The 114,161-nt window shown below is 46.0% G+C and overlaps 7 protein-coding genes, 3 long non-coding RNA genes and 2 pseudogenes across 20 annotated transcripts; 3 read left to right on the top strand and 9 right to left on the bottom strand.

Annotated features, from left to right (window-relative positions):
• Positions 1–13,898: 13,898 nt before the first annotated feature.
• Positions 13,899–18,786, bottom strand: LOC120671364 (annotated as a pseudogene).
• A 446-nt stretch (positions 18,787–19,232) lies between these two features.
• LOC120671363 (aspartyl protease AED1-like) lies at positions 19,233–21,507 on the bottom strand. The gene is made up of 3 exons (XM_039951659.1): positions 21,154–21,507; positions 20,566–20,840; positions 19,233–20,489 (listed from the first exon to the last, which is right to left on the bottom strand). The coding sequence occupies exons 1-3, from the start codon at positions 21,293–21,295 to the stop codon at positions 19,458–19,460; spliced, it is 1,449 nt and encodes a 482-aa protein (XP_039807593.1). The 5' UTR covers positions 21,296–21,507; the 3' UTR covers positions 19,233–19,457.
• Positions 21,508–24,085: 2,578 nt separating this feature from the next.
• LOC120670365 (aspartyl protease AED1-like) lies at positions 24,086–25,194 on the bottom strand. Its single transcript, XM_039950445.1, has 2 exons — positions 25,045–25,194; positions 24,086–24,238 (listed from the first exon to the last, which is right to left on the bottom strand). Exons 1-2 carry the CDS (start codon positions 25,192–25,194, stop codon positions 24,086–24,088), a joined length of 303 nt encoding a protein of 100 aa, XP_039806379.1.
• Positions 25,195–68,070: 42,876 nt separating this feature from the next.
• LOC120668637 lies at positions 68,071–71,002 on the bottom strand. 3 transcript variants are annotated; one of them, XR_005672505.1, is made up of 5 exons: positions 70,235–70,334; positions 70,010–70,109; positions 69,502–69,775; positions 68,547–68,878; positions 68,071–68,344 (listed from the first exon to the last, which is right to left on the bottom strand). It is a non-coding gene; the product is annotated as an uncharacterized LOC120668637 (long non-coding RNA). The 3 variants fall into 3 exon arrangements; XR_005672506.1 differs by lacking the exons at positions 68,071–68,344; positions 70,235–70,334 and adding exons at positions 70,616–70,663; positions 70,946–71,002 and having other exon boundaries at positions 68,448–68,878; XR_005672504.1 differs by lacking the exon at positions 68,071–68,344 and having other exon boundaries at positions 68,448–68,878.
• Positions 71,003–71,061: 59 nt separating this feature from the next.
• Positions 71,062–72,266, bottom strand: LOC120670161. Of its 2 annotated transcripts, none has more exons than XR_005673083.1 (5): positions 72,125–72,266; positions 71,955–71,995; positions 71,705–71,878; positions 71,303–71,457; positions 71,062–71,215 (listed from the first exon to the last, which is right to left on the bottom strand). It is a non-coding gene; the product is annotated as an uncharacterized LOC120670161 (long non-coding RNA). The 2 variants fall into 2 exon arrangements; XR_005673084.1 differs by having other exon boundaries at positions 72,117–72,238.
• Positions 72,267–72,703: 437 nt separating this feature from the next.
• Positions 72,704–73,787, bottom strand: LOC120670836. 2 transcript variants are annotated; one of them, XR_005673402.1, is made up of 4 exons: positions 73,661–73,787; positions 73,381–73,414; positions 73,231–73,296; positions 72,704–72,792 (listed from the first exon to the last, which is right to left on the bottom strand). It is a non-coding gene; the product is annotated as an uncharacterized LOC120670836 (long non-coding RNA). The 2 variants fall into 2 exon arrangements; XR_005673401.1 differs by lacking the exon at positions 73,661–73,787 and having other exon boundaries at positions 73,381–73,539.
• An 8,405-nt stretch (positions 73,788–82,192) lies between these two features.
• On the top strand, positions 82,193–84,758 carry LOC120671080 (annotated as a pseudogene).
• A 2,323-nt stretch (positions 84,759–87,081) lies between these two features.
• Positions 87,082–92,049, top strand: LOC120670548 (chaperone protein dnaJ GFA2, mitochondrial-like). The gene is made up of 17 exons (XM_039950679.1): positions 87,082–87,299; positions 87,413–87,496; positions 87,583–87,674; positions 88,073–88,156; positions 88,253–88,291; positions 88,507–88,638; positions 89,138–89,188; positions 89,265–89,352; positions 89,446–89,510; positions 89,602–89,676; positions 90,048–90,120; positions 90,219–90,307; positions 90,405–90,476; positions 90,774–90,830; positions 90,924–90,972; positions 91,477–91,543; positions 91,623–92,049. The coding sequence occupies exons 1-17, from the start codon at positions 87,185–87,187 to the stop codon at positions 91,720–91,722; spliced, it is 1,332 nt and encodes a 443-aa protein (XP_039806613.1). The 5' UTR covers positions 87,082–87,184; the 3' UTR covers positions 91,723–92,049.
• Positions 92,050–92,190: 141 nt separating this feature from the next.
• Positions 92,191–96,561, top strand: LOC120670550 (glutamate formimidoyltransferase-like). The gene is made up of 2 exons (XM_039950685.1): positions 92,191–92,787; positions 95,922–96,561. The coding sequence occupies exons 1-2, from the start codon at positions 92,295–92,297 to the stop codon at positions 96,443–96,445; spliced, it is 1,017 nt and encodes a 338-aa protein (XP_039806619.1). The 5' UTR covers positions 92,191–92,294; the 3' UTR covers positions 96,446–96,561.
• Positions 93,735–95,828, bottom strand: LOC120670549. Of its 4 annotated transcripts, none has more exons than XM_039950680.1 (3): positions 95,341–95,827; positions 94,976–95,257; positions 93,735–94,889 (listed from the first exon to the last, which is right to left on the bottom strand). In XM_039950680.1, exons 2-3 carry the CDS (start codon positions 95,128–95,130, stop codon positions 93,827–93,829), a joined length of 1,218 nt encoding a protein of 405 aa, XP_039806614.1. In that variant the 5' UTR covers positions 95,131–95,257; positions 95,341–95,827; the 3' UTR covers positions 93,735–93,826. The 4 variants fall into 4 exon arrangements, with proteins under 4 accessions (XP_039806614.1, XP_039806617.1, XP_039806618.1 ...); XM_039950683.1 differs by having other exon boundaries at positions 94,976–95,118; positions 95,341–95,826; XM_039950684.1 differs by lacking the exon at positions 94,976–95,257 and having other exon boundaries at positions 95,341–95,828.
• Positions 96,521–99,019, bottom strand: LOC120670551 (multiple organellar RNA editing factor 2, chloroplastic-like). The gene is made up of 4 exons (XM_039950686.1): positions 98,614–99,019; positions 98,400–98,497; positions 98,230–98,295; positions 96,521–96,989 (listed from the first exon to the last, which is right to left on the bottom strand). The coding sequence occupies exons 1-4, from the start codon at positions 98,988–98,990 to the stop codon at positions 96,847–96,849; spliced, it is 684 nt and encodes a 227-aa protein (XP_039806620.1). The 5' UTR covers positions 98,991–99,019; the 3' UTR covers positions 96,521–96,846.
• A 306-nt stretch (positions 99,020–99,325) lies between these two features.
• LOC120670547 (protein ENHANCED DISEASE RESISTANCE 2-like) lies at positions 99,326–112,941 on the bottom strand. Of its 4 annotated transcripts, none has more exons than XR_005673244.1 (23): positions 112,420–112,941; positions 111,553–111,627; positions 111,254–111,307; positions 110,190–110,255; positions 109,743–109,837; positions 109,593–109,651; positions 109,383–109,499; positions 109,229–109,269; positions 109,029–109,129; positions 108,858–108,953; positions 108,567–108,631; positions 108,417–108,488; positions 108,159–108,314; positions 107,802–108,013; positions 107,647–107,686; positions 107,398–107,531; positions 107,205–107,306; positions 106,218–106,262; positions 105,682–105,822; positions 105,512–105,607; positions 105,213–105,314; positions 104,895–105,104; positions 99,326–99,586 (listed from the first exon to the last, which is right to left on the bottom strand). XR_005673244.1 is itself a non-coding variant. In XM_039950678.1 (22 exons), the coding sequence occupies exons 1-22, from the start codon at positions 112,684–112,686 to the stop codon at positions 105,000–105,002; spliced, it is 2,247 nt and encodes a 748-aa protein (XP_039806612.1). In that variant the 5' UTR covers positions 112,687–112,940; the 3' UTR covers positions 104,772–104,999. The 4 variants fall into 4 exon arrangements, 1 of the variants encoding a protein (XP_039806612.1); XR_005673243.1 differs by having other exon boundaries at positions 109,743–109,843; positions 112,420–112,940; XM_039950678.1 differs by lacking the exon at positions 99,326–99,586 and having other exon boundaries at positions 104,772–105,104; positions 109,743–109,843; positions 112,420–112,940.
• Between the last annotated feature and the right edge of the window lie 1,220 nt (positions 112,942–114,161).

The raw sequence follows: 114,161 nt of genomic DNA, 5'->3' as shown, positions 1-114,161 counted from the left end.
TACATATTTAGACTTGTTTAGATTATAACTTGAGAACTTGGTTTTTGTCTCACCTGCAATTTACTGTCTTACATTTTTTTGCAGAATCTATCGGCGGCATCCAATACGCCAGACTTGTCGTCGGGCATCTCACCGACGCTCACACAGCAGTTGTTCCCACCTCAGTTCGACGGCCCACCGCAGCCATAAACTTGTTTATTTCAATATTTATGGACTTGTGAACTTCTGGATATGTATTTGTGAACTTGTAGGACTTTGCATTATACTTCTGGATGTGTTTGAAGTTATTTGTGGCTAGTTGTGATATATATATATTGTGATATATAGTGACTGTGATGTTTGTTGTGATATATATGTGATATGTAATGCCTGTAATATATATATTGTGATATGGGGTCCTTTATACGTGAAAAACAAAAAAAAATAGGATTTGTTTGGTCACTTTGCCGTGTGCCAGGGACTAGGCACACGGCAAAGTGACCATTTGGCCAGCCATGAACAGAAAGTTCGCCATGTGCCAAGACCGGGCACACGGCGAACTGACCATTGTTCGCCGTGTGCCAGGGAAAAGGCACACGGCGAAGAACTCTACTGCTGGGCCCTGCGTGACCAAGTTCGCAGTGTGCCTATCCAGGTGGCACACGGCGAAGTCTTCTGTCACGCCGTTAGGCCGTCCTCACGACGTCAATGACTTTTTTTTGCCGTGTACCCTTGGATACACACGGCGAATGTGTTTGCCGTGTGCTCGATAAATGCCACACGGCAAACTAGGCCTTTGCCGTGCCTAGCGCTGCCGTCGGGGGTTCGCCGTCGGCCACCGACGGCGAAAACTTCGCCGTGTGCCTACTAAGGCTTCGCCGTGTGCTTGGTGCACACGGCGAATTAGCCAATTCCGGTAGTGGCTTATCGAGGAAGCCTTGGCTGCCGTATGGGTATGGGTTTAATAGGATGGACTAAAATATTAATGTGCCAACGGGCTAAATTCATACTGACCCTTAATGCAGTGAGCCTACCACGTATGCTTGAAATCTGAAAGAAAGGAAAATGGTAACAGGAGCGCAACCCGCCAGCGGGACGCGCGTCTCGGCTCTTCATTCCCACCCCTCAAACCGGCCAATTTGAGAAGGGCAAAAGAAAGCTGCAAGAACCCAATCAACTAAAGGTAAGCCCTCATGGGTTGTACCAGCAACTTATATTATACATCTAGTACCTTATTATCAACTTATTTTTTCACACCACACCATCAACTTATATTTTCCTGCACCTGCAACTTATGTAGTAACTTATATTTTTATCAACTCAATTTTTCTCATTTACATGCATGACTTTTTCCATTTTCTTTCAGGATGTTAGGAAGAAAGGGTCAGCAGTCAAACTAAGCAATATCACTAGAATTCTTGTAGATGCTCAAAAAGATATGATTGCAAAAGTTGGTTTTGGTGGATTGCAGCAAATCAAATGCAATTCTATACTAGAGAAGCTGGCCTCACGGCTGATCAATATTTTCAACACCAACAAATCTGAGCTCGTCATTCCAGCAAGAGAAGTGATAAAGGTTGATGAGCATGCAATGCACAGAGTCTTTGGGATACCAATGGGACAGGAGTGCATCGATTATGAGAAGAAGAGCTTCGCTGACACTTTTGCTTAATTCTATAGAGTTTTTTTAGCATGAATATGACCAGAAGGCACCCACATTCATTAAGGCCGAAAATTGGCTGCTGCAAAATGGAAAGTGCCTAACAACCGAGAAATGGTTGAGGTACTGGCTTGTTTTCACAATAAGCACCTTCCTGTGCCTGATGTCAAGTACCAAGCTATGTGTGCGGGCATTCCATTCAATAGCAGATTCCAAAACCATCAAAAACTACAATTGGTGCAAGCTTGTCATTGAGAGGTTAGTCAAAGGCATTAGTGAATTCAAGGATGGCAAGTGGAAGTTCGTGTCAGGATGCCTTTTTACTAACTGTACATGAAAAGCATTTTTGCTGCTAGCTATATAGCTTCAACCAAACCTGACAATATTTTTTGCTCCCTCATGTAGATATTATACTTGGACTCATTTGATTTTGCTGATTTGGTTGACCAACATGAGGATATAAGAGCTGCTACTTGGACGTGAAAGCTTGTCAACCAAGTTTGCTCCATTAATAGGGTTTCCGACAGCCAGTTCGGCAAACTGCAAGTAAGCTTATTTTTTCCCCTCATCCAGCTAGCAACTTGTTTTAAATGTCAACACACAACTTATGCACAACCGCAACTTGTTACTCATACCTTCTTTTTCCAATTAAAACCCGAGTATTCATGGGCGAACCACATAATATTTGTATCACCTCAGAGGAATCAGAAATTTACTGATTCAAACATGCCAGAAATCGTCGCGTGTTGGTACTTTTATTTCAGCCTCCTTATTTTTATGCTACTTTTTTTTTACTAATGCATCAAATATGTCAATGCAGAACCGGGGAACTATCAAGAGCGTGCTGAGCAAATTTAGTTTGGAAATCAACCAAGCGCTAGTCAATCTAACAATGAAACTATCTCAAATTGCCCAACAGCAACAAGCACAAGGCAGAACTGCTACATCCACCGATACAAGCGCACAAGTTACTTCTAGAACAAGAGGTGGGGCCACCAAGTCGAACTATAGAGCAAAGTCCTTGCTTGAGACAATATATGATGATGATGATGATGAAGACATACGCAAGTCTGCAAGCATTGAGAAAGAAGATAGTAGCGAGGAGCAGGAAGAAGAAGAAGATTATGGTGACTCCAGCAATGGAGATGAAGATGCAGATGAAGACAACAAAAATCTAGCAACTTGTATTGGTCTAGTAGCAATGGAGATGAAGATGCAGATGAAGACAACAAAGATCTACAGCAACTTGTATTGGTCTAGTAGCAATGAATATTGAAGCATCTAGCAACTTATGTTGCATTAGTAGCAACTTATTTCTGGAGACAACAGCAACTTTTTTAACATATTCTTTTTTTTCATGTTTTTGATAGAATCTACTTATCATCACCAAAAGATGACGGCGATATAAAATCTCAAGGTACACCACATAGCACACAGTCTCACTCTGATTTTGGTGGTCTTTCACCGATAACACCAGCAAATGAGCAGGGGCTTTGGGGAGGCATGAGACTCTTAGATTTAATGGCTACACTGCTCGAACGGAAAGGGCTTGTCTTCAAACTGCATGAATTCGCCGATGTGCCTTCTAATAACCTTGCGAAGGAAATCTTAGATGATATTACCGAAAAAGAATTTGAAAGGTGGCAAGACACAATTGCAATGTCCGATGAGTTGAATTATGAGCTGAAAGAACATGAAAAGGGTATGGTTATGGGGACATCACTAGACACTTATGTTATGCAACTCGGGACTTATGTGATGTCACAGGAACCCACACAAAAGAGGAAAAAAGATAGTCCCCATGAGTAGTATGAAAATATTATTGATGCCTATGCATATGAAAATATTGGAGTTATCAAAGATCTGAACATTTTAGCTTTTAAGAGATTTACTCATGATCAAGGTGCTGAGGCTGCACAGATCAATCATGATGACTACGGTGATTTTGTGCAGAAGTTTTTCTACAAATTTTCTTTGGAGGTGAGTATTGGAAATTAGTGTGGGTCTAATAACTACTAAGCCGAGGACCTACACCTATGACCACCAACTCACTTTAGAGTTGGACAGTCTATCAAATTTCTTGTTACTTAGTGTATTGGGATGGCAGATCCATCTTTTCATTTCTGGTGGCAAATCCTACCAACAGATGAAGCTGGCTTCCTGATGGCAGAGCCGACCTATGATAAAGTCTAGACCATTTGTGATCCCGGGTGACAAAGCCAACCTGTGATGGATCAAAACTTACACACTAAGTAAATTTGTAGCTTAACCGGAAGACCAACACTTACAAGAACAAGACTTCATTACAACAAAACAATACTACACAAAAGCATAACACTCTCTTCTTTAGTGGCTAGTCTAGCACTCACCCTTCTCTCTTGCTCTCGACTAGCACTACCACATCTCTTCTTCCATGCTCATGGATGAATGCCATGCCATGGCAAGGGAGGGGTCTCTATCTATAGGCCAAGGGGCACCATGGTATAAAGACAAGTGTCCACTTTTTAGAGAATTACTAACATTTAGCATTTTCTTATTTTAATTATTATTAATTCTAGAGTGCTGCATGAAAAATATCTTCTTATTGCATGGTGAAGAATAATCTAGAAGATTGTCTTGCTCTTTTTCAACATAAAAGAAATAACTTCTCTATTCATTGACCTCCATGACTGTTGAGGCACGAGTTTCCAAATCGAGGTCTCTGCAAGCTACAGCAACAAACATACTTCAGGCAATAGGTCAAACTTACACCGATGCACTTGTGGTGAGAGAATGTAAACACAATATTTTGCTTGCCCATCTTTTGGGACAACATGATCCTGGGTGCTCTTGCGGCGACACTCGCCGCAGCGGTCGTCTTCACCGTCTCTTCCGTCATCCTGCACCTGGCGCACCTCTAGCTCCGCATCACGCGTGCGTGTTACAGCCGTGGCACGTCATCCTAGGATGGCATCGTGGAGCTCTTCCTCACCCTTGCCGCCAACAACACCAGCAAACGCGCGGCAGTTAGGTATGAGAGCATGTTCGTTGACCTCACCAACAGCACGGCCATTCAAGCGCAGGTGGAGTCCATGTCCTTCGTCAGGGCCAACCTCATGACGACCCTGCCACTGAGCCAGCGTTGCGGGAGCGTCGCCAGCTTCTCCACGACGCTGCTGCTGCTACCTGGGCTCTGGACAGATGCCTTCGGCAACTCGACGACCAACAGGTTCGCCGTGATCGTCACCGCCATGGCGCGGATCAAGGTTGGCATTGCATGGACGCGGCTGTTCGACATCAAGCTGGCCTGCCGGACCGTCAGCTTCATCCCCGTCAAGGACGCTGCTGCTAAACCGAGTGGTAGTGCCCCGGATGGCCTGCTGCCGGTCGATTGCGTGCCTAGTTAATCTGCATGCATGCTGCGTGGATCACAACAAGATTAGATTATATTCGGGCCGATGTGTCTGTTTCTTTTAATTGAGGCCATTCCCATTTCTATTACCCCGCCGCAGTGTGTGTTCTCTGTTTTAAACCTTGATGAATTCTTCTTGTCTCTTGAATTTGGTAGTAGCCGGTCTGCCGGTGTGGCTTGGATCTGGCAATGCATGCAGGGTGAAGACGAGGAGGAAGAAGACCTCCTGTAATCAATGCTATAGGCAGTTGTGGTATCTACTCCCTTCATATGAAATTACAATGTGTATTTTGTATCGTTAATTAGAACAAGATGTTGTCCAATCACTAATTAATCTACTAGCTACTACACCGTATATCACTTATGAAATACAAAAATATACTTGTATGAAATATTTTTAAGAAAAAAATCATTTTTACCTTCTTGAACTTTGGGACGAATCCGAATTTCCTCCGTAGACAATACGAAATTAAACGAGTCCGGCATTGCGAGTCCGAGGAGTCCAGACGGCCGTTTTATTATCGAGAAAACTCAAATTCATCCCAAAGTTCAGGGAGGTAAAAATGATTTGTTTTCCCTATTTTTTAAATATAAATATAATGGCATAAAATTCATTTATCAATGTGTAGCTATTAGTATGGTTGAAGGCTTATCCTTACGAAAATAAACGAAATGAAACACACCTTGTAATTTCAAATAGAGGGAGTAGTGAATATTCACTAAATGTCTAATGAGACTTGCCCGAAAGAAATAATATGTATGACGGTTGTTTGGGAGAGAGGTCAACAAGATTGACAGAGTGGGGTTGGTGAAAAATATGATGATGAGCGTGCAAATGGCTAAATCATCCTCCCCTTAATGAAAAATGTGCTGCTCGTGAAAAAAGTTTAGCTAAATCAACCTGAGCTGGTGTTGATAGTACTGGACGGGGCAAACTCTCGTATTTTATTTTGATATTCTTACCGGTGGCAAACTTTATATCAAAATAGAATAAAAGAGCTTACAACTGACTGGAACCGCACGACCCTGCAGCACTTAGGCTACTAAACATAATCAAAGACTCGGAACGGATAGAAATAAGAGAGAAACAAAGTCTGAAAATAAAAAGCTAGCATTTGATTCTCCTCAGGAGGTTCCATCCCGCCTTTTTGAAGACTTCCATGACTGTGATATCCAAGCTTTTTGGCATCCCTTCTTCAAGCTATTTCTCTCTTCTTCTTTAGGCTGTGTTTAGTTCGCGAAAATTTTTAGATTTTGGTATCGTAGCAATTTTGTTGTTATTTGACAAATAATGTCCAATCATGGACTAATTATACTTAAAAGATTTGTCTTGTCATTTACAGTTAAACTGTGCAATATGTTTTTTCTACTGTATTTAATGCTCCATGCATATGTCCGAAAGATTCAATGTGATGGGTACTGTAGAAAAATTTTTGGGAACTAAACAGAGCATTAGATAGAATCGACCAACTCCTGATCCAGAACGTCCCTCTGAAGATAACTTGCACAAATAAATTAGGTATCGGTCTTTGAAATACCACATCATTCCAATACAACAATAATACCCGACAAAGAGCAGCACCACCAATTAAAATTTGTCCTCTCAGTTTTAGAGGAATCCCCACAGCCAATTCCTGATTAGTCTTGGAGTTCTTGCTCGAATTGGCTTTGACTTGGGCTTCCTTGCTATACTGGATCAGGTTGTCCAGCTCATCCTCCGAGTCGTAGGAGTACTCGGATTCGGAATCGGTTAAACCACCGATTTTTTAATATGTGTGCTTTGGGTGAGCAAGGAGTGGAATGCCCATCTCCACCCACAGGGCGTTTTCATTCATCCATTGGCGCCATGATTGGACTGGAGTTAGTCCTTCAGGCTCCTTGATCCAGGGTTTGTCGAAGATAGATTCGTTGGATTCCTGTGGGGGTTTGGTTGTGACCACTCGATCTTTCCCTGAGATAGGGTCACCATCCGATCGAGTCGGGGGGTTGTTTTTCTCGAGTTTTGAGTGTTCATCCAAACACAGTTTAGGATTTTACTTCTGCTTCTTGAGTTTGGCTTCTTGCCAGAGGACATCGTCTATGTGGGATGGATAGCACATTGCTTCCATGAATAGGTCGACGTCGTCTGACCAATATACAAGATTGTCATAAGGTTCAAGATTGTCATAAGGTTCAAGATTGTCAAGACTTTCCATGAATTCATCGAAGTCTTGATCAAACATAGGATCAGAAAAATCGGTGGGTTCTGGGGTCCAATTGTGAGAGGAATTTGGCGGGGAACCCTGGGGGTCTGTCAGTGTTTAGCCGCCAAGACTGCCCCGGGATATCCTTAGCAGTAGGATTGTAGGCAAGGGATTGATTAGCTTTGAAACCCAATGGTGCAAGGAACACAAGAATTTAGACAGATTTGGGCCGCGAGGTGCGTAATACCCTATATCCTGTGTGGTTGCTTGTATTGTCTTAGATGTTGTATGAGGTTGTCTCTATTTTGAGGGAGTCCCTGCCCGCCCTTATATACTCCGGGGGGACAGGTTACATGGAAAGTCCTAGCTGAATACTGTTGGAGTCCTACCTCAACTAGACCGAGTAGTTTCCTTGTACTACATCTAGTTCTACGCCTATTCTGGTAATTACAAAAAAAGATAAGGTACATCCATGCGCTATTACTTACTCTAGAACATTTTATGCCTATACGCAGTCCTGCTGCCCCGAGTCTGACAGGGTCCTTGAGAGAGGTGATCCATCTGATCAAGTCAGGGGTCTGCCTTCTCGGGTTTCCCGCAAGATTTTCCCGTCAAGTCCCGTTTGTTGGAATCTCCTTGCTGGAGGGTGTCTTCCGCCAAATTGATGCAATCGCTGAGAATGGAGTCGACTTGATCAATCCTAGAGAACATGTCGCCCATCCGAGTGCGTCTTGAGTTCTGGTCCTCTAGTTTTTGCTGTGTCTTGGATTGGCCAAGAGCTGATTCAGCAAGTTTGATGCACCCCATGAATGATCTTGAAACACGATCTACTACATCGAGTAGTTCTGAATTGTCGACCGTGGGGTGTTTAATTGACTTGAGGTAAGCCACGTATTTTCCGAGGGTTTCGAAAAATTGTAATTTTTCGGAATCATGGGTAACGTCGGACTCGGCTGACTTGCCTAGGCAAGTTGGAGTCGGGACGTTCCCAACACTTTTCGAGTTGGCAGGCGAAGCCTGGGTTGGTGGTCTCTCGTCGAGTTCTGCGGACAAGTCGGCGAAGCCTGGGTTGGTGGTCTCTCGTCGAGTTCTGCGGACAAGTCGGCGAGTTGGACATCAGTGTTCGTTTTCGGTTCCTTGGGGTGATTAGGTGGCCAGTGAAGCTGTCTGATCAGTTGGCCGTGCAGACCTAGGAGCCGAAGACGAAGATTATGCCCTCAGGCACGTTGTTGATGTTGTTAGATTCGGCCATCGAATTCGCTGGTGAACTCGCCGAATCCCCTACCTGCCGCGCCTACTGTCGGTGTTTAATTAGCCGCCAAGCTTACTCAGTGATACCCTAAGCAGTAGGATTGTAGGTAAGTGACCGACTAGCTCTAGAACCTGATGGTGCAAGAAACACAAAGATTTAGATAGGTTCGGGCCACAAGGTGCGTAATACCCTATGTCCTGTGTGGTTGTTTGTATTGTCTTAAAATGATGTTATGTTTCGAGGGGGTCCCTGCCCGCCCTTATAAAGTATGGAGGGATAGGGTTATATAGAAAGTCCTAGCCGAGTACCGTCGGAGTCTTTTCTTGTACTATAACTAGTCCTGCGCCTATTCGGGTAGTTACAATAGAAGTAAGATACATCCATACGCTATCCCTTATTCTGAAACATTATACGCCTATGAGCAGTCCCGCTGCCCCGGTTCTGGCACATTCCAAATCAAATCGTGCCATATGAAAAACAAAACAAATGTTGGATGCTCTCCTCTGCGCTGCAAAAACAACATTTGGTGTGCCCACTCGACTTTCTTTTAGCAAAATTATCTTTTGTTAAAATTACTCCCCCTTTTAAGTACTACATAAAGATTTTAAACTTTAGATGAACTCTTACTTCCCAAGCCAAACACTTAGCTGGAACCTATACCTCGCAAAAGATCATAGATCATTGTACGCCAATGGGCCAAATTTGTGCGTCCCTGGATGTAGTGGGCCAGCCCAAAGAAAAGAAAAATAGAGACTGGCGGAACCAAGGGGTGCTGAGCCCCGTTATCCCCATGGAGCCCCCTCCCTCCCTCCCTCCCAACACACACAGACACACACACAAACAATTTTCAACTATGAATGCGCAAGAGGAAAAAGAAAAGGAGAGAAAGGAGAAAGAAGAAGAGAAAAATGAGCCCCACCTATATTTATATTCTAGATTCGCCATTGAACAGAGAGGCATGCACCCAACAATAAATAAAAAAAGAGTTATTTGTAAGGGATAAAGATATGAGTTAATAACAATGTTGCAACTGCTTATTATTGTTGTCGCTGCTTTAGGAGGAGCTAGATAATATAGTCCAGGCTAGCTCTACGGTCGATTTCCGACTAGTTCCGTTCCTAGTAGTAATTCAGCTCATCGCAACCTGCATCGCACGCCACCAGCTAATCACCAGCCACACACACGTGATCGTCAGGCTCGTTTGAGCTTTTTTTTCCCCATGCACACGCACCTATTATTTTCCACGAATCTCTTTCCTCTTTCTCTTTTGATTAAGAAACTGTACACACACAAGTTATATACTTATATACAAACATTTATATACACAAAGATTGATCAAATTGCAAAGATAAAAACTGTAGAAAGAGAACAAAATATATAAAAGGTTGGAATTAAAATTTGCAACAAAAATAAATTGGAAAATAAAAGTTTAGGGAAAAATTGAAACAAACTTTAAGTTAAAATTAGGAGAAAACTTTGGAAAACAAATTTTAAGAATAAATTTAGGAGAAAAAAATTCGGGAAGAAAATTTGAGAAGCAAAAAAATTGGAAGAAAAGGCTTAAGATCAAATTTGGAAGGCAAAGACTTTTGGAAGTACTAAAGCTTAACAACTAGTTTGGGAGACAAAATTCAGGCAGAGGCGGAGCTCTCCATGCGGCAGGGTGGGGCAGCTGCCCCACCTACCGCCGGAGTTGCCCAACAAGACCCCCCCTCTTCATCTTCCCTTCCGGCGACCTGGCCGGCCATGGTGAGTGGCGCCGCGGCAGCCGGCGGCGGCGAGAGTCGTGTCGCCTGTGAAAAACAGGGAGAGGGAGCCGTGTGGAAAAGGCCCAAGGCCCAATTGAGTTGGCCCAACCGCCCAAATTCCCCATCCCCAAACCCTCCTCACGGTCACGGGATCCCTCCTCCTGGCGCCCTCCAATCCGCGCCGCCGCCCAGACCGTCGCCCAGACCGCCGCCGCTCGCCATCGCGGCATCGCTAGTAGCGCGCCGCCGGCCCGCCGCCGCCTACTCCGGCCCTCCTCTCCACTTGCGGCCTGCAGTCTGCAGACCTGCCATCTGCGCGCTGCGGGCTGCAGCGCTACCTGCAGGCTGCAGCCGCGGAGCCGCCTTGCGCAGCCACGCCGCCGGCGAGCCCCTGAGCCACGGTGTTGCGGATCTGCGCCCTGCCCTGCGGACCTGCGCTGCGGTGCCCGGCGCGCCTCTGCCTGCCTCCCCGGGCCCCGGCCGCGGCCAGGCGCCAGCCGCCGGACGTCCAGAGGCGCCCCGCCCCCGAGCCGGCGAGCCCCTGAGCGACCGGCGCTCTGATGGTGGACGAGGATGGTCGCAACGACGCCGGCGAGCGGACGACAGGTGCTGGCCACGGTCGCGGGCGTAGCACTGGTCGGGGAGAAGGAGAATGAGGGGGAGGAGCAGGCCGGGGTCGGGGCCGTGGTGCAGGCGCCCCCAGCACCAACAGTCATGCCACTTCTACAATTGGAAACAAAAAATTTGTGACAAGAGGTATAATTGTGAATTTCTAGTTTAGGTATTTAGCCATTTACTTGAGATGTGGTAATTGAGATTTTGGTGATTGTATATGCGTAGATTTGAAGTCATTTTTTTCAAGCATGAGTGTTGGTTCTGGATCCCGCCCAAGTACCCATGAAAGTCAAATTGGTGTGGCTGTGGAATCTGAGGAGATACATCAAGAACTAGTTTCTCAAGTTGAATCAACTCATGCAGAAGTTAGGACACTGGTTAGGACAGAACATGCACAAGCCCAAACAGGGCAAGCTTAACAGGGCAAGCTGAAACACAGGATGAAGAAGAAAGTGCAAGTACTGATCTCATTAGGGAATTTGATGCAGATCTTCATATTTTTGTTGATCTTGGATGTCGAATAGCAATTGATACTCTGTTACATTGAGAAAGAGATTTTTAGAGGCCTTGATGAATGTGAAGTCAGGAAGACATTTCAAGCCTCCAAAAACCGGGCTATTGACTTGCCTAGGCCACCAAGAAGGCCTAGACATGATTAGTTCTTTAATAGTAGGCTAGTGGTGTAGTGGTATGTCTCCTCTCCTCATAATTGTTTTATTACATTACAATTCATAATTTCATATATTACTCACCAAGTCACTAACTGATTTGCTCTTCAAATTTATAGGTTTCTTAGCTTTTGGAATATTGAATTTTGGTCTATAAATTGGATATTTTTCTTGTTTGATTGATCTTTGTTGAATTAATGGACAATTATCTTCAAATTAGAGGTACGATCATCAATCATTATTTAAATTTGACATAGATTAGTTATTGATGTGCGTCCTCACAATATGATTACAAAGTTATGTTTGCGATGCGCCCCACCTAAAATTTCATCCGAGCTCCGCCACTGAATTCAGGTACAAACTTTTGGAAAACAAAAATTGAAGAAAAAAATTAGGCTAAATTTGGAGACAAAATTTCAGAACAAAACTAAAGGAAAAAATAGAAGGCAAGAAAAAAAGAGTAACTGATCGAGTCACCAGCTGGAACTATGTAAGGAAGAGAAAAATAGAAAAGAGAAGGGAAAAAAGGAAGGAGCAAAATGTAGGGTGAAGCGGACACGTACGAGTTTCGCGCGTTCCGTTGCGTTAAGAACAAAGTCGTCTTGGATGCGAACGAACGGCACGGTACGTCCGTGCGTCCGATCCAATCCAGGAGAGAGGGGCATCGGTACCTCACTGCATGTGGGCCTTCCTTGCTTACTTCAATTTGCTGCTGCATGCGGCTGTGCTTGGAGCCTTGGACCAAAACAATAATGCATGCATGCTGTATGTCTTACACACCGTCCGATCAACAGATGCGGACTCAGAATTCACCAAAGACTAGAGTTATTATTATATTAGACATCAGTCGTTATTTGTGTTTAGCTATAGAAAAAATAGTATTTTATCCACTGTAATTAAGGGCTAAGACTAGAGCCTAGTAGCTAGCCCTAGTGCTGGGTTCGCCACTGGTCTGATCCGTCGTCAGAATTAAACTGCTTGTACCCGATACTTAATTACATTGCATCCCATGGCTGAAGCGCATGCTAGAGCGCGTACGGTAAGTAGTAGTTGTAAATTCCAATTTGTGATATATAGGCTCTCAATTATATATTTGTGTCAGTTTTGTAGCAAATCTGTCGATACTTCACAGATCCATGTATATTTTGGCTTGCATGCCAAGTTGTTAGCTGTTTCAAAAAAAAAAATTTGACAGGGACTACGGCGGACCCATTACAGGTCAGCCTGAACATATATTAACGGAACCAGTTTGTGACAAGCCAGAGAAGAAGAGAGAGGGAGTAAGGAGTAAACATAAAAGGTCAAAATGTGAGAAAGGAGATTACCACCCCGTTCGCTGCGCTGCTCCTCCAGCCAGCCAACAGTATTTTTTTATCACACCACTCCAGTAGCAGACTCCAGCCACGAGCCAGCCAATAGTGTTTTTCTCTCACACCACTCCAACAATAACCTCCAGCACCAACACAGCGTACATGTGTACAAGAAAAGAGGCCCAATTATCTAAACATAATTTTACAACAGGCGACGAAGATCTATGCGCCCAAAGGCGAAGGTCAGCAGTACATCGTCGTAAAATGTCCGCGTCCGAATCATCCACTCCATCGAATACTTTTGAATTCCTGCATTTCCACAAGTTCCACAGAAAACAGGTGTTGATAGTTGAGCGCGCTTTTTGGTTTGGGAAGGGGGACCTGGGAGTGGGATGTTCCAAAGTTGTTCAACAGACGAGAGGGAGATAGAAGTAATGCTAAGGCGGATCCCAGAAGCTTTGGGCACGAGGGCAAAGAAGGAACAGATGCGGGACATCTTCAATGGAGTTACAAAAGTGACAGTGCCCTGTGTTATTTGCTTTGCGAGACCGGAGCCGAGAATGAGTATTCAGTTTATGATGGTGGACTAGCCACAGAAAAGAGTTACAAAAGATTTACAAAAGCTGTTTCAATTTGTAAGATAAACTTTTGTTTTTTATCGAATACACAAGAATGAGTAGTCTCAGACAGTCGTAAGATACATGTGTGGTTCATGTTCATATATTCTTGAAAAACTATTCATGTCCATATTGACACTTGAAACTCTATCTCCATTAATTTTTGTTTCTGTGCTAATTAACTAACCATAGTCCAGATCTATATTTTTTTATAATAGCAACTACAGTCTATATAGTGACGCCGCTATATGCCAACAACTACAGTCCCTTTGATACATAAATAATTAAGACACTTTTAGAGCAAGTATTATAGTGGGTTATAAACAGGCTGAATGCTGAGGTGGAGGAGGGAGAGGAAAAGTGGGTTGTTATCTTACCGCCAATTTCGACGCAAGAATCAAGAAATTTTGTGAAATTGACAAATGGACCGTGTATTAATGGTGGAAAAGTAAACTACTATACAAATGGGTTGAGAGATGAGCTGCAAAGATTCTTATAACCAGCAGCAGGCTAAATCATTAGTTTTGCTCTTAAACGCCCTGCGGCATATTCTACTACGTATACACATGTCTGCAACAAGTTGCTGCCCAACTCAATCAAACAAGCACTCCGTATATATGCCAACAAGCTAAGGAAAACAAACACTAGTACGTACTACGTACACAGAGAAGAAGAAAATAAAAGCAAAAGAAAAAAGGGTCCACTAGTGCATCATGGTTATCTCCACTGCTCTGTCAACCGGCGGTGGCGCGCGCATGGACTCACCCATCAGGTCCTCCAAAGTCTTGACCGGCGATCTGTTGCCGGCGGTGGCCTCATGGGACACGCCGATGTGCGTGGCCAGCGCCCAGAGCACGGTGATGAACTCGCCCCCCTGCACCAGGACGTCGCCGTGCCCCTTGACGCGCTCCTCCTCGCCCGACGGCGCCACGAAGACGACGAGCTCCGTCCACACGTCCGCCACCGCCTTCCACGCCGCTTCCGGGCCATGGCTCTCCGACCTACATATATCCACTAGCAAACCCCCAAGCCTCGCGCCATTCCTCACAACCGCCCCGTTCATCTGACGATGCTGGCCTTCATCATCATCAGCAACAGCTGCTGCTCCCTGCATGATCTTGCTCACCCGTGCACGCTGGGAGAACAGGTAGTACTCCCACCACCAGAAGATGCTGCTCAGCTCCGCCTTCATGCCGTCGACGACGCGCTCCGCCTTCTCCGGGTTGTCCGGCAGCAGCTCCGGGTGGAAGACCACCAAGTAGGCACAGTACTTGGACAGCCTCACCGCCGATGCTCTGCTCGCCGCTGCTTCCTGCTGCTGCTTGTTGCTACACTTCTCTTCCAAGATGCTGGTGGCGATGTGCCATGTGAGGAACACCTCCGAAACGCTGTCGCTCTGGCACGCCCACGAGAGCTTGTCGAAGAGGTAGTTGCTGTGCAGGGCGGACTTGCCATTTGTGAGAGGTGTGCTAGAGTAGGCGGTGCCGGTGCGATGGCGGTCATGATCCACAAGACGATCTACGATGGATTGCTTCAGGTTTCTCGGCACCAATTCTTTCCCCAGCAGCAAGGAGAGTGTGGAGTAGAACGGCAATCCGAGTGGACACCGGATGTTGAGCACCGAGAACTGCCGGAAGCTGAGGCTGCCATGGTTCAGCTTGCTCCGTAGCCAGACGATCCGGCGGATGGCGTACCGAATGGAAGGGCTGTCGCGCCACTGGGGTTTGGCCATGTAGCTGCAGACCAGTGAGACCATGAACCAGTTGGAGAGGATGAAGACGAAGAACTCCCAGACCTCCTCGTAGAAGTAGATGATGAACAGAAGGATTGTGATGGAGATGTCTACTACGGAGAAGAAGGCCTCCGGCGAGTTTCTGGATTTGATGATGAGGCATACAGCTACATTGCCGATGCCGGAGTGCAGAGTGTAGTTGTCTTCGCCGATGCTCATGAATGCATAGATGGCGTCTCCGTGGCCGCAGAGAATGATGGCCATGATGCACAAGGCGGCTACGAGTATGAGGACAAGGAAGTAGTTCACCAGGAGGAAGAAGGGGCTTGCGAGGACGACGGGGACCACGGAGTGGTAGTACTCGCTGAGGAAGACGACCTCGTCGTTCATCACCTGGAACAGTTCCTCGGCGGCGGCGCTCCCACCATTGTTGCCGCGCAGCAGGCCTTTCAGGATGAGATCCCGGCAGTCCTGCGCCTCCTCGTCGGTCACCGCCGGTAGGTGCTCGAACTTCCGGCGCAGCAGCTTGAAGAGAGCGAACGAGAGGCAGAGTCTCTTGAGGCGTTGGACTTGGTCAGGGGTGGTGAAGAGCGTGCTGCTGTTCTCGTCGAGCTTCCAGACTTTACCAACAGTGACGATGCCACTGTCACCATCGAGTGTGGTCATGTCCAGCTTGTAGCCGTCTGCAGTGGGTTCCTGCACCATCTTCTCTTCCCCCATCACAATGTACCTGCAGCTCTTCAGCAGCTCGTGTCCATCTCCATCATGGTGCTCGACATGATGATCATGAGCACCATCACCTTGGACGACGGCAGCTTGATGCTGCTGCTCTTGCTTCAGGATCTTGGCCATGTAAGAGTTGATGAGGCGGGCGTTCTTGCCATGGGCGTACGAGTACTTGCCGATCTCGGTGAAGGCGATCCTCTGCACCACCCTGGTGGCGCAGATGATCCAGAGGATGCTGAATGCCGCCTTCCGGCCGGCGGTCTTGATGTTGAAGAAGATGAAGCTCCCCAGCAGCACGACGCGGCCGGCGCGCTGGATGGAGCCCGAGTAGCCGCGCATGCGGATCTCGTCCACCTTCTTGCGGAGGAGCTCCACCAGGAGCATCCACGCCAGGATCATCAGGGCGCCCAGCGAGAGCAAAGGAAAAATTTCTCGGCGAGAATTTTCCGAGAAAACCGAAAATCCTGTTTCTCGGCGGGGTCCGGTTTTTTTATTTATCGCCTGAAATTTTCGGCCCTTTTGAATATCCGCCCAAACCAAATTGGTGCAGCCAAATATCAGGCCATCCCGCTGCCTCCTAACACTAAATCTTATTCATATTCCATTCCCCATCTCTCTCGGTCCCTCCACAACTTCATAGGAAGCCATGGCGATAGCGGTGGCCATATTAAACAGACTGTTTGTTGTGGCAAGAAAGTCATATTTATATGCATTGTTGTATCTTGTTTATACTACTAGTTTGTTTGGAAATAATCTAAGTTACTTCCTGCATAAATTGGGAATTTTTTTCTAAATTTCATCCGAAATCAAAATGGCAAATCCGATAATTTTCCGAGAAATCCGATAAATGCGTTTCTCGCTGACCTCCGATTTTTTTTCCTTACCGGTAAGGAAAGCCCTGGCGAGAGCTCGCCGGCGCGAGCGCCCGCGGCCGCCGAGCAGCCGGCGTTCTTGGCCTCGGAGAAGAGGTAGGACATGACGGGGAGCAGGAGCGAGAGCACCGAGGAGAGGAAGAGGCGGACCTTGGGGTCGAGGGTGGTGCTGACGTCGGTGAAAGTGATCGGGTGCTCTAGCCTAAGAGAGGGAGGGGGTGAATTAGATACTAATAAAAACTTAAATCTATGGCTCCAACTAGTTTGCACAAAACTTAAACTAAAACATACTATCAATATGTGCAACTAGGTTGTTCTAGTATAAAACCCCTATCCCGAAAGAGTTTAGCAACCTATAGCCTTTCCTACCAAGAAACTATTCTATGAAAGTAAAGGCATACAAATTACTAGAATGAAATGCGGAAGCTTAAAGAGCGGGATAGGAGATAGCAAACTCTTGACGCGGGTGTTTATCCCGTGGTTCGGTTAGCCACAAAGGCACACCTACATCCACGTTGTTGTAGCACTCACTAAGAGTATTGCTACTCGGCCACCAAGTCTCTTCCGTGAACACAATCACGGTCACCTTGGCCCCGGGTTCCACTAAGGAGCTTCTCCACAAAGGATGGGGGTCTCCACGTCCCCCGCACAAAGGTGTCGTCGCCGCTCCACACCAAGTCGGAGGGTCGATGACGTTGCCGGCGAGCTTCACGCTCCAAGGTGCCGGCGCACCAAGCTCTTGTTTTGGTTCGCTAAAGAACCACAGCACAAAGGCTTAAGGCCTTGCAATCTCACTCACTAAGAGCTAATCCTTTACACAACACTCTCAAAGTGTGCTAAGGGCTAAGGATATGATCTTGATGCTTTTGTATGGCTTGGAGATGTTCTTGGGTGTGTGTGGGATGTCCAGCAACTCCAGCAATCTTCAAATGGCCGGGGTGAGGCGTATATATAGGCCACCAAGTCTTGTAGCCGTTGCTCCAACGGTTAGCTGAAAATCTGCGTACCACCGGAAGAACCGATGCCTCTTGGCGGGGTAGCGTCGGTTCATCCGGTCACTCATAACACGAAGTAGCCGTTGGACTCCTGACGGCTGACGCAGAGACCACCGGTTGAACCGACGCTTTGCACCGATGCCTCACCGGTTCAACCGGTGCTGAAGGAATCTTCTCCTGGACGCTGACGTCATTACACCGGTGGTATGCACCGATGCCCCATCGGTTGAACCGGTGCTGAAGACACTTCTCCTGGGCACCTGACATCGTCTCTGGTACAAAGGACGGTCAATGCACCGATGCCCCTTTTTGACCCGTCGGTTCAACCGGTGCCTATAGGCTGACTTGGCTTCGACTCCCTTCTGCACCAAAGTACCATAGCGTCGGTTCTTCCGACTACCATCGGATGCTCCGATGCCCATGGCGTCGGTTCTTCCGGTGCTACTGACCGAAGAGCTTTCAGGGCGCTGCCCTGAGACCCGCGAGGGGCGGCTCCCCCTCGACCCCCGTCCGCTAACCGGGTAGCGGAATCCCCGTAGGGGCTGCCCTTCGGGCCTTGCTACGCCTATTTTCTCTTTCTCTTTGTCATCACTTGAACCTAAAAGCCTGAGAATGATCATCTTAACAATCATATTAGTCCAAGTGTTGTGTTGTCATTCGATCACCAAAATCACTCGAAATGGCATAAATGGTGCCATGTTCGTTACAGTCGGAGATGCCGCTGAAGAGGTTGAGGTTGAAGAAGAGGCCGGCGAGGACGAACATGATGACGGAGGCGGACACCATGCTCGCCTCGTTGCTCTTCTCGGTGTAGGACGACGTGAGGTTCTGGATGTACTTGTCAATGGCGGGTGGGCAGATTGCTGTCTGGTTAACGCCGAGGTGACCCATCGATCTCCTCCTGCACTAAGCTTATTAGCTTGCTGCTGCTACCTCAGATGTCAGATCACACACACACACAAGCTATCTTGAGATTTCCTTCTCAGGAACACTCCTGTACTATTATAGGAAGCTGTTTTTTTTTTTGAGCAAAGGAAGAGGAAGCTGGTTTGGTTGGGAGCTGGAGCCTTGCACGCCGCATATAAAAGTAGTAGGCTACGACTCAGCGAGGTCGCCGTCGTCCGTCAATGGCAAGCAAGGTCACACATTTTTTTTTCTTTTAGAGGTCAATGAATTCGCACTTTATTAAACAGCATGGCTCTTTCACTAATCACTAGCTTGCTCCATAAAATAAAAATGCCATTTTCTGAAAACATTTTGTTTCGAAAAATCCTTCCCTGTTTTTATAGAAAGCGGACAAAGCCGCTTACAAAACTACCATTTTCTAAAAATTACAGTCTTTGTTCTCAGAACATGGTTGTTTCCTAGGATCTTGGTCGAGATTTTCTAAAAATTTTAAACAAGTTTTTTTTAGGGGAAATGCTTTGTGCATTGGCTTGTAATAAGCCGATTCATGACATGCAAATGTTGGGTTATTTTGGTCATAAACGATCTAATAATATCCCCATTAGGTATGAGGTAGCTTTGTTCATGGACAACCAAACCAAACAGTTCTTACAAACAGTTTAAACAGACACTACCGAAAACCACACGTTTGCTGTGTGCCCGGTTATTTGCCTGTGTTTTGGAATCGAACGCAAGAACGATCGATCGAGTAGCACAATGCCTAGATGCTAGAGGCGGCGTAATGGCTAGTGCGGTGGTCCCCGTCAGCACGCTTGGCGGCGGAAGCCTATGTTCCCGCCGCCGACGTCATGGAGCACCTCGATGGTCTTCTGCTGCGTGTTGCCGAGGATCGCCGGCGCGCTGTCGTCGTCGTTGGCCGTGAAGGCGAGGCAGTCGCCGAACAGGATCCCCGACCGGTCCAGCTCCACGACGGCGTTCCGGTCGAACACCAGCGCGATCCTGGGCAGCCGGACGTAGCGGACGCCGGTGAAGTCGTAGCAGGTGTCCAGCTCCGTCTGCGGCGGCGAGGAGGCCCGGCGGTACGCGGCCATCTTGTCCCTGAACGCCGCGCGCAGCGCCGCGTACACCGTCAGGGGCAGGCGGGTGAAGACGGTGCGGGAGTCCAGCGCCGCGCCGCCGGCGAGCGCCTCGGGGGCCACGTTGAGCGGCTGCCCGTTGACGGTGATGGCCACCAGGAGCGCGCGGTACAGCGCGGGGCGCCGCGGGTCCCTGAGCATCGGCGTCATGGCGAACCTGTAGGACGCGCCGCCGGGCACGCCGATCTGGAAGAAGCCCTTGTCGCTCTCCCGCTGCGGGAGGCAGTAGGAGAAGGCGTTGCCGTAGGCGGACGAGGTCTGGGCCATGAGCGACTGCGCGCCGCGGCCGAGCGCCATGAACCCGTTAGTCGGGCTCGGGCCGCCGCCGCCGGCGGCCTGGGCGTTCTGGTTGCACCCGAACCTGAAGCCGCTGACGGTGTTGCCGGAGGTGATGGTGAGGAGGTCGGAGCTGTAGGTCCCCGACGAGGAGGAGCCGTCGGGGTAGGCAACGCGGTACTGGCACTGGTTGTTGGCGCAGCTGCTGGCGTAGGGGCCGAGCTGCTTGCAGGCGGAGGAGTTGCAGGGGAAGGCGGCGTAGCTGCTCGACCGGGCCGGGTCGTAGTAGGGGCACTCCGCGAGGGCGCAGGGCACGCAGTCCACCCACGGCACGTCGCTCGCCGTGTCCAGCACCACCGTCTGGGACACCGGCGGCGGGCCGCCGGAGGTCCCGTCGTCGTCGGTCGCCGCCGGACCGATGCGCTGCAGAATACATGATTGGTTATTAGGAACAAATAAACAAAATTTATGGAAACTGAAATGGAGAAATTCTTCCAACCTGGGAGCTCATGGATTGTGTGCCCATTCCGATTGTGATGGCGGCCTGGTGATGGACCTGGGTCTCCTCGATGGCCACCGGCTCCTTGTAGGAGCCCTTGCTCGAGCGGAAACCGCCGGACACCTTGCCGTGGATGCGGTGGGCGCGGAACCGGTCCTGCCGGAGCAGGTCGGCCAACGACGGCGCCGCCGCCGCCGCGGCACCCCTATACGACGGCGAGCACGGGCCGAGAGGGTGGTACAACGGCACCCAGCTGCCGTTGTGGGGCGGCGTCTAGGGGTGGTAATGGGCCATAGCCCTAATGGCCTCTTCACAGTCCAATAAAGCCCTTAAAATTTTTAGTTCAAAAATACATATGTTTAGAGCCCGGCCCTTTTAGGGCCCGATCCTTAGATTTTCTAGTTCAAAATGTTGGGCCCTTTACCACCCCTAGCGGCGTCACTGTCATTGTGCGTCAAACATTATATTTTCACAGTTGACTGACAAAAAAATATTTTGTAATTTGCAGACAATTTAATGAAATTAGCAAATTAAGATGAAAAATTATATATATTTGCAGATGCCGGAGCCCCGGCCTGACGAACGTACCCCTGTGTCCGGAGCAGGCGGCATGTGGCTTCAGCGAGCTCAGGTCCAGGACTGTGAACTCGTCGTGTTTGTCATTGGCTCCAAGGGCAGATGGAGAAGAACAGAGCAAGAGGAGGAGCAGCAGTGGCAAAACAACAACCATGGCTGCGTGCCTGCGTGTATCTTTGCTGCTTGCACCTGTTTTGACTGGATAGGATAGCTACTTCCCCATGGGTCATGCTGGTTCGGTATATATAGGCCATGAGCACACAGGCAATGCGTAGCCAAGCAAAGTGAGTGCTCTCCTTAGTGGGCAGATACAGCCTCAAACTTGTGAAATCTTCTCTGTATTTTTATCTATTATCTTATTTTTTAGCCAACAAACGGAGCCTCCACGTTCGTTCTCAAGGTCTAGAAATTCCCACGTTAATCGAAGAAAAATAAAAACATAAAAATTACCCACCACTGCAATTATGATAAAAATTAGTCTAAAATACCTCTGTGCCTAATTAAAAATCACCTACCAATACTATTATGATAAAATTTACCTAAAATACCCCGGTGCCTAATTAAAAATCACCCACCAATGCTATTATGAAAAATTAAATATAAAATACCAATTAGCTATGTGTCAGATATAAATATATACTATTAATTAATAAAAACTAAAGCTAATAACAATTAATCAAAATAAAACGAAAATAAAAATAATTATATGTATAATATTATTAAAGCTCAACAAATCAAATTATTATTACAGGCAGATCATATTTGAATTGTTTTAACCAACAATAAGACATAATTTACAATAATTAACAGGGTGATGTATGGTAAAAAAATAGTATAATCTTTAAGTAAAGATACAACGATATGCGAATTTTTTGAATTTTCAATACTAGCCGCGCAAATGCGTGGGCTATAGCCTAGTTTTGTAAATTTAGTATTTTAGTGCATAAGTATTCTGAAATATATATATCAACAACATAAAAATTTTCAATATAGTGACAGGCACTACCAGGTATATAGGGGCTGTTCTGAAGCCTATTTTTCTCTTTAAAGAAAATCATTTTTCTCTGAATTTGGATCCTATGAGACATCATTTTTTGTATTTAGTTAAGGTCTAGAATGTGAGGATATGAATATACTGCAACCGTGAAATGATATCTGTTGAGCCTAAGCTTTTTTTTTTGAATGAACGGCACTCGATGAGTGCGTTTCTATTGATATAGCAGAAAAATACAAGGTTACGACCCTGGGAGGCCATAACCACGCAACAAAAAGAGAGAAAAAAAGAAAAATTACACCGGCGGGTTGGATTGGGGCATCAACACGCCGAACTCAACACTAAACAAATCAGGCCGGTCGGATTGGATCATCGACGCAGCCGCACAACTCATCTCCACAGCAACTCCATGCGACAAATTCAGCAGAAGCAGAGCTCGTGGCGCTCACCGAACCATCCACACTCATCTAGTTGCCGAGAACTCCAACGTGACCTTGCGTCGACATGTAACCAAAAGATGCAGACCGCACCACACCGGGAAGACCGCGCGGGAAGACCGCCGCCATGCGGGATCCACCGCCGCCGTGCCGCTCATGAACATAAAAATTTTCAATACAGTGACAGGCACTACCAGGAAGGGGTGTTCTGAAGCCTATTTTCTCTTTAAAGAAAATCATTTTTCTCTGAATTTGGATCCTATGAGACATCATTTTTTGTATTTAGTTAAGGTCTAGAATGTGAGGATATGAATATACTGCAACCGTGAATTGATCTGTTGAGCCTGAGCTTTTAATTGTCTTGAAGTTTTTAGCAGTGAGCAAAACTTCCCATATTTCTAGCGACGAGTCTTCTCTGAGTTTGACCCCGGTCACTGACACATAGGCTTAGCCCCATGCGTCAGTGACCCAAATTCAGAGAGACCTAAAGTCAGAGGAACCGTTTCCAATTCTAGCGTACCAGTTCTCACATTGATAAAATAGGATGAAAAAAGGGAGATCCATAAAAACACAATCAGCTTAATTCCTTTGGGGAGTTTTTTCTACCATTCTTCGAGTGGTATTACTAAATTATAACATAGGGAGGTTGGAGTACCAAAATTTTGATGCCTCACGTTAAAAAATCATACCTACGTAGGTATGATTTTAGGTTACAATTTTGGTGCCTTTCATACAGTAAAAATCCTCCTCCTTTTAGACTTGAACAGCATGTCTAAGTGGCTTATGAGCATGGGCATGCACTTTTTTGGGCTTATATATAGGCATGATTATATGAAGTACAAACAGCTAGCTTGTGTACAACATAGACCAAACAAACCTAACAAATGACAGGAAGATTAGTACTAACTTATCTATTATCTTATTATTTGGCCAACAAACGGAGCCTCCACGTTCGCTCTCAAGGCCTAGAAATTCTCACGTTAATCGGAGAAAAATAAAAAAATAAAAATTGCCCACCACTGCCATTACGATAAAATTAGCCTAAAATACCCCCCTGTGCCTAATTAAAAATCACCCACCAATGCCATTATGAAAAATTAAATATAAAATATTATTTAGCTATGTATTAGTTACAAACATATACTATTAATAAAAACTAAAACTAACAACAATCAATCACAATAAAACGAAAATAAGAATAATTTCATGCATAATATTATTAAAGCTCAACAAATCAAATTATTATTATTATAAGTAGATCATATTTGAATTGTTTTAACCAACAATAAGACATAATTTACGATAATGAACAGGGTGATGTATGGTAAAAAAATAGTATAATCTTTAAGTAAGGATACAACGACATGCAAATTTTTGAATTTGCAATACTAGCTGCTCAAATGCGTGGGCAACACGCCTAGTTCTGAATTAATGCCAAATGCTAAAATCTCTAGCACGGAGATAGTTCCATTTGAGTGCTATCTGCACCCATTTGGATAGCACCGGTCATCGATCAGCACGCGCCGCGGCGGAACCCCACGGCCCCGCCGGCGACGTCGTAGAGCACCTCCATCGTCAGCTGCTGCACGTTGCCGAGGATCCCCGGCATGCGGTCGTCGCTGTTGGGCGCGAAGGCGAGGCAGTCGTGGAAGAGGACCGGGGGAGACTAATTTACGGTCGACCGTACGGAGAGGCTCTGTACGGTCGATTTCCGACAGTTATATTTTTTTCCATTTTTAGTAATTTTTTTGTCGTTTTCAAAAAAAAATCAAGAAAATTTTTTGGAGTGCTAAAAAAATAAAAAAGTTCGAGAAAAATTTCTGGAGAGCGAAAAAAAATTCAAGAGAAACTGGAGAGCAACAGAAAAAATTTTCAAGAAAAAATTGGAGACCACAAAGATTTTTCAAAGAAAAAATTTGGAAGGTTGTACGAAAACAAATTAAAAAATCTCATGAGAAAAATTTTTACACAAGAAAAACAATATTAGATAACAAATTGAAAAAAAAGAAAAAAAACATGCCGGTGCGCGGGAGGCGGCGCTGCCCGTCGTCGCCGCCTCCCCGCCGCCGCCACCCCGCCGCCAGTGGCGAGCTCGCGGGCGGAGGCCGGAAGGAGCTCGCCCACCGCTGGTCCCTTGAGGAGCGCGCCACCGCCGTCGCCGAGCTCGCCTGGAGGAGGTCGCTGCTGCTGTACTCAGGGAGCGAACTGCTGCTACTGCGGGCGAGTGCGCCGCCGTCGCCAGGAGCTCTCAAGCTGCTCCGCTCCATCTGCAAGTTTGGGCGACCGCCTACAGAGAAAAGAGAAAGGGAAAGACGATGGGAACGATGTGCTCTGCCGCTCTAGATCTAGAAGACCGAGAATGGGAGGACCGCTAGTGGGATAAAAGATGTGAGTGGTGGGCCCCGCCATGTGACCACGGTGGGTGAATCGACCGAAAGGAAGGCAAGTCACGGGCGACTGTAGAATTAGCACTGCGAAGAGGACCCCCGACCGGTCCAGCTCCAGGACGTTCCCCCACTCCAGCACCAGCTCCACTCTCGGCGGCACCACGAAGAAAGCGCCGGCGAAATCGTAGCAGGTGTCGAGGCCCCCCTTGGGCGGCGCCGCCGTGTACGCGGCCATCCACCCCCTGAACGCCTCCCGCAGCGCCCGGTATGCCGTCGGCGGTAGGCGGGTCACGGCCGCGCAGGAGTCCAGCACGGAGCCAACGGCGAACACGGAGGGTGTCACAGCCTAGAGAAAAAAAATCCCTCGTCGGGCCCGCCCGTCAGCCTCCCCTTCCCTCCCTCCTCCCTGCTCTGTTTCTGCGCCGCACGCGTCGCCCCGTCACCGGCGTCCATCTTCGTAACACGTGCCGGTCATCCTCGCGTTCCGTGCCACCCCTTCACTCTTCCCATCGCCCTCTCCTTATCCGTGCTCGACCGGCCCCCTTCTCCTCTCAAACCCTAGCCCTTTCCCCACCTCCATTGCCGCCGCCACCCCAAGCTCTGCTCACCGCCTGCCGCCGCGATTCGCCGCCCTCGGTGAGCCCCTCGCCAATTCCGCGCGGGAGCAGCTTCCTCTCCCTTTCCTCCTTTGATTTTGGCCCTCACCCGGCTCCCGCCCCTTCCGCAGGGCCTCCCCGGCGGAGCTCGCCGTCCGCCGCCGCCTAGCGCTGTCGCGCTGCCTCCTTGTCACCGTTCCTTGTCCTCGCCGCAGCTGGTGAGGCTCGCCGCCATCCCCCCACCCCGTGCGCGCCTCCCCTGCCCAGCTTCGACTCCGCTTTGCCGCGCCGCCGCAGCTCGCCGTTGCCGCGCGCGACGTCGTGGCCACGCCCACGCCGCGGTCAAGGCCGGCCTTGCCTTGACCCGGCCTGGAGGGCCGCTGGCCGTGGGCCCCGCCTATCAGCCGCTGGGCTGGCCGGCTGTGGGTGCCCCCAGTGTTTTCAAACATTTTTCTTTGTGCAGCAATCTTTCAAAATGTGTAGAAATTCGTGTATATTTCTGAAAAATGTGAAACTTGTTTTGTTGGATTCCTCTAGCTTAGATCTACTCAAGAAAAATATTGTTTTGCATGTTACTTTTCTGTAGATTTATTTATAGTTTTATTTTACAAAAGTGAGTTTAATACTTAGTTAATTGAGTATTGCTCGAAAAATTTCAAACTACATTTTGTTAGACTCCTTGTGAGGTGTAGTTTTTAGTGGTGCAACTTGTTCACATGCTTCCTTACTGTTTATCAAAGTTTTAGCTTGTTTTCTTATGCTTTATCTAAAAATGGTTTAATATAGAACTTTTTGCTGGAAAGTGAGAAAATAGTAAAACCAGTTTTGTTAGCTTTGTTTTCATTCCTAGTAACTAAGATAACTTTCTTGGATTTGTTTATTTAAGTTTGTATGCATTTTATGATTTACCTTGTTTAGAGTGGCTAAAAACTATTATATTTATGATTAATTATAGTAAAATGATTTTGCTGCAAAACCAATTTTCATGAGTTCCTTGCAATGTTCCCGGAATGCTCAAATTATTTCATGATTTATGCTTATTGTTTACTCAATTTCTTAAATTCTTGCATCGCATTCATGCATTATAGTGACCGAACCGTCGGAGGTCGAACCCGTGGAGCCCACCGAGTCCGTGGAGACTGAACCCGGAATCCCGTTCATGGTCGAGCCTGAAGTTAACCCAGGCAAGCAGCTAAGCATATTCCTTGCACCTGTCTAATTTGATTTAGTTTAGCTATTCCACTTGGGTATTGTGGGCTATATATGTATAGTATGTATGTATGTATTGCATTCTTATACCTATCTTTATGCATAATCCTTCCTTGATTTGTTATCCTTATTCTTGGCCGTAGTTAGTTAGTTAATTACTTAACTTGACTAGATGCTTAGTCCTGCTTAGAATACTTATATTGCTCGCTAGACAGGAATGGTTCGGAGGATCACTTTTACCGGTTACCCTTGATTGCACTGGTTCAGTTGGGTTGTTAAGAGTTTGGTAGTATCGAGATTCGAGCGGAATGGTAGGTACTAGAGAATGAAATCACATGGGCATAGTCCGCTTGGATCGATTAAGGACCGAGTGGATGACGTCGGTTTTGAGCACCTTTCCGTGCTACCACATATCCAATATAATAGTACGGATGAGCCAATTACCTTCTTTGACTTGATCATTGGGGCCCAGTCCCAGATACGTGGCCAAGGGCTATGCAGGGAGGCTTAGTGTGTCCCCGGGTGGAACTATGTGTAGGAAAATTTAGAGATGTCCCCGGTGGAACTAAGTCTCCACGCGCAAGGTGGGCGTACCCTCAACGGTTGAGCCTTGTTGGGAACGGTTGATGCGAGTATCCCCTTGTCCAACTTTGGCCGGTTGGGTGAGTCGCATGGTCCTTGCGTCGTGTGGGTAAAGTAGTACACCCTTGCAAGGTTATAATCAATTCGAATTGCCGCGCTCTCGGTTATGAGCAAGCTCTTTATCCCATGAACTCCTCATAGAATTTCGTTTATGATGGGAATGGTTCATGTTACAGCTATGAACAGTTAAAGATTATATTACTCTCTTAATCAACTAAAATTATTTGGGGTTGGACAAGATTAAATAATTCTGATAGGTGATAGTGTAGGGAGCTAATGCTTATGCAATAAATATTTAACCTTAAAACTTTTACTTGAGCCATTGCATGATCCTTGTTTATTTAATCGCGTAAGTCTTGTGAGTACCTTTTGTACTCAGGTTGCTTTCTAAACCTAGTTGCAGGTGAGCCGGAAGTAGTGTTCGGCCACTTCTACCCCACTGATCCAAATGCAGGGGAGGAGTAGGTCGTTGTGGTTGAGATGATGTCCTTGAGCCAGGCATCATCATCTTAGTATGTCTATATCGTAATCGAGCTTCGTGAGAGCATGTAAATGCAATAAACTTTATGTTTCTGTTTAATATGACTTTTGTGAGCCCAAGGCTTGTAAGTGAAGCTTGAAACCCACCTATATTGAACTTGTAATATTAAGATTCGAACTCTGTTTTTTGTAAAACTGCTCTTTGTGGATTATTGGCGATGTATTCAATTGTAAACGGTATGTGCATATGCTGGTTCTGGGCGTCTGTTGGAGCAAAAACCGAGACTACCGGATTTGATATTATTTTGGATGAATGACATGTCGGTTATTCGTGTATCTAGATGTGGGATAACACGTGGCATGCTCTCCGGCAAACACGTGTTAACTCTCATCTAGATGATAATGACCGGCGGTTCGTTTAAAATAGTATCAAATTGGGCGGTTCTCACAACGGGTATCAGAGCTGAGGTTCCATGAAGTGAATCTAAAATTTGCTTAGTAGGGTGAGAGTAAAATAAAATTTGATCACTTGCACTAAGATTTACTTTTGTTAAAAATTTGAACCTAAGGTGAAATGCTACCTTTCTTCCTTCGTCTTAGAGCTAATTCTTCCTTATTGCTTCATTTGTCTAATTAAGATATGCTTAACTCCTCTTGCTTTCATGAGTAGCGGGAGCGTAGGAAAACCCCTTTACCTGCTGGAAACCTTTTGAGCCGTTTACCGGAGTTGAGTGAGTGGGAATCACCTATTGTCCTAAGTGCTAGTAGGAGGGTTGTAGCGCTGCTGGACAATGCGTTTTTTTCGGGTCGTAAGTGAGTGCTAGAACGTTAAGGCGTGCACATGATGTGAGGAGACATCATGTTGCATTCATACCTTGCATGCATGCATACTTTCTTTTGGTTTTCAAATCTGCATCTAACCAATCTAATGTGTCGTGGTCTAGATTTCGGTGAACTCGTGCTTGTTAATTTTAGTGGGCCAAATCTACCCTTTCTCTTAGATACATTATTTAGTGTTGGTTATATGTTAGATTTTTATCTACACATTGTCGTTCCACCCTACCTTTGTGTATCATTCTCCATCTTTCATTCCTGACCGCTAACCGTTTTGTTTATTAACAGGATGGTTTTGTGTTCGGAAACCGAGAGGGATGGTGCCAATGGTTCGAGTGGCAATAACAACCGCAACAACGAGGTTCCTCTTCCTAATCCTCCCGTTCACCCAAGCCTCGCGGACGTCCTGGCCCGGCAAACTGAACTTATGGCGACCATAGTCAATCAAATGGGCAATGCCGGCAATCATGGCCCAAGAGCTGAGCCTCAAGTGAACAGGTTCGGGGATTTCTTCCGCACCAACCCGCCCATCTTTCGTGGCTCCAAGGATTCTCTTGATGCAGATTTCTGGCTCAATGTGATTGAAGAAAAGCTGGGTCTTATTGAGTGTGAGCCATATGAGAAGGTTTTATTTGCTGCTCACCAACTTCTTGATGCCCCTGGGGCTTGGTGGCGGAACTTCAAGGCATCTCACCCTGCCAACTACCGCTTCACATGGGAGGAGTTCCGCACAGCTTTTCGCTCCTTCCATATTCCCAAGGGTATCATGGATATCAAGAAGAAGGAATTTCTGAATCTCACTCAAGGAAGTCGTGATGTGATGGCCTATGTCAATGACTTCAACACCCTCTCCCAATATGCACCTGAAGAAGTGGCCACCGATGCCAAGAAGCAAGAACGCCTGTACGATGGGCTCTCCACAGAGTTGCAAGACAAGTTCTCCACTACCAAGTTTGAAGACTTCAATGACTTGGTGAATATCGCTATCAGAGCTGAGCATAAGATGAAGAATCTTGAGGCAAAGAACAAGCGCCCAGCTCCTACCTCGGCAGGCGGTAGCTCCTCACGTCTACGTCTGGGGCCTTCTCCTCTTCCACCTCGGGCACCGGGTACTCAACCTCCCCGTCCTATGTGGATTTTGCGTCACTCTCAACCTCCTCAAGGACAAGCTCCTAGGCCGATCAATGCCTATTGGAGCAATCCAAATGTTGCCGCAAAGAGTCCATGCTACAATTGTGGTGGTATAGGCCATTTCTCCAGGGATTGCCCCTCTCCGAGGCGTGGTGGTGCCTTCAATGCACCCAGGTCCAATAACCCGCTACCTCAAGCACAGCGCCAAGAAGCCAAGCCACAACAAGCTCCTAAATGTGGCCACCTCAACTACACCACCGTCGAAGAAATTCCGGAGAATGCCGAAGTTCTTATGGGTACGGTCCTAATCAATTCTCACCCTACTATGGTTCTTTTTTATTCTGGGGCAACTTTTTCATTCATCAGCAAGAAATTTATACTGCATAATAAGCTGGAGATGCAAAACCTACCAGTGCCATACCATATAGAATCACCGGGTGGAGAGATCATTTCTAGAAACTTTGTGGATAGGGTTCCAATTCTCATCGAGGGAGCTATTTTCCAAGCTAATCTTCTTGTCCTAGATCAGATGGGTTTAGATGTGATTCTTGGGATGAATTGGTTGGGTAAGCATGATGGAGTTATTAAGTGTGGGCCCCGTACCATCGATCTTTTGCATCCCTTCGGGAATAGAGTTCTACTCTCTCTTGCCAAGATGGAATCTGGTTTATATGCTCTGCCAAGTACTAAAGATACCGCGTTGGAAGATATTCCCGTGGTGTGTGAGTATCCATATATCTTTCCGGAAGAATTACCGGGTATGCCTCCTGATCGTGAGGTGGAGTTCGTCATAGAGCTCATGCCCGGGGCAGCTCCTATTTCTAAACAGCCTTACCGAATGTCTCCCAATGAGATGAAGGAATTGAAGAAACAACTCAAGACTTTATTGGACAAGAGTTTTATTAGTCCGAACTCCTCTCCTTGGGGATGCCCGGCTCTTTTTGTGAAGAAGAAAGATGATAGTTTACGGATGTGTGTTGATTATCATCCGTTAAACGAAGTCACTATTAAGAACAAATATCCTCTTCCATGGATTGATATCTTGTTTGATCAACTATCCGGAGCTCGTTATTTCTCTAAGATTGATTTAAGGTTGGGTTATCATCAAATCAAGATCAGAAAAGAAGATATTCCAAAAACGGCTTTTTCTACTAGATATGGTCTCTATGAATTCACTGTTATGTCCTTCGGCCTCACCAATGCGCCGGCTTATTTCATGTATCTGATGAATAGCATCTTCATGGAGGAACTTGATGTCTTTGTGATCATCTTCATTGATGATATTCTCATTTATTCCAAGACCCAAGAAGATCATGCTCATCATATTCATATTGTCCTTCAAAAACTGAGAGAACATCGTCTTTATGCCAAGTTTAGCAAATGTGAGTTTTGGCTTGAAGAAGTATCTTTTCTGGGTCATATTCTCTCCAAGGATGGTATTGCTGTAGATCCTAGTAAGGTGCAAGATGTTCTTGATTGGAAGCAACCTCAGAATGTCCATGAGGTTCGGAGTTTTCTGGGACTAGCGGGATATTACCGCCGGTTCATAGAGAATTTTTCTAAAATTGCGAAGCCTATGACCGAGTTACTGAAGAATGGGATTGAGTTTGAGTGGTCCCCAGCATGTGAAGAAGCTTTTCAAACCCTTAAGGATCGTCTCACTACCGCCCCTGTTCTTGCTCAGCCAAATATTTCCAAGAGCTTTGATGTTTATTGCGATGCTCTCGCATCGGTCTGGGTTGTGTTCTTATGCAAGAAGACCGAGTAGTGGCCTATGCTTCTCGACAACTCAAGCGTCATGAAGAAAATTATCCTACCCATGATTTAGAGCTTGTGACTGTTGTCCATGCTCTAAAGATATGGCGTCATTATCTGCTCGGCAATCATTGCAATATCTATACTGACCATAAGAGCCTCAAATATATTTTCACTCAATCTGATCTCAACATGAGGCAACGTCGATGGCTTGAACTGATCAAGGATTATGATCTTGAAGTGCATTATCATCCTGGTAAGGAAAATGTCGTCGCTGATGCACTAAGCAGGAAGGCTCAATGTAATTGCTTGACCATAGCCCCTCCTTTGCATACTCTCTGTGATGATCTCCGAAAACTCGGAATTTCTATGGTCAAGAAAGGTTATCTTGCTACTATCACGGTTAAATCCGACCTTTATGATCAAATTAAGGAAGCCCAAAAGAAGAATAAGGGTATGGCTCGAATTCGGGAATTAATGAAGGAGGGCAAAGCTCGGTGTTTCTCTACGGATGATCAAGGAGTTCTATTCTTTGGGAAGCGTATTGTGGTGCCTAAGGATCATAACCTCAGGCGAATTATCCTTGATGAAGCCCATAATTCTCAATTCTCCATTCATCCGGGCAGTACCAAAATGTATCAAGATCTCAAGCAAAGATTTTGGTGGACTCGCATGAAGCGAGAAATCACTCGATATGTCGCTGAGTGCGATGTTTGCCAAAGGGTTAAGGCCGAACATCTCAAACCTGCCGGTACCCTTCAGCCCTTGCCTATCCCATCATGAAAGTGGGAAGAAACTAGAATGGATTTTATCACCGGGTTACCCAGGTCTTCTCAAGGGTATGATTCTATCTGGGTAATTGTGGATCGATTGACGAAGTCGGCTCATTTTCTTCCAGTAAAGACTATTTATCTTGTCAAGCAATATGTGGAGTTGTACCTTACCCGCATCGTTTGTCTTCATGGTGTTCCTAAGAAAATTGTCTCTGACCGCGGTCCTCAATTTGTTGCTCACTTTTGGAGAAGTCTGCATGAAGCCATGGGAACCGATCTCACTTATACTACTGCTTATCATCCTCAAACCGACGGTCAAGCCGAGAGAGTCAATCAAATCTTAGAAGATATGCTGAGAGCCTGTGCTCTCATATATGAAAAGAAATGGGTTACTTGCTTACCATTTGCAGAATTCTCTTATAATAATAGTTATCAAGCAAGTATCAAAATGTCTCCTTTTGAAGCCCTTTATGGAAGATGGTGCAGGACTCCTATCAATTGGTCCGAATCCGGAGAGAGGCCTTTCTTTCATCCAGATTTGGTGAAAGATGCCGCGGATCAAGTCAGGATTATTCGTGAGAATCTTCGCATTACTCAATCTCGTCAAAAGACTTATACTGATCGTCGTCGTCGAGAACTCCATCTCAAAATTGGTGATTATGTTTATCTCAAGGTTTCTCCATTTAAGGGCACTCGCTGTTTCCAAGTCAGAGGAAAGTTAGCGCCATGCTATGTCGGACCTTTTCGGATTATCAAGAAAGTTGGAGCAGTGGCTTATCAATTGGAACTTCCTCAATCACTCTCCGCCGTGCACAATGTCTTTCATATCTCTCAATTGAAGCAGTGCCATCGTGTTCCAGCTGACGTCGTCGACCTTGAGTCACTTGATCTTCAACCGGGCCTTACCTACGAGGAACACCCAATTGCCATTCTTGATCGTGATGAAAGAAAGGTGAAGTGTAACATGGTGAAGTTTGTAAAGGTTCAATGGAGCAATCATACCGAAGATGAAGCCACTTGGGAGCGTGAAGATCAATTACGTCAAGAATACCCTGAATTCTTTTCCGATGAGTAAGTTTTCTCCCTACCACACCCCACTTTCTGGATGAAGTTCATAGTTCTAGATGTTATATATGTGGACACAGTCACCATCATGGAGACTCTAAGAATGCCTCATCATACTACATCATCCCTGCCTTTGTGCATCATCTCTTAGATATTTACCTTGTCTAGGTGAATATGGCCTCAACCAAGTCCGAGTTTTATCCTTCCCCTCTTGTCTACTTAAATCTCGGGACGAGATTTTCTTAAGGGGGGGAGAGTTGTCACAGCCCAGAGAAAAAAAATCCCTCGCCGGGCCCGCCCATCAGCCTCCCCTTCCCTCCCTCCTCCCTGCTCTGTTTCGGTGCCGCACGCGTCGCCCCGTTACCGGCATCCATCTTTGTAACACGTGCCGGTCATCCTCGCGTTCCGTGCCGCCCCTTCACTCTTCCCCTCACCCTCTCCTTATCCGCGCTCGACCGGCCCCCTTCTCCTCTCAAACCCTAGCCCTTTCCCCACCTCCATTGCCGCCGCCGCCCCAAGCTCTACTCGCCGCCCGCCGCCGCCATTCGCCGCCCTCGGTGAGCCCCTCGCCGATTCCGCGCAGGAGAAGCTTTCTCTCCCTCTCCTCCTTTGATTTTGGCCCTCACCCGGCTCTCTCCCCTTCCGCAGGGCCTCCCCGGCGGAGCTCGCCGTCCGCCGCCGCCTAGCGCCGTCGCGCCGCCTCCTCGTCACTGTTCCTTGTCCGCTCCGCAGCTGGTGAGGCTCGCCGCCATCCCCTCCACCCCGTGCGTGCCTCCCCTGCCCCGCTTCGGCTCCGCTTAGCCGCGCCGCCTCGCGCCGCCGCCGCTCGCCGTCGCCGCGCGCGACGCGTGCGCGCGCGCCGCGTGCGACGTCGTGTCCACGCCCACGCCGCGGTCAAGGCCGGCCTTGCAATGACCCGGCCTGGTGGGCTGCTGGCCATGGGCCCCGCCTGTCAGCCATTGGGCTGGCCGGCTGTGGGTGCCCCCAGCGTTTTCAAACATTTTTCTTTGTGCAGCAATCTTGCAAAATGTGTAGAAATTCGTGTGTAATTCTGCAAAATGTGAAACTTATTTTGTTGGATTCCTCTAGCTTAGATCTACTCAATAAAAATATTGTTTTGCATGTTACTTTGATGTAGATTTATTTATAGTTTTATTTTGCCAAAGTGAGTTTAATGATTAGTTAATTGAGTATTGCTCTAAAAATTTCAAAATAAATTTTGTTAGACTCCTTTTGAGGTTTAGTTTTCAGTGGTGCAACTTGTTCACATGCTTCCTTGCTGTTTATCAAAGTTTTAGCTTGTTTTCTTATGCTTTATCTGAAAATGGTTTAATATAGAACTTTTTTCTGGAAAGTGAGAAAATAGTAAAACTAGTTTTGTTAGCTTTGTTTTCATTCCTAGTAACTAAGATAATTTTCTTGTATTTATTTAGTTAAGTTTGTATGCATTTTCTGATTTACCTTGTTTAGAGTGACTGAAAACTATTATATTTATGATTAATTATAGTAAAATGCTTTTGCTTCAAAACCAATTTTTATGAGTTCCTTGCAATGTTCCAGGTATGCTCAAATTATTTCATGATTTATTCCTGTTGTTTAGTCCATTTCTTAAATTCTTGCATCACATTCAAGCATTATAGTGACCGAACCGTCGGAGGTCAAACCCGTGGAGCCCACCGAGTCTGTGGAGACTGAACCCGGAATCTCGTTCGTGGTCGAGCCTGAAGTTAACCCAGGCAATCAGCTAAGCATATTCCTTGCACCTGTCTAATTTGATTTAGTTTAGCTATTCCACTTGGGTATTGTGGGCTATATATGTATAGTATGTATGTATTGCATTCTTATACCTATCTTTATGCATAATCCTTCCTTGATTTGTTATCCTTATTCTTGGCACTAGTTATTTAGTTAATTACTTAACTTGACTAGATGGTTAGCCCTGCTTAGAATACATATATTGCTCACTAGACAGGAATGGTTCGGAGGATCACTTTTACCGGTTACCCTTGATCGCACTGGTTCGGTTGGGTTGTTAAGAGTTTGGTAGTATCGAGATTCGAGCGGAATGGTAGGGCCTAGAGAATGAAATCACATGGGCATAGTCCGCTTGGATCGATTAAGGACCGAGTGGATGACGTCGGTTTTGAGCACCTTTCCGTGCTACCACGTATCCAATATAATAGTACGGATGAGCCAATTACCTTCTTTGACTTGATCATTGGGGCCCGGTCCCAGATACGTGGCCAAGGGCTATGCAGGGAGGCTTAGTGTGTCCCCGGGTGGAACTATGTGTAGGAAAGTTTAGAGATGTCCCCGATGGAACTAAGTCTCCACGCGCAAGCTGGGCGTACCCTCAACGGTTGAGTCTTGTTGGGAACGGTTGACGCGAGTACCCCCTTATCCAACTTTGGCCGGTTGGGTGAGTCGCATGGTCCTTGCGTCGTGTGGGTAAAGTAGTACACCCTTGCAAGGTTATAATCAATTCGAATTGTCGCGCTCTCGGTTATAAGCAAGCTCTTTATCCCATGAACTCCTCGTAGAATTTCGATTATGATGGGAATGGTTCATGTTACAGCTATGAACAGTTAAAGATTATATTACTCTCTTAATCAACTAAAATTATTTGGGGTTGGACAAGATTAAATAATTCTGATAGGTGATAGTGTAGGGAGCTAATGCTTATGCAATAAATATTTAACCTTAAAACTTTTACTTGAGCCATTGCATGATCCTTGTTTATTTAATCGCGTAAGTCTTGCGAGTACCTTTTGTACTCAGGTTGCTTTCTAAACCTAGTTGCAGGTGAGCCGGAAGTGGTGTTCGGCCACTTCTACCCCGCTGATCCAAATGCGGGGGAGGAGTAGGTCGTTGTGGTTGAGATGATGTCCTTGAGCCAGGCATCATCATTTTAGTATGTCTATATCGTAATCGAGCTTCGTGAGAGCATGTAAATGCAATAAACTTTATGTTTCGCGAGGAGGTCGGCGCCATACGTCCCCGACGAGGACGAGAGGTTGGAGTTGGGGAACGGGACCCGGTGTAGAGGCGGCCGAGCTGGTCGCAGGCCGGGGAGCCGCACGGCACGGCGGCGTACGTGCTCGACCGGGCCGGGTCGTAGGAGGAGTCCGCCTGTGGGTGGCACGGCGGGCACTGCACCCACGGCTCGTCGCTCTCCGTGTCCAGCACCACCGTCTGCACCACTCCCGGTGGGCTCTGCTGCTGCCGCGAGAGAATTGTAACCTGAGATTTTGGAGATGCCAGATTCATAGAATAGAAACGAAATCAATTCCTAGCTACCTCGGAGCCCTTGGATTCTGAACCGATTCTGACTTGAATCACCGGCTGGTCGTGGAGGTGTTGTGATCTAGATATGTGTAGAACAGATTTGGGGAGAGGCTAGCAGAGAATTTGGGGTAGGAAGCAGAGGAACACGGAAGGAACCGTGGGGAAGACGATGAACATTGTGTTCATTCAAGTCAAATGCGAGTTGTGTTTTTCCTCCTCATTACAGAATGAAATCGCTGGCTTTATACCAGACTCAAGCCACTGAAATGGGCCTCTACTGGGACGATAACTAAGCTGGCGTCGGCCTCACTCGTTCGCCTGTCTGCGCGCCTGTCGCTGAGCCAAACGGAGCAGCCTCTTGTGTACCTTCTTGGTCATGATAGTCTCCCCCCTTCAGAAGCAGCTTGACCCCAAGCTGGTGCTTGAGGATAGCGACGGCGAATGTCGAACTCATCTTCCCATGTCTGCATGTGAGAAACTGAGTTCCATTGAACCAAAAGCTTGGAAGCCACAGAATTACCGTGAGGGACCAGCTGATTGTCGAGAACCAGAATGGGAACACAATCAGCTGTAGGGTCTGTACAGACAGTAGAAAGATCTGAAGCTTCAACCAATTGAGGTGGAACATGTTTCTTGAGTAACGAAACGTGCACAACTGGATGTATCTGGGAGGTGGATGGAAGGTCCAACTTATAGGCCACAGCTCCAATGCGTTGCAGGATGGTGAATGGACCAAAGTAACGGAAACTCAACTTCTGATTACTGCGGGTAGCCACGGATGATTGGATGTGAGGTTGTAACTTCAAGAACACAGAATCCCCCACCATGAATTCCTTTTCAGACCGATGAGTATCAGCGTGCTTTTTCATACATTGCTGGGCACGAGAGAGTTGTTGGTTGATCAGGCGAGTAAGAAGCTATCTGTCTTGCAACCATTCAGCCAGATCTGGAACAAGCACCTCCTGAGGATCTGTGATGCCAAAATGACGAGGTGGGTGGCCATAAAGAGCTTCAAATGGAGTGAGACTCAAAGCACTATGATAAGAGGTATTATACCAATATTCAGCCAATGAAATCCATTTAGACCACTGGTTGGGACAAGAGTGGACAGTACAGCGAAGAAATGCCTCCAAGCACTGATTCAAATGCTCAGTTTGCCCGTCCGTTTGGGGGTGATAAGAAGAACTCATGAGAAGATCAGTACCAGAGAGTTTGAACAATTATTTCCAAAGAGCACTAGTGAAAATTCTGTCACGGTCAGAGATGATGGCTTGTGGCAGCCCATGGAGTTTGTACACATTGTTGAAATATAATTGAGCCACTGACAACGCAGTAAAACGATGAGATAGTGGTAAGAAATGGGCATACTTGGTAAATTTGTCAATGACCACCAAAATGGAATCATGCCCATGTGACTTAGGAAGACCCTCAATAAAATCCATGCATACCACTAACCAAGCTCTTTCAGGAATAGGCAATGGCTGTAGGAGTCCAGGCGATTTAACATGATCAATCTTGGCCTGCTGACATATTTCACAAGACTGCACAAATGAAGTGACTGAGGCTTTTAGTTTAGGCCAGGCAAATAAAGTTTTGATCCTATGATAGGTAGCTTGGATGCCAGAGTGCCCCCCAATGGCACTGGAATGTAGAGCCTGCATAATGTGATTTTGGGCCAATGCATTATTGCCTACCCAAATTCTTCCATGGAACCTGATTATGCCATTCTGTAAGCTGTATCCCTTTCCATTATCTGGAGAGATGGACAATTCAGCCAGTAGTTGCTGTGTCTCCGGATCATCAGAATACCCTTCCTGTAGTTTCTCTAACCATGTTGGTGTGCAAGTGGACAGTGAATTCAGAGATGATACTTCACAATGAGGAACTCGAGAAAGAGCATCAGCAGCAGAATTTGAAACCCCCTTTTTGTATTAATGATAAACTTCAAATCCATCAGTTTTAGCAGTGCTTTCTGCTGCATTTTAGTGGTGACCCTCTGATCCATCAGAAATAATAGACTGCGGTGGTCAGTCCGAATGATGAATTCTTGATGGTATAAATATGGGGGCCACTTGTCCACAGCCAAGATCACAGCCATACACTCTTTTTCATAGGTAGAGAGAGCTCTATTCTTTGGACCAACTGACTTGCTCAGGTATGAAATGGGATGGTTCTCTTGCATTAAGACAGCTCCAAAACCCTCATCACTTGCATCAGTTTCGATGATAAACTATTTAGTAAAATCTGGAAGTGCCAAGACAGGTGCTTGAACCAAGGCAGTTTTCAATAGTTGGAAAGCCTCTTGGGCTTGTGGAGTCCACTGAAATTGAACACCCTTCTTTAACAGCTGTGTCAAGGGTCGGCATAAGATACCATAATGCTGAATGAATCTCCTATAATAGCCTGTGAGGCCAAGAAACCCTCTAAGATGTTTGAGATTAGTAGGAACTGGCCAATTGGAAATAGCCACTATTTTTTAGGGTTCTGTGGCTACACCTTGAGAGGAGACAATGTGGCCCAAATATTCAAGTTGCTGCTGGGCAAAAACACATTTAGACTTCTTGATGAAGAATTGATGCTCTTCGATTATTTGAAAGACTTGCTGCAGATGAAGGATATGTTCCTCAAGCGAAGAACTATAGATCAAAATGTCATCCATGAACACAAGGACACATTGCCTGAGAAGAGGATGAAAAATCTTGTTCATAATACTTTGGAAAGAGGCTGGGGCATTTGTTAGCCCAAATGGCATTACTTTGAACTCATATAAACCACTATGAGTTCTGAATGCAGTTTTAAACTCATCACCCGCAGCAACTCTGACCTGATGATATCCAGATCGAAAATCCAATTTAGTGAACCATTGGGCACCAGCCAACTCATCCAAGATCTCATCTACAATAGGCAGGGGGTGTTTGTTTTTGATAGTAATGGCATTAAGGTGCCTATAATCAACACAAAATCTCCATGTACCGTCTTTCTTCTTGACTAGCAAAACTGGGGAGGCAAAAGGGCTTGAGCTGCGCTGAATCACCCCTTTTTGCAGCATCTTTGTGATTTGGTTCTCAATTTCAGTCTTTTGCTGTGGAGAGTATCTATAAGGCCGAACATTTACTGGCTGAGCACCTGGGACCAAAGGAATATGGTGATCATCTTGTCTGGGAGGAGGAAGCTCTGATGGTTCCTTGAAAAGGGAAGCAAACTGCTGAATTAAGTTGTGGACAGCCTCAGGCACTTCAGACTGGTGGGACTCTGAAAGATCCTCTGAAGAGAGAGCTTGTACTGAATGGTAGTCTGAAGATGGGAAAACTTTTCTCAATTCAACACAGTGAGTCACTGCTTTACGTCGCAGCAATCCCTTTAATTTGCTAGAGCTGATAGCCTTGCAACTAGTGATGTCATCTTGGAGGCCACGAAGCAAAACACGTCTGCCATTTAGTGGAAACCACATTTTGCGTTTCTTCCAATGAATCCATGTGGGACTATGGTCCTCTAACCAATCACTGCCAAGAATCATATCAAAACTTTTAAGTGGCAACACTCTGGCTGGATAAGCAAAAGAGTGCCCCTGGATAGACCATTTGAAATCAGGTAGCCAAGTATCAGACACCATAGGACTGCCATCAGCAGTAGAGTATTGCATTTGGTCACACGGCTGAACAAGTGTTGGTAGAGAAGCTGCCAAGTCTGGTGTGATAAAGGTACCCACACTCCCAGAGTCCAACAGAATGAGAATATCTTGCTTACCAGCCATGCCTTGAAAATACATAGTTCTCCGTTTTCTGAGAGGGACAGAAGTAGGGTCTTGGACAGCTAGAACAATTTCTTCAGAAGAGGGCTCATCATCAGAGTCTGAATCACAATGAGGAGCAACCTGAAATAAATCCATCAATTCCTGGAGCATGTGAATAGAGACTTGCTCAGGGCATTTGTGACCTCTGCCTGTCCACTTTTCTCCACAGGTATAACATAACCCATTGGCCTTCCTGTGTGCCAAAAGAGCAGCCCATTTATCATCCACCACAGCTTTGTCAGGCTTTTTTGTATCATCTTTCTTGAATTGAGAGCGAGGCTTATCCATGGTAGAGAAAACCTTGCTACCAGATTTGCCAGAATCCTTGGAATCAGCCTGAGAGTTGGGTAATTTGATTCGAGAATCCACTTCCTCTTCCTGCAAAAGAGCCAGAGAACTCGCAGTAGCGACATCTTTGGGACGGTGGAGGGCAATAGGAGCACGAATATCATCCCGGAGACCCCCCAAAAATCTAGTGACCAAATAAGTGTCGTCATAAGCAGTGTTGTACAGCAAAATACTGTGGGTGAGTTGTTCGAAACGGCAAAGATACTCGGAAACGGATCCAGTCTGTTTTAGGTTGTCTAATTGTTTCAAGTGGATATGGTATTGGTCCCGATCAAAGCGAGCACAAACAGCCGTGTGCAAAGCTTCCCAACTCATGAAACGGCCTCTAAGTTCGGCAGTGTGCAACCAAGTTTCGGCTAGGCCCGTGAAATTAAGAGCAGCAAAGCGGGGTTTCAAGGCATCACTGATCTCATAAACCTCAAAATACGACTCACACTTATCCTTCCACAACCTAGGTTGTTGACCATCAAATTTGGGAAACTCGAGTTTGGGTTTGTGACTAGACCGAGAAGAACCAGCACTGACTTCAGGAACAAACTCATGAGGAGGTGGGAAGTTGGAGCCATACCCGTGACCGGGTGTGGCGGGTGGGATCCAAGGATTCCCCCGCCAGCATCCCGGTTGCCATGTTCGACGCGGTGCCCGCTGGGCCGCTCACCCGTCGACGCAGATGGGCGCGCCGACGGCCCCGGAGCCAGGTTCAGGTCGAAAGGATTCATCCACGCAGAAGGAGGCGGTGGAGGGGGCGGAGGTCGGGGCGGTGGTGCCGACTCGAGTCGCTGGAGTCGTGCCGCGTTGTCGTCTGCCTTGAGCAGCAATTCCGCCATGGAGGCATCCGCCGATACACGCCAGGAATCCAGACCTGAGACCTTGTCGAGAATCCGCTGCATCACGGCATCAAATCCATCAAACTTCTGAGAGAGGTCTTCAATGGAGGATGCCATTTGCTGCTGCAGCTTGGTGGGCTTGCGGGGAGGAGCCAGGACGAAGAAATCCAAACAGATGGGGAAAAATTCTTGGGAGATTTGGTGGTGAGAGGCTCTGGATACCAATTGTTGTGATCTAGATATGTGTAGAACAGATTTGGGGAGAGGCTAGCAGAGAATTTGGGGTAGGAAGCAGAGGAACACGGAAGGAACCGTGGGGAAGACGATGAACTTTGTGTTCATTCAAGTCAAATGCGAGTTGTGTTTTTCCTCCTCATTACAGAATGAAATCGCTGGCTTTATACTAGACTCAAGCCACTGAAATGGGCCTCTACTGGGCCGATAACTAAGCTGGCGTCGGCCTCACTCGTTCGCCTGTCTGCGCGCCTGTCGCTAAGCCAAACGGAGCAGCCTCTTGTGTACCTTCTTGGTCATGACAGGAGGTAGGCTACCCCGAAGCGCAGCGGCTCCTTGACGGAGCCCTTGGTCACGCCAACGCCTTGAGATTCCGACAGCCTCCAATGGATGTGGTCGACGCGGAGCTGGTCCTGGCGGAGCAGGTCGGCCAGTGACGGCGGCGAGGACGGGCCGGGATGGCGATGCAACGGCACCCAGGTGCGGCTGCCGCGTGGCATCACTGTCATCGTTTCAGACATTGTCAGAGGCAGTATGCCACGTGGGGTGTGTTTGGTTGGTGAAAAAGTTTGGGTTTGGATACTAGCACATTTTGTTGTTACTTGATAATTAATATCTAATCATAGATTAATTAACGTTGTTAGATTCATCTCGTGGGAATCAGTCAGACTGTGTAATTAGTTATTTTTTTAACTACATTTAGTGCTTCATGTATGTATCTAAAAATTCGATGTGATGGATATTGTAGAAAAAAATTAGAAAAACTAAACGGGCCTAATGATAATTCAGAACTCGTTTGCAGACTATTGCAAATTAAAATGAAACAAACAAAATCTGTTCGATCATGTCTTGCAACCATGTGCTATGTTCAGAGATGTCGCACCCTGTCCGGAGCTGTATGCGGCATGTGGTTTCAGCGAGCTCATCAGGTCGCCATTAGCTGCACGGGTAGTTGGCGAAGAACCGAGCAACGACGACAGGAGTAAAAGGGGCAGAACAACAGCCATGGTTGTTGTGTGCAGCAGGGCTATTTTTACTCGATCCTGATTGTTGCAAGCTCGCATAGTTCCAGGCTACGTATATATAGGCCACGGGGACAACAGGCCATGCATATGGGCAAGTGACTTTGTGGCCTAACCTTAGTAATTTATTTGGTAGATGATGGGCTCAAAATTTACAAGCGACTTTTTTTTTGTAAAGTTCGGGCAAAACTTACTTGTCGTTATATAAACTTCCCATTAGGTTTCAAATATAGTTTCAGATACAATTGTATAATTCTAAAATATTTTAAATTTGTGGCGTTTTTAAATTCATTTTCCAAACCAGCCTGCCCATGCAGAAGCAGAACTGACCTCAAGTAAGAACCGAATGACCTGTGTATACATCTCGACCCAATAATACCTGCCTAATATGCAACATAACACTAGAACTGACCTCAGAGTACAATTTTTTCTTTTTTAATAGTTGATTAATAGTTGACAAAATGTCAACAAACACCAGAGTACTTGTTAAGCAAAGCAAGCTCAAAATAGTAGTAGTACTAGCAGCCGAAGTAGGGCTGCTCCACCTGCTTCTTGCTCACTTTCACAACCAGCAAGGAGTCCACCGTGTCCTGCTGGAACACGGCTATGTCTTGGGGTTTGAAGGGGATGATGCAATCGTAGCCAGGCCTCAACGACGCCGACGCCGGCGTGCTATTGTCGAAGAGGTACGCGGTGATGTTGAGGTAGTACATGCGGACCCGGCCGCTGGGGTTCTGCGCCCGGAGGTTGAGCTCGACGGCGAGGACCTCCTCCGGCGGCGGCCTGAACTGCGCCGCGGACCGAGAGCTGCAGGGAGTCGGGACGAAGAACCACCTTGATGGCGTTGACGATGACAGCCATGATGAGCACGGTCACCGCGGCGGCCACCGCGTAGCCACCGGCGGAACGATGATTTCTCGCCGCCGCCGCCCTGCGTCATCGCTGCTCTGATCCACCGGTTTCTTCGCTGCAGGTAGCGCAAGCTTATTAGCTTGTCGATAGATTATTGAAGAGCACCTACCGATTCATACAAAGGTTGAGGCCTGCTCCTGCATATATATAGCGATCTCCGGCCGCCCGTGTGTATAGTACATCTCATAATTCACGTGCAGCATGCAAATGTTTAATCAGTATAGAACTTTTTTCCACTTTTTTCTTCAAGGAGCATGCATGGAGGAAGCAAATAATTAAAATCATCACATAGATAGACTGAAAGGAAGCAAGGCAAGTCAATTTCTATCAGACTCTGGAGGACTATTTGTATTAGTTTTCTTTTGTTTGTCACAAACCTGCAGAATAATGTTAACTTCAGTGCAAATTTATTTAGTAATTCATTGTTAAGTACTCCATCCGTCCCAAACTGTAGTGTGTTTTTTATTTTTGCAGATATATTATGAAGGTAGAGAAAATATGCAGGTACCCCTTACTAGTGTATTGTTGTTCAGTTAATCAGTTGTTTAATTTTCAGTGTCCACCCTAATTGTTATTTTTTACAAAACTAGTATCAGAACTAAGAAGATTAGTATGCTTTTTTTTGTCCAAAGGTACTTTAGGATGTCTTATATTTAGGTACAAAATTTAAACCCTTCAATACTTTTTATTTCGAGGGAGTATTTTTAAAAAGAAAACAGTTCATGAATGTATGTAGCCATAACAGATGTGACAGATGGTGACACCAATCCAATCAGGCCGGATGACTGTATTTTTGTTGATCACCCAAGCATTTGCGCGGCTAGTATTGAAAATTTAAAATATTGCATGTCATTGTATCCTTACTTAAAAATTATACTACTTTTTTTTTACCATACGTCACCTTGTTCATTATCGTAAATTATGTCATATTGTTGGTTAAAACAATAAAAATATGTCTACCTATAATAACAATTTGATTTGTTGAGCTTTAATTATATTATGCATATAATTATTTTTATTTATGTTTTATTTTGATTGATTGTTGTTAGCTTTAGTTTTTATTAATAGCATATGTTTGTAACTGATACATATCTAAATGGTATTTTATATTTAATTTTTCATAATGGCAATGGTGAGTGATTTTTAATTAGACACAGGGGTATTTTAGACTAATTTTATCATAATGGCAGTGGTGAGTAATTTTTATTTTTTCTATTTTTTCCGATTAATGTGGGAATTTCTAGACCTTGAGAGCCAACGTGGAGTTTCCGTTTGTTGGTCAAATAATAAGATAATTAGGCGTATATCCCGTGCATTTGCGCGGTTAGTATTGAAAATTCAAAATTTTGCGTGTCGTTATATCCTTACTTAAAAATTATACTATTTTTTACTATATATATCACCCTATTTATTATCGTAAATTATGTCTTATTATTGATTAAACAATTCAAATTTGGTCTACCTATAATAACAATTTGATTTGTTGAGCTTTAATAATATTATGCATAAAATTATTCTTATTTTTGTTTTATTTTGATTGATTGATGGTTGTTAGCTTTAGTTTTCATTAATAGGATATGTTTGTAACTGAACATAGCGAAATGATATTTTATATTTAATTTTTCATAATGACATTGGTGGGTAATTTTTAATTAAGTATAAAGGTATTTTAGTCTAATTTTATTATAATGGTAGTGGTGGGTAATTTTTAGTTTTCAATTTTTCTCCGATTAACGTGTGAATTTTTAGACCTTGAGAGCGAACGTGGAAGCTTTATTTGTTAACCAAATAATAAGATAATAGATAGAAGATCGCATTGAAGGTGACCCGGCCATGTCTCATCGATGTGAGGCCCTTGTCAAAACAGTGTACGTGGCTGCAACTGCAAACTACTGTCGTTCGGAGTAAGGTCTTGTTTAGTTTCCAAAAATTTTCAAGAATCTCCGTGACATTGAATTTTTGGATATATGTATGGAGTATTAAATGTAGTTTAAAAAGATAACCAATTGCATAGTTTAACTGTAAATGATGAGATGAATTTTTTGAGTTTAATTAGTTCATGATTGAACACTAATTATCAAATAAAAACGAAAATGCTACAGTAACCAAACTAAAAAAATTCACGAACTAAACACACTCTAATTCATGAAATCATTAGGCCACGTACGGTTGCATCATTCGACGTAGACTTGACCTGCTGCCAGCTGGACATGCATGCATGCATGGCATGGCAGCAGCATGCAATTGCTCCGGCAGTACGTCGCTCTGCCGCAACTTAAATGGGCTAAACAGGCTAGGAAAAAGGAGAACATGATGCACACCGTTGCTACGGCCGGGTGAATTATTATCGAGGATCCGGCGAGGCGCCGTCGCCCAGGCCCATGCATGTGAGATCGTCCTCGAGAGCAGGCCGGCCGACGTGTGGTCGTCGTCGAGATCGAAGATGAATGGATGATGGACAGCTGGGTCGCCGTCCCACGATCGGCTGGCTGCAGTCGTCGTCTCGTCGTCCCTGCACTGCACAAGGCCGCAATGAATTTAAGCAGGCGGCCGTCGACGGCAGGCACGGTCCGACGACCGACGACCCTCGTCGTGTCTCGATCGAAAGCGAATAAATCACACTTGGGGCATTCAATTCATTGCGTCGATGCATGCATGCTTCAGTGCTTCGACTGTGAAATACTACAGTACTGAGGAGGCGACTGAGCGAGGCTGTGGTCTCATACTATAAAACTCCGCATCTTCCAGGTATTCCCTTCATAACTGAATCTGTCATATCAGCAAATCTACTGACTCTGTCGTATCAGCAAATCTGTTGATGTAATATAATATTTAAAACTCATGACACTTCTGTAATACTTTGTTGAGATTTGCTCACCAGCTCGAGCTGGCAGAGCAACCGAGATAGACGACGGCCGGTCCTGGCTACGTATTGGATTGTTGATGGGTTTTAATCTGAACCTCAGAATAATTGTGCATTATTCCGTGTAGCTGCCAACCCACAGCTTAAATGAGTTCGCTGCACTGCACCTATCCGCTGCTCAGTATCAGGTTTTTGTTTAGATGCATAAAATTTTGGATGTAAAGTACTGTAACATTTTTATTTATATTTGTAAGTATTATCCAATTATGGATTAATTAGTCTCAAAAGATTCGTCTCGTAAATTATATATAAACTATGTAATTAGTTATTTTATTTAGCTACATTTAATATTTCATGCATGCGTTAAAAGATTCGATGTGACCGAGAATCTTATAAAGTTTTGGAATTTTGAAAGCAGACATTAGCAGTCCTGCGCCTACTACTAGTCTACTGCCCGGGCTTTGGCAGATGGTGGATTCAAGTCGATGTCCACGAGCGGGCCAACTCGTCTGTCTGTTCTTGGGCAGGCAGAGGCAGCCATGAATCCACCACGTACCAACTCGTCTGTCTGTTCAAGACGATCGGCCAGAGACAGAGATGACGGAGAGTGATGAATTTAATGGTGGTAATTAATCGATGATTAGCCATAGTGATACTATAGTAACCAACCTCTAATCGTGCGGTCAAAAGTCTCATTAAATTCACCTCGCGAAGTAGCAAAGGAATTGTGGAGTTAATTTTGCAAACTGCCTTTATTTAGCACCTCTAATTCTTGGTTAAAATTTGTGCTACTTATGTTACTGCAGTAACCAAACAGGACCATGGTCTCCATCTAGCAGGCAGGCAGCAGCTAGGACCAATAATGCGCTGTGCCTGTGCCCTGTGCTAGCAGCTCGTCGTCGATCCGCTTCTTCCGCCGTGGATCGTCTCCGTTTCCGGCGCGGCAGCAGTCGAGCGTACTGTCAGCTCGTTGTAGTTCTTGTTTAGATTTTAAAACGTAAAATATAAAATTTTTATAAATCCCTTGCATGGTGTATTAAATGTAATCGAAAAATAATTCGTATTATACCAATGGACTGTAAATCGCGAGACGAATCTAATGAGCCTAATTAGGACGTGATTAGACACTAAATTTGTTACAGTAATACTACAGTAAATATGCTCTAATGATGGATTAATTAGGCTCATTAGATTCGTCTCGTAGTTTACAAATGAGATCTGTAATTAGTTTTGTGATTAGTCTACATTTAATACTTCAAATGTTAAAAATTCCCTTCCAAAAATCCAAAAATATAAAATACAAACTAATCTAAACACAGTTATTTGGACGAACGCCTGTGTCCGGAGCATCCATTATTCATGGCTTCTTACCTGCAGCTACCTCTGGTTTTTGCTGATGATGTCATTCTTGGATGCGTCACCTGCACAGATCGAGTACCGAACGTACTACTACTGAGTCTACAGTTGAATTGTGCAGCATGGAGCCTGCAGTACATGTGTCTGCAATAATTCCTCCCCAATATTTTGGAGCATACATTTACAAAAAAAATACACTGAGTTCCATCAAAGAAATGTCATTTGATTTTTAATTGATTTTGGTTTTCGAGAATTGACAGCAGGGACGTGATGATGATCAGTTTTTTTAGAGAAAAAACAAACTTCATCATCATGGATACAAATCGATGAGGTCTTCGAACAGCGCGCACTTGCGCCGGCAGCACGCGCCCTGAACGCCAAGCGGTACACCCTGGCGGCCCTCGCGGCGACTTTCGCCGCGGCGGCCGTCGTCACCGTCTCCTCCGACACCATATTATACACAGTCGTCTAGTCGAACCTAGTCGCCATGGCACCGATAAGACGACTAGTCGTGACTAGTCATCGATCAGGTCGATTAGTCGACTCTAGTCGGTTCTAGTCGTCGCTATAGTCGTCCTATATATCCCACGACATATATGTACTTATATACTATATAACAACCAGGAACACCACAACAATAGTCAGTTTGGTGACACTTATGTAACACCCCTGTGTTAATTGTACTCGTTAACCACGTGTTTAATCACTAATCCTGGCTTAAGCGCGTCATTAGCGATAACCGAGTCCGCGTTTTAATCTTTGTCTTAGCGATGTTCGATCTCGTTTTTCTCCTTGATCCACTACTACAAAATAAGCCTTTTGTTCCGGTTCCAAACTGCCTTTTGTCCCGGTTTTGGAACCGGGACAAGGCTTCCGGGACAAAAGCCTCGAGGCTTTTGTCCCGGGTGGCAGAACCGGGACAAAAGGTGCCTGCCGTTAAAAATTTTTTTGCACACCACGGGATTCGATCCCAAGACCTCTTGCCTAGTGCATGGTTTCCTTACCAACTCACCTAAGTAGTACACGTGACTCAGTATAGAATAACTTCCTTTTGAACTATCACGTGGAGGGGCCTTTTGTCCGGGTTGGTAACACCAACCGGGACAAAAGGGGTCTTTTGTCCCGGGTGGTAACACCAACCGGGACAAAAGGGTCACCCTTTTGTCCCGGTTGGTGTTACCACCCGGGATAAAAGGGTTGGGCCTTTTTGTCCCGGGTGGAGCCACCAACCGGGACAAAAGGGGGGGCCTTTTGTCCGGGTTGGTGGCTCCACCCGGGACAAAAAGCCCCTGTCCCCCGCGTTGGCCCGGCTAGCCGTTGGACCCGGGATAAAAGCCAACTTTTGTCCCGGGCCCAAAGGTAACCGGGACAAATGGCCTGGAAGAAAGGCCTATTTTGTAGTAGTGATCCGAGCTCCAAATCAACTTTCGCCCAAAATGAAAGTTGTAGATTTTCTTTTCCTCTACAACTTTTATTTTGGCCAAATTTCATGTTCCCATATCAAATTTTGTGTTTTGGCCGGTCAAAACTGGTCAAAATCATTCAAAATGAGTCACTGGTCTTCACTGTGCTTCTCCTGTTCTTCTACTGTGCGCCCGACGCCCATACCGCCGCTGTGGTCGCCGGCGTTGAGCGCCTCTCTTAGCCACGCGGACGCCTCGAAGCTTCCTGTCCCATCCCGTTCCTCCCTTCACCTTCCTCAGTGCACGGCGAGCCGAAGCGAGCAGGGCTCGTCGTGCCGGCCGTCGTTCGTCATCCCGCCGGCCAACCCTTACCACCCCGCATCGATTCCGCGCACCCAGAGCTGCGCAACCTCGCACCGAACCTCCTCCGCCCGTCATCGAGCTCGGTCGAGCCACACCCCGGCCGAAATCGAGCTGCAGAACGCCGTCCGCCATCGCCATCCGCCCCGAGTTTCACCCTCTCCGTCGAGCTCCCTCTCCCGGCCATCCTCCGCCCCAAATCGAGCCACGGTGAGCTCAATCGCGACTTCCTTTCCCTTCCCGACCCCTTCCCCAATCGATTTCGGCGCCGCCGCCATCGAATCGCCGCCGCGCCGCCGTGGACGCGCCGTCCGCCGCGCGCGCACGCCGCCAGCCCTCCCTGCGCCAGCTCGCGGGCCGCCGCTGCGCGCCCTAGGTCTGCCTGGACCCCCTGGCCGTCGCCCGCCCCGCCTCCGCCGCTGGCCGGCCCTGACCGGGCCGGAACGCCGCCGCCGCCGTTGCCCTGCCCCTGCTCCGCCGCTAGCTGCGCTGCGCATGTGCCCCCTGCGCCGCCGCTAGCGCCGGCCCCGCCGGGCTGCCTGGGCCGCGGGCGGGCCAGGACGCCGCCGCCGCCGCGGTGTAGGCCGCCTCGCCGGCCACGGCCTCGGCACGGGGCAGAGCAGAGGAGAGGGGGGGAGGGGGGCAGCTGGGCCGGCGCCCACTGGCAAGTGGGGCCCGGCTGTCAGCGCCCCCCTTTTTATCTTTTTGTTTTCTTTCAATTATCTCGACTGAAACTTCTCAGTTGCATAGAAATTCGTAGGAAAATCCTAAAAATGCAAAGTAAATTTTGTTAGTTTTATAAAATCGAGTTCTTCAGAGGAAAATTTGTGGTGCATGTAAAATGTCACTTTTGCCCTGTTGAAAATTTAGTTTGTTTTTAAGTTAGTTCAATTATTACCAGTTGTTCTAGGGCTCTAAAAATTATGAAATATTCGCAGTGGATTACTCCTTACATATGTAATCCACTGTAAAAATGTCATGTGCTGGTGTTGTGCACTTTTGTGTAGATCAATTTAGGTTTCGTTTTCCTTGCTAGGGTTATTTTAAATACTTCCGTTTAGCAGTAAAGGTTGGGAAAATTTATATGGCATGCTTTGTCAAACTCATGTTATTTTGGATAAATTCTTGTTGCTAGATCACCCTGCAAGTTAAATCTTTGCTTTTAATTGGCTTCTAGCAGCACCTTTCTTTTATAATTGTGGTTGGTTGATTATTGTTTCGTGCGTGTGTAACCTTAGCAAAGCAAGCATCTGTTTTAATCTATGCTGCTCTAAGTAAGTTTAATAGTTGTTTTTCGAAGGAAACACTTCAGGCTAATTTGAGTTGACCTTTTCATCGCATCATAAGTGCTCATGCATCGCACTGTGTCCTAACTATTGCATGACATATTTTATTCATGTAGACGCCGTGAACGAAGGTGTCCACGAGCTAGTTGCTGAGCCGGTCCAGGAGCCACGAGCAGAAGAGCAGCAGGAGGACGCCGTTGAGCACGCTCCAGAAGATCTCGTTAACCCCGCTGACCTGCAAGGCAAGCCCCGGAGCATAACCATAATTTAAATTATTCAATGTTTATTTAAGTATATGTGCATTTAAGTTTTAGGAGTTATATGAAACCCTAGTATGCATATTCTCCCTAGGTACCTGTGAGTCCATACTAGTGTGCAGGTATCGTTAGCAATGCTTTGCTAAGTAGGATCTCGGTAAAAGTCGAGTGATTGCTGTCACTCGCGAGTTTTAGGATCTTGATTCCTTAGCTATGGCTTTGAAATGAGTTGTTGAGTAGAAAGAAATGGAGACCGGGCGGAAATGAGTTGGAGTTTTGGTATGGAATGGATGAAAAGAAATCTCCGCCTGTGTCGATTGAGGACCATACCGTTGTTGGCAGTGTTGACTGAGTTTGAACAGTACTAACCACATACCGGAAGTAGGAGGTAGTCGAAACCGGTAAGCTAATTACCTAATTTGCAACGATACTTTGAATCGCGACCTGCTACTCTGGGAGTAGAATGATGGCGGGTGTTGGATCGTATGTCGCCTTCGGGTTCTCTGGGAGTTCGCCGTTAGGGACCCTTCACCCGGGTTTTGGCAGGCGTGATTCAGACGTCGGGGTGATGATGGGAACAGTTGACGTGTGTGGCCCGATGGGGTTTTCACGTGTCGTGGGAGTTAGGTCCACCTTGCAAGGTTAAATCGGATCGATTCGCCGTCTCTCTCGGTTAAGAGAACCTTGGTCATTTTGTCACATCGTAGTAAGAAAGTGAAATGCAAACGGAATGGAAAAGGTTGGTTTGTGAGTTACTGAAGAATAATCTGATCCACCATGTGTGCTCTAGATGTTTAGGCAAATTTAGTTAATACTCGCTATACTAAATGGAGCTAAAATATTGAAAGTAAGAATTCACTTCTAGCAGTCTTTCAGCAAAAGAACTCCAGAGCCAAAAAGCCTTGCATGTCTAGGTAATGAGCTAAGTATACCCAAGGTCGGGTAAGTCTTGCTGAGTATTAGTATACTCAGGGTTGTTGTTGTAACCCTTCTAAGCAGGTTGTGTTCCCGCTGACTTCGAGGAGGTATGTGCGTCCTGGATTGGACAGCCGCTTCCTCCTGGGTGGACCGTCGTGTGGGCCATGTATTCTCCGTGAAGATCGGGCAGGTTGGCATCACATCGGTGGGCAGGATGTGGAGCTCACCATGTATCGTCGTCGTGGTTATCGTATTGTATTTCGAACTCAGTTTTTAAACTTCCGCTGTGCTTTTGAACTCTGTTGTTTGTATTTAAACCTTTTATGTAAAACCTGTGTTGTAATTTAATTTGAAGATTTTATGTATGCTGGTATCACCTATGCTCATCTTCGTACGGGTCTAAGTGCAATTGTGATCCTGGAGTACAGTAGTTTAATCGGGATTTACCCGACAGCCTGTCAGGTTACACAGTTTTAAGTGCACAGTAACTTGATTAAGTATTAAGATGATGGTTAGTGCATTTAAGCCGGTTTAATTTGGACGGTGCTGCTACAACTGGCATCAGAGCTCTAAATTGCACTGGGGTGATTACTGGGGTGCTTAATTACGTTAAGTAATTCTTACCTTGCAATGATTTCGGGGTTTTCGAAAAGTTGACGCTAGATGCGCTAAGGAATAGGATAGATAGTTCGTATGCCCTAATTATGTTATATAAGTTAGTTGGCATCTAAGTATCTATTTTATTCCAGCACTTCCAGCTTTTACTTTTTGTTAAACCTTACTTCTGTAACGACGCACCTCCGCTAAGGTAAGCAAGGTAAGCATTCTTGGTAGTCCTTTAGAATAGCCCACGTGTTTCATACGTGCGCGGGTCCCGTATGATGAGCATACGAGGAGGTGATAAGACTCAATTCAAACGAGCCTGTCGCTACCTGCCGCCTGATATGGAGTGCGGATTTCATACCGTGTGATTGTGATCACGGTCATTTCGTAAGGTAATGTTACGAGATGTAAACCTGTCATGCGGTTGGCCATGACCGTGACCCTTGGGACACGTCTACCCTTGGATGCCCCGTAAGGCGAGTGTACGGGAAGTGAATACGTTGTTATGACGTATGCAGCGCTGCCCATTCAGCGTCGAACGTCTGGGTGCCATCTCTATAGTGGATGGTAATGTATGTGTGAATATGTGGGAAACTGCATATGCGTTACCCGTGTGGCGTAGGACACATGGGGGCCGTTCGTGTGTGCTGGCACGAAGGGTCCAGAAATGGATATTTATATCTGTCGCTATGTTCTTCTGCAGGAAACTAACCACATAAGCGCGTTATGAAATCCTTGACCGTAGGAACGACTAGTCTATATATAGGGAGAGTACGTAAATGTGCCACCGATTGTCCTCGTATACCATATTTGGTACTTGATTGGGTGAGAAATGCTAGAACGTGCATGTATCTTGCATCTTGCATTCCAAGTTGTTGTTTGTTTTGTTGCTTACGGTAGCGCTCATAAAAATTTATTTGGACCGCTATGTTTTACTATGCGTTCTTCAAAAATTTATTTGTGTTGCGTTGCCCAGTTTAAATCTGTTTCTTTTGAAAAATTGCGACTTACATTAGCGCTATGTGTTCTTACAGATGGCTAGCTTCACGCACGTGATCGTGGACGCTAAGGGTTGGGCGCACTCCAATGCCCTCCACACCGGCCACTTTCCTTGTCTGCTGTGGCAGATGCTCAGGGCGTTTGACTACACTGAGCCCTCACAGTACTCAGGACACGAGTCTAGCTTGCTGGGCACTGAGCGTTGTCAGATGATAGTGAAGATTCCTGCTTGCCCCGCTCGCTTGGAATGGGACTCATGGCAGCTCACTGTCTATGGTAGGAAGCTGGCAGACTCCTGGGAAATTGCAGCTAGGAAGGCCATTGAGGAGTTCTCAGAGAAGCACAGTGCTGAGATCATGGATACTCCTTACAGTGTGTTTCCTCTGAAGGATGAGACTACTCAGGCCTATGCAGATCGGGTGAACCGCAACATGAACTACATGATGCCCGACTACAACGTCAGGACAGCCCTCTCGTTCAGCTATTCCTCAGCTTTGGTCAACATGTATGAGCAGCTGCACGAGGAAAATGCGATATGCAGGAGCAAGGCTCGAGAGGCTCACCTCCATGAGCAGCACATGATCGGTACTCAAGACAAGATCAAGACCCTGAAGGCCAAGTCCAGAGCGAGGAAGATAAGGATTCAGGAGTTGCAAGAGGAGTTGGAGAACAGGACTCAGATGGTGCAGCACCTGGAGGGGCAGCTTCAGCAGGCCCAGGAGTGGATGGAGGACGTCCAGGCTCAAGTGCAGGCAGCAGCAGATATGGAGGCTGAGGCAGCCGAGGAGGAGCCAGAAGAAGAGGAAGAAGAAGAAGAGGACCCTGAGGAGATCGAGGGAGTGTCTGGAGTCGAGTCGGGACCTGGGACTCCATGAGGACATAGATGGATAGAGTCGATTCTCCCCTTGCAGTGTAGCCTAACTGTAGGATAGTTGGGTAGGATGACCAACATCGTGCTCTAGGCTAACCTTGGGTTGAGAATTCTTTTGTGGCTCGGTAGTTCGAGTCATGTAAGATAACCCCTTGCTAGTTTGGTGTGTAGCCGGGTCGTGCAAGACCCTTCTTTTAGTAGTGGTGTGTTCTCGGGTCGTTTGTGAACCCTTCTCTAATGTTAGTTTGTTGCCCGTAGCATGGCTCGGTAATGTACTGAACCTTGTTTTAAATCTAGCAGCGTGGCTGCATGGTGTAAATTGCTTATGTTAATGATCTTTCGGGTTGTTGCCTTAGTTCGTTAATTCCGGTGGTATGAGATTTCACCAATGAGCTGTGTTTTGGTTGTCTTTGAAGTTGAAATCTTGTCGAGGAAACTGAAGCAAGTTAGTTTATCTTCCCTTGGTGAACCATATCGCAAGGGGAAGGATTCATGCCGTGTGTTCATATTATATATGAACATTCTTTATTTGCATGAATTAGTCCTGATAGCGAGATGGCTAACCAGGGGAATGATTATTTTGCAGATGGGTGATAATCATGACAATGATAATCACGAAGCACTGCCCCAACAACCTCCCTCTTTGGCTCAAGCTGTTGCGGCTCTTATCGCTGACCGCAACGAGCAGACTGAGTTGATAAGGCAACTGGTGCAAGCCCAAGCAAATGTTGGCAGAGGTCGACACGCTCCCCCGCCACCACCAGCAGAAACCGACTATGTTGGTTTTCTGGCCACCCAGCCACCTCTGTTCCACAAGGCCGATGATCCCCTAGAGGCAGATGCTTGGATTCGCACCATTGAGGATAAGTTCAGCATCCTCAATTGTGCACAAATAGACAAAGCCGCCTTTGCAGCACAACAACTGAGAGGACCTGCAAAAATATGGTGGGTCAATCACAAGACTCTACTTCCCGCCAATACGTGTCTCACCTGGGATGAGTTCGTGGCAGCTTTTAAAGCCCACCATATTCCTACAAGTTTGATGAGGAAAAAGATGGCAGAGTTCCTAGCACTGAAGCAAGGGAACAACACAGTGCTCCAATATGCTCAAACTTTCAACCAGCTATCCCAGTATGGTGGTTCTCATGTAGATACTGATGAGAAGAAACATGATTGCTTTAGAAGGGGACTCAGCACAAAGCTTCAGAACAAACTGGCTCTCTCTACTTGCAACAACTTTACCGAGCTAGTTAATAAGGCCATCACTCAGGAAGATGCCACGCTGGCGCACAAGGCTGATAAGAAGAGAAAGGCACCTGCTGGATCCTCCAGCAATGCACCCCAGAGGTACAAGCTGGTTCAGACAGGGAATCAGCAGGCTTCAAACCGTCCTCCACAGCATGGCCATTGGGTCGCTAGGCCACCCCAGCAACAGCAGCAGTGGGCGCCCCATTTCCAGACACAGCAGCAGAGGCCTTTAATGCTACAAGGTCCTCGCCCCAACAACTACCCATGTTACAATTGTGGTAACCTGGGGCACTTTGCACGTGACTGCCGTCTGCCACCTCGGCAGAATAACTACAAGACTCCTGCGCTGAGTCAAGGTTCCAGCCAGAAGGATCAGAAAAAGAAGGTTGTACCTGCCAAGACTGGTCGTGTGAACTACACCACTCTGGAGGAAGTCCCGGAGGGCACCCAAGTGATGGCGGGTACGTTCTCCATTAATCACTGCCCTGTTACTGTGCTATTTGATTCGGGAGCATCCCATACCTTTATCAGTCAAGCATGCGTAGAACGACTCCACTTGCAAGAAGTTCAAATAAAAAGACCTTATGCTATTTGTACACCGGGTGCACGGTTACACACCCATCGAATAATTCTGAGTGTGTCCCTTGAATTGGGTGGAAAAATCTTCCAAACCAAGCCCATTGTCCTTCCAAGCCAAGGGATAGATATCATACTTGGAATGAATTGGATGAAGGAACACTGTGTTGTCCTTGATACTTCTTCTCATGTCATTCGGATTAATTCCCCCATATATGGTTCTATGGATATTCAACTTTCCAAGCATGAAATTCCAGCCACTATCATATACCATCTTGAGGAAAAAATTCTAGAAGTAATTCTGGTGGTTTATGAATACCCCGATGTGTTTCCGGAGGACTTGCCAGGCATGCCTCCCGATCGGGATATTGAGTTTGTTATTGAGTTACAACCCGGCACAGCGCCCATATCTCGAAGGCCATATAGAATGACTCCAAGTGAGTTAGCTGAATTAAAAGTCCAGTTGTAAGAGTTGCTAGATAATTGTTTTATTCGACCAAGCACCTCACCTTGGGGATGCCCGGCTCTATTCGTAAAGAAGAAAGATCACGGGCTGAGGCTATGTGTGGATTATCGACCTCTGAATGCAGTCACGATCAAAAATAAATATCCACTTCCTCTCATTGATATTCTTTTTGATCAACTAGCTGGAGCTAAAGTATTCTCAAAAATAGATCTACGATCTGGTTATCATCAAATCAAAATCAGACCGGTGGATATACCAAAAACAGCTTTCTCTACTCGTTATGGTCTTTACGAGTATTTGGTAATGTCTTTCGGATTAACCAATGCTCCCGCTTACTTCATGTACCTCATGAATTCGGTATTTATGCCGGAGTTAGACAAGTTCGTCGTGGTCTTCATTGATGATATCTTGATCTACTCCAAGAATGAGGAAGAACATGCTCATCATCTTTACATAGTACTTCAGCGTTTGAGAGAGCACCAGCTTTATGCCAAATTCAGCAAGTGTGACTTCTGGCTGAAGGAAGTTCCCTTCCTGGGTCATGTCATATCTGCTGAAGGTATTTCCGTTGATCCCAGTAAAGTACAGGATGTACTCGATTGGGAAGCCCCAACTTCAGTTCCTGAAATCCGCAGTTTCTTGGGCTTAGCTGGGTATTATCGTCGATTTATCCCAGAATTCTCCAGAATTGCGAAGCCGATGACTGAACTTCTTAAGAAAAGTGTCAAATTCTATTGGAGTGCCCAATGTGAGGAAGCTTTCCAGAAATTGAAAACACTTCTCACTTCAGCTCCAATCTTGGCCCAGCCGGATACTACAAAACCATTCGATGTCTACTGTGATGCCTCGGGCACAGGCCTTGGCTGTGTTCTAATGCAGGAGAACCGAGTGATTTCTTATGCTTCTCGATCACTCAAGCGTCATGAAGAAAACTATCATATTCATGATCTAGAATTAGCAGCTGTGGTCCATGCTCTAAAGATCTGGCGACACTATCTTTTAGGTTCATTGTGCAACATCTATACTGATCACAAGAGTCTCAAATACCTTTTCACTCAAGCTGATTTGAACATGCGTCAAAGGAGATGGCTTGAGTTGATTAAGGATTATGAGCTCGAAGTGCATTATCATCCAGGCAAGGCAAATGTGGTTGCCGATGCGCTGAGTCGCAAAGTTCACTGTCATTGCATTTCAGCTATACCATTAAGCGAATCCCTTTGCTATGAAATGGAAAAGCTGAATTTAAGCATTGTACCACATGGCACATTGGCTCATCTAGAGCTTACTCCTACTCTTCATGATCTTATCATAACGGCACAAAAGCAAGATAAAGGGGTGAAGGAAATTCAGAGAAGACTATCAGAAGGAGATCCTAAAGTGGGTTGCTTTCACCAAGATAGTGATAATGTGTTATGGTTCAAGAACCGATTAGTGGTGCCTAAGAATTTTGAGCTCAGAAAACAAATCCTTGATGAAGCCCATACGTCACGACTATCAATTCATCCGGGTAGCAACAAGATGTACCAAGACTTGAAGCAATGATTTTGGTGGACTCGGATGAAAAGAGAAATTGCCAAGTATGTGTCAGAGTGTGATATCTGTCGGAGAGTCAAGGCTAGTCATCTCAGGCCAGCTGGAACTCTTCAACCCTTAAACATTCCTGAATGGAAATGGGAGGATATAAGTATGGATTTCATCGTCGGCTTACCTCGAACCCAAAAGGGTTACGACTCTATTTGGGTTATAGTAGATCGCCTGACCAAGTCGGCACATTTCCTTCCAGTTAAGACGACATACTTGACCAAGCAATATGCAGAATTGTATATTAATCGCATACTTTGTTTGCATGGTGTGCCAAAGACCATCATTTCTGATCGTGGAACTCAATTCATTGCTCGTTTTTGGGAGCAATTACATGCTTGTTTGGGAACCCATCTTATTCGCAGCTCTGCATATCACCCTCAGACAGACGGCCAAACCGAGAGGATAAATCAAATTTTGGAGGATATGATCCGTGCTTGCGTCTTAACCTATCCACAGAAATGGGATCAATGTTTGCCATTAGCTGAATTTTCTTATAACAATAGTTATCAAGAAAGCATCAAAATGGCACCATTTGAAGCATTATACGGTCGTCGATGCCGTACACCTCTCAATTGGTCTGAAACCAGAGAAAGAACTATCTTTGGGCCCGACATGGTTCAAGAGGCCGAAGAACAAGTCCGTCTTATCCAAGCCAACTTAAAGATTGCACAGTCTCGGCAGAAGAGCTACGCGGATAAAAGAAGAGATCCACTCGTCTTTAAGGTCGGTGACCACGTCTATCTGAAAGTCTCACCTTGGAAAGGCGTGCAAAGATTCGGAATAAAAGGGAAGTTAGCTCCCCGCTACATCGGTCCATATCCAATTGTGGAAAGATGCGGTCCTGCGGCTTATCGGTTGGATCTTCCGGCAAATCTTTCTGCAGTTCATAACATCTTCCATGTGTCACAACTTAGAATGTACCTTAGAGTTCCGACTGAAGTTGTTGAAAGTGACTCGATTCAATTGGAGTCTGATCTCACCTATCCTGAGCATCCTATCAAGATTATTGATCGCAAGGATCGAGTTACTCGTCGCACCACCAACCGATTCTACAAAGTTCAATGGAGTAATCACTCCGAAGACGAAGCTACTTGGGAGAAGGAGGAATTTCTGAAATCCAAGTATCCGGAGTTTTTGAACGCTCATCCAGGTACTACATCTTCGAACCCTTTCCGCCTGTTGAATTCTCTCGTGTGTGAATCTCGGGACGAGATTTTTTAAGGGGGGAAGGCTGTAACACCCCTGTGTTAATTGTACTCGTTAACCACGTGTTTAATCGCTAATCCTGTCTTAAGCGCGTCATTAGCGATAACCGAGTCTGCATTTTAATCTTTGTCTTAGCGATGTTCGATCTCATTTTTCTCCTTGATCCGAGCTCCAAATCAACTTTTGCCCAAAATGAAAGTTGTAGATTTTCTTTTCCTCTACAACTTTTATTTTGGCCAAATTTCATGTTCCCATATCAAATTTTGACTTGGAGTACTTTTTGTGTTTGTGGTTTTACTGGAGTACTTTTATGGTTTCTGGTCTAGTAAAACCACAAACACAAAAAGAGCAGCAGGAGGACCAGAAACCATAAAAGAAGTGATTGCAGCTTGAGAAACTTTCAGCTTTGCTGCCTTTGCTTGCTTAAGCCTTGTCCCAGAATTTGGTACTGCTACTTGGTCAACAGCTTCACCCTCCTCTGCACCTTGCTCTTGTTCTTGTTCACCTTCACCTTCACCTTCACCTTCATTCACTTGCACAATCACACTTCTTGCATTCTTTTTCAGGTAAATGCTCATCTCTTTGGAGATCAACTCTGGTGCTTTTGGACATTTTATTATATCACCATAGCCCCCAGCAAGGTGCTGCTTGAACCTTTTGATTCCTGTAGGAACAACCTTCTTGCAGAATATGCATTGCACCATCTCCTTCTTCAGAAGATCTGGCCAGAACCCATATTTCCATCCAGGGTCTCTAGATTTTGCTTTCCTCTTAGGATCTTTAGCCATCTCCGCAAGAATTTGGTGGTAGTTCAGCTATCGCCTTCTCTACTATGGATTGACCATCTGGAGCAGCTGAGGAGGCAGTTTCAGCAGCGGAGGAACCTGTGACACCTGCTTCATTGGCCACGGCTTCATTCTGTGGCGGCGGCGGCGGCATTATCACTTGCACCTGCCTTTTCCGCCGTGCATCGAAATCTGCAGAGCAATGAGCCAAGCAGAGCAAGAGCAATGAGCCAAGAGAATAGCACGAGCAACGAGCCAAGAGCAGAGCAAGAGCAAGAGCAGAGCAAGAAAACTTACCATCGGAGGAGGAGCTCATCTTCAGACGCCGGCAGGCGGCGGCCAGGCGATGTGACACAGGCGGTCAGGCGACGGCGTGATGCTGGCGGCCGCGTGACCCGGGCGGCGTGACACAGGCGGTCGGGCGGCGGCGTGATGCAAGCGGCGGCGGTGGCACGACGCAGGCGACCGCAGCGGCGTGACGCAGGCGGCGGTGGCGGCTCGACTCGAGCACTCGAGCAGATCAGTGGAGGATTGTGCGGTGCCTGCGTGGTGCACGTTATATAGTTAACCCTAATGGGCCTAATTGAGCCCAGTACAGGCGGCGGGCTGGAGTGCTGGTCTGCTGGACATCTTTTGGTTTTGGCCTGATTGACCAAGCAGCTAATCGGACGACTAATCATGATTAGGGGACGATTAGTCGGACGATCAGACATCTAATCGACAAAAGCTAGTCGTTCCACTTATCGAAGCCAGCGGAGCGATAAGGTCGACTAATCGCGACTAATCGTGATTAGTCGGACGACGGTATAACATGGTCCGACTAGCTATGCCCGGCGCGCGTCACCTTCTCCGTCGCCCGCACGGGCTGCCATCGCACGCCCGGCAGCGGCCTGCGGCTGATGACCCTCGCCCTGACCATCGACAACCCGAGCCGGCACGTGGCGGTGGCGTACAAGAGCATGTTCGTGGACGTGGGAAACAGCACGGCGGCGCAGTGGGGGAGCTAGGTCCGGGCGACGGTGGCCGCGCCCGTGCCGCTGCGGCAGCCGGGGCGCAGCGTGGCGGCCGTCGGTGTGGCGGTGGACCTGGTGGGCGGGGCCCTCGCCGCGGCCTTCACGGGCAACATGACCTGCCGCCTCGCCGTGATGGTCACCGCACAGGCGAGGTTCAGGGTCGGCGTCGCGTGGACGAGGGTCTAATAAACCCGCCGCAGATGCTAATAAACCCGGCGGCGGCGGCGGCGCGGCGAGACTGCCGGTCTACTACGTCTAGGTAGTAGCTGGCGTGCGCGGCAGCGCATCCGTTCAAGGATCAATTCGGGTGTACGATTTGGTGCGGTTTTTCTCGTTATAAAGATTTGATGAGTTCTTTTCTGCTAAATTTGTGCCATTGCGTAGAGTTGTGATCCGATGAGGAATGGAAGAGTTACTCAATAATTGTGCTCGCTTTATTTGTGAATGCAAAATAATTTAGAAAGTGTGGAAATTTTGTGAACCGGCCGGCCTTTTAATCGTTGTTGGGCCTGCGAAGTTAGCGCGGTACAGCAGGATCCGCAAGCGGCCCAGCTCCTTCATTCGCTGTGCTCAGCTTTTGTGGCCCACGACACGAGCCCCTTGCTCACTTGCGGCTATCGTGGCCCATATCTGGTGGCGTCATTTGCGGGTTGAGCCGTACGCCCATAACAGCAGGAAAAAAAAAATTCTCCGCAGCGGTACCACACGGCCCGGAGGCGGTGCGAACGGTCCGGATGATGTTCCCGCATGGGTCGAACCCATCTGCATGCATGCTGATGGGTGCCCGTCCACGTGCCAAGCTGATTGGACGTGTGATGGCATCCTCGGATTATAGCTATAGTGCTCTGCTTATAATCTAATTTGACTTTTATTATTTTAAATTAATTTGTATTAGATACTAGCACCAACGCACGTGCGACACCCACGTTAAAAAAAATATATAGAAAGACGCTACCGGTCTTGTAGCGCCGAGAAGGCCGCCGCGCCGCCGCGCCGCCGTCCCGCCGATTGGAGAAGGCCGCTGCACCGAGCGCTGCCATCCATGCCGCATCCTATATACACATATTATTTTCTTATTTCATTAGCACTATCGCTGGATCTTTAAACATGTGCACTCTGATAAACAACATCTCATTTCTAACTAACAAAATAAAACTTCTATCACAACAAACATTGCAACATGGGCAGGAGGCATACCTTGGTGTTGAATGCGACTTCATGTTGCTTTTGTAGCATCATATGCTTGCCCCAGCTTTAGCCCTCTTCCGATGGTAGCAGCTTCTTGACACGACATCGGCAACAGTGGGTGAATGATTAACCCTAGTGATATATGGCTTTATAGATGCGGTGATTGGAATGCAAGGAGATATTACGCGTTTGGAAAGATTTTGCGGACAGGCCATTTCCAATTAACCCCTTGATTGATATGATATGATATCTTGATTATTTAGTATGGATAGAATTTATCCTTAATTTTTGCCCCTCCATTTATACTACTCTATTCCCTAGTTGTGCATAAAGAAAGAAATACGTGGGGATCAATTTTCTCCCATAATTGGGTACACTTTTTTTTCCCTTCCATAAAATAATGATGTCAATTATTATCCTTCTAAAATTTCATAAAACAATGATGTCAATTATTATCCTTCCAAAACAAACAGCGACACAAATTATGGGTGAATAATGATCACGCCGCCTGAATCAGGGAGCACGAGATGGAAAGGACGAAGGAAAAAAGGAAAGTGAATGTGGGTACATGCGGGTGGGTAGAGGAGGCCATGGTGACAAAAAAAATTCATTTTGGGCGGAATCATTTTCTTTCTCCCGTTTTTTCGGTCCACCATGATCTTTTTAACCACCCGGCTTTACATGTCGACTTTCAAGAGGTGTTTTGTGAGATGGGTGGGTGGGTTAATCTTGGTGAGAAATGTTCTCAATTCTTCCATCCTTTACAGTGTAGATTCGAGTGGTAGCGCTGCAGCTGCAGTGCACCACTATTATAGAGAACTTATTCAGACTTGCGGTTTAGCAAAAAATGATATTATTATTAATTTATGTACGTTTGCAAGTAAACACATACGATTTTTTTTTAAAAGGGGCAGGTGAATCACCACTAAGTTATTGATTCGGCACTAGTACAAACAACACGTACTCAGTGGTAGCTCGTGTGGCTATCGAGGTCATAATGCCTGCAGTGACTATAAGGAAAATGGCCTCACTAGGTCATTATTTGTGATTTTGATGATTGAGTGACACCACAATCGATAGGACTAATGAGTGTGTCAAGTGAATAATTATAAATCCCAGGGATGAAACAAAAAGTCCAAGCAAAACAAAACACGAAGAAAAAACTCAAAGAAATGCTGAATTGGACGAGTTCTGCAGAAACAGTTGCACCGGTTGAACCGGTGACTCAGCACCGGCCTAACCGGTAGGCCTCGGATGCACCGGTGCCCTATCACCGGAGCAATGTGCAGTGCTGGTGCCAGAAAGTCAAGTGGCACCGGATGCACCGGTGGTGCCAAGTTGAAGCACCGGTGCAAACACCATTCTATGCACCAGAGACAGCATGTCAAGTGGCCATGACACAACTTCTTCAGCACCGGTTGAACCAACGGTGCAACGGAGCAAGCTCCGCTGCAATGCCACGTCAGCTGCAAGGGAAAGAAGTTGCACCGGATAAACCGGAGACTTGGCACCGGTCTAATCAGTGACAGTCACATCAGCTGTCAGAAGGCCAATGGCTACTGACGAGCCGTGAGTGACCAGTTGCACCGGTGCCCCCTCACCGGTCTATCCGGTGCCTTGCGCAGAAAAGGCCTAAGGGTTCTTAACCATTCTATGGTCTTGGAGGCCTATATATATGCCATCTCCCGGTCATTTGAAAGGTGGCTGGAGTTGCTACAATCCCAAACACACCCAGGAAACCCTCCAAGCCAACCCAAGTGCATATTGATCATCCTTAGGTTTAGCACTAGCTTTAAGAGTGTAAGTGCAAGATTAGCTCTTGAGTGAGTGAGCAAGTAAGGTGTTGTGCCTTGTGGCTGGTTCTTGAGTGAACCAACAAGATATCTTGGTGCGCCGGCCCCTTGGAGCTTTGAAGCTCGCCGGCAACGTCAACGACCCTCCGACTTGGTGTGGAGCGGCGTGGACGACCTTGTGCGGGGGACGCGGAGACCCCCATCCTTTGTGGAGAAGCTCCTTAGTGGAAATCGGGATCAAGGTGACCGTGGTGTTGATCACAGAAGAGACTTGATTGCCGAGAAGCAATACTCTTAGTGAGTGCTTCAACAACGTGGATGTAGGTGTGCCTTTGTGGCTAACCGAACCACGGGATAAACACCCGCGTCGAGAGTTTGCTTCCTCCTATCCCGCTCTTTACGTTTCCGCATTTCATACTAGCAATTCTTGTGTGACTTTATTTTCATATAGTTTCTTGATAGGAAAAGCTATAGGTTGCTAAACTCTTTTGGGATAGGGGTTTCACACTAGAAAAGTCATAGTTGTACATATAGATAGCATGTTTTAGTTTAATATTGTGCAATTTAGATGGAGCCATAGGTTAAGGTTTTAACTTGCCTAATTCACCCCCTCCCTCTCTTAGGCTAGAGCACGATCCGATCACTTTCAGTGACTTTATCTGTCTCAAAGTATGTCGACTCAGTTTCTTGAATATACTTGTATAAATGATAGATACTACAAGAAAAATGACCTTTGGTCCTTGGACGTTAGTACCGATCATAATTTGGTCTAGTACTAAAACTGGCACATAGCTATTTTAGTTTCGTGTCTAAATTTGAAAGCTCCTGGAGTCCGCGAGGCCAGAGGTTGTGGGTTTGAATTCTTACGACTGCGTGCATTTGCTGCATCATTTTTTCTTCTTTGTTAGCGCATTTCATACCGGTTGCTGCGACCAGTACAAAATGATCCTCCATTTAGTACCGGCCAGCCAATGCCGATCTGGCAGCCGGTACTAATCGCACCATACGACCGGTACTAAAGCTAGTTTTTCTATCCGTGAGAGTTACATTTGTTTGTTTATTTAGATGACTACTATGTGTGCATGTATATGTAGCCCTAGACATTCGGTTCTAACTGAACCGATCGGTTCAATTCGATTCCTCGGTTTCCAGAGAAGTTTGGTTCTTTAAAAATAGGGACTAATCGGTTCTTTTTAGGATCAAGAACCAACGGGTTTGGTTAGTTTGGTTCAGTTCTGATTCTAACCGTACTCACCGAGGCTATCTCAACACACAGAACAAGAAGAAGAGGAAAAAAACTGGATCTCGTCGGAGGCCCCTCCAGCCCCGATGGAGGCCGACCGCACTTGTAGGGGCCAGTCGCGCTTGCCGGGAGCCACCGGCGCCTTGCCTGCAGGGAGAGCCGCGATGCCGCCGCCTTGCCTACAGGGGACTGCCGTGCCGCAGTCGCCTTGCCTGCAGTGCAGGGGCTGTCGTGTCGCGCCACCACCGCCTAGCTTGCCCGGAACCGCCGCCGCCCCAGCTGGCCTGCTGAACGGATAAGCGAGGTGGCGGTTGAGACTGGGGCTGGGGCCGGCAGCCTTGGGGCGGGCAGGGACAGTAGCGTACCTAGCATTCGAAGAAGGGTATGCCATAACAATTTTTTTATATACTTTGGTATAATCCATATATTTTACTTGGTAATATGCTCTTGATTCTATGGCTAATGATGTTAGATTAGAATTTTAGGTATGTCATGGCATATATGGCAACCCACTAGAAATGCCATTGGTCAGGGACGGTGTCCACTGGCTAGAGGGTGGGGACCGGGGCAGACAACCGGTGGCCGTGGGGCAGGCTGGGACGGTGGCCAGAGGGCGGGGCTGGGGGGGGGGTCTACCGCGTGCGGCCTAGGAGCCTTGCGGGAGAGGGGTGGTGGCTGGCCCTGGGGAGGTTGGGACCGCGCGACAGCTAGGGTTTTTGCAGATCTTGATAGGTTTTGTTGGGCTTGTGATGTGTTGTTCGGTTCTTTTCGGTTAACCGAGCTCAGGTACCAAAAAACCTGGTAATTTCGGTTCCTTATAAACGGGAACCAAACCAAGAATCGAATTTCTCGGTTCTAGTTCTTTCAGTTTCGGTTCTTAGTTATTTCGGTTCAGTTTTGATCCTCGGTTAAATTTGCACAACCCGATGTATATGAATTTAAGGGGAAAAAAGCTTCCGTCTCCTCTATGGCCCTGTTCTCCCTTCTCAGCCTAGTACTGTTCTAACCAATAAGAGCAAGTATTGTAGGGGTAGTAAGTAGGTTGATATGTACGTGGAGCAGAGACAAATAAAACGAGGGAAGGAGATGGCGTCAGGTGACTCGCCCACCTGAAGCCGGCTGAGAGAAAATACGAGCGCTGCTATTGGTTGAATTTATTACGGTGCCCGCCGCTACCTGTTGTCTCAGCTGCTACTGCTATCCATTAAATATTACTAAGGTCCGCCTGAAGTATGACTTGCCTTGCAGCCAGCGTCGGACGAAACCATTAGTCATGCTCTAACTATACAGGAACCTGATGATAATAAAAAAGCTATAGCTGCTTTTAAAAAACAAAAGGAGCTGTTTTTTTTCGCGATCGTGCCTGGGCACGTTTTTTATTAAGAGAGAAAAAAAAACAAAAGGAGCTGTAGCACCACGGTATTTGCTAACAAGCATGATTGTTAGTTTCTTGTTGCGAAACTGCTCACCTCATTAGAAAATACTAATAGGGTACACGTGCGTGCCGCACGTGTTTTGAAGAACAATGCTGCAAAAAATAAATAAACAAAATATATTATTCCAAATATCAAATATACCAAGCTGAACACTATGGAAATTACATCGTTTATTAATGGTGCGAATTGAGCAATCAGTTGGTTCATCTACTTATCACCATTCCCATGATTAGCCAACATCATTTCACGCATAAGCATGTAGTCTTAAAAATATGTTGTTCGAATCTCTAGGGAGTCCAATGCCAATCCATCTATATGTTTCGCCAATGCCAATCCATATATATGTTTCCCTCCATCTATATGTTTCACCAATGCCAATCCATCTATATGTTTATGCTATGTTTGAGAGAGCTTTTATGAAACTCGCTTATATGCTGAGCAGGCTTATCTGATAAGCCGCGGTCTGGAGAATATGCTGTCCAAAATAAGCAAGGTGTTTGGCTGTTTTGATTATTACTGATAGATTATCTGTCCTGTGTATAAAATGACCATTATACCTTTGAGGCTGATAATACCTCTTTTTGTTTGTAACACTGATGTAAAGGCAATTTTCGGCATCTTTTTAAAGTTTGAGATAGAAATCTAGTACTATTAAAATGTAACGTACCAAAATATGAAAATGAAATATTCCATTCAGTTAATGAGACAACCAAAATCACAATTAAAACTTGATTTCCGCCAGCAGCTATGCTACTTTTTCAAGATACCATGAGTCCAACATGAACAGTTGTGAAATAGTGAAATCACAATCATAATTTTACAAATTAGCCACTTCGCCAGTAAATAAAAATTAGCACCGCATGTGAGTTAACATACATGACCGTTAAATATGAGAGGTTCCATACCAAGGGTCATCTTCACCAAATGGCGTTGTCCATTCGGTACCACAGCGCGGAACTGGGCCGGAAGGGCGAGCAGGTCGCCACACCTCAATTATTTTTGCCACCAAATATTCCATTCAATATCTATGAGGAATTAACGTAATTGTTTAATATAAAGCAAAATGACTCCAGCATCTTGTCATGAAACGGCCATCTAAAGAGTGCTGCAAGCACGTGTTTTTCGAAAAAAAAAAGATTCCTTCAGAGCGGATGTTTAAACTCACACATGATTAACTTGCAGACCATTGCTAATAATGTAGCACATCCAGAAAATATTAACATATACCTCACTTCTAACAGCATCCTTATGATGCCAAATCAGGATATGGTGCACACTCGATACTGTCATAGTGATATGCAAACAATATTGGTAGCATCATCGAATGCGCCGAGATTAAATCAGATAATACCAAACTAAAACTCTGATTCCATAAATGCCTCCAAATTAAATTTTGATATTAGTTCGCTTCATTGAGGATCCCATAATATTTGCAGCGGGACCAAGATCATCAGCTCCATCAGATTCTCCTACGAATTTGCTCAGCTTTGCACAAAAGTAGCCCCCTATTTCTCCACAAACATAATGAAATGATCAGAATGGATACATAAACATGCTCCCTGCAATATAAATAGTTTATATCAGAAGAAATTACTAAACAAAACAAATTAACTTGGCAGCACACATATTTTCTTGATTAATTTTGCAGCAAACAGATTCCAAGAAACCTAATGGAAATAGTGAAAACCTTTTATTAACCATGAAAGTTAGTAGCCATTTGTATCGAAGGTGGGCACTCCCCATTTGTATCAAAGCAACATAATTTAATAATAGATTCCACAAGTTGCACATGAGAAAAAACACTCTCAAATCTCAATGGAATTTGATTTGCTCATTTCACCAGTTGGTAGTTGATAAAAAACAACTTAAAAAGAATCATGGATCAGAATGCACTTGCTACAAACTAAAAGAGATGTGAGTTTTTTTTCAGTTTATGAACTTTCTTGGGCTGACTTTGATGAGAAACAGAGCACTGTTATTGGTTGGAAGTGGAAAATCGTGAGCAAAGTTAGATGCATAGCGCTGCTCTTTTTTTTTTTAATGCTTCAAGATGTCTTATGTGCACAAGTTGTGTAGAACTGATGGTTCTCTCTGGTAGATGGATATTTCACTATTAAGAGTCAAAGCGCACAAACACAACTATAAGGATAGTATTAACACAAGTGGTGCAAAATGGACATACCAGTTGGCCGCAAGCATCATGCAAAGTTTTAGTCTTCGTGGCAACACTCGAGTGCAAGGACTGTAGTTCTTCAAACAAGTTCAATGTATCATCAACCTGTAGAGATGCACTTTAAAAGGTTAAAACTGAAAGGGCAAAGGTGTATACGTCTGTACAGATTTTTTTCAACATAAAGAAACAAAAAAAATTGCAGCCTTAATTGCTTCAGGATGCTGTCACATGTGCTGACATGCTCCTCTAATGTATTCTCATAGAGGCGATACTTCTCCTCTGTCTGTCAATAAATAATGTCTCCAGAGTGAGCAAACAATGTTATCATAATCTTTCTGTCGCCAAGAGAAATAGTGACATTAAACAAAACTTAGATTTCACAGCTGACTCCAGTTTTGCAAACCACCTGTAGAACTACATGAAAGAAAATTGTAATTTGAACATTGCATTATCAGTGATAGTTACAAGTAGCACTACAACCATGAAGCAAAAGGTTAAGGAATAGAAGAATGAAAACCTGATGTGTATTCACCAAGACCGCATCCATTGCACCAGCCTCCTCCAAAGCAGACTCTCTCTGGAACTGTCACACCTCCATCCTTCCGTGAACTCTTTTTCTGATATAAACACCCAGAAAACACATTTAAAAAACTATATATGAACTATATTAACCCAAACCAGAAAAAGGAACACTAAAATAGGGCAAATATATTGTTCAGTAGGAGCCATTCAATGAAATTACCCGAGAAGACTGAACATGTGCTTAGAATCCCAAGTTCCCAACTCGACAAAAATAAATCGCTTAAACTCTACTTGCATTACCAACTCAAACCCAATTTCACCGGGTTCCACTGCAGCCAGGCACAGAATTTACAGCACAAAATAGCCCAAATAACATCCCCACGACATCCCAACATCCACTGATTAAACTAAATATTGCATACAAAAAATGAAGACAATTCTCAAATGGCTGGGGCCGCACCAGGTTCGCTGGGAACGGCGTCTAATCCAAACTAAATTGTGCATGATAGCGTTACGATTACAATTCTACCAGTCTTCAGAATACAGTAGGGCACATGTTGTGGTATGCACCTTCAAGTGGTGCAAATAGAGGGGTACGTACCAGGTTCTATTAAAGTGATAACCGTGTCTTCTGAATCCTCGAGGCTTACTGCAAAACCGCAAACATAATAGATTGGTTTAAAGAATAACATATACATCAAAAGTATGGAGCCGTGCTCCAATTTCCCACTGCATGTGCCTAATCTTTATTTTTTTCTTAAACCTACATCTCATAATCTTCAGGAGCTCAGGTTTACCAAATTGTTATATGCATCAAGTCATATGGTAAGCAAATGATTGTAAATATCTAACCCTAAAATGCAGTGGTACTGAATAAAGTGGCACACGAATTGAAGAAAAAAAGAAAGAAGAGTGTCGAATGGGGCATTACCTCATACACCTGCTGTGCACCTAGAACCTGTACAGGAGCCCCACTCCCAGAGGCAAGACTCCAATGGCAATTCCGGTGACTGTGTAAGGAGTGTGAGGGGAGCCTCCATGGGGCCGCGCATCGACGGTGGCGAGGCCGGCCATCAGCCCCCATATCGTGCCCCGCGTAAGTTTAGTGACAAATATAAAGAAATAGTAGCACACCTTCCTTTGAAAGCATCCATCTTTCTAAAATTGGTGCCAAAAAGATGATTCAGAAGTGTACTTTTCCCTGCAAGAAAAAGAGGAAGATGGTGAAATTAAACAAATGGAAATACCAAGTAAACAGATCAAAACAATGGAAAAAAGGACCACATACCACTACTTTGCGGGCCCATTATTGATACAACAGCATACGAGAGCCTGCATTCACCCAATCTAGCTTCCTTCATGAAGTTCTCCAATTCGGAGACATTGAAAACCCCATCACCGTCAATGAGCTGTGTAGAGAAACATGCATCCCCCATTTCTGATCTGCAAGACATGAATGCATGAAAAATTCGTAATAAGACATCACATTCGTAATCCCCATTTCTGATCTGCAAGACATGAATGCATGAAAAATACGTAATAAGCCATCACATTCATAATCATGAAGGAAAATACCTAAAACCCAAAGTAATAGGGATAAGATTGCAGAGCTTTGCCTGTCTCCAGCATTCTGTAAAAGCAAAATGGGACACAAAGCTTATTCTAAGAGTTTAGCACACAAGAAGAATACCTAGGGCTTTCAAAGACCAGACCATCAAGTTGTATGCCTGTACAGCAGGACAATCAGGCACTTGTCCTACAACAAAGCCAAATAATTATTGGCCTATTCATGAGCATGCAATTCAAAAGCTTCCTCGATCTGCCTGTGTTCCGCATCTCATGCCCCAGAATTCAGGTAGAGATCCTGAATTACCAGTTTAACACCAAGATGATCAGTGCCAAAGAATTAAATAGAACAACATGTTGCTACAGATACACACTTGTGGTGGAACCGGAGAGGGCGGATGCAGTTGGCAACATCCTGCAAACGAGCCGTCCAACTTTAATCAATGAAGCAATCTAAGTCATAATAAATTATTCAATCAATGGTAAACTGTTACACTATGAAGATGCATGAAAAGGGAGAGCAGGAAGGACACAACCTAAGTACCTTGTCGATCTTCTCGAAGGGGTCGGCACGGCACGAAAGTAGCCATACGATGGCTCACCGGCAATGGTGGCCGGGCGCTCCCTGCCTCCTTCCATCCACGCATGAGCCGTGCCTTTCCCCACCCCCATGGGCAGCGCTCCCTTCCTACTTCCATCAGGACCCGATCTCCAATGCACGAGCCAAACATCCTTACCCTATCAACAAAAACTCACCACAATCATATGAACCCGATTCGAGCACCAAACAAACACCTTTAGCAGTTGCATAGTACCTAAGATATGGATGCATACATACACATGATACACTACACTCATAACTAATGGAGGCAACTAAAATACTTAAATTGCAGAGCATCTAAGAGTATAATCTACCACCAGAAAGAATGTAGCTACTCGATTATAGCTAAACCAATATAGAATGCAAATAATTTTGTGTAACCTTTTCTTTTCTCTTGTACTGTTCTTTTTTAACTGACTTCAGCCAGGCCTTTTTCTATAGTAAAGGCTACTCACTCATGCTTCTACTCAAGCCAGGCCTTTTTCTATAGTAAAAGCTACTCACTCATGCTTCTACTCACATGAGCCCACAGTTAGTGAAGGTGTACGTAATGAAATGTTCCATTAGTATAATTTTTACCACCAAAAACACCCACTGCAGTCTGCATGGTCCTGCAAGAATACTTCAGAGTTAAAGAGAGTGAGGCTCACTTTAAAAATTACATACCATTGAAATTTACACCCATACTACACTATGCCTGAGCAACTCCTTGACTATCAGCAAGCATGGAGTTAACTGCAAGTCAATGAATCAATCTGACCACCACCATATTAGGCCGGCCTTTAGCAAGTATCACTGAATACACCGATGACACTAAAACAGGAAGCATAGAACAAATGAAGCTAACTATTATGTGTCTAAATCCAAATTAATCAATGCAACAAATGAGAAAAGGCATCCATGGACGGCACAATATATGAGTCTGTAGGCAATCAAAATGGTTAGATAATTGAGCCCTTGTTAAATCATAAACCATATAAAGCATGCGAAGATAGCAGACAAAGTGATTACGCTTCAATTTGAACTGAATAGCTCCGGGGCACGATTACCTTTTAGCACTGAACCCAGACCAATGTTTAAACAAAATGGTTGCTACCCAGGACACAGTGATTGCCCTAAACAACAAGAAAGAAAATATTGCCTATTCCACTTATGTGCTACGCTTCCATGTAGAATAAGAAAATTGGTTCATCTTTCACCTCCAAAATATCTTGGGTAAATCACGATCCTTCCCTGCAAAAAACACATAATAATAACTTCGCTTAGCACCTGCACAACAAGTTAAGAACACATGTCGTGAAGAATGCACATGTACACCAATCAGATTCTTAAAAAATGCACCAAAGAAAACAAGCAATGCAATTCACACATGCAGAGTTGCCCTCGCTAGCAGGCAAGCCCATGTATTTCTGTAGTGGGGGCACAAGGATGGATGACAGCTATGCAGCAACGACGACATGGGAGGGGGTCAGCACTAACCGGGCATGGTGCGGTTTCTTCCTGCCGCCGTCGGCTCTGCGTGATTGGAGGGTGACGGTTCCGCGAGCAGCCGGCGGGGGCAGAGAGAGCTCGGAGATTCATGAGCGAAGACCCGCAGCGTCTCGGCCCGTCGACTCCCCCGACCTGACTGGGAGGCCGGCGTTGCATGGGATTGGCTGGTGGGTCATACGACTATTCAAACAGCGAACAAACAAACAAGGATAACCGGCGGCGAGGAGCACGGGTAAGCAGGCCGCGCCGGCCTCCTGGCACACGCGCAGCAGGTCCGCGTACGGGATCACTTCCCCATCCCCGAGTTGCCGCTTGAGTGCGTCGACGTTGGCTAGCCGCATCAGCCGCCGCGCCTCCGCCGGTGTCACCTCCTCCTCCCCGTCCCACCTCGCTGCCTCCGAACCCGGGAGCGACGCGTAGCCGCGGCTGGGGCTGCAGCGCTAGAGCGCGCACTGCGGCGGCGACCACAGGCGGCGCGCGCCGGAGGCCCCGCCCCCGGCCGGAGCGTGGCCCGCGGCCGCCACGGAGAGCGCGACCAACGCCGCGGCCGCCCGCTTCTGGTGAGGCTAGAGGGGGAAGCGAGAGTGGCGGCGGCGGGGCACCGCAGCAAGGGCGGGCTCTTTGCCTGGGTCGGGCTCGGGTCATGGGGCAGGGGTCAGGGGTGCGGTGGCGGCGGCGGCGGCGGCGTAGCACGGGGGTGGGCGGCGGGGGCAGAGGAGTCGAGCGCGGGGGAGGGCGACGGTGACAGCGATGGGGAAAGAGAGGGCGACAGAGGCGCGTGGAAGGGGAGGGGATGGGTGCGGCAGAGAAGGAAGAAAACGGGGAGAGAGCATGATTCACGGCGTCGCGAGGGCGCCGCGCGGCAGCAGCGTCATGAGGGCGCCGCGACCCAACGTTGCGCCGCGACCCCGCGCGATCTCGGCGGTGATTGGGGCGTGATGAGCAGGCTGGTACGAGAGGAGGGTAGAAAACCCATTGGTGAAAAAAAACCGGCGCAACAAGGATGTGCGACGATTTTAGTCTGCCATCCTCCCCTGTCAAACATTTGGTGCTTCCAGGTGGGTCCAAAAATAGGGGTATGTGAGGTGGGTATGGGGGCTAGCTTTGGTGAGAATTGTTTCAATTGTCATGAATCCTTATAGTATATATAGATAGATATGTACCATCTATTCGTATAATTTTATTACCCGTCCCAAAATATAGTGACAGGCTTAAATACCGCTAGGTCGGAAAGATAGACACCGACCCAAGGTGGAGTCCGACCCCGTAAGCCACTAGGGGATGCCCAAGGAGGCATTAAGTGCTCTGGGCTGACAAAACCTCCCCAATGGGATGCCGACCCAGGGGTCTTCTCCAATATAGTCTGACCCATCAAGATATATAAGGTGGAGCTAGCTGGGCCTTCTCCCTCTCGATGTCTCTACGGCACATACACACACTGGAACTCGCTCGCTTGCAAGCTCACTGTTGTAAGCACTCAGCAGCACTCGAACGCAAGAACACGAAGACCACCTCCATTCTGGATGTAGGGCGCTTGCCCAAACCAATCTAAATCTCTTGCCTTTGAGTATTAGACATCGAGCTATGGAGAAGCGTGGCTCAATTTACTAGCCGATGATCGAAACACAAACATATAGCAATTTTTAGACTGTGTGAGACTCAAACATTTTCATCTTTGATCAATAATATTCATAAAAATAATTAATTTTGAATAGAAAATGTTACGTGTTATGATAGTTGATTTCGTTATGAATAAACTAGTATCTTTTTCGTGTCTATAGTCGAAGTTTAAAATATATGATTTGAATAGAAAACTAAAAACAGTTATATTCTATGACAAAGGGATAACAAACACAACCCTCACAAAATGCATTCAGTCGCTGGCTCCCTTATTGGTGAAACGAACATGACAGCTCCAACAGAAGATGTTGAAACCAGGGCCGGCCGGCCGGCCAAAGAACAGAACAATAAAAGATCAGGCCGATGAACGACAGACAGGCAGACCCTAAAAAAGAACAAACAGGCAGACCCTAAAAAAAACAAACGACAGACAGGCAACAAGCAGTCTGTCCATGAAACAAGAAGAAAAGAAAATGCGACTATATAATTATAATGCCGCGCCGCCCGATCCTATCGGGTACCATACCAAACAGGCAACAAGCAGTACTCTGTCGTTCAAGAAGCCGGCAGCAATGCCGGCGCCGGCGCCGGCGCCGGCGCCTGCAGCACGGAGCCAAAAAGGTAGGGTGGCTCTTCTCTGGCCCTGCAATGGACTGCGTCGGCGGTCGTGCTGGGCTCGTCCAGGCCGACGGTCACCACCGAGCACCAGTGGCTGACGTTCTTGGAGCCCGTCCTCTTCACCACGGTCACCGAGGCGATGGTGGCGTTCACCTGCACCGTCGCCGCGAAGCTGGTCCTCCCGGCATACGTGCTCGCGAGGTAGGACAGCACGCGCGCGTCGGTGACCCTCATCCACCTCCGCACCGTGTGCGAGCTCTGCCGCTTCACGAGGAACCCTCGCGGCAGCGGGAACCGGACGATCTCCATGGTCCCCGTGGTGTTCCTGGCCAGGTCCGGCATGTCGACGACGCGGAGGGTGATGCCGGTGCAGTTGATGTCGACGCGGCCGCTGGGGTTGTAGGCGCTCAGGGTGACACCGAGGTCCACGGCCGCCGCCGCCTCGTACGTCACGATCGTGCTGGGGAGGCGGTTCTCGGCGCAGCTGTCCGAGCTACCAGCTGCGTCGGCGTTGATCTTTCCGTGATCCTCACTTGCCCCCAGCCGCGGCTGGATCTCGTAATCGCCGTCGTCGCACGGCCGGTGGCGGCGGCGGGAGACCTGCTCCTGCTGGAGGCGAGGCGGCGAGATCTCCGTCTCGCGCTGCCTCCACAGAGTGGACGCCTCGATGTGGCCCTGGAGGATGGAGAGCTCGATGTCCTCGGGGCGGAGGTCGACGGTGATCACCTTCACGGCGACGACGACGGTGAGCACGGCCACCACGGCGGCCACCATGTAGCGTACCGTGGCGAGGCACGGGAATCTTGTGCGCTTCTCGTCGCCGCCAACGTCGATTCCCATGTTTGATTTCGCGACTACGTACGGCGGCTACAGAAGCCTGCTGAGGTTGGTTTTGAGCGAATGAAATTACGAAACTGCTGCCGGCATTTCTATTTCTATAGACTGTCGGCTGCCGAGACGGGATATGATGCACGGCACAGGCCTGTTTGTTCGCGATGCTGAATATGCGGTTGACCGTGAGTTTCACAACTCACGGTCGATGTCCACGCGCGCCCCTCCCCTTTTTTTCCCCCACTCCACTCTCTCACGTGACTTCCATTCCAAAATTGTCTGTTCCTTCCTCCCGTGCCTCCCTCCACCTCGACGATGCCAAAACCCTAGAGGGAACCCCACCCCACCTCTCCCCCCGTCCTGTTCCTCGGGGCGCGGCACCAGCCATGGCGGAGCTGCCGCTCCTCGACCCCTCCCCGTTCGACCTCCGCCATTACCCGGCGCACCTCTTCGACCCGGACCTCCCCCTCGCCGGCGGCGACCTCCCGCTCGGCGGATTCGCCGGCGACGACGGGCTCGACTTCGACCTGCCAGCCGATTTCTCCGTCGACGACTTCCTCCTCCGCTCCCCCGACCGCGGCGGCGAAGGCGACGACTCCGGCGAGGGCTCCGCGGCCGGATCCGGCCCCGCCACGTCCACCTCCGCCTCCCCGGTCACCTCCGCCGCCAATTCCGCCGTGGCCAGCGCCGGCGACCGCGAGGTGAAGCACGAGGACTCGGACGAGGGAAGGAGCGGCGCTGCCCCGAACTGGAGCCTCAAGCGGAAGCAGGCGAGCGCTGGAGCGAGCTCGGACGGGGCCAAGTGCCGCCGATCTGGCAACAGCGAGCTTTCCCCGTCCCCGCGCCGCTGGATCCGCGCTCCGGCGCCGCCGCGGGCTCCTCCGGCACCGCCGCGGGCTCCTCCGGCACCGCCGCGGCCGGATCCGCCTCCCTGGATGCGGCGGGGAGGCGTGGCGCAGCGGCTCCGGCGGCGGGGAGGTGGCGGGGCGGGCCAGCGGCGGCGGGGAGGCGGAGCTCCCCAGGTTTTAGTTTTTTTTTGTCGCAAAATTTTTTTGCAAATTTTTTCTACTGCAAAATTTTTTTCTCTTGAAGGTTCCTTTTTTCCTATTTTTTTTTCAAAAAATTTTCTGCTCTCCAATTTTTTTTCTTTGATTTTCCATCTTAAATTTTTCTCTCTAAAATTTTTCTCGTCAAATTTTTCTGTCTTTTTTTTCTCAAAATTTTTTCTTGAAAAAATTTCTTGAAATCAGAAAATGACAAAAAACTTACTAAAAAAGGAAAAAAACTAACGGTCGGAAAATCGACCGCACGGAGCTCCTCCGTACGGTTGACCGTAAAATAGCCACACCCCTGTTTGTTTCTGCTTATGTGAATCTCGTTTTTTCTGAGAAGCGAGATTCTATGATAAGTTAGTTATGTGGAAAATCGGCTATCTGAATAAATTGGGTGTTTAGCAATCCTAATTATTTTGAGTCGATTTTCTGAATTGAGTGGTAAAATATCTGAAATGCCTTTGAGACTGATGATATCTTATTTTTTATTGAATACAAGCAGAATTTAATAATTTTTATATTTTCTAAGTATCTTGACTACGTAATTATATTATAATTAGATCACAAATTATAATTCACACGGTTATGAAACAAGCAAGTAAACATTTAGTCCAAATTTCCATCAATTAATCATAAAAAAACAGCAATAAAAGAACTTATGTAGAACCAAGCCAACGAGAGGATACAAGCAAACATTGAAATATATTTCTTCTCTTCCTACTTTTTTCCTACTCTTTCCTCCTTTCTCTCATCTGTATCTTCTTCACGCAGCGACTGCTCCACCACGCTCGTGCCTGCCCCTGCCATCGTGCTTGCGTCTGTCCATCCGGGCGTGAGCTCCGCGCCGGTCCGACCGCCTCCGCCCCACCTGGAGGTCCTGTGCCAGCCCACCGCCTCCACCCCGCTGTTGAGATCCGGCACTGGCCGCCTCCGCCCTGGCACAAGGTCCCGCGCCGGTCCACCACATGCACCCCCACCGTGGAGCTCCGGTGCCGGCCGGCCGCCTCTGCCCTGGCTCCCGTGCCGGCCCCGCTCAGCCGCCTCTGCCCCGGCTCGAGGTCCCGTGCCGGCCCCACCGTGGAGCTCTGATGACGGTCAGTCTCAAGGTCCCACACGATAGCAAAAGAAGGCACGAGCGATGGAGAACGAGTAGGGAGAGGTCGAGTGGGGCGGCGGGGAGGGGGCGCAGCCGAGTAGGGGGAGGCGTCGGTCATCGAAGAGAGAGAGGTGGGAGCAGCCATCATACGATGCGATTCCCAGGTTGTAGTCCAAACAAGGATCAAATACCTTTTTTTTTCTCAAGGATCAGAATCAGATACGTTTTTGTTTGTAACTGATCAGACAAGAGCCTTGGAGAAGAAAAGGAAAAGAGAAAAGGGTTTTGTTCCCTTCTACCTACCTGTCCTACCAAGAACAGCTAGCACGTGGCAAGTACATTCAAAGATGAGCTAGCTAGCTAGCTGTGCGAGCTACAACACCATGGCTTGCATTGCAGGTCGACCATTATTAGCATAATTAATTAGCACCAGCTCGTGTCTACTACTGTTGCATACGCATGCTCGATCACTCATTCACTGCTAGCTCGTTCATTATTCCTGCAAGAATACAGCAAGCAAGCAAGCTGAAGCTAGCTAGCACGACGATCTTCGTCTACATTATTATTATTGCCCCCATCATATTCATACATCGATCATGGCCGCCATTATTATTCGCCGTACCTGGAGCAGGTGGAGTGTTCAGCAGCGCATCTTCGCCGTGCTGCTCGTAGCGCTGGCCGCTACCGCCATCGCCGCCGGCATCTCCGTCAGCCTCGCCCCGGCCCGCATCTCCTTCTCCGTCGCGAACGCGACGACGTCGAGGATCCCGGTGGAGGGCAGCCCCAGCCTGTTGAACAGCTTCTACAACCTCACCCTCGTCGCCAACAACACCAGCCGGCGCACCAAGGTGCGCTTCGCCGCCGTCAGCGCCCAGATCTGGTACAGCGCCACGGGCTACGTCCTGGCCGAGGAGGTCGACGCCGCCGCCGCGCTGCCGGGGTGGCGGAGCCCGCGGGACGTGGCCGGCGTCGCCGTCTGGGCCGAGTACGGGCAGTACGACGAGAAGGCCAATACGGCGGCGAGCAACGCCAATAAGACCGGCAAGGAGCTGGACGCCGAGAAGGCCACCGAGCAGGACTGCCGGGTGGTGGTGGAGGCCAAGGTGAGGTTCAAGTACGGGCTGGCAGTCACCATGCCCTACAACATCAGGGTCAGCTGCTTGCACGTCAACTTCTCAAGCAGCGCTAATGTCTCCGCCGTCCAATGTAGCTAGCTAGCTAGTCATTGATTTCTATATATGGTTCCTTCTTTCTTTTACTGTTTATCTTTTTCCTTTTTTTTCTTTTGAGAAATGAGATGTATGTTTAATCATATATTATATATGCAGTCTTTTTGTGTGGATCTTTGCTTTCAATATATATAAGCACGTCGTCTTAGCCGAATGCTGCAAAAGCATACCACTGTTTGGAGGCTACGTTGATGGACATCTTCGCCAAGCATGGGTGGAGGTTTAGTAACAGATTATATATCTGTAAAAGGTTGTTATTAGTCATGTATTGAAAATTATAGGATGTTATCTGTCATTATTGTGTGCTTCTTATTGTCTTTGAGTTTGTAATAATGGATGGCTTTGTGCATTCTTGGTTGGCACAGGGGTTGAAATGATTCTGGTAGTCTTTTATCTTAAAATATGACCTGTTCTAAGTAAAGTTAGAAAACACAAAACATTCATTTTAAATATTTAAACACATCCTACTAGCTGTTCAAAAAAACCATCTTCTAGTTTTTTAAAAAAAAAACATCTCGATCCTAATCAGCATTTGCCCACAATTTGATCAATGCAACCAAAATGCATGCTACATATGATTTTCATCATGCTATCCATGCAATCCATATCAAGTTTCATCTATTTTATCACTCCTGCATCAAGTAAACCTGCACTGCTACTCCTATTGAATGTTAATCTGTATTTACTACTACCCCCACTCATACTTCTATAACAAGTTCATCGTCGGATGAATTCAGCATAATAGCGTATAAACATTTATTCATTGTCACAACTCACAAGACATAAGTAGTAAAAAAAGTTCTTCATCGTGAATCAAACTAGCTAATTTCATCATATCAATGAGTTCATCACAAAAAAATTGAAAACATTAAACTAACAAGCCGCCTCATTACATGCCAATTGGTCATTCGTGAGAGCAAGTTGATTCACCACAAGGCGCTGGTGATCGAGTAGCTAGCAGTCAAACGGCAGTGCCGCATCCGCCTTGTCCTCCACCATAGTACTACTGTCATCTCAGTTAGAGTGGTCATCTTAGGGATTATAACCAAATTAAAACTCCATGGCCGTCAAGATGCACTCCTATTTTCTGCTCTAGTCTCTATAGATCAATAGCTTCCTCGATCTTTATCAGTGCATAAGGTTTTGCTTCTACCGTCAGCAACATATTTCTCTAGCACTTTGGCTGATGTTGTGACTTGAGCTATGGGGTCAAAGCTGGTGTGTCATTCCATGTACCTTTCCCTACAAATCCTTATCCTTGTCGGTATTATTAGTAGTCATATGAGTCATTAATAAGTTCCTCTTTTTTATTTCATCCTCCTTTATAAATATAGGTACATCCATAGGAACTCGCATACATAATAATACATATAGGTACACACACACCCCTGTAAATATGCACAGTTAAACCCTATCCCTATGAATGCCTAGGAGAGATTTCCTACGGACTGTTGCCACCATAGATACGTTTCGGTGTAAATGGTCCCATTGCCTATCTCATATTCTACGGACTGTTGAGCATTCCCTTAGCATGAAGCTTTCACCTTTGCTAATAAAGAAAGCTGATCAAAGCGAAATAAACAAGAGCAAGGCAAGGATAAAATTATCCAGCTAGATGCAGTGCTGTATAGGCAATGCATAACAGGAAGCCTACAGATGACACAGTCTCCATAACTTCGGAAAGAACATTGCTATTGCTCAAAGAAAAAGCAAAAGATGGCTTGCTGGCCAAGGACCGGATATAGAAAAGGGCTCTGAAGAGCTCGGCTTTTTTGAACATGCAGTAGCGTACAAATGGCTTAGCACTACAAAGAGTATAATTAATAAAGACCAAAGTTATGCAATTAGATGAAATTATTCTTGGCCAAAGGTACATATATGCATGTGATCGTGCATGTTCAGTAGCGTGTGCATCTTACAAAATTTGGTAAATGTGAAAGGTTAAGAAAGACATGAACAAAGAATAAAGTAGTAAGTCACATAAAGAAAAGGAACAAAGTAATCAGATGATCATGCACCCTCCCTCGCCAAGAGAGAGCAGTTGTGCATATAAATACACACAGATGTAGTGGTGCCTTCCAACACTACAGTCGGCCATCTATAAATATTGTTAGGCTATTAGCTCAGTACAACTAGCTAGCTCGAGCAATATTATTGCTAAAGATGATATTCTCTAACAGAACCGGCTACTATTATTGCAATAGTACATTAGCCTATGTGTCCAACCTCACCTCCTCCTACACTGACCAGAAGAATGAGCCAACCATGGCGGTCACCTCCATCCTCATGTTGTTCCTGGCCGCTATCTTCTTCACCCTCAATCTCTTCAGCCGCTTCTCCGATGTCAGCGCCTTCCTCAAACCCAGCATCCGCCTATTCCTCTACGTCTCGCTGTCCCTTTTCCTCCCTGTCATGTCTTATGTCTTCTCGGAGGCTAAGAACCAAGGCACCACCACCGGTGAGGTGAACGAGCTCCCGCTGCGAGCTCGGACAATCCTCATGTGGATGCTTCTAGTGGAGCTCCTCCACAAGAAGGTGGAGGCGATATTCCTGGCCACTGCAGACATGCACGGGTATGCAGGCACCATCGAGCGTGCTGCAAGGATCTCCTGGCTGGGCTACCTCGTCTTCTACAACCTCAGAAGCACCGGCAGGAAGGCGTTTTTTGGCGTACTCTGGTTGCTTGCTGCTACCAAGCTGGTGCAGAGGTTTGTGACCTCGGAGCTGGGAAAGCGTTCCTTCACCTACGGCAGGAACCCCCAGCTTGTCACCTCCTACATGACCCAGATTCTGCAGCAAGATGAAGAAGAGCCTCACGCGACCATTAATGGCCAGCAGATTATTGGGTCGGAGCTCTTGAAGCGGTGCAAATATGCTGTGATGGGTGAAGAGGAGCTGGAGAAGGAGGCAAGATCCAAGGGCTACCATCTCGTCCTAAAGGAGGATGTCGCAGAAGCTGACACCGCCGTGGTCGTCACCGTCGGCAGCATCTGGAGGCGGCTCTCAGACAAAGACCCGCTGCTTCAGAGTCAGAGGGACTCGAGGCTCAAGAGGCTCTGCCTCTCCTTAGCTCTCTACCAGCTTCTGTGCCGAAGGCTGGAGGACTTCCCCATCACCGCCGCCGAAGCCCGCAACTGCCACAGCCTCATCTTTAAAGGCTTGTGGGAAGAAGATATGGACAAGGAAGATAACGCCGATGATCTTTTCCAGATGCTCAATGACGAGGTCCAGTTCCTCTGCGAATACTACCACTCCATTCATCCAGTAACCTACGCCGGCCCCTCCTTCCTCATCAACTACATCATGTTCCCCATTGTTGTGTGGGCCTTATGCACCCTCATGATCATTCTGTGCAACAATGGGGACGTGGTCTATGCCTTCCATAGCTTCCGGACCGACAACTTCCCTGTGTCCGTCGGCATGTTGAGGATGGTCGTCTGTCTGCTCAGCAAAGTCAACCAGTTACCACCAGTTCTCTTCTCCACAGTTGACCTGTCCATCACCATCCTTCTCTCCCTCACCTTCGCCTACGAGGAGGTCTGGGAGTTCATTGTGTTCCTGCTTTCTAACGGGTTCATGGTGTCGCTGCTCTGCCGCTACACCTCCAGACGCCATTGGCGTGAGAGCCGCTTTCTCAGCGGGATCATCCGTCGCATCCTGTGGGTGCGCAAGAAATTGAGCCGCCCCAACGTCTGCTTCAGGCAGTTCTCCGTGCTGTGGTGCTTCTCCCGGGCGTGGTCGTTCCTGCTGCCGCCGACCGAGGCTGTGCCCAGGCAGGCTAAGAAGGCCATCATGGAACGACTGGCTACTGCCCATGATGTTGCCCTTCCCGGCTTGCTGTCACCACTGCAGTTCGATTTCGATGTGCTTGAGCTCTCGTGGGCGTGCGACGGTGATGATGACCTCGCCGAGGTCATCCTCATCTGGCACATCGCCACCGAGCTCCTGGAGGCTAGGTTCCCCCTGCAGAAGAAGACGCCATTGGGATCCGGCCGCAAGGTGGCCATGGGCTTGTCTCGCTACTGCGCGTACCTGGTGGCCTTCCACCCGGAGCTCCTCCCAGTCGACAAGGACGCGACGGAGCGCGTGTACGAGGCCGCGCGTGACCGCGTGTGGGAGCTGCTGGCCGGCCTGTGGACGGTCACGGAGGTGGTGGTGTACGCGGTGCCGACGGCCAGCGAGCAGCATGTGAAGGCGCACAAGGAGGCGCTGGCGCAGGGCGGGGAGTTCATCAGCTTGCAGTGAGCGCTGGACACCCACACCGGCATATCCCGGCGACCCGCGGCCGCGGCAACTTTGCCTGAATCTGCAGGCGTTTCGATCGATGTGTCGCCGTCGAGCCAGGCGGCAGTGTGTGCATGAACAACTTCGTGTGTGTCATCCAACATATACGTCAATCGTCTTCGGTTCTCCTTTCACATGTTTAGCTTCACGATTGCTTAAGGGAGATGTACACATGCAGTATTTGTTTGTCTAGCTTTCTAAGCATTTCAATACCTCGAAACATACATTATATTTGTTTTGCTCATCTCCAACACATCAAGAGCCCTGTGTGTGCTCAATTGGTCAGACTTGTTATGATGGAACCGCCTGTCCATATTCAGTTTGAAGTTCTCAACTCAAAATGGCATTTGCCTGGATTTATTGAAGGGGCTATATTGGCACCATTATATTCTTTTCAAACTGTACCTATTTTCCATAACTACGTACACAAATATGTTGCTTGAAGGATACAAATGGCATAGCTTTCATCCTTTGAAAGCATTGGCTTCATCCAATTGAATCAATTTGTCTTTTCGACTTATTTCAGTTTATTCTGGCTTATTCTCTCTTACAAAATATTATTGAATCAGTCAAAATCAGCTAGTTTTTTACCAACCGACCAAAATCGATGTGACGTGACCAGATGCTCGTTCAGCAGCATACAATTGACAAAATTAAATTATTAACCCCGCCTTTGTTGCCAATACATACGGGAAAATAATAAAATAGTTATTGGCAATGGAGAGAGAATGTGATAAAATAGTTATTGACAATGGAGAGGGAATGTGTTTTAGCGTGAGGTGTGAGTAATCCGCTGGTGCTCCAGAAGGCATGCATGATTAGACTCCTGCGGTGCCAGAAGCATGTAGTTCCGATCCGATCAGCTGTTTTGCAGCGTGCATCCATCTTTGAGTTGCAATTCAGATTACCTTATTCTAGGTAGTCTATATATCGGCTGGACTGGACCTAAGGCCTGCTCCAACGGGTTAGCTTAGAGCTGGCATTGAATGACGTGGCTGAGAGAGGAATAGCAAGATTCCTTTCGCTAGCGGCAGTTCCGTCGCCTGGCGAGAGGGCTCTTTCCCTCACAGGCTCGCATTCCAAGAAACTGCTACTGTTGTGCCGGCTTGCGAAATCGCTGGTGCCAGCGGCAACCATTGGGGGAGGCCTAATTAAGCTAACCTTAGTTGATTTGGTACACGTGCATGCGCTTTAAAATGGATGATTGCTTGTGCCTTGCTTTAGCTTTGATCCTTGCCCTGCTTTGCTGCTTTAATTTCATGAACGTAACTTTCATGAAAGATAAGGGCCAGGAAAAGCTCCGAGGCAGGCAATGGGAGGAAAGATCAAAGAGAGAGCACGAATAATAAACAAAGACTCATGGATTGATGATGCAGGCTTGGAGAGGTTACAGATCGATGTTGCCTTTGCTTCCTTTACGCGAGACACCACTGTACGTACGTTAGAGCGAGCGAGCTTTCCATTATTCGGTATAATTAAAGAGAAACTCCCAAGAAGGCAAGAAGGACGACGAAAGATCACCAATGAGAGAGAGAGAGAGAGAGAGAGAGAGAGCGACCGCAAAGACTAGAGATCATAGAGCATCGTTCCTCCACATGCAGTAGTGTCCAACAAAATTAAATGGCATCACTTGACCTTTTAATTTCCAGAGCAAAAGGGAAAAAAACTAAGGTGGTACGACTGCATGGAGGAGATAAAGGCGGCGATGAACTGCATGCTTTTGGGTATGGATCATGCAACTACCGGCGAGGCAACTGATGGCATAAGCTCGTTCAATACCTAGCTAATGGTTCAGAATCTTTTTTTTTAACGAAGGAAAATGATATAAATATTAGGATTCGCACCTGTGACCGGCAGTCCGGAATATTTTTTAATGCTGGAACAATTGTTCCAGCTTGAAAAAATTGTTTTGCGTTCAAAAAAATATTCCACAAAAAAATCATTCAAGTGTGATCTTATTTTGAAATTTTCGTCTCAAGAAACACGGTGATGCAGTTGAATTTTGATTTGGATATAATTTTAGAGAATATTACTATATGATATTTTAACTACTACTCCCTCCGTTCCAAATTATAAGTCATCCCAAGAATCTTGGAGAGTCAAAAATTTTCAAATTTGATCAAATTTATACAACAAGATAATAACATTTACGATACTAATTAAGTATTATTAGATTCTTTGTTAGTTATATTTTCATAATATTCCTATTTGATGTTATAAATCTTTGTGTTTCTCTCTATAATTTTGGTTAAATTTTGAGATAGTTTGACTCTTCAAATTTTTTGAAATGACTTATAATATAATATGGAACGGAGGGAGTAGTTACGCATGTGACTTCCAGTTCCAGTAGCCCCCGGAAATATAATGCGCGTTAAATAAGGATTTGGATTTCGTGTGTCTTGTACTTCTCCGGGCCTTGATTTCTCGCAAAGCCCGGCCCGGTCGTGGCGTGACTTGGGCCTCTGGACACGCTATTTTGCAAAGCCTGTCTGTGTGGCAGGCGGAACTGGGCCCCCCCGTGCGGCGCGGAAGCAGCGAGCGACATTTCATTTCAGTTGATCCAAGGCCCAACATACCATCCAAATCACATTAGGCCCGGCCCATCTCGAGACCCTCCTGTCCTCCCCGTCCCCGAGAAGCAGCGGAGCGCCTTCCAGAAGGTTCGGTGCTCGCAGTCTCTGTCTCTGCATCCCCTCTTCTTAACCCGCAAGCACGCGCGGCGCCGGCGACGCCACACGACGCCGCCCACCACCACCACCTAGCCGCCGCCGCCACCACCGCCATGCGGCTCCCCGCCGGCGCACGCCTCGCGCTCCTGCTCGCCCGCCGTTCCCTCTCCTCCGCATCCTCCTCCACCTCCGCCGCCGCCGCTTCCCACTTCCCGCGCGCGCGCGCAGGTGAGCCTCGCTTCCTCCCCTCCCACTAGGTCTCTCCGATTCTGCCGATTCCAAGGGCCTGGCCCGGACGCCCCGCCCGTCCCGCGATCTCAGCTGCTTGCTTTCCCCTGCAGGGATATGGAGCGATGCGGCTCGCGCGGCGCCCTCTCGGACCTCGCCCTTCTCGTCTCCAAGCACCGCCCACAGGTTCTTCCACGGTGAGTGTTGCCGTTTAGCTCGTTTGGTTTCGGATTAGTGGTCTCGACTAGTCGGGCATGGTGTTGACGGTGGTGCGATGGTGCAGGGACCAGGCCAGTGTCTGCAAGGGACTACTACGATGTACTTGGCGTCAGCAAGAATGCAAGCCAGGCCGATATAAAGAAGGCGTATTACGGGGTATGGTTTTGATGCCTGTAACTGAACCTGACATTTTGAGAGAATTGCCTGTGGCCGTTGATAGATATCGATGCTGCATGCTTATGGGTGCAAATTTAGTTGGTAGATGTTCAAGGTTCCAAGTAAAAAAAAATAATCATCTGTGAAATTGTTGGACATTAGCACTGTATCGGTTGTGTTTAGAAAACACAGCAGGATCTCCCAATTTTGCAACAATTTCCGTAGTATCTGATCAACATTATTCTTTATATCCATCGATTGCATATCAATGGTGTTGTCAGGACAGTGCACGTTGTTATTATACTTTCCTCAGTACTCGACATCACAAGACAGTGTCATTTCCATTCTTCAATTGACCTTACCATGCCTACCTTTTTATGGTTCCTTCCTCTTAAAAGCTTGCAAAGAAGCTTCATCCAGACACAAATAAAGGTGATGTGGATGCAGAACGTAAGTTTCAAGAGGTTCAACGAGCTTATGAGGTACTAGATGTCCATTCACTGTGGTTATGTTTTTACCTAACTTAATGGTATGCAACTTCTGTGGATTCTGATGAATGTTTTTCATTGTCAATGTAGACTTTGAAGGATGAGGAAAAAAGATCATTCTATGATCAGGTAATGATTTAACTGTCTGTGATGATGTATGTTTACAACTTTACATTTCTATTTCTCGTTATTGTCACAAATATATTGATGGGCAGTCGAATGTCTGAAACTTATTGTTCTCTTATCAGCACTATACATGAGAGTAGTCACCATACTAACCTTTTAGAGTAAGCTGACCTGGAGTCTCAGGCATGGAATTAGCACTGACTTCTCCCTGTCTACAGGTTGGCCCCGATCAATATGAGAAAGCTTCTGCTGCTGGAGGCGGAACTGGCAACCCATTTGAGGGTGGTTTTGGAAATCCATTTGAGGATATTTTTAGTGGTGGCGGCGGTGGCGGAGGTGGAATGAATGATGTATGGCATCCCTTTATAAACCTAGTTGTTATAGCCTATAGCTTTCTTGTTTCAGTTGTTGGTTTGCTTCTTTTCAACTTAGTACAATACAATATTTAATCCAAAAAAATTAGTATTATATGTCACTGACTGTATAGAAAAAAAATGTTTTTTGTGGAAGCTTATTTAATTTTGCATTATTATTTGGTGCAACTTCTTTGGTCTAAGCAATGATTTTCACCAGGCACTGTGATTTTTGTCTTCTTATATAATATATATGCTAGAATTTATTCTGTCATAACTCATCTAATATCAACACTGGATGATTTGATTTTATATATCAACACTGAAATGACTATTAGTTTCTTTCATTTCATTATTTGGCTTGTAATTCTGTGTTGGTTACTTAGTTACTCTATTTCCTGTCTATATTACTTTGTTTCAAAGCTTCAGAACAGATGAGTTTTAGTTGCTACATGTACTTGAACTAATTCATTTTTAATGTTTGTTTGTTATGAAGTTCTTTAGGAACATTTTCAGGGATAGGGAATTTGGAGGACGCGATGTTAAGGTAATTTCTACACTCATTTCCATTGCAAATTCAGTTGTACTCTGTGAATTGCAATTCCATTGATTCCATTGTGCAGGTTGTGCTTGAAATATCATTTATGGAAGCAGTTCAAGGGTGCACCAAAACGATCAACTTCCAAACTTCTGTAACATGTGAAACCTGCGGTATGTAGATGCAGTTTGATCTCATCACTGCATTTTGTTTAGGTATATGCTTTCTGAATTATATTTATTTCTGACAATAACTTCTTTTTTCAGGTGGAGCTGGTGTGCCTCCTGGAACCAAACCTGAAACATGCGTGACTTGCAGGGGTTCAGGATTTGTTAGTTCTTCCTCTATCATGCACATTTTTGTTTATCCATTTAATTCAACTAGTGAGCTTATTTGTGTAAGTTTTTCTCTATTGTTGACAGATGTTCATGCAAACTGGGCCCTTTAGGATGCAATCCACATGCACAAAATGTGGTGGTTCTGGGAAGACTGTGAAGGTAGGATTTTCCTTTTTAGTGAAAGATATCAACTGCGATGGAAAAAAAAAATATTGTAGCCCAGTTATGGTATCAGGCCCCCCTATGAATCATTAATTCATTAATAGTACAAATTCAGCACATATATGATGCAACGAGGCTTGTGATTCTGAAGCCTAAATTACTTTGAACCTCACTATCTGTTATTCTACTATGATTTATTTCCTGACTGCACCAAAAGCTAGTTTTCTATCATTTTGTCTAGTGTCTACTACAAAGAGGGGAGATACTTGAGTTACCATGTGCACTGTGGAGTTTTTTTTATAGGGTTTAGGTTATGAACTATGATTACCACAACTCAGCGGTTATGCTTTTATTTTATTTCCTTCTAGGATTTCTGCAAGACATGCAAAGGAGACAAAGTTGTGCCCGGAACGAAATCAATTCGCCTTGATATATTGCCTGGTTAGTTTCAAGTTGTTATAATTCATTGTAATGTTTCAATGGTGATAGGATGCTCTTGTTCTGTATTGCAAGATGTAAACATTATTCTGCTTTTGCAGGTTCGGATGACGAGGATACTATAAAGTTGATGAGATCAGGTGGAGCAGATCCAGATGGCCGTCCAGGTGATCTTTATGTGACCCTCAAGGTCAGTACTTTTTGGTTCTTACAATTTAGTGCTCTGGTGATGATGAACGAACGAAGATAGTTAACCTTGAACCTTCACAAGGCTAATTTTTCTCCAGGTCCGTGAGGATCCTGTATTCCGAAGAGAGAAAGGTGATATCCATGTTGATGCTGTCCTGAATGTGACTCAGGTAATTTGGTGCATGTTCCTACGATGTGTTCATGTTGGCCATACGAATATAGTTAAATGATGAAGGGGGTCATATGGTGTTAACCCCCTTTCCATAGTGCAGATGTGAACCTCATTGTAACACATCAATTTAATACAGATTTTGTTCATTGAAGATAGTCTCAGCTTTTCTGGAACACCTGCCAAAAAAAAATTAAAGTTTTTCTTTTGTGAACTCTCAGTTGGACAACCAGCACAACTGTTCTGTTAGCATATTTTAGTAGCATACAGATTTTGACTACTCATATATACTTCATAGGCAATTTTGGGAGGGACAGTTCAAGTCCCAACTCTCAGTGGAGATGTTGTTATAAAGGTATGTTCAGATCTGTTTACTTTTATTGTCTCTTCCCATTTTATGTTGATACTAAGGGGTGAAATCATCATTGGCCTCACTATCCTATCACAGGTCAAGCCTGGTACTCAACCTGGTCAGAAGGTAGTTCTGAGAGGAAAAGGTAATTTATTGTGTAGATTGTTTATTCTGTTTTCTCAGTGTATTGTCTCTCTGGTAACAATTGGAGCACAGTAATTTGATGCTTACTTGTAATCTCTCTCATTTCTGGTTTTTCTAAGATTACTATTTTTTAGTTAACTTCACAAAATGAAGCAGTTAGGTTAAGTGAATCAGAAAAGATATTAATAATAAGTAACACAAGAAAGAGATAGGTGACTAAATGTGCACAAGGTGAAGTTAATGGATATCTGAAAGCATTGGGCATAATAATGATGTGACTTTTTTTTTCTTGTGGCAAAGTAACAAAACAATGAATAAATAAATAGATTCTGGACAATCATCTCACTGGTGTCAAATAACTTATGTTGGAAGAGTGAAAAATCTAACTGGCATTTAGGTGAACTGCCGGTTTCCTTTTGAGACAATGTGCAAGTATTGTTGCTCTATGGGAACTTGTATGTGCATATATATAAACCTAAAATCCTAAATACTATGCATCCTGCAGGTATCAAGACAAGAAACTCATCATACTACGGAGATCAATATGTCCATTTCAATGTCAACATCCCTGTGTAAGTTCCTCTCAAACTGAAATACTAATCTCTTGCGCCATGCTGCTACAGGTGAGTCTTGACATATAACTCCCTGCAGGAATTTGACACCGAGACAGCGGGTGCTAATCGAGGAATTTGCAAAGGAAGAGCAAGGCGAAGAAGAGAAGGACGCGAAGGCTGCTAGTGCATCAGGATAGCCAATTTTAGGAGCCATCCACATTTCAATAGCGCCTTAGCTGATCTTATATCATGAGGTAGAGTAGTCTGCTGCCTGAAATTCTCAGGGGGCAAGATATAGTTGGTAGCGTGGAATTTCCACTGCAACATATAGATCTTTGTTTGAGATTTTGTAGCTGGAATAATGCTAGACCACCCTGCCCGATGTGTGTAATCCTAAGCTTAACACCAGCAAGACGTGCAGGGTCTTTTGTATAATTTTGTGGATCAGGGTGACTATATGTATTATAACACATGGTACCGATGCCAATTCATGTCTCCTGTTGAGGTTGAGGTTTTTAAGATAACTACTGCAGTTCCTGGCAAAATTTTCTCTGTGTTCTTGATGAAAGATCTTTCTTATTTATATGTTTCCTAGAAATATGTGCATACATATATAAGTATATAACTTTCTAACTTGTTCTGTAGTTTTCCCTGCGTTCAGCGGTTAATATCATGGACGCTTGTTCTGTTTTCTTCTCCATACAAAAAAGTTGGTTTGCTTTGAGCAATTCTGTCCGCAGCCTACTCCGGCGCCAGCGCCACCCACCAGATGCATTCCCAGCAGAACAGTTGCTGTCGTCTCGAATTCCCCAAAAGAAATGGTGTCGTCGTCTCGACGCAGCACCATAGGAGGGAGGGCGCCACGATGCTGAGCCCCGCGCTGGCGTGCTGCAAGCTCTACATCTCCGAGGCCCGCAACGCGCCGGCGCTGCGCGCCATCGAGCGCGCCGCGGCGGGGCTCCGTCCGGCGGCCGTGCTCGTCAACGCGTTCGCCGACGACGCCTACAACCGTGTCGGCTACACGCTCGTCTCCCCACTAGCGGGCGCCGGCGGTGACTCGGCCCCGCCACCGCTGCATCGCGCGGCGTTCGGCGTGGTCGCGGCGGCGCTCGAGGCCGTCGACTTCGGCGTCCACGCCGGCGCGCACCCGCGGCTCGGCGTCGTCGACCACATCGCCTTCCATCCCCTGGCCGGCGCCCACCTCGACGACGTTGCCGCGCTCACCAGGGCCGTGGCGGCTGACATCGGAGACAAGCTTCAAGGTTACTCTGTCCTTCCCAATCACCCGAAATGTGATTAGCGCATTGATAAACTTCTCATGGATGACTGTTCTTAACAAGAAATTCAACAAAAAAAAACATCTTTTATGCTATAATTACAAAAATCTTGCATTCCAGATGTAACAGTTAAATTCTGCTTTTCCTCGAAACCTACTAGGCTTCAATCCGTAAAAAGAACCTGTCACACATTGATTTGTTCAGACGATATTATCATGAAAGCATGGGTTAGGGCGTCTTCAAAGGGCTCTCTAAAAATTTCTGGATAGGTAAAAATTAGGAAAGAGGCCAAAATTGTTGAAGTGTGGAATGGGAACTGTGGAATTGCTGGATTGATTTTTGTTTATATTTGGAGCTAATGAGATTGTCCTATTTCCTATGAATGGGAACTGTGGAATTGATGAACTGTCCACTGACTTTGATCTGTACACAGCTATCATCCTATATTTTTTTTCCTGCAATGTTATCATCCTAGATGGCTGGTATGGCACTTTCTGTAGCACTTACAATTTGGGAAGTATTGATAATGGGAGATAGTAAACGAACTATAATTTCTGTAGCACTTTTGGTTTGTTAAATTGGCTGAGCTTTCTTCAATTCAGTTGCCATCAGAATGGGCTAAACCATATGCTTTTTTATTAGGATAAAAAAAGCATATGGTAGATGAAGCTATTCATAACTAAATACACTTTAGGCTAAATCTCTGGCTGCATCAGTTTTCATTAGGCAAATAGTAATTGACTTGAAGACACTTTACTGTAGTGCTTTTTGAAGTGCAAGCAGGGTACTGTTTAATGCAAAGTTCTTTGAAGTGCAAGCAGGCTACTGTTTAATTGAATTTCTGTTGCACAGCTCTCTTTAATGCTAATTCAGAGTTCAGAGCAGCTGTTCACATATGAAACCAAATGAATATTGCACACCAAACAACAGGGTAAATGGACACCACACTCTGCAATTCAAAATAAATATTGCATAATAAACATCTCGAATAATTATTAAATGGAGTACACAAAATTAAGCAACATTAATCAACATTGTATAACTCTCTATGGTTTTGCCACAAGTGCTCGATCAGGTCTGCCTGAAGCTGAGTGTGGGTTTCCTTGTCCTTTATGTTTTTGTAATTCTCAATGAAAGCATCAAGTTCAGGTGCAGCATCATGGGAAACTGTGACCCTTTCTCCCATGTCCTCGTAGTCGCATACATATTGGCCCCTATCGTCAAAGTTGTAATCATACTCATCTCGCTCATCTTCAACAATCATGTTATGCATTATGATGCAAGCCATCATAATATTATGGAGCGTATCTTCATCCCACATACGAGCCGGGCCACGAACAATAGCAAACCGAGATTGTAGGACCTCAAATGCCCTTTCAACATCCTTTCGACAAGTTTCATGTGCATTTGCAAAATATTTTTTCATATTACCTTGTGGCTCTGGAATGGTCTTCACAAAAGTTGCCCGCGACGGATATATGCCATCTGCTAGATAATAACACATTGAATATTCATGACCATTGATGTTGTAATTAACTTGTGGACCTTCCCCCTCAGCAAGCCTTGCAAATATATCCGATCTTTGAAGAACATTTATGTCATTGTGTGAACCTGCCATGCCAAAGAATGCATGCCATATCCATAGATCTTTAGATGCAACTGCTTCCAATATAATTGTAGGCTCCTTTTTATAGCTCCTGTGCCATGCTGTCGGACAATTTTTCCAGCTCCAATGCATACAATCTATGGACCCAAGCATACCAGGAAATCCTCTGCTCGCTCCAATTGCAAGTAACCTAGCGGTATCCTGTGCGTTAGGCCTCCTCATGTACTCCGGTCCAAAGACCTCAACAACAGCTACTACAAACTTTCTCAAAGCTTCTAGAGCGGTGCTCTCACCAATATGAATGTACTTGCCCAAAGCATCAGCCGGTACTCCATAAGCTAACATACAAAAAGCCGCAACGACCTTCTGCAGACAAGATAGTCCTAGCACACCGGCTGCATTCTTCTTCTGCACGAAATAGTCGTCATGTTCCTGAACAGCCTTCATTATGCAAAGAAATACATGCTGTCTCATCCGAAACCTATGTCACAACGCAATTAAAAAATTAGCAATACTATAATAGACATGCCATGATAATTAGATAAAAACTATAGAAAATATGCGAACCTCTGTCTAAAAGTCTTTGCTTGGAACGTAGGATTATCTGAGAAATAGTCTTTGTAAAGAAGATCATGGTGTAATAGTCTTTTACGATCCACTACCTCATGTCCCTCAACAGAACCAATTCGACCCGGATGATTAACCGAATCCTCAATGATCATGTGCGCGGCAACAAAAAATAGATTATTCTAATCATCCGAAGAGGAGGAATCAATCAATTCATTCATTACAAACTGATTGAACTCATCATCTGAATCCATACTCTATGGTGTTGGTTTTGAATACAAACTGGTATGCCCGAACAAATTTGATCATTCATTCAGGAATACAAACAGGCAGCACAAATTAGATCATTGGTACAGGAACCATACCTCGCGGCAGAAGGCTTCAGGCTCCAAAACAAATCGCGAAGTTAGACACCACGTGCAGGATGGGTGGCGGCAGGAGGCGTGAGGCACGGCATCCAGGTGCTATTCTGATCGAGCACCTCCCGGGCGGCGATGGATGGGTGCAGAGCGGCGGCGGCGGAGGACCTCCCGGGCGGCGATGGATGGGCGCAGAGCGGCGGCGGCGGCGGCGGCAGCAGCGGTAGGAGATAGATCCCGATTGGGGGAAAAAAAAGAGATGCTGACGTGGCCACATGAGAGGTTTTGAATATGGAGAGTTAACATTATACTAGCCTGTTGGATAGCCCATCTTTTTAGAATGCCTTTTATTTTTTTAGCTGCCTTCCAAATCTCTAATTTTAGCTAGGGATATACCTAGCCTTTTGGAGATGCCCTTTTTTTTTGCGGGTGTTTTGGAGATGCCCTTAGTTGTCAGTTGCAAAAAAAGATCTGAATTTTCTCCGGTTCAAACATCTGATAATTCTTGTGATTTTACTAAAAACAATCAAAGAACGGCCGGAATTAGTTCATGATTTGTCCTCATTATGTGCATTGTGATGCTGCAGTGCCAACATATCTGTATGGAGCAGCTCACAAAGATGGCAGAACGCTGGCGTCAATCAGGAGGCAGCTCGGCTACTTCATGCCCAACTCTCCCGGCGAGCAATGGCGCGGCGCGCCGGACTCCTCATCCCTGCCCGTCGCCCCGGACGCCGGCCCCGCGACGCCGTCGAGGTCCAAGGGCGTGGTGGCCATCGGCGCGACCGCCTGGGTCGACAACTACAACGTGCCCGTGCACACGCCCGACGTCGCGGCGGCGAAGCGGATCGCGCGGGCGGTCAGCGAGCGCGGCGGCGGGCTCAGGTCCGTGCAGGCGATGGGGCTCGCGCACGGCGAGGGCGTCACCGAGGTCGCCTGCAACCTGCTCGACCCGGCGAGGGTGGGGGCAGAGCAGGTGCAGGAGAGGGTGCAGCAGCTCGCCGCCGAGCAGGGACTCGCCGTCGGCGAGGGGTACTTCACCGACTTCTCACAGGAGAGGATCGTCGAGCTGTACATGCAATCAGCTGAAGCCGAAGCTTCCCAGCAGTGACTTCTGAGTAATTTTTGCACCGTGAGAAAACAATGCCATATTTGAATAATGATTTTTCTCGAGCACAAAGGATAATTAAGGGAAAAAAACTAATGAAATTAAAGGTCTTCATAGTCCATCTAGCAAAGTCGCAGTTTCAAACATGAAACAGATTTACATGTGCGAATGGTTGTAAAAGTGTGTGCTTGGCTGCTAGTGTTGCATACCCAAGCCAGGTACTTTCAATCATAAGTAATTACACAGCACAATACATCCAAGTGGAGCTCCCAAAAACAAAACACTCTAGACTGCATAATGAAGTGAACATGCAACTGGATGATTGTCCATTAGTAGATGTGGTATTATCCTTCAACTTAAGAGCTGAAACCAGCCCTGGCTTGTTATTCTGGTCTTCGATCGGCTCATCGCTGGTTCTCCCTCCTCCGGGCATAGCGGGTCCTGTCATTGTATCTAGGTCTATCTGATGCTCTCTGTGGCACTGGTTCTACCCTCCTCTGCCTCTCTGGGGACCTCTGAACAATCTCCCCGTCAACAAAGAGCTCAGCTGTGACACAAGAAAGATCAGAGGACATTAATACACTTTCCAGGATAAATCACAGCAAGCAAAGTACAAGCAACAACCAATGTGAAACGTGAATGTGTTAATGTTTCATCTCCACTGATCCACAACTCCATTGTTGTGAAGAGCAGAACTGATAAAGAGAATTGATTTAAGTCCATTAGCATTCAAAACAAGACATTGCCGAAGTGACTCTCTTGCTTTGCCAAGATGGACTAAACAAAATCATATATCATATATAGAACAAATTTGTGAATCACATTTCGCGCAAGGTTCGGCAACAGTTGTTACTCTTGACAAACCTAAGCAAAATTGTCTTCCATAACTATTGTTCATAGCATTGTTTCACTTTCATCCCTACTGACCTGCGCCCCATTTCATCAAAGTGCAGAACCGTTAGAGAGACACTTGTTAGTCCATTAGCATTCAAAGCAAGACATTGCTGATTAAGCTCCATGCTTTGCCAAGATGGACTAGCAGCCGTACGTGGTTAAGAATGGTCACTTGTTGAACCACTAAACACAAAAAAAAAAAACATAAAAACGGATAAAGGCTTGGTGAAAATGAAAAATAAGTGTTTCATTCCTACTGATCTGTGCCACATTTTATTGAGGTCCAGAATCGTTAGAGAGATCATTGTTATTAGTCCATTAGCATTCAAAGCAAGACATTGCCAACTAGGCTCCCCGCTTTGCCAAGATGGACTAGAAGATCCATGTGGTTAAAACTAGAATCTGATTCCACTGCTGAAGAAAAAAAAAGTATGTAGAAACGTCTAGATTAGGGGCAAAAATGTGTTAGTAATGTCTCATCCCTACTGATCTGAGCCCCATTTCATTGAGGTGCAGAACCGTTAGAGAGACAATTGGTATTAGTCCATTAGCATTCAAAGCTGGGCATTGCCTGTGAGGCTTCACAGCTTTGCCAAGATGGACTAGAACATCAATGGCATAGGGATTGGGCCTGATGACATAGCACTGAAATGGAACCATGTCTTAACCCCGTGATGTATGATGTTAAAGAAAACACAATAATGCGCACAATGTTCGACAGCATTCAGGCACGGCTACAATGAGTCTAGATATCAGTCCATAGGCAGCGAAAGAGAGAAACATGTGTTTAGGCTTCAAAAGCTAGACCAAATTTACTACAGAACGCCCACTAACTAATGCCAACTGTGATTCCAAACGAAAAACCATATCGGGGTGCAAGAGAAGAAAGCTACCTCCATAGTCCTTGTACTCTGCATCAACATACGAATCCGGGAGCACGAAGAGAACTCCAGGGAGCCCTGTAGCACACATCGTCAACGCATAAGATTCGTGTCAGGTCAAATTAACAGCAAAAAGGACAAGAAACTAATGCACTCATCACGGGGCATAAATCCGAACGAACCCTCGAGCTTGTTGGACGTCTCCTCATCGATCTCGCAGCCGAACCCGAAGTAGCGCTCGCACGAGACGTTGTAGATCTTCTTCTTCGCCTCCTCCTCGCTGCGCCAGAGAAGAAATCGTCAGATTACTTTCCACAACCAACCCACTCCTTTGTACCAAGTGGCGTGGCTACAGAGGCCCGGCCCCGGCAGGCGGAGGAGAGCAGCAGACCGTACCTCCCGAGGACCTTGGCGAGGGTCTGGACGTAGCAGTCGATCATCTGCTGCTTGGTGGCGCCCTCCCCGCCGGGCTTGTCCATCACGATGAGCCAGTGCTCGTAGTCGCAGCCGGGGAACAGCGGCGCCATCTCCGTGGGCGCGCGGTCCCCGCCCCCGCCGCCGGGCCGCGCAGGGGAGTACCCGTCCCCGCCCGGCCGCCGCGCCATCCCGCGCGGGAATCCGAGGCGGGAGGCCGCCGCGACGACAGCCGAGCGCAGCAGCGGCTGCTCCGTGGCGGCCGCCGCCGTCCCGCGGCGGAGGAGCGCGGAGAGGGAGGGGGAGGAGGCGCGGCGGGAGAGGAGCCTCCGGGCGGCGGCGGCGGCGGCGGCGGCCATGGTGGTAAACCCCTAGCGGGCTGGGACAGTGGTGGAATACTGGAATGGCTGTGGTGTGTGGGGAAAGCGAATTTAAAGCTAGAGGTTTAGGCCCGATGGTGTTTGGATCGAGATGGACCTGAAATGGGCTCTGATGGGCTGGATCTGGGAATAATGAAGCCCAGTTGGTGAAATAAAGGTGCAAGCGTGAGCAAGAACACTGGAATACTGGATTTAGAAATGCACTATGGATTTGCCAAGTTTCAAAATAGTTTAGAATATTTTAGTATGTTTTGAGATAATTTTTGCCATTTTCATCAGATATGATGAACTGTGCCACTGGCTGGCTGCTTCAGTGACCAAACATACAATGAATTCAAGTATGCTGAATGTAGCAGCCAAATGTAACGTACACCCAAAAAAAATCATCTACCAAGACCAGGTGTATATATATTGCTCCACAAATATATAATGACACAGCCTGACATGTACATGAATTGGTTTCCAAACCATGCTGTATATAGTCTTTGTTATATCTACTGCATAGCAATTAACTGTAAACAAACTACACCAGATGACAAAACTGTATGAAGGCGACGCACTGCTGCTGAGTCTGTGTGACGATACTAGGGGTAACGCCGGCGTCGCGCGCGGTGGTGAGATCGGCAACGCCGCCTCGAGCACGAGAGGAAGAGGAGATAGGTAGGTTTACTATTGTCTTCTTCGATCTTCCCTTCCTGGTTCACGAGTGCTTACATATATTAGTCTGGCCTCTGGCCCAACAATACATGGCTTATCAGCCCATAACGGCACGCAGGCCCAGTAGCTGTGACATTCCCCCGTTCTTGAGACGCAGCTTGTTTCTTGAGACGCAGCTTGTCCTCAAGTTGCTGATGAAGAACCCCAGGACTGTATCTTGAACAGATTCTCCCAAATCGCCCAAGAGGTAGGCCAATCTGTCCACTGCACAAGAGCATAAGGAGTGACAGAATTACCGATTTTCCGGAGACATACATCTGTTACCTGAGGTTTCTCTGAAGCAATGTTCATGGAAAGGAGCTGTAGCTTATCATCAGGTGATACTTCTGTGTCTGGTGCTATTGCTTTCTTCAGTTGGGATACATGCACCACTGGATGAATTTGGGATGCTGCTGGTAGTTGAAGCTTGTATGCCACTTTACCCACTCTACAGTATCAGATATGGCCCAAAATATCTGAAACTCAGCTTATGGTTAGATCTGCGATGAACAGACTGTTGAATGTGAGGCTGTAGCTTGACATAAACCCAATCACCCACATCAAACTCCCTTTCGACTCTGTGCTTGTCTGCCTGTGCTTTCATTCTCTGTTGAGCACGCAACAGATTTTGCTGTATGGCTTGAGTCATTGCCGACCTCTCGTTGAGCCACTCCTGCAAATCAATCACTGAAGAGGCGTCTGCAGGAAGGATTCCAAAATGCCTTGGAGAGTATCCATAGAGCACTTCAAAAGGTGTTTTTCCCAAGGCTGAGTGGTAAGTTGTATTGTACCAGTATTCAGCCAGGGACATCCATTGAGACCATTTAGATGGGCAAGCTTGTACCAGACAACTCAGATAGGTTTCAAGACACTGATTAAGTCTCTCTGTTTGGCCATCGGTTTGTGGATGGTAAGAGGAACTCATGTTCAAGGTGGTGTCAGTGAGGCGAAAAAGTTCTTTCCATAATGTGCTAGTGAAAATCCTATCCCTATCTGACACAATCATAGAAGGAAGACCGTGGAGCTTGTAAATGTGTTGGAGGAATAGTTGTGCTACAGATAGAGCTGTATATGGGTGGGCAAGAGGTATGAAATGGCCGTATTTGGAGAAATTATCAATGACTACAAGGATGGTGTCATAAGATTTTGATTTGGGCAGCCCTTCAATAAAATCTAAACTGATTGTGTGCCAGGCTTGGGAAGGTACAGGCAATGGTTGTAAAAGACCAGGTAGTCTGCAATGCTCAGATTTAGCTTGACTACAAACTTGACACTTCGCTATGTACTGATGTATGTCAGATTTCATGTTTGGCCAGGAGAATAGGGATTTTACCTTGTGGTATGTGGCTGTGATGCCGCTGTGACCACCCAGACCACTAGCATGAAGTGCAAGGAGCACTGCTTCTTGAGCCTCCTTATGATTGCCCGGCCAGACTCTGCCCTTGTGTTTGATAATTCCATCAACCAAAGTATACCCTTTGTCATTAGCACCTGTAATGCTGAGTTCAGTCAAGAGTTGCTTGGCATTTGGGTCTTGATGATAACCTTCCATCACAATTTCCAACCACCTTGGTGTACTGGCAGATAGAGCACATAACTCTGATGTTGTGGATTGTCTAGATAATGCATCTGCTGCTCTATTTTCGCTGCCTTTCTTGTATACCAGTTTATACTGTAAGCCCAACAGTTTGATGAATGCCTTTTGCTGCATGCTCTGGTGTATTTTTTGCTCTCCCAGGTGGATGAGGCTCTTTTGGTCTGTTAAAATAGTGAACTCCTTGTGTTGCAGGTATGGCTTCCACTTGTCTACTGCCATGATGAGGGCCAGACATTCTTTTTCATAGGTAGAGAGAACTTGTGCTTTAACACCAAGTGCCTTACTCAAATAAGCTATTGGGTGGTTGTTCTGCATGAGTACTGCCCCTACTCCTGTAGCCGAGGCATCAGTTTCAATGGTGAAGGGCTTTGTGAAGTCTGGCAGTGCAAGTACAGGAGCTGAAATCAATGCTTGTTTCAGAGTGTCAAAGCATTGTTGGTGTTGTGAAGTCCACAGGAACAACACCTCTTTCTTGAGTAAATCAGTTAAGGGTCTACTAATGATTCCATAGTTCTTGATGAATTTCATGTAGTACCCAGACAAACCGAGGAAACCTCGTAACTGTTTGATATCCTTAGGTATAGGCCAATCTGATACAGCCTGGATTTTAGTTGGATCTGTAGAGACTCCTTCAGCACTAATGATATGACCCAAATATTCCAATGATTGTATGGCAAAAGAACATTTGGATTGTTTCTGCAGAAACTGATTGTCTTGTAATATTTGGAAGACATTCTGCAAATGTTGAGTGTGTTCCTCTATAGTTGGGCTATAAATGAGGATATCATCCACGAACACGAGCACATATTTTCTCAGCATTGGGGCAAAAATGGTGTTCATGATGTGCTGGAATGTGGCTGGAGCGTTGGTCAAGCCGAATGGCATCACTCGAAACTCCCAGTGGCCATGATGTGTCTTGAAGGCAGTTTTGTGTTCATCCTCTGGTAACATACGGATTTGGTGGTACCCCGATCTCATGTCAAGTTTGGTAAACCACTTTGCTCCTCGTAATTCATCCAACAGTTCATCCACAATAGGCAAGGGGTACTTGTTTTTCACTGTTATGGCATTGAGATGTCTGTAATCAATGCAAAACCTCCAAGAACCATCTTTTTTCTTCACCAAAAGTACTGGTGAGGCATAAGGTCTTATGCTTGGTTGTATGACTCCTTTGAGCAACATCTCCTTAACTTGTTGTTCTATCTCATCTTTTTGGGTGAGTGAGTATCTGTATGGCTTGATATTGATTGGTTGTGCCCCTGGTAGTAATTCAATGTGGTGATCCATGGATCTGCTTGGAGGTAACTCAGATGGTTCACTAAATAAATCTGCATGTTCTTGCAGTATAGCCTTTATAGAGTCATGTACTTGGTGGCTGGGTGTGCTGGTTCGGGATATTGGTGATAGTTGCACCAGTTGGGCTACTCCTCCCTTTCTCAGAAGGCCTCTGAGTTTCCTGGTTTTGATTTTGGGGCAGCTGGAGACACAGTCCTTGACACCAGTTAATGTGATTATTTTACCTTGATGAGTGAATCTAAGTTTCTTCCTTTTCCAATGCACCCACATGGGGTTACGGTGTTCCAACCAGTCCATTCCTAACACCATGCCATAAAATTTGAGATCTAGCACTCTTGCATTTGTGGAGAATGTATGCCCCTGGGTCCACCAAGTGATGCCTGATATCATTTTGTTACTTGTGATCTTACTGCCATTGGCTACAGTCACTTGGACTTCTGCTGTGTCTTCTTGGTTGTAACCCAATCTTTGTGCAGTAGTTGAGCTGATGAATGTGCTTGAACTACCAGAGTCTATCAGAATTAGTATCTCTTGTTTATCAATCAGGCCCTGCAACCTGATTGTTTTCTTGCCTTGGATTTCTTCATTGGCAGACCAGGACAAGGCCAACATTTCCTCATCACTGGAGGTGTCTTCCAGGTCTTGGTGTTCCTCACACACTTCCTCTGTGTTCATGACATCCAGTAATTCCTCCAGAATATGCAAGGGTACTTGATTGGGACATTTGTGAGCTCTGCCCCATTTGCCACCACATTTCATGCACAGACCTTGTTCTCTTCTTTGAGCTCTGAGGGCTGCCAATTTATCATCCCATTTTGGCTTGTTTGTAACAGTTGGAATGGATGCCACTGCTGTGTCTTGTGGTGTTGCGCCCAATACTCCTGCTGCACTCGAAGTTGAAGGTCTTGAGCTGAATTTGACCCCATCTCGAGTTGATTTAGTATGATACCTCTTATTTGAGGCTTCCAACAACTCCTCCTGCATGAGGGCCAATGATAACACGGCATCAACCGTTCTTGGTTTGTGTAAGGTAATAGCATTGCTAATGTTGTATCTAAGACCATCCAAAAACTTCTGAACAAAAAAGACATCATCTATACTGGGATTATGGACCAAGACTCTGTGTTTAGCCTGCTCAAAGCGTTCAGCATATTCCAAGACAGTGCTGGTTTGTCTAATGGTTAACAGGTCCCTCATATAGTTTTGATACATGTCCCTACCAAATTTGTGATCTACAGCTACACATAATTCTGGCCAGCTATCAACAGTGTGCTGAGCTTCATATGTTTGAAGCCAAAGTGCAGCATTACCCTTGAAGTTTATAGTAGCAAAAGGTGTCCATAAATGAACCGGGACAGCATACATGGAAAAATACTTTTCACACTTTTCCTTCCACAATCTAGGGTGTTCACCAGTGAATATTAGAAAATCAATCTTAGGCAGTTTATACTCTCTAGTGTAATGGGATGGTGAGGTATATCTCTTATCACTGGACTCAGGTAATTCAACAACACGGCTGGGTATGGATTGTTGTTGCTTACCCTTGACCAGGGTGAGATGGGAAGGTAGGACCCCCTCATCGGCACCCTGGTGACTGGAATCGACGCAGTGGTCGTTGGCCCGCCCCTCTCCCTCGCGCAACGGGGCTTGTGGCGGAGCAGAAAGAGAGACTGCTTCCAATGCCGTGATGCGCGAAGTAAGATCTTGTATTGATTTGCTCAGGTCGATGGAGAACTTTTCCGCATCGATGCTCCAGGTGTTGATGGCTTGCACTGTTTGGGCGATCTTCAATTGGCCGGTCTGAAGCGCCTTCACTTCGGAGACCAAGAGGTCGAGCTTCTCTTCCGCTGTGGTCATTCTTGCGGTTAGGGTTGGTGGTTTCCGGCCCCGTGGGCGGGATTTGAGGGGTGGTGGCGGCGGCTGCGACGGTGGCGGTGATGGGCTAGGGGAAGGTGGGTGGGACAACGGATTGGGTGGGGGCTGAGGGATAGTGGCGGCGGTGGATGCTAGCGCCAGGGTCAACTACTCCGGTGGGACAAGACTAGATCGAGTCGCCGCTGTGGGAAGATGGCTCTGGTACCAAATGTGACGATACTAGGGGTAACGCCGGCGTCGCGCGCGGCGGTGAGATTGGCAGCGCCGCCTCGAGCACGAGAGGAAGAGGAGATAGGTAGGTTTACTATTGTCTTCTTCGATCTTCCCTTCCTGGTTCACGAGTGCTTACATATATTAGTCTGGCCTCTGGCCCAACAATACATGGCTTATCAGCCCATAACGGAGCTGTGACAGTCTGTCTGCACCTCATTGAACCAAACTGCGAAATGCTGCGGTGGCTCAACAAATGGAGAGGGTTTGGGGGAAAGAATGAAAGAATCTGCACAGTTTTTTATTCATCCCGCTCAGGAAATGCTGTCAAGCTCAGGATTGACTGCCGCGGAGGGTTCGATGTTTGACAGCCGCGCGGCGCCTAGAAGTTGCTCCGGGAGCTCGTCGTATGTGTTTGCCTGCAGGTCCAATGCAACAGTAAGAAAACATGCAGCTGCCAGAGAAGACACTAAGATTGGATGGTGGAACCTGAAAGAAGCAAAGATTGTCTAAGGGGATTTGTTTACCTGGATAAGAAACGCCATGTCAACTACCAAGGTGGTAACAACACCAAACACCAAGCCCAGGACCCCATTGGCTACCGCCGATGAACCGATATCTACATCCACCTGCAGAATTGTCACAATGTAAGAACGTATTCGTTGTAGGTTTGTTGTCCTTGCAAAACCAAAAAGACTGCAATGTTCTAATTGATCAATCCAAACTCAATGGGACCGTGTACACACGTTAGAATGTGTTTTTTTCTGTTCAAATCAAATAAAAGAATTTGAATTGCGACTATATGTTTACTAATGTAGAGAATTACTTCTAAGTACTCAGGACCACGCAAATAGCTGCAGTCGACAGCCTTCCCCAGTAAGCAAGGTGTGCTTCCAACGCTTTGCCGCACAATCCAAGACCCCTGAGGAATTCAAACAACCTAAAATTAGAACGGCTTATAATAAACACCTACAGTAACTTTGCACTCCAATTGACCTTCGGAACAGATGGGATAAGCTTCAATCTGCTGTTCCGGAAATCATCATCGCCATCAGCAAAGCGCTGCAACAGTGATCCTTTCTTCAAGGAGCTCGAGACAAAATAAAGGACTAAGCTGTAATGACTTGATCCAGGAATCTGCAAGAGAACGTTAACTTAACCAGCAGTCCAGCATAACCTAAGTGCCGAAGAAAAATCACCAATAGGAAAAAAAAAGTGGGAGAAAGCCTTAGCTTATCATTTTCCTATTTAATTGTAAATACCATGTGGCCAAAGCGATAAATTTAAACCATGCAAAGAATATCTATCGCTTGTAAACTTTCACTATAGCATACTGCACCTGCTCTTATATGTAATGTTTATGAACTACGGTTTATGAAGCAATACAAAATAGGCATTTACAATAACACATGGAGATTGCTGAGCAAAGGGACCTTTTTTTTTTGTATTCTGTGTGGTCGCCTTTCTGAGAAAATACAGAGGCAGGACATAAGCAAATGAACAGCAAGGGGGGTGTTCGAAAATGAGCTTACTTGTATGTTTACGAGAAAAGTGAACATTCCCTTCTCAGCAGCAACCTACATAAGTAAAGGTTCGGTTATAATCATCATTGACGGAAGACTGTATTAGTTAGGAGTGGAACCAGTATTCAGTACACATTAGACAAACTGGCATATATGTTTGTGTTAAAATGAAAACAATTTGAAGTCACGATGCGTCAACCTCAATAGCATAACAGAACTGTAAGACATTGCCCTACTATCACTCTGAATCTGACCCTTTAATTTCATATATTTGTCAGATGCAATCTGATCTAGAACCAGCTAAAGCCTAACTATCTAAATGATACATAATCTTAATCTAGAGCCATCCAATAGTGTCCAGAGTTCTTTAAATTGCTTCACAATAATTTTTCTTTTTTGCGGCAAATGCGATAGAGAAATTGACACTTGTCATGTGCTCACTACTATGCAGGGTACAGCTCAATGGAATATTATATGAAAAAGAAAGATATTTTTTTCAAGAATGTGTCATTGACATAATTCATTAAGGAGAGAGTTTACACAGCAAAAACACTTGAAGAAACAGACACAGCGGGAACACAGACCAAACAACATTACACAATATGCGTGGACCAGCCACAGCCCATGACCTCCACAACCCTAAGAAATGCTGACCTACTCATGAGTCATGGCAGAAAGAAGTCCAACCAGACCAGCAAGCAAGCCCTACCCCAAAGCAGGGCTTCATCTGCAATCCTCCCGAACAAATCACGAAAAGGAAATATAATTGCTACCACAAGATTTGCGAAAATAGAGAACAACTATATCCATGTATTTCAAAGGACAATTTTGGTTCAACCAACTGTCCTCCAAGGTATTAGATATGGTCTTCTATTATTCCAAGTTCTGTTTTCCGGGTTAGAAACATGCACCTCATGTGCCGTGTAATCATGTAACAATAAATTGCAGAAAAAGCGCGCTGAGAATGAGATAAGAATGACCAAGACAGATTCTGACCTGAGCTGCACATCCTTTCCGCCTAGCAACATGATCCATACGTCTGGTGTCCTTAAACCAGTCAATAGCTACGAGCTCCATAAGGTACTTCCCTGCTGGTACCTGTAAGTCAAATAACAAAATACTAAGCCTTTGATTGCCTGCTATGCTTCAAAAAGAAGAGAAACTGATTGTGCCTCTTGAATGCCTAGACCTTTGATTTGTCATGTGGAAAGTTCTTGCTACGAACTTTAAAGATCTTGCTATCAGGTACTGCCCAACAGTTACGACTTTTCTCATTTGCATCCTGACGAATAATGCCCGAAAACCAAGACAAATCTATTGGATCTGAAGGATCACCAAAATATAATGGCAGAAGTGTCAGGTTAAAACATGGATAAACATTTGGCAACTTATAAAGTTATTATCAAACTACAAGAATGGAGCTAAAAAAGAAACAAACCTGAACTGTTAGCATCACTGTCAGATTTGGTAGGTTCTTCCTGTACAAGAATTGCAATGAAACTTTATTTGTGAAGTGACCAACAGCAAAGCGTTTGGCAAACTATAGAAATTGGGAGAATGTTTTAAGGCGTGACTGTAAAATAGGATGTTCACCTCCAAATCAGCTTGAGGAACTTGATAGTCATCATCATCTTCTGACTCTTCATCCACCATATCCAAAATTTTATTATCGGTTTGTTTGATCTTTGTTTCAGATTCTTGAAGCTTCTGGTCTTTCATTGAGACTGAATTAACCATGGCATGAATCTCTGGGATCCTTGGAACCGTATGAACTTCATCTGTTTGAGAAAAATATTCACGCAATCCTGGAAATAAATCTAATGTCAAATCCTCATGACCACAAACAATCAGGCAAAAGGGACATTTAGAGTCTTCACCGAACTTTATGAGCACTTCTATTACTGGTAAAATGATAGATAATCAAGATATCATGTAATTACAGGTAAATACCAGCAACACAGTTCAGCATCTGCAACAAAGAGTGGTACTGGAATGATGGAAAATAGTTCACGCCCCATCCCCTAAGATCAATTTGCATAAGGTGTTGAACTTGAGTGCGCGGTCTACCATTGAGGCTTTTGAGAGGAGAAATCTTGAAACCTCCACCTGAATTGGTAGGAAGTTAAGGGGAAAAAAGGAAGAAAAAAGTGGCAAACTTGAAAAAACAATAATAAGAGTAGGATTCCTGACAAGTAGAAGGCAAATTACTTTCGATAAAAGCTCTAACAAATCCTGGTTGGGGGCTACAGTTCTGATTTTCAGTAGATCGAAACAGCACGACTGCAAGTTTACGTACAAAGGATCAGAAGAGCACTCTCAATGGATGAGTAACCGGAAAAGAAATCATTCAAAAATTACCATAGCTTCCATCATCGTTGCGCCGCCAGTATCGTACATAACAAAGATCTCGAGGCCAGACTAACCTGCATGTTCACATAAGATGGAAGCAAGAAGATCCAAATCTGAGATACTGCAGTCTGCAATTAATCAATCTTTTGGAACAAATTCCTCATCGAGTGCTCAGATAATTATTAAGCAGCCAGCATCATTGTTTGATTTGTTATTTCAAGAGGATGTGCAATGTAATCATGCAAGTTGTTAGAAAGAGGCAACAAGTGATAACTGATAAGTAGCCGCAAGTGTAGTTACATTGAACACCAGTTCAGTTGTAGACGATGGTACAGTATTGCAGTATGGCCATCAACCTCTTCAACTAAACTTCCATATTGGAAGCTACAATCCCATCTGCAGAGTGGAATAAAGGATACATAAGTAATCATCCATCGGAGGATGACAAGAGAATAAAGCAACAGCACTTACTCATATCGTGTTACATCCATACCCATTACAAGCCCAAAAATGGCCTCGCATGAGGCTTCCACCACTCCGACAGCCCTCATTGCTCGACTACAGCTTCTTGTCTGCAAATGATTAACAAGGAACAAGTATTATCATTCTGTCAGAAATAGCAGGAGTTCCATACACTGTCCAACAGTATAGAGGTGAGAGAAGGTACATACAAGGTATTCAACCTCCACAAGTTCTTCAAAGATGCACAATCCTGCCAATGATAGAAAACAGGATACTTAGTCACAGTGTCACACAATTTGACTTACTCAAAGTGTATTCTTAAAGGAAGAGTCAATAATTTTTGTAAAGGAACTGTAAGCTTGCCATTCTGGCATCTAAGAAGCCTCCAGTTTTTTCTGGAGTAAGCCTGATTGGTGTAATTCTGATTAGACAGCCCAATATCAGGCTCCTTGGTCCAGTCAAGTACAGAATCAGGAGGGCCTAGCAAAAGAAAAGACAAATTAGATTCGGACATGTAGCCATAGATCAGTAAAGTTTAGATGAATAGAATAACAATGTTATAGACTTGTGTACCATTCCCTATAGTTGTCCGGCGGAGCAAGGTGGGCCGGGGCTCTTCTTCATCTTCAGGACTGCAGTATAGAACGAATATCCAATTAGCAAAAAGAAAGGACTGATATGCAACTATATAGGGAGAAAAGAGAAAAGAAAAAATTCACTTGCCCACTGTCATGATCAGAGAACGAAAGTGGTCCTCCAAGATCTATGTCAAAGTCCAATGAAGCAAAAGCTCTACGGTTTTTAGCTGACATACTATCCTGTTGCTGCACAATAAAGATCACCGATAGTTATCATAATGGCATGTGGCATTTGCAGAATATTTGCTGTTTGACACAATTTGACATTTAAGTCATCTGAAGTTCTGGTAAGTGATCGACCAGGTTCCTGATTATAAGTGTGTTTGAAATTACTGAACAAGAAAATAGCAAGAACCTTCAAGATTCTGTTTTTAAATACTATAAGCCATTCACTTGCATACCATGACCACTAAACAGGAAAATGCTGAAAAAGATGATTGTCATATCTGATCCTGGTTCATGTTAAGAAATCTCATATGCACACAAATAATTAGTTTTAAAATTTTAGTAAAGCAAGTCAAACTTACTGAACCTGATCAATCAGAAGCTCTAGTTTCCTCTTCCAGGCCAGGGCATCTTCAATATTATGTGCACCCATCTGGTTGAAAAGTGGAACATTAGCATAGTATTCATATCAATGATAGCAAAATATATATTGCCACAAAGAAAAGGTGGCTCAAGGATGAAAATGTCCAAGCTGCAGAAGTCTTGTTTTCATCCTGAACTACAGAGGTGACTAAAACATTTTATACCTACTTACCTAGTACACTAAACTTTCAAAATTGAAGCAAATGTGGGTATTAGACGCTTTCGTAGTTAAGTGATAAATGTTGGAATTATTGACCTCGGTCAAAATCTAATTGGGCCGAAAGGCCCAATCCTAGTTCAATTATTAATCCCTGTTAGTTACCTTTGATCGGAAGGCAAACTCAGCCCATTTAAGGGCCCGGCCCCAAGCCTACAACACTATATAACCAAGGGAAAACAAGGGTTTTCCCTAAGCGTGATTACTCACGAGATTAGCCGTCAAGGTTAGCCTATCTCCAACCTAACCGATCTCTAAGGTGCTGGAAGGTTTGGAAGCACGGTGCCCTCGATCTGCATCGACGTCAGCTCTACTTCTACAACTACGGAGGCAATAATGGAATCGAAAGACTCTGGTCAGTTTAATCTAATTAATTTTGCATTAAGTAATTAGTGATCATGATTAGACTAAGCTAAGATCCTGTTCATAGTTAATTAGTTCTAACAATAAATTCTTACTGTATGCCTTTGCAATTCCCTTTCCAGCATATTCTAATAATACAAAATAATTAGAAAAAACTCAACCATGGGGCTACACTCCCCCAGGCTTGGTTCTAGGAAGGTGCCGTGCTTTGAACCTGGGTACACAGACAGGAGTTTCAACGACTCCTAGAGTTCAACTCTCTAACAGGTTCACTACGAGAAGGTTGGCATAGTACAAAATATAAACAAAGAACAATTTTTGACAAGTGTGCGTAAAAGGACTCAACAAATCAAATTTTTAAAATTGCTCATTACAGCATATAGTCAGGTAGTTCTGAAACTGTTGAAGAGCTCGGCATTATAACAAACCGTGATTTGGTTCTCCTTTTGTTTCTTGTTGTAAATGCATAGGAAATAAATCATCTGCAAAAGTTAACAGGAGGAATAATGAGAAGACAAATAAGAAAACTACCTCGAAATTTCAAGTGGGTAATGACAGAAAAGAAAAATAGGTGTGTATCACATTTGTGAATAAGCTACGTAGACCCATCCTAGCGATACAGGCTACAGCAATTGCAGGTGATTTGTCTAAGTCAGTAAAGTGCCCTCCCATACATACAAACTTTAGCATTTCCTAAGATATTTTGCAAGGGGAAGAGAAAACTTACTTGACCATGATGTGTTTTGAGCCCTCTATCCTCGACTCTGCAATTTCCATCAATAAGAATTGACTTGAGTGGAATCTGCAAACCCACAATTTTCAGTAGAAAGTCAAAAAAAAAAAAACTACAGCGTGCTGTTTGACTGAGTGTACCCATTTTAATCATGAAACCATGACCTAGTATGAAACTGGGATGGATTTGATATGTTAAAAGTACTCTCATTAAGACAGAATCAACATGAATAAAGAAATAAACTTATTAGAAAGGGTTTGTATTTGATTAACGATAGTATTCTGAATCACAGAAATATGCATTACACTTATGGAAGGAGTAGCTTTACAGCTACCCTTATACTGAATGATTGGAACACTAAAAAAGTCTAGGCAGACCAAACAAGTTGCTTACATGATCAACTGAGGACCAAAACTCTGCTATTTAACAAGTGTGGCATTATTCAGCACTTCCTGGACTATATTGATTACTAAAGCATCTAATTATCCAAATTGTCAACAACAACTCCATCATCAGTTGGCTCTCCAACTCCACAGTTCATGATTGGCATCAGCTGGAATGATTCCTACATCAGAAAACAATTGTGCCCACCGCTCCAGATTCCAGACCCAGTCTCCATGCATCTCAATCTGGTCAACCCATCCTCGAAATTCAAAAAAACTGCGAGAGGGAAATCCCAAACACAAGCAAAGGAACTCCGACAGCAATCCGACCTTCAATGGATAACTCTAGTGACTAGAACCGCAGCCAAATTTCGCGACAGAGGAGGAGCCCAGATTCCATCAACAGATGGATCGCAGTTCTAACGAGCCACCACAACAGCAAAATTCAGAGCGTACGTACATACACCGCACGACGTACCATGCTGTCCCTGGGCTTCTTCTTGTAGTAGGCGAACAGCTTGTTGTCGAGGACGAAGTAGCGCATGTGGAAGAAGGACCTCCCGATCTTCCTCCGCCCGTGGCGCACGAGCCAGCCCTCGTGGCGCACCGCGGCCGGCGCCGGCCCCGGCCCCGCGGAGGCGCCCCTGGGCAGCTCCCCGCTCCGGGACATCCCGGCCGCCGCCGGAGGCCGCGGGAGCTCGATGCTCCTCGCGGCGTCCCGCCTCGACGCCGATGAGCTCAGCATCTCAGACGAGTCGTCTCGCGTCCCAGCTGCGATTCCTCCGGCCCCCTGGACTCGTCAAGCGGCCATCCACCGGTGGCGAGGCTGCAGTTGGCGGAAGCGGGAGACTATAGATGTCTTGGGGCCCGCGAATTGCGGGCGCGCCGCGCCGCTGCCGGAGTCCGGCGAGGGTCGGAGGGCGGAGGAGAGGAGGGTCCCGACCCGAGGCGGGGGGAGCGGGGGAAGAGGAGAGGAGGCCAAAAGAGTTTGAGACGGAAGTGTTAATTATTGCTACGATGATGAAAGTTGCTAGATCATTAATTAATGCTTTTAATTTTTTATATCCTTTTCTCTTTTCCTTTTTTTTCTCGTGTAGACCTTGTGTTTGACTCCAATTTACTACTGTGGTCTACTACTCACAAGATGACAAGAGTGGAGTAGTATTTACAGAGTTCTGGGGGCGTATCTGCATTTCTTGGAGTATGACAAGTTCTATGACCAGTTCTTCGGATTTGGACCTTTGACGACAATCAAGCACATGAGTGTGGTATAAAATGAAACTCGAATCTAGACGCCGGAGCAGGTGAAAAGATAACACAAGACTTGCATAGGTATGACCTTGAGATTTGTTTTGCCAAAAGGAGAAAAACCTACTGAATGTTCCAACCCTCCATTAAATTAAATTAAATACTATAGCAAGAGACAGAGATGTTGCATGTCATCTACCTCTCGCCCAGGGGCGAAGCCACAGTGTCTTTACCTGGTGCACATGCACCATAGTCAAAATCAAATTTCTAGTAGTTAACTCTATTTTTACCATGTAAATTATATAATTTTGTTCTAGGTAATGGAGAGTGCATCAGGGTCATTCCATTTCTAGCTTCGCCACTGCTCTCGTCCCAACCAAAGCAAATGAGCCATGTCCATGTGAGCTTCTTTCCGAGGACCTATAGCGAAATGGATCAGGCACATCGTCTCATCGGGATGGCTTTGTTAAGGGGGAAAAAAGCAGAACCATCATGCTAAAAGGGCACGTGATTAATTAGCGCGTTCTGAAGGGGCGCAGCCGCAGCGCACCGTGCAAAGAATTCGCGGGGCAGTGGCGGGAAGGGGCGGGCCGGACCCACGGAAGGCGTTTGAAATGGCCGGCTGGCTCCGTCCCAAGGGGAGGCGCACGGCGCACGGACACGTGGACGGCCGCGATCTTGGCGGAGGCGGACGGGGCGATTAATTTGCTTTTGCATGTTTTAGATATTTAATATATCTTTTTCTACATTATCATTGCTACATGTTTTAGATATTTAATATATCTTTTTTATTTTGCAGTAGCTTCTACCTTTGGACTTGGATCAATTGCTGAAGAAGAATAAATATATTACTTCGCGATGGCGCTTTTTGTATGTTATCTATCTTTCCATTTATATTTTCATATATCTTTTGAACTGTGAGTTTGTGGACGTCTATACTTAAAACTCGGCCCGGGGTTCGACTCAATCCTG

This window comes from Panicum virgatum, chromosome 4N, assembly GCF_016808335.1.
Source record: "Panicum virgatum strain AP13 chromosome 4N, P.virgatum_v5, whole genome shotgun sequence".
Classification (NCBI taxonomy): Eukaryota; Viridiplantae; Streptophyta; class Magnoliopsida; order Poales; family Poaceae; genus Panicum; species Panicum virgatum.
This window is presented reverse-complemented; position numbering and strand designations above follow the sequence as displayed.

Excerpts from the sequence above, each read along its gene's own strand:
- LOC120671363 (XM_039951659.1), bottom strand. The coding sequence starts at position 21,295 with ATGGTTGTTGTTTTGCCACTGCTGCTCCTCCTCTTGCTCTGTTCTTCT. Across the intron at positions 20,841-21,153 it reads CGCCTGCTCCGGACACAGGG|AGACGCCGCCCCACAACGGC; the intron begins GTACGTTCGTCA and ends ATTACCACCCCT. Across the intron at positions 20,490-20,565 it reads CACAATCCATGAGCTCCCAG|CGCATCGGTCCGGCGGCGAC; the intron begins GTTGGAAGAATT and ends TGTATTCTGCAG.
- LOC120670365 (XM_039950445.1), bottom strand. The coding sequence starts at position 25,194 with ATGGCCGCGTACACGGCGGCGCCGCCCAAGGGGGGCCTCGACACCTGC. Across the intron at positions 24,239-25,044 it reads GGTCGGGGGTCCTCTTCGCA|TCTCCCCCGGTCCTCTTCCA; the intron begins GTGCTAATTCTA and ends ACCGTAAATTAG.
- LOC120670548 (XM_039950679.1), top strand. The coding sequence starts at position 87,185 with ATGCGGCTCCCCGCCGGCGCACGCCTCGCGCTCCTGCTCGCCCGCCGT. Across the intron at positions 87,675-88,072 it reads TAAAGAAGGCGTATTACGGG|CTTGCAAAGAAGCTTCATCC; the intron begins GTATGGTTTTGA and ends TCCTCTTAAAAG. Across the intron at positions 90,477-90,773 it reads CTGTCCTGAATGTGACTCAG|GCAATTTTGGGAGGGACAGT; the intron begins GTAATTTGGTGC and ends TATACTTCATAG.
- LOC120670550 (XM_039950685.1), top strand. The coding sequence starts at position 92,295 with ATGCATTCCCAGCAGAACAGTTGCTGTCGTCTCGAATTCCCCAAAAGA. Across the intron at positions 92,788-95,921 it reads CATCGGAGACAAGCTTCAAG|TGCCAACATATCTGTATGGA; the intron begins GTTACTCTGTCC and ends GTGATGCTGCAG.
- LOC120670549 (XM_039950682.1), bottom strand. The coding sequence starts at position 95,130 with ATGATCATTGAGGATTCGGTTAATCATCCGGGTCGAATTGGTTCTGTT. Across the intron at positions 94,890-94,975 it reads GCAAAGACTTTTAGACAGAG|GTTTCGGATGAGACAGCATG; the intron begins GTTCGCATATTT and ends GTTGTGACATAG.
- LOC120670551 (XM_039950686.1), bottom strand. The coding sequence starts at position 98,990 with ATGGCCGCCGCCGCCGCCGCCGCCGCCCGGAGGCTCCTCTCCCGCCGC. Across the intron at positions 98,498-98,613 it reads CTCGCCAAGGTCCTCGGGAG|CGAGGAGGAGGCGAAGAAGA; the intron begins GTACGGTCTGCT and ends TCTCTGGCGCAG. Across the intron at positions 96,990-98,229 it reads AGAGTACAAGGACTATGGAG|CTGAGCTCTTTGTTGACGGG; the intron begins GTAGCTTTCTTC and ends CTTGTGTCACAG.
- LOC120670547 (XM_039950678.1), bottom strand. The coding sequence starts at position 112,686 with ATGCTGAGCTCATCGGCGTCGAGGCGGGACGCCGCGAGGAGCATCGAG. Across the intron at positions 110,256-111,253 it reads AAAAGGAGAACCAAATCACG|ATGGGTGCACATAATATTGA; the intron begins GTTTGTTATAAT and ends CTTTTCAACCAG. Across the intron at positions 108,954-109,028 it reads ATGGATGTAACACGATATGA|ATGGGATTGTAGCTTCCAAT; the intron begins GTAAGTGCTGTT and ends TCCACTCTGCAG.